Source organism: Pseudonaja textilis, chromosome 5, assembly GCF_049901715.1.
Source record: "Pseudonaja textilis isolate UNSWEBS1 chromosome 5, rPseTex1.2, whole genome shotgun sequence".
Lineage (NCBI taxonomy): Eukaryota > Metazoa > Chordata > Lepidosauria > Squamata > Elapidae > Pseudonaja > Pseudonaja textilis.
The window spans coordinates 3,949,986-4,094,164 of record NC_141994.1 but is presented as its reverse complement, the minus strand read 5'-3'; the positions used below and the strand labels follow the sequence as shown (position 1 = coordinate 4,094,164).

The 144,179-nt window shown below is 36.7% G+C and overlaps 1 protein-coding gene across 1 annotated transcript; it reads right to left on the bottom strand.

The window, feature by feature from the left end:
• Positions 1–63,514: 63,514 nt before the first annotated feature.
• Positions 63,515–114,177, bottom strand: MDFIC (MyoD family inhibitor domain containing). Its single transcript, XM_026713152.2, has 4 exons — positions 113,889–114,177; positions 93,432–93,563; positions 71,728–71,994; positions 63,515–65,189 (listed from the first exon to the last, which is right to left on the bottom strand). Exons 1-4 carry the CDS (start codon positions 113,983–113,985, stop codon positions 64,954–64,956), a joined length of 732 nt encoding a protein of 243 aa, XP_026568937.1. The 5' UTR covers positions 113,986–114,177; the 3' UTR covers positions 63,515–64,953.
• Between the last annotated feature and the right edge of the window lie 30,002 nt (positions 114,178–144,179).

Below are 144,179 nucleotides of genomic sequence, written 5' to 3'. Positions count from 1 at the left end.
CTCTTGGAGTAGAATCTTAGGTGTCTTTGCTTGGAGAAATTCATTACAATTGAGCAAACTATATGTGTGTGTGTGTGTGTGTGTGTGTGTGTGTTTTCTGAGGTTTTCACGGGTATTTGTATGTGGATCTTTGATTATTCGTGTTTTCTCCCACGTAGAATTGGAAGTATCTAGGCAACATTTCAATGAAGTCTCATTCATCGTCTTCAGGCTTGTGTCTTCAGCTTTGTGCTCTGAGAAGCACAGAGCCGAAGACACAAGCCTGAAGATGATGAATGAGACTTCATCGAAATGTCGCCTAGATACTTCCAATTCTACGTGGGAGAAAACCCGAATAACCAAAGATCCATATATATATCTGTGTTTTTGCTGTGGTCTGCTAGGTGTTTGCAATCTCAGGGTGATAGGTTAGACTTGGAAGATTTACACATACAGGGAGTCCTCAATTTACAACCTGTCACTTAGAGAGCATTCAAAGTTCCAATAGGCCTAGTTGGGAAATATGTATGATCCCAATTCAAAGTTCCAATTTCAGGCGCTCCGCAATCAGAATATTTATGGCCGTTTGCCGTGTCTCATGGGTATATGATCATGTTTTATTATGATTTTGCCCAAACCCAGAATTTACTTGATTTTTACAAAACCATACTTATAGCAAATCATTGATTTGCTTAATGACCACAGCATTCACTTAACAGCCATGGGTTAACCTTAATGACTGCTGCAAAAATTCATAAAATATGTCGCTTTATGACCATCACGAGTGATGACCATGACAGCAATGTCCGCTAAGGTTGTAACTGGAGGACTACTTGTGCACTCAAAGAATAGTAAACCAACTCAAAAATATTTCCAATAAAATTACATGCTTCTATGCATAAGATCATCAAGCATATATGTTCTGATGAATGCTTTGTTTGTTTTTGTAACTTAGTTTTAAATACAATAATATGGAAATTTTATAATCTATAATTTATAGATCTATAGATACAGCAAAATAGATTCCAATGTATATATTTACAGACTTGAATTTTTCCAACAAGAGTATTATTGGTAGGTATTTTTAATTAATTGCATGAGATGGCCAGCATAGCAAATTTTCAATTTTTAAAAGAAAAGCTTGAAATCATTTGAAATGATAAAAGTAACTATGTTGCCTATTATCTGAGATAGGCAAACAAAAAACTAATCGAAACTATATCACTTGCAGGTAAAACTGCTTAAAAGTATACTAAAAATGGATACTGATGAGTTCTAATATTTTATTCTTATAATTAATATTGGTCATTGGTATTTTTTTCTGACCTAAAGTAAATTTGAACCTTTGTAATTAGGCAGAAGAGAAAGGGAAAGATGAAAAATTGTTCCATATATGGAAAAACAGCTGAATGGGGAAAGGGAAAGAAGAGAGTTGATTGACAAGATTGACAAGTTTACCTTCTAATTAAGCAGAATTGTTTATGAAGTCAGACACAGAAAAAAAAAATTACACCTGAAAGCAAAACTTCCTGAAAAATGTAATCCAATTTTGACAGACAATCCCAAAAAAATATAGGCAATTTTCTTTTTTAAAAAAATTAAATGAGCCTGGAATCCCCCACTCCCACCTCAAATATGACAGGTTTTACTCCTCAGAAAGTTCTATTGACTTGAATTCAAATTGTAACCGCTGATGGATTCCTTATGACAGTCACAAAAACAGATTAAAGTTAGTAAAATTCATCATCTGGGTGATCTTCTCCAGCAAAGTAAAGGCAGATCCGTTTTGGGTGAAGGAGTCTTAGTTGGAAGTAGGCTAGAGCCCTTGAGGTCCAGTTGTTCACACTGGAGACAGTTCAGGAGAAAAGACACATAACTATCATCACTGACCAAGGGGACAAGGAGTTGCCATGTGTTTATCTGTACTAGGGAAACATATAGGTTGGGATTCTGTTGGTGCACCGTGGAAGGTCTGCTCAACAATCTTTCTGTCTGAGTTTTTAAGAACTGGTCTTGTTAGTAGTGATAATGTTTCCTGAATGTTTTTATTTGCCCAATCTAGTCCAATTCCCTTGCCCAAGGCAGGCGTCTTTATACCATTCCTGACAAAAGGTTAACAATCTTTTCTTGAAAACCTCCAGTGATGTAGCACCCATAACTCCAGGCGGCAAGCTGTTCCATTGAACTTCTCCCTGTCAAGAAATTCCTCCTTATTTTGAGGTTGCATCTTCCTCTGACAAGCTTCCACACGCTGCTTCTTGTCCTATCTTTGGGTGCTATGGAGAATAAATCAATACCTTCTTGCGTATGACAGCCCTTCAGGTATTGGAAGACTGCTATCTCATGTCTCCCCTGAGTCTTCTCTTCATTAGGCAAAACATAGTTTCCCTTAGCTGTTCCTCATATAATTTAGCCTCCGGATCCCTTGTCATCTTGTTATCTTCTCTGCAGTCTTTCTAGGATCTCCGCATCTTTTTTGTACCATGGTGACAAGAACTGGATGTGATCTCACTAGTGCAGTATAGATTTATACTATCACTTCCTGTGATCTGGATGCTCTCCTACCTTTGTTAATGTAACATAGGACCGTGTTGACTATTTTTGGGAAGCTGTAGCACACTGCTGACTTGTACTTTTTTATTCAATTTATAAATTGCACATCTTTATTTACATTGTTAATGATATTGTTAATATTGTGTCATCAATAATACATGTATTTACATTTATTCCTATACATTAATCATTATTCCTATGTTCTATCCATTTATACCATCTATCCCAGACCGCGTAATATTCTGATTCCTCCTTACCTTTTAGTTCTGTTGTAAGTTTGTCCATCTCAGCACTGCTGACTCATACTTAAGTGGTGATCAATGTGGACATCTAGATCCTTTTCACATATACTACTATTGAGCCAATATTTCCTACTCTGTACCTGTACAACTGGTTTTTCCTGCCTAGGTACTATTGTTATTGATGATTGATGTTCTTTGAAACCCCAATATTCATGCCGAATTCCACAATTTGCTAAGAAAACACAATGGGGTCATTTGTCTCTGTTCATATCTTCAATATTATACTGACTTTTGATCAGGGGTGGGATTCAAAAAATCCCAGCAACCAGTTCTCTGCCAGTTGCTGGGTGGGCGTGGCCATGGTTGGCATGACCTATCAGAACTTCTGGGAAGGCCATTTTTTGCCTTTTCCAGAGTCCGGAGGATTCTCTTGGGCCTCTGAGAGGGAGAAAACTGCCTCCCACGGCCTCTGGAGGGCCTCTGGAAGCCAGAAACAAGCCCATTACCGGACTTCCATAACTTCTGGTTTAGCCATTTTTTTCTCTTCCCCAGAGTCCGGAGGCTTCCCTCGGGCCTCTGGGAGGAAGAAAATGGCCTCCCCGATCTCCGAAGGGCCTCTGGAAGCCAGAAACAGGCCCATTTCTGAAATTCTGGAACTTCTGCTTCGGCCATTTTTTGCCTTCCCTAGAGTCTGGAGGCTCCCCTTGTTCCTCTGGGAGGGCGAAAACAGCCCCCCCGGGCTCTGGAGGGTCTCCAGAAGCTGGAAACAGGCCCATTTCTGGACTTTCAGAACTTCAGCTTTGGCCCATTTTTCATTCTCCCGGAGCCTCCGCGCAGACCCTGCACTTACCTGCGTCCAAAACAGGCCACATGGAGACACCTGGGAGGGGAGGGGAGGGGTGGGCAAGGCCAACCGGTCGGTTCAACTACCAGTTTGGTGAACCAGATGTAAATTTAACATCCAGTTCGCTTGAACTGGGGAAAACTGGCTGAATCCCACCCCTGCCTTTGATCAAGGGATTCTTTCTAGACTTTTTTCAGACTTGGATTTCAAATGACAGCATCAGGGGGATTTCTGTTCTAATCCAAGGCCTTTAGAATGAAGGAGGGAACAGTCTGATTCCATTGCCCAAATTATTTTGCAGGTTTATTGGTCTCGGGTTTGTCAGGTGCTGTATGTCATTTCTATATGGATGATATTCAGATATTATATTCATTAGGCATGCTACATTCCCTGATTGAATACTAGATGGATAGGATTTTTGTCCAGAGGAAGTATAACTGTCTGAAACTGAGCTGAGGCACCTCTGAGGGTCCAGAGAGGCCTCAAATTGAGAAAACATTTCCTATTCTTCTCCCCAATAATCAAATCCATAATTTGGGAGTGGTTCTAGACCTTGCACTATCCTTGTGAGGTCAGTATAGTGGCTAGGAACAACACCTGAGGATGAACTAACAGTTCTGCTCCTTATCTATACACTGGTTACATTCCAATTAGGTTAGTGCAATGGCATACCAAGTAAGTCCTTAAAGGAGGTACAAACTATAGCAACACTGCTCTCTTTAGAATACCATAGAAGGATTTAAGTTGCACAGGTTTTCAAATACTACCAAGCCTTCAGTTTGAAGGAACAGCTCCTCTTCAAGTCATCCTTTGCAGATAAAGGCCTTCTATAGGTATTGTGTTGGAAAGAGTTACACAGACACAGGTAAAGTTATGGTTTTTGAGTGATGTTGCAAACCCTCTGGAATTCCAACTACCAGTCTGTACAGACAGTTTTTTTTTCCTCACTGTACCTTAAAAAAAATCATAGGAAATAGAGTTGGGAAGAATAGAGTAGAGCAAAGCGGGGTAGAATGATGGCAAAAAAATGAAGCATTTGATGCATTTTATTACCTACATTGAAAAATCCACATTTGTAATTAGCTTATCACTGGCAAGGTGGCAATTTTTTTCAGAGAACGGTATTCACTTTGAAGGTGAGTTCTCTTTGAAGGCTATCCAATAATCCAAATTTGAGAAGTCGTGAGCCCTGGTATTTCCCAGGGAGACATAGCAAACTCAAGAAGTTCCATGAAAGCAGAGTCAATGATTATGACAAAGACCAAAGAATCAGTGAATATAAGGAGATAACAGGAGATCGCCCACATGTGCTCTGGCCAGCTTCCTCATGAGGAGATGGCAAGACAACGGTCTTTTGATGATTTGAGTGCCAGGGGATGAAGCAATCAACTATCTTGTTCACAATCATGGTGGAGTCTTTTAAAGGACACTAAATTTACAAGACTAACTTTCTACTTACTTTCAGAAATGGCTTACTATTTATCTTAAAGCTATTAGTGACCTTCAAAATAACAAGTTTGAAAAGTTGCCGGATGAATTTATCTTCAGCTCTGAACAAAGGAAACATAAGCTTAAAAACTTAAGAGAATTTGAAGGAATGGAAGTAAACAGAAAAAGCTAAACAAGATTTTGATCTAAGAAAGATATAAATTGATTAAACAAAGATAAATTTGGAATACTGACTTTTACTATGACAGTTCAGAATTAACTATATAAAGTATAGGTTCTTTAGTGCTTGTAAGAACAAGATTTATCTTGGCTACTGTAAATCATAACAAAAATAAGTCACTTTATGATTTTAGAAACTGGACACTCAAAAGGACTAAAGATTCTAAACAGGAAAAAATACAATGATGAAATCTTTTTTATCAGGCTGGTGATTGATCAGCACCAGCCTGATAAAAAATGATATTGCGCATTCTATCCATTTGGTATCTCTTTACCTGAAGAGACAAATGACCCAGCCACTGGACACTGGCTTCTATCCCATTCTGATAATGATCCTCAGCTTAGGAAAGTCAGGAACCTGCTATCTGTTTATTATATATTTATATTTTTAGCACCAAGGATTAGAATCAGAGCTTAAGAAAACTATTCTGTGCTTTAATTAATTCTGAAATTGCCATTTGATGTTGAAGACCAGCTCTTCAGCTTTTGCTGAGAGTCACTTTGGATTATTTGGGTTTATTTTGTATTCATCTGGTTCTTGCCTTTTTTGTTATTCGTTATTCTAGTTTTGTTTTGATATTTCTGTCATTTATGTTTTTATTTGTGAGCTGCCCAGAATTACGTGGTGTCAAATAGCATACATGTTTAATAAATCATCATCAGCATTAAAAAAATAACCCTAACATTTGCTTTTTAGAAGCCAATAAATACCTCAAGTTCCTGTTACGGTTGCATTTTTGAAATAATAGTAAAAATAAAGAAGAATTTGTGCATTGGAACTCAGAATACAAAGAGACTTAAAAAAATCTTTCCTTTTCCTTTTCTAGATGTTAATTCAAAAGCTACGAATAAACAAAAAGAAAAAAAAAATTCTTAGCTATAAGGCAAATAATTGGATAAAAAGGAGCAAAGATTCAAAATAACATCGACAGAATAATGGGACTGGTTGGAAATACACTGCATTGAAAACCTACGTAGTAGAGTTGTCAGGACTGCGTCTGATCAATCCCTAGAATAGAAAACCCTTGACTCCATAGATTCAGAGAAAAGGTACTTTTACTAGGAAAGAACTGATTGCAGGAAAAGCCAGGCAAGGTCTGAAGCAAATGAATGTGAAAAGACAAATTGAAAATTACCCCAGAGCCCAACCACCTGTAGTCAGGCAACCAGAGTCCAATCATTGGTCAGGAAGATGTTTTGGGAATGTCTCTGGTCCAGCAGCTCCACGCTGCCTTTCTGCAATTCCAGTCTCACACTACCTGCATGCTTCCCCTGCCCAATACCCATTGCTCCCTCCCTCCATTTCCATGGCAACTGGCAGCAAGCTTGAAGGAAAGTAATGATAACAAGAGTAGTTTAAACCTGGAACTCAATTTTCCCTGAGTTACTGAAGCTTATCATGTAACTTTGGGACAATCCCAATGTTGTCGTTATTGTGTGGACAAATGAGAAGTGGGGGTAATATTTGTGCGGTATTGAGTTCCCAAGGGAGTGGTAGGATATAACTAATCTCATAACTAAACAAATAATTTAATCAGGAAGTTTCTTTTCTAGTCACAACTTTAAAGAAGCGGGCCAAAAAAAAAAAAAAAGCACATTGTGCAAAGTGCTGCCTATCTGGAAAGAAATAGCCCTTTGATTTCTCTTCAAAGCAGTTTTTTAAATGGACCTTAGCAAACTGTCACAATATTGTGTTTCCCAAATGAAATAAGTAAAATACAGCAGAGCCACATATGGTCGTGTTCAACTGGGAACCACGAGTGACACTACAACTTAATTGCATCTCTAGTGCCCCGACTGAACCAAGGAAAGCTTAATTTCTTGGCACATACCTTCGGTGAATTTTGAAGGCATATCAAACTGGATTCAGTGGGAGATGAAAAGCTCTTGATTTCTATTTTAATTCTACATCTGCCTATCTTATGACGTCCTGTGATGTGATCTCAAAACTGGAGAATATAAGACTATTCTAATGAAGAATTTTTAAGGAATCCAATGACAGCAAAATAATGCTCTAAATCAGTGGTTCCCAAAGTGGGCAGTACCGCCCCCTGGGGGTGGGTGGGATGCCTTAGGGGGTGGTAAGAGGCAAGGAGGCCAGCATGGGGGGGCACTAAGAGGTGGCAGGGGGCATTTGAGGTGCCGGCCCCGCAGGCTCACTGACTTCCAGCCAAGCAGCCCATTGACTGTTTCATCGCTCCTTAGCTGGCGCCTTGAATGTGGAACCCGCGTGCGGTGAGCCTTGTCGGCAGGGGGGGGCAGGTGGTAGAAAGAGGGCGCTTTAGCTTGCAGGCTGCCCTCTCTGGTGGAAGTGGCGGAGGCATGCCAGAAGGCCCGAAAGCAAAACCCTCCCAAGGCACACAGTGGAAGGGGTGGTTGGTCCGGCATTAGGACCCCCTTCCCTGGAGGAGAACAAGGGAGTGGACAGCACCTGTCTGGCCTCCACCTCTCCAGCCAGCCGGGCTTGCACGCAGGAAGCGAGTGGGTGCAGCTGTGGCTCTCCAAGGTGCATGGCTCGGTTCAGTTCGGCTCTACGTGGCCACCCTGGACCTAGAACCTAGCCTCCCTCTGTAGCCCGGTTCTTCCAACCGAGCCCTGCACTTGCTTGCTTGCTTAGCTTCCAAGCGATCATTCCCTCCACCTCCCCTGGTCTGGGCTGCTTCTTCTGCTCGCCTTCCCCCTCCCAAGCGGAGCATAAAGATGGGCAGAATGCTTCACTGAAGTTGGGAGTCTCTGAGCGTGTGCAGAGTACCTTGCTTGGCCCGATGGAAGTGGACCTTGGGTTGAAGCCAAGATGGTGAGGTCAGCTGCATCGCTGCCCTGGGGAGGTTGGCATTGAAAAATTGGATGCCAAAGGGGGCTGGAGAAAGGGCAGAGGGGCAGCTGCATTAAGGAGCAGGAAGATCTTAGCCATGGTTTATTCATTGACTAAGCCGGAATCAAACAGCATGCTAAACTCTAAACCAGAATGGCTGGGTTGATATATTCAGCCCGTGTTTCTCAACCTTGGCAACTTGTGTGGACTTCAATTCCAACTCTGGCTTTGCTCTACTTTCTCAAAGTGCCACTGCTGTCACATTCTGTCTGTCTGTCTGTCTGTCTGTCTGTCCATACATACATACAAAAGGTCTGTCTGTCTGCCTGCCTGCCTTCCTGCCTACCTACCTACCTACCAATATAGATCTATCTATCTATCTATCTATCTATCTATCTATCTATCTATCTATCTATCTATCTATCCATACATACATCCAAAATGCCTGCCTGCCTGCCTTCCTGCCTACCTTCCTGCCTGCCTACCTACCTACCTATCTACCAATATAGATCTACCTACCTACCTACTTATCTATCAATCTACTTACCTACCTACCCATACATTCATCCAAAAAGTCTGCCTGCCTGCCTCCCTATCTATCTACCAATCTATCTACCTACCTACCTACCTGTCTCTCTCTGTCTGTCTGTCTGTCTGTCTGTCTCTCTCTCTCTCTCTCTATCCATCCATCTATCCATGTTTGAAGAGCCAGCCCCGCAGGCACATTGGGAAAGTAGAGCAAAGCCAGTCTGGGAGGGAGAGAGAGAGAGAGGGAGGGAGAGGTTGAGAGAGAGAGACCTGATGCATCTGATTGAAATGAGGCCTAGTTTAGACTGAGGCCCTTTTCCACACTGAAACATCTTTGGCTTCTATAACTAAAGGTTTTGTGGACAAAACATGGTCAAGACTATCAGGAAGCTCTCACATTTTGTTGAGGCTTTAAACAGGATCCATTGGACCAGATCTCCACCCCAAAAATTACTTTCCCCCAATGTATTACAGTGCCAATTCTGAAGAAGGCAAAACCAAAATGTACTGGTAAATTACAAGGAGAACACACACACACACACACACACACACACACACACACACACACCCTTCTAACCCTGCTGGAGCAGGTGATTGGACTAGAATAGATATCTCATTGTCTTTCTCCTCCCTCTCTCCCTCCTTCTTTATTTCTTTTTCTTTCTGTCCCTTCCTTCCATCCCCCCTCTTTCTTTGTCCTTTTTTCTTCCTTTCCCTTTTCTCTTTCTTTTCTTCCTTCTCTCTCTCTCTCTCTCTTCTTTCTCTCTCTTTCCCTCTCTCAGGTTCACCCCATTGACTTGCCAGATCCCTCTGGTGCAGTGGGCTCAATGGGGTGGACCTGCGGGGCCAGCATCTAGAATGCGGCAGTGTCGGCATGTTTGAAAAGTAGAGCAAAGCCAGAGGTTGGTAATTTTTGCTGCAAAGAACCACAAAAGCTTCTGAGTTGTGCACAAGAAGGGACACACATGTCAATGCAATTCAGCAACATAATATAAAGAGATACAAATAAAACAAATCAACAAGAATCGGCAAAGCATCTCTGATTAGATTTTATTCACTGCTAGAATCTAATCAGAGATGCTTTGCCGATTCTAGTGCAATGACCTGCTCCAGCAGGGTTAGAAAGAAGTGTGTGTGCATAGCTGTCAAAACTCCAAAAACGGGTCAAGTATCTCTGGAGAGGCCAGTCATAAATTAGAACATTTACTAAACAACCAGCCATTAAGTGAGGACCACTTGTATTTGGTTTGCCAGTCACCTGGCCATGCCCACCCAGTCACCTGCCCACCAAATCACACCTACCCCATCATGTGACCAGCAAGGCATGCCCAGCCAGTAAGCCACGCCAGCAGTCACGTGACCAGCAAGATACACCCACCCAGTCACATGACCAGCAAGCCACACCCACCCAGTCATGTGACCAGAAAGCCACACCCCTCAAATTAGGCCACCCCCACAGAAATTTGAATCCCACCCCTGGGTGGGGGGCACCGAGGATGAGTTTGTAGCACCAACGGGGCGGTGGACTGAAAAAGTTTGGGAACCACTGATATAAATCCCAATAGTTTAAGTACTTGGCTTCTTGATACTGTATTAAACTAACATTTTTTTAAAAAAATCCTTACCTTAGATTTATGACTTTTTCCCCATGAGGCAAAGGACAGTATAGAAATTTCCTGTAGTCCACTCCATGTACAGGGCCTCATTATAACGGAAGCTGAATCTTGAACCAATACTGGTAACGGAATAAAAAGTCTGCAATCTGTTCTGAGGGCATCATACTAGCGTAAGGGGTAGAGAAAAGGCCAACTTTGTTTTTCGAGTGAGGCATAGAAGGATCAGTTAAGAAAGCTGCCAACACGTTTCTGCAGCATCTGCCAGCTGCCCAGATCTTTACTTTCCAACTTGTTCATATGCAATAACACATACACTGGGCTATATAAATATGGGACCATCTCAGTTAACGACCCTTAGCTTGATGGCTATTTGAGACCCGAGGGCTGCGTGGTGAGGTGAGCTCTTGCCCCAGCACCTGCTCACTTAAGAGTATGCAAATGTGAGTAGATAAATAGGTACCCTTCAATGGGGAGGTGACAGTGTTCCATGCCCCTTAGCTGATCACACAGATCACATGGAAATTCTTCAGACAATGAAAGAGGTTTTCAAGGATTAAAAAAAAGGTTTACATTTGTAACTCTGCTTTACAAAGGAAAATTCAAGACAAAAATCAAGAAAAGCTTTTCAAAAGGCATATTGTAATTAAAATATATAAAATAAAGGACTTCTCTTACAATAAAGGATGTATGGTCACTGCACGTACAGAACAACAGCTATAATCCATTGCCTGATGCAAAATACATAATGTCGATATATGTTTAAGGTGTATCATGGTTCTTTTTTAGCTTTTCTCAGCTTTTCAGCTTTTTCTTTTTCAGCTTTTCAGGCAACATGCAAAGTTAAGCAATCCACCAACTTTTCCCTGAGTTCTCTGAATTGGAAAGCAGTTCAGGCTTTCTGCTGAATAGTTTTATATTCACACCGGCCATATTAAGGCCTGCTAGCTGTATACAGTAATCAGAGGCATGGCTTGTTAACTACAGTGTGACCAAATATAAAAATACCATCTTAGTTATCACTTGCTATATGAAAATTAAGGACATCAAGAGAAGCAGTAGGAAATGACTTGAAGACTGAACCTTCTTCCCACCCTGCTGTGTCTTTGTCACTTTTTGGCAGAAGAGAATGGCATATGCAACCATCCTGCACACACTGAAATCACTGAACCTTTATTTCAAGAAAGAACAACATGAACAACTCCAGATACATCCATGCAGACATAAAGTTTTAAAAAGAAAAATAAGCCGATTCTTCTGAAAAAGTTATAAGAAACATTTTTTTTATGCAAAATTGTGTGACTTTTCTTAGTTTGGTCAGAATTAAAATAGGAATATTTCAGTTTTAAATGTTGTTTATATAAAATGATGATGACCACAAATACTATAAAAAAAATAAAACCTGTGGCTAAGGAAAATTAATCTTGACTATCTCTCTCTTGGCTATATCTCTTACATTATCTCTGTCTCTTACTAGCACTAGCAAAATGTATACAGTTCAGGTATTAAAAAATGGTGCCTCAATGCAGACTATATCTGAATTCAAAATATGAAAATATTAAGCGAAACATCTGTTGGCCTCTGAGTCACGACAGCAAGCATATTTCTGAGTTGATAGAACACCTTTCATATGGAACAGGGGTGTCAAATTAATGTCATCACGGCGACATCATGTGACGTATCGGGACCTTTTCCCCCTTTGCTAAACCAGGTGTGAGCATGACCAGTGCGTGATGCATCTGGCCCACGGGCCAAGAGTTTGACAGCCCTGATATAGAATGTAGAATGGACTGACCGATACATCTGGCTACGCTAACAATTGTCAAACAGCACTGAATAATTTGATAGGTTTACAAAGCATGCTAAGTCATGCACCATGATTTATTAAAGTTTAGCATACTGTATGAACACAACTGCTATTAAGCTCTTAATAGCTATAGGGATAAATTGGAGAACATACCTTTAAAAATGCAAAGGGGAAATAAAAAACCGCTTGTGTTTATAGATCCCTAGAATAAAATTCATTGGCATAGCTATCCAGATAGCATTAAGAATCCACCTATAACTACCAACCTTTGCATCCTGAGTAGATATTGACTAGGTTCACATGACATAGCTAATCATGGTTTATTGAATAAAATTGTCAATAATTACAAGTACATTTAGCATACTGCCATTTTTCATTTAAATCAGTAAATGAATTGCCCTTCTCAAGTAAATGAGGGCAGTTTATGATACTGTTGCCATTATAGAAACTTGGTGGGAAGAAATCCGTGAATGGAATATATATCTAGAAGGATTTAAATTATTTAAAAGAAACAGGCCAAATAAAAGAGGAGGTGGAGTTGCACTAAATGTAAGAAATAACTACAGAAATAGAGCAGAACAATGCTAGAAACCATCTTGAATGCATTTGGGTCAATTTAAATGGGGGAGGGGAATGATATTGCCATAGGAGTATACTATAGGCCACCCACCCAACCAGAAGAAATAGATGAACTTTTTGTTAGTCAGTTAACTAAGGTATATAGGAAGCACAATAGTAATGGGTGACTAACTACCCTGACATCAATTGGGAGATGACTCTGCACCAAGTGGAAGATCAGACAAGTCCCTGATAAACCTACTAGACAACTTCGTCTTCCAAAAAAGTAGAGAAGGAAACTAGGGGATCAGCCATATTGGACTTAATTCTCACTAACAGAGATGAAATGACAGAAGGTATTGAAGTTACAGGAACCTGAAGGGGGCGATGATTATGCAATATTGGAATTCAATATTATGCAAGCACAACCAGTAGAACAAAGTCAAACTAGAGTCTTGGACTTTAAGAGAATCGATTTCAATAAGAGCTTGGGGAAGATTTCATGGATGAGAATCCTCAAGGGGAAAACAACCCAGGAAGTTTGGGAAAGTTTGAAAAGTCATATTATAAATGTCCAGTCTAGCACAATTACAATGGAGAAGAAAAATAACAGCTCTCAAAAGAAACCAGCATAGCTGCATAAAGAACTCTCTGATAAATTGAAAGACAAAAAGGACACATATAAAAAGTGGCAAAAGGGGGCACATTAAATAAGGCAGAATATCAGCAAATAGCCTAAAACCTGCAAATATGAAGTCAAGAAAACTAAGGCTCAAAATGAAGTAAAACAAAAAATAAGAAAGCTTCTTTCAGCATGTAAAAAACAAAAGTCAAGGAAATGATTGGTCCATTAATGGGAGCAAAGGGCAAGGTGACCAGCAAAAGGGAGAAAGCAGAATGACTTAATTGATTTTTTCCATCTGTCTTTACACAAAAAGAAAAAAAAAAAACAGTACCATAAAAATAGACTAGGAATACAAGTTAAAATAGACAAGAAAATGGTAAGAGAGCACCTGTTTACCCTAGATGAGTTCAAATCACCAGGATCAGATGGATTATACCTCAGGGTTCGGGAGGAACTGGCATATGTGATCACAAAACCACTGAACCATATTTTTCAAAGATCCTGGAGTACCAGGGAACTACCAGAGGACTGGAAAAGGGCTGATGCAGTTTCCATCTTTAAAAAAATTTAAAAAAAAATACCTGGGAAGATTTTGGAAAAGATAATCAAGCAATGCATCAGTGAATACCTAGAAGTAAATGAAGTCATAACCAAAAGCTCACATGGTTTTGTCAAAAACAGACCATGCCAGACAAATCTTATTGCATTCTTTGACAAAGTGAGAAAATTAGTGGACCAGAGAAATGTTGTGAATCTAATTTACTTGGATATTTGACAGAGTAGACTACAACCTACTATTTGATAAGATAGAAAAATGTGGGTTAGACAGCATCATCACCAGATGGATTAGTAACTGGCTGACCAACTATACTCAATGTGTAGTCTTCAATGGAACTGAATCTACTTGGAGGAAAATATGCAGTGGGGTACCTCAAGGGTCTGTCTTAGGCCCAGCATTTTTCAATATCTTCATCAATGATTTGGGTGAGGGGATAGATGGGGAAATCATCAAATCTGCAGATGACACCAACCTGACAGAAATAGCCAACACTTCAACAATAGACTTAAGATAAAAAAAGGATCTTGACAGACTTGAACATTGAACTATCGAACAAAATTAAATTCAGTGGTGAAAAAAGTAAGGTTCTACATTTAGGCAACGAAAAACAAATGCAAGGTATAGTATAGATGATACCTGGTTCAATAGTAATAAATATGAGAGGGATCTTGCAGTCCTGGTAGACAATCACTTAAATATGAGCCAGCAGTGTGCTGCAGCTGTCAAAAAAAGCCAATACAGTCCTAGGCTTCATTAACAGAGGGAGAGAACCAGGATCACATGAAGTGTTAATACCACTTTATAATGCCTCAGTAAGACTACACTTGGAACACTGCATCCAGTTTTGGTCACCATAATGTAAAAAAGATGTTGAGACTCTAGATAGAGTATAGAAGAGCAACAGAGATGATTAGGGGACTGGAGGCTAAACCATAAAGAACAGTTGCTGGAACTGAGTATGTCTAGTTTAATGAAAAGTAGGGGTGATGATAGCAGTGTTCCAATATCTCAGGGGTTGTCATAAAGAAAAGGGAGTCAACCTATTCTCCAAATAGCTGAAAGCAGGATGCAATGAAAATGAAAGCAGGAAAACAATGGATGCAAACTAATCAAGGAGAGAAGTAACCCAGAACCAAGGAGAAAGTTTCTGACAGAACAATTAATCAGTGGAATGACTTGCCTCCAGAAGTTGTGGAAATTTTAAAGAAGAGGTTGGACAACTATTTGTCTGAAATGGTATAAGGTTTTTCTGCCTGAGCAGAAGACTTCCAAGGTCTCTTCCAACTGTTATTCTGCTCATCTAAATAAAACCCATGTTTTCTTAACTTATAGGAAACCCTGCTTAGACTTCTCTTAAGAATCCTGTCAGACAACTGTAAATGCCCCAGTTAATACATCCTGTGCTAAATTTGAATTTTCAATAAACAATATTATGTTCACTTGTTTTTTTTTTTATGATTATCAAAGATCAGTATTCATGGAACTGGATATACCATTTTAGATCAAAACAACCTAACTTGGTTTGTTCATTGAATGGCAATTACTTATTGTTCATAGCAATAAATTTCCTTCCAAAAGTGTAGCAGATATTCCCAAGAGAAAATAAGAAAACAGATGGATGGACTGAGTGATTCTACAGTAGAACACAATATGGCCTGGACAAAGATTCTGCAAGGAAAACTCAAAGTAAGCGTAACTGGTCACTTAAAAGATACGAAATTCTTTTTCTCCACATTAGTGTTCCACAAAGAAGTACTCTTGTTTTATCTTTGCAACACATATTTACGTATTTTACAACTTGAGTTACCATAACAACAGGTCTTATTCTTGAAATGCTGCAACAATATTTTCCAGGGAAGATGCTTTAAAAGACAATGTGTAAAATGTCATATAAGATAGCACTAAAGTGTAACACAGAAAGCATAAAAATAAAACTCCATTAAATACAGCAAAACCTTCTTGTTTCTTTTTCACATGCAAATTAATTTGTTGAGAAAGTATTTTATAAACCTGGGAAGAATATAATTGGGAACAGAAAGAGTCTACTTTGCTTTCTGGCTCTCATGAAATCAAATCATCATTTGTATCAGATTTTTCAAAATTAAGCATGGCTCTAGCTCTCACTTCCCCCAAATGAGAACAAATGCTACATTTACCAACCGTTTTAATCTCTGTATGATATATTAGAATTAGTTGTTGATTCTATGAAAAGAGAATTGGACTTAAAACTGGAGTCAATCTGAAGAGCTTATCCAAAGAGCTTCAGATTGATAATGTTGTTGGGATACAAGCTCTGCCTCTTATGGACTGATGTCACAATCCACATACAAAACCTTCAATAGCAAGTACAAATATCTAGGGAGATACTGAGCATCTCTGCTTTGTGCTCCTAACTGATGGCAAATAATTCAGTATTCCAGAGGTTTATTTGGATCATTGAAAAGTAGTTACCATATGTTTTAAAATGCTAATGTGAAAAGGTTCCACCAATGTAATCAAAATTGATTTGATTGTGGTCAATCAAAGCCTTAAAACATATAAGGTAAGAATAGATAAGAGAATATAGGGTCTCTAATATAATGCAGACAATTCAAAATGCAGTGAAATGAACCTGCAATCTATCTGTTTGTAAAAACTCTCATGTTCAGAGTGTATATATACTACCTTATGAAATAAGAGTCTTCTTACCAAACAAATGATGAAAATATTTAAATCATGATTCAGCATAGTTATAGGACAGGGGTGTCAAACTTGATTTTATTGAGGGCTGCATCGGAATTGTGTTTCACCTTGTGGGGCCAGGGTAGGTGTAGCCAGGATGGGAGTGGCCTGCTCAATGTCACTCATGTATGGGGTGCTTGTGGTGGCCCAAGCACTCTGCCAGTGAAAACAGGCTCCCAAACTCCCTTTTCGGCTGCCACGGCCTTCTGGAACCCTCTGTCAGTGAAAGTGGAGCTTTGGGAGCGGCCCTCCCGAGCTCCATTTTCACTGACAGAGGGTTGTAGGAAACCGTGGCAGCTGAAAAGGGAGTTCGGGAGCCTGTTTTCACACGCAGAAGCACCGCGGGCCGGTCCTTCCCTGTTTCCAGGGCAGCCCTGTGGGCCAGATCTAAGTACCCTGCAGGCCAGATCCAGCCCCTGGGCCTTGAGTTTGATACCCTGTTATATTATAATAAGATTATATTAACTAGTGCGTTATCTTTATTTGACCATGATTCAGAAATTAAACTCCACCTTATGGAAGAGTTAAAAAGAGGCATAATTGGGAACAAATTACACCTCTGTTAGATCAGACCAGGTTGTAAGATGCCTGATAATCAACAAAACTGAGCATAATCTCTATGCAGACAAAATAGGCCTAATATTAGCAAACCCTATTGATACGATTCCTAAATTACAAGAGAAAACTGGACAAAATTTTGTAAAATTTGAGGCTATGGCAGAATGAAAAATAATTCTTTGCAGAATCTGAATTATATTCTTGGCTTGAACAAAAAACTCAGCATAACATTTTAATACTTCTTGGTATTCCAAAAATTGCCAACCCCTCCCTTTCTCCGCAGTATTGAGTCACTGTTTAAAAAAAAGAACCAAGAACACTATGTCATCTAGTAAATTTGAACTTTGCCCTTGTGAAAAATGCTACTAAACCTAAAATCAGAAAATGGGATAATATCAAATTATTATGGCTCAGGAGAAATACCACCATTAAGATGGTTTTACTTCCTAAATTGCTATTTTTATTTCAAATTTTATCAGTTTGTTTATCTTGTTAATGCTCATACAATAGCAAAAAGTATTTCTTAACTATAATTTCAGGGGAAAATTGTGATGTTGTAAAAACAAAAGACTTATACAGTACTTATAAACATCTCATGGGTTGGTTTGAAACTCAGACTTTATATTTTTATTATGAGGCTTCTGTTCTAGGTGTAAAACTTTGGCAGAAAAAAAAATTCCAGTGGTTAAAACCAGCTGTTTATGCAGGTGACACAAGCTGCCCTTTTGCAATCAACCAGTGTCCCCAATAAAAGATCCAAATATTGTCTGGAAATCAAACCTGCTAACAGCATTGAATAGAGACCCACCAACAGTATAAATTATGAGATTCTGTTTTTATGTTACAGTTTTGCATTTTATTCTCTAGTTCCCTACTGAGACCTCTGCTTTTTAAACAAAGTATTTTATTCTTAGCCATATTTTATTGGACTGACAACTAGAAATGGTATAAGTTCTTTCAATGGATTTTTTTCAATTTAAAATATATCTTGTTCTAACACTATGCTTTAATAATGTCGCCAATCCTCTGATAAGTTGTTCATAGCTGATATTTAGCCTCAGTACCTGAAGCTTGAGAATCCGCATTGATTCCCTTCAAGTTCAGCTAGATCCATGAATATTAAATTCTGCTTGCCCCAGAGCAAAAGTATATTCACTAAGATACTTGCTGAGATCATGAGTCTCCATGTCCCATTTTTAAAACAAAGGCATTAATAAGGAAGCAGAGGAAAAAGTAAGACATCCAAAAACAAAGAAAATGAAAATTCAGTATTTTTATATTGTTGTTAATAATGAGACGTCATGGTTCAAAGAAACCTGTTCTGAATTACCCTGAATAATGCAAAAAGAGCAGTATTTACAAGGCCAATAAAGAATTAGCTCTTCCTAGATACATTTGAAAGCTACAATAACATAAGAAATATTCGTAATGTGGTAAAAACCTTCATGTAATGCTAGCTATTGTATGAATATATCTACCATCAATGGCTAAATGGATAAATCTTTAGGTCACTGTACCACCATTACCATATATGTAATGGTTACCATTACCATATATGTATTACCAATATCTGGACAAGAAACAAAATTTGATTTTCTTGTGTTACCATCAATATATTTGTAGTAAGAACAAATAACATGTAACATAAGGGCTGGTTTCAGATACTTTGCTAAGCCACCATTTTTTTTCAACATGATTTAAATAGAAGCTTGATTTATTTATAAGGCTATGATATAAATATGCTATATTTGATGAATGGTATATTAAGTAGACACACATACTAAGCTAAAGTTCATTCCATCCCTTCTATTTAGTCTTTAGTCTGCCACATAACATTCCAGAAGCAAATCAACCAGCAATTGTAAGAATCAATGGGTTTGTGCATATATTTTCTCACACAACATTCATTCTAAACAATATTCTTCAGCTAATAACATGTACCAGTTAAGATGCTGGTTTAGGTGTAGGGAGAGCCAGATTCCAGTCGACCTTTAACCACAAAAACTTACTAGTGACTTTGGGCTTCTCACCTACGTCATAGGTTATCGTTTTTGGGAGAATTCTCAGAGTTGAAATCCACACAATCTTCCTGAGATTGAGGAACACTGGTTTATTAGATTCCTGGTGTTGATTAATGCCTTGTCTAAATCAGGGGTTGCCAACTTTTTGGACTTCAGGGACCACCAAATTCATAATTTGAAATCCTGCCGACCACTAATATGAATTTTGACTGATGGTGGCTTTCTGGCAGAGTTTGGGGCAGAGAAAGAAAGACTTTTTGCTGCTTTCCTTGCATGCAGCCAAAAGCAGAAGAAGAAAGAAGCAGAAAGAAGCAGCCCAGTTGCCAGGCAAGGCATGTGGGGTGAGTGGGGCAAGTTCCCCCCTTCCGGCCTTTCCCCCCTCCCCTCACTACTTCATTTTGTTCACAATGCAAGCGATGCAAGCCTTGTGTTCCTACAAGCCATGTGGATGAGGCAGACTTGTGTTTCCACGCAGCCTGGATTAATTGGGGGGTGCTTTGGGGGTGACATTTCTCTGCAGACCACCAAAATTTTCTCGTGGACCACCAGTGGTCCCCGGCCCACTGGTTGGCAACCACTGGTCTAAATCAATCAAGAAAAGGTAGTCAGATCCATATTTTTCCCCCCCAAAGTTTTATTGGATTTTTATTTTTAAATATACATCAATACAAACAGCAATAATGATAATCATAATAGTTGTTGTCTTAATCAAAGTTATATAATCCTAGTATTAATATACATGGTTTTCTTAGAGCAGTTATTGAATATTTCAATGTTCCATTTTAATGCCAATGATATTATAAGCATAGATGTAATACCATCTTTCAACTTCTGATCTTTTCCATCAAATTATTACTTATATTCTGTTGTATAAAAATTGTATCTGCTAATATTCCCCGTATTTCTTATTTCTACCTCTATTCTAGCTTCTAATCAGGTTACCATTGCTAATCCTAATATTAACATACATGTTTATATTAAGACATAGTCCTAATAATACCATCTTTCAACCTCCAATCTTTCTCCTTTCTATCCATCATCTCTTCTTCATTTTAATACTTCAATTATTATTTGTTTTTTGGCATGCCTCCCATAGTTTTCTCATGGAACTTTGTCTCTGTCAGCATCTGTATCTTCACCATTCAGACTGAATATTTCTCCCATCTCTATTCTCCTAAGCAGGGGTGGGATTCTACCGGTTCTGTCCACTTCTGTAGAACTGGTTGCTCTGAAGAGCAGCAAACAGAGAGCATACATAGAACCGGTTCTATGTTTGTTGCTGTTTTGGCCCACCCATCTGCCCAGGCCATTATCTGATCTTTATTTCCTGCATTTTCAACTGCAGCTGTTTTGTACGACACAACTGTGGTTGAAAAAGCAAGAAAAAAGGACTTTTCCAACTGCTGTGCACTTGCACGCAGTGCTGCTCAGCTGTCTGGGCAGATCAGCAGGTCATAAATTGCATTAGTGTGACTCAAGTGACAGAACCGGTAGCTATGCCAGTTGGATCCCATTCCTGCTCCTAAGCTGCCAGATCTCCAGAGTATCCACCCAAACCCCTATCTCCCTTTCAGAAATATCTTCCAGGTTATGTGATTCCATTTTTAAATCTCTTTTCCCTTAGTTTGTTTTATCTGCCATTATTGTCTTTATCATCTTCTCCTTCTCATCGTCTTGCTGTTTTTGCTGGTTTGTCCATTCAGTCTTTTCTTCTGTTCTTTCTGCTATCTCCTCTCTTTCCTGGACTCTTTGATCTTCATTCATTATCAGTTGTAGCATATTTTCTATTTTCCCACATATGCCTTGCATTGGGTTCTTTATCTCTCTATGATTCTTTTCCATAATACTCCTAATGCTTTGAAACATCAACACCATTTCTCTTGAAATCTCACTTATTTCCCCCGGCAGAGCATCTTGTTTTAATTTAATAAGTCCTTACTCAAGTCCAAAAACAATATATTCCAGTCCAGTGTTACTCCTCAGAAAGTTCCACAATCATCCTTCTTTACATCTCAGGATTATTAAGCAATTCCATTTAAGTAGTCCAGGAAGCTTCTGCAAATCAAGTCACTTTATTTTTACTTAAGAGTCTTCCTTATTCTCACAATAGAGGCTCCAGTAATCATAAAGTAAATAGCTATAAAACAGTAAGTGTCACCACAGTCCTCCAGATGAATGTTTATTTCTCTTATCAGTTTTTTTTCTAAACTTGGTTTAGAAAAAAAACTGATAAGAGATAAGGTCTGGTATATTCCATTCACCAGTAGATGGTGCCTTCAGCTTAGACTTGTTTCAAGTCTTACAGATTTGATGAATCCAAATTTAGTTCAATTTCTGGAAGCAATGTTGGCTGTTCAAGTAGATAGTTCCAGCATTTTATAATGCCTTTCCAAAACAATGCCTGCCCAATTTAAAAATCCAATTTTCTATATTTTAAAAGTTTAGTTTTAGTCTTTAGTTTTTCTCACCTTAATTCCTTTCTTTTGGGACTAGGATTTGAGAAATAGTTCTAAGAGTCTTTTTTCCTGGATTTTCCTCTTTCTTTTTTTCTTTAAAGTTAGGGTCTAAATAAAAAAATAACCTTCTCACCCAGCTCCAATCACTTCCTCTACACCACTCCTGCACATTTCTTTCTTGTCTCAGCTGTCCCAGCTTTGTGGCAGCCATGATGGCTGCCTCTTCTCCTCATTGAGGAGAGCCCTGAGTTCAGCAGGAGAATTGTTTCTCTCCTTGACCTACAGGGTGCCCCTCTTTTCTTCATCACCCCTACAGGATGGCTTTAGTTCCTTTCAGAGCCCTCCAACAGGGAGAACTTGGCATGGGAGTGCAGAGTCCTGCTCCTCGTGTCTGATAGAGCCACAATGTCAGCCAGAAGTCAAAAAGCCATATTTTGTTGAAAGATTTGCTGAAGTCAAGATATGTTGTGCTCACCACATTCCTATGCTTGACTAAATAGATCACAGTCTCAAAAAGATGGTTTGTCACAAGTTATTTTTTGATAAACTCATGCTAGCTAGCTGGTGCTAGGAAATACTTAAAGGGATTTACCAGATCAGCTGGATATTCAGAGGTTAAGAGCAAGCCAAAGGAAATATTGTTCCAAGAAGCATGTGTTAAATTGTGGTCTTGTGGTTGCCAATTTAAAACATTTTGTAAAGAGTTAAAAGGAGGATACGTTTGTCAAAAAGCTATAATCATAATGTCTGTATGTAGGATTGTAATTGGTACATCTAAGAACAACAGTATGAATGTCCTATTAACAGCTTTTCTAGAAATAGAGTGTATTTGTGAATTTCTGATCCAGATTCCATGGTTATTACACATCCATGCTTATAAAGAGTTCAATGGTTATAAATGACTATTACAGCCCAATGATAATTAGAAAAATAATCTGCTGCATCTTAATTTCTCTATCAAGATGTGCTACAAACTATTCCAGCTGTTCTGCAATAGCTGGCAAATGAAATTCTTTTCTTCCTGTTGGAGAGATAATTAATGTCACATACAAGTCCATAAAGAGGTCTGTGTAATTGTTCCACAGCTATTTGTTGATATTTATGATAAACTGAGGACATGTAGAAACAAATATAGATTAACGACTTTATTATTCACTTAAAACTTACTCATTTTTCATTCGCACATGTATAGAATACAACTCAATCTCCAGTTGGCCAGACTAGGTTTGATTTCCAGAAGAAGGGAGGTAGAAAACCATCATGCATGAATCTCATTTGGCATAATGGCTGTTAAGTACTACAATTTTCATCTCCTTTCATAACTTCCCTACAGCTTCACCAATCCTAGCATGGCATAGCCCTATACTTCTTAGTACTTTTCCACTTGAATGCCATAGCTGCATCCAGTGTATTTGGGCACAATTGCTTATTTAAACACTATTTCTTGTTGAGTTTTCAGAGAGTTCTTTATTCTGTCATATTTATGCATGCTGTATAAATTGAAAACTATCTGAATAAACAAATTTGTAATTGAATCAGCAAGGGCTAAAGGTTTACTGGAACAATACATTTAATTATTTGCAAAATATTAGGTGTGTAAAGGCTGAATGAACTAATGTAGGAAGAACATTGCAGATATCAGGGGCTACTAAAGAGAACTCTTGTCATCTGGATCATTCCCCCTTCAGTTTTTTGAAGTAAGGAGAAGGGAATTCTTAGAGGGATCTCCTAGACAGCTAATTAAAATGGGCAGATTCAGTATTTTTCACCACCTTCAAGTGTATGTGGAAGCATGTTGTATTTTGCATTTGTATATATTAGATTTATATCCTGCTTTTCAATCAAGAGCTCAAGGCAGTTTGCAAAGAGTGCCTTTCTCCTGTTTTTTCCTTAGAATTCTGGGAGCTAAAGTCCACAGGTGTTAAACCTTATTAAGATGGAGAAACTCTGCAATAAATAATCAACAAATCCAAAGCAACGACAGAAGATATGGCAAGATGGGATCCAGAGTTCAAAGCATGGCATAAGGAAAACATGACAGAGTTGAAACTGCAAAAATTGTTCTCAGTATTTTATCTCAGAGAGGGAGGCCAATAAATCAACCATGCTGAGCCAGATGCCCAGCTGAAGTAAATTACTCATTAGAGTCTACTCTCCTCCCAGCCTGACCTGTATCTGACCTGCAGAGCTCATCCCTCTGCTGTTGCAACTTTAAACCACACTTCTTCTTGGGATAGTGTGGGGCCTGAAGGGCTATCAATGAATGTTCTGGGGGCTTGCTGAATCTGTCTCAGCTGGGGTGCAGTTACTGATTTTAACATTTTAACAATATTATTATCTCTAGAAGTCCTTGGTTCAATTTTCTCTTCCTCATCAGAAGATGAGTGCAGCAGGAACATATTATCATCAGATAGAGACAGAACTGGTTGAACAATATATCTAATAGCAAGGGTGGGATTCAGCCGGTACGGACCGGTTCAGGTGAACCGGTAGTTCCAGTGATCAGTCAAACAATGAATAACATGGCCATAGGTGTATACTATAGGCCACCCAATCAAGCAGAAAAAAATAGTCCTTTTTGCTAACCAACTAACAGCTATATGTGAGAAGTACATTACAGTAATAATGGGGACTTCAATTATCCTGACATCAATTGGAAGACTAATTCTGCACCAAGTGAGAAATCAGACAGGCTCCTAACCAACCTAGCTGACAACTTTGTTGTCCAAGAGGTAGAGGAGGGAACTAGCAGAGAAGAGCAACCAGAATGATTAGGGGACTGGAGACTAAAACATGAAGAACAGTTACAGGAACTGGGCTTGGCTAGTCTAATAAAGAGGAAGACTATGGGAGACATGATAGCAGTGTTCCAATATTTGAAGAGCTGCCACAGATAGGAAGGAGTCAAGCTATTTTCCAAGACACCCAAATGCGAGACAATGAGTAATAGATGGATACTGATCAAGGAGAGATTCAACCTGGAAATAAGGAGAAACTTTCTGACAGCGAGAACAATCAACCAATGGAACAGCTTGTCTTCAGAAGTTGTGGGAGTGTCTCCTGCTTGGGTGAGGAGTTGGACTAGATGACCTACAAGGTCCCTTCTAACTCTGTTTAATCTATTTAAAGTGACTGTGTATCCCAAGACTCTGTCCAGCTTTCCATTTTTAGGAAATAATAGGGAATTACTTGGGATTAAAAAATATTTGACAAGCTGGAGGAACTGGCAAAAAACAGCAAGAAAAATATCAACATATAGAGATATAAAATCTTGATAGGAAATGTGAAAGGCATGATGAGAGAGTTTATATTGGGTAGCAACACATGCAAAAAGAATATGTGTATCTTGGTAAATCAGAAGTTGAACATGAGCTAGCAGTGCAAATATAATCCTAGTCTGCATCAATGGCAGAATAAAACCAGTAATTATTCCCCTTATTCTACTTTGGTTAGCTGGTTACACATGGTTACACTTTGGTTACACATGGACTCTACATTTAATTCTAGGAATTGCATTTTAGAGAAGAGATTCACAAACAAGCAGGTCTACAGCAGAGCTATCAAGGAGATAAAGTGCCCTTAAGGAAAAAGGCTCAAGAAAATGTTAGAGCTGTTAGTTATAGTCAAACCAGAAAAAAGAAGGGAATGCAAACAGACACAGTGGTTGTCTTTGAATATTGTTTATTTCTTATTATTCTGAACACTTTTAATTATTTTAAAACATCTAAGGAACAACATATACAGGAAAATGACTATTTGAAGAATAGTTCTATGGAAAAGAGGGAATACTATCATTGAAAATTGTTGCTGAAGACAACACAAATAAAATGGATTGCTCCTAAACCTGAGAGCTACTCAAAAATGGTATCTACTGACTTATGGATTTTCCTTTGTTGTACATGTTTAAGTAGAGGCTGAGATGATGTAATAATGGATGCTTGGCTGACCAGGAGCTTGATCTATAAATTCCACTGAGCCCTTGATGTCTATGAAAATGTTCTTCATAAGGGATTATTTCAGCACCTTTTCCACAATATTGGTTTTAAGATGAAGCATCCAAGGCATGTCTGGTGATCTCCTTCCTCCCCATCATTGTTGAGCTGTGGTCTCTATATGTTCCACTCAACACCGGTCTTCCTAGAACTGACAGTTCTAGAACTGTCACTTACTTTAAGATTGTCAGAGGACATATGAGGATGTCCAGCCCTCCATGCAACTCATGGCCTTGACTTACTACACCAAGGAGCTGTGCTGGTGCAGTGGTTAGAATGCAATATTCAGGTGAACGCTGCCCACTGCCAGGAGTTTGAACCTATCAAAGGTTTCATCCTTCAGAGTTCGGTAAAGATGCAGATTGTTGGGGGTAATATGCTGACTCTGTGCATTGTGGAGTGGTGTATCTAACTTACTAAGTGCTATTGCTATCAGTTCTTCAGATCTGAGAAGGCCCATCTCCTCAGCTTTGAAAACTAATAGTAGGATTGAGGACAGCATAATCACTGCCAAATTATACATCAATAGGATCGTCGTTTGACAAAGAGGAATCTTGGAGATTGGATTTTTGCTAATTCTTTCTCTTCATGGTAGTACCTTACATTTTAAAAATTGCCAAAATCAAGCAGCTATTTTTTTGGAAGAGAAACTATGTATTCACTTTAGGTGGGATCCCAAGTACCCTTCCCTTTTCCAGCAGCTCTCTGTGCTCTATCCTTATTGGTCAGAAAAATGCTCTAATGCCCTAAAAAGATATGCAGGAGGACAGCAGAATGGCATAGCATTGTATGATGACAGCTCTATGTCCATAAATGACTGTGTTGAAATCATTATGGAGGAAAAAAGAATCATATGTAACTAGCAGAATAACAATTTAGCAAAGTTGTTGGCAATTAAGGACAAAACCAGTCCAATAGAAAACTGTTTCATATATTTCAGTCATCCTTACTCCATTAATTATATGGAAATTATACTAGCTTTTTAACAATAAGTGACAGATTTGTTTTGGTTTTAAGTTTCCAAACTGGGATATATCTGCATGCTGAAAGCCATAATTTTAGTTTTGCAGACCACTTTGTAAATAAAGAAATATAATGTTCGAATGGAGAGGTATTGAACTGAAAAAGTATACATATTATTAATATGCAGCATATAAAACAATTAGCATTATTCAGCTACTCAACTGCTTAGAATGTCATGATACACAGACAAACTAAACAAGTGTCAGTCATTTATCAAGGCAGAAAATATTCCTGTTCTAATTTATAAAGTGCATAATATTATTGCTACCCTATGTTTCTAATTACATCACTTACATGCATTAATGGATCCCATAGTTGCTCTCTAGGAAATAATAAATAGCTTAATTTTAAGAGAGACCCATCTCATTAAAATAATTTAAGAGATGCAACAGCAGGATATAATTCGTAATTTTTAACTCAGATTTTTATATTAAACTAAACAGGATCCTGCTATGCTTGTTGTAGTAAATACCGCAACAGGAAAGAGCAGCACATAAAGAATTCCCTGCAGGTGATCTGGAAGCCATCACAGAAATAACTCAAATTATTTCTCAAAGTTCATTGCTCTTGAGATGTAAGTTATCTTAATATATTTCGTACTGTTGCAACCACAGAACATTAGCACTGAATTCATTTCTAACTCACGCAAATCTCAACAGTGCATTCAGGAGAACAATTAGACCACATTGTTCTTGGACTTTAAACAGCTGAGAGAAAAAAATGTACTTGAATTTGCTTGCATAAATGCTCACAGTTGATATCAAATATTTTAAAACTGTGAAACTATTAATATATTTTGGTCTTATCAGTAATAGACTGGCACCTGCTATTTGAATGGCTGGATCTTCTCAGTGAAAGCCTCAAATTATAGCCCAATTCAGCTAGGGAGCATTGTGTCCACCCCACACACACAACTTTTAGCTCACAAAAAATACCATTACTCAGTGGTCTAGTTCACCCCTAGTGTTAAACTATAATTTATCATTAAACGGAATAACTGCTCCTATTCTCCTTTATTAGGATGGCCATGGCTGGAACTGTTATTTTCATTTTTTTTATTAACTATAGTTCTTCATCCATTTAAAGAGTAGAGTAGTTGAAGTTAAACTTAACTAATGTTAATAGAAATGAAGGAACTGGGAGCCAGTTTGGTCTAGTGGTTAAGGTATCAAGGGACTATGAGTTCAAGTCTTAGCCATGAAAGCCTTGGGCCAGTCACTCTCTCTCAGTCCAACCCATCCCATAGGGTTATTGTTGTAGGAAAAATAAGAGGAAAATGTGTTGGTTATGTTTACTGTGTTATTTGTAAAAAATAATAAAGGTGAGATACAAATTAAATAAAATAAACTTCAAATAAATGTCCAGCTAGTTCTCGCTCAGCAACCAGTTTGGAGTAATGGTTACAGTACTGGCCTAGAAACCCAGAGATGATGAGTTCCATAAAAGCCATCTGGATGACTTTGTCTTACCTTCTAGTTCCTGAGGGTGTGGCTCTACTCAAGGTAAGATTTGCACTCGGCCGAAGGGTGGGGGCCAGCAGGTGGGCGGGCCATGTGCGCAGCGCAGCCTTGTGTTCCCACGCAGTCTGGATTAACTGCTTTGGGGGGAGTGCTTTGGGGGAGAACATTTGTCTGCAGACCCTCAAAATTTTCTCGCGGACCACCAGTGGTGCCTGGCCCACTGGTTGGCGACTACTGCTCTAAGGTATACAGATAGTCCTCAACTTACAACAGTTCATTTAGTGACCATTCAACTGCAAGTTACAGCTGCCCTGAAAATGTGACTTATGACTGTTTTTCACACTTATCTCCACTGCTGCACCCCCATGGTGATGAGATCAAAATCCAGATGTTTGGCAACTGACTCATTGTCAGATCCCTAAAGTGATACTGCTATTCAATTGGGAGAAGGTGGGGACCCTGAATGTGATTAATTCTTATTGCCTTTGACAACTGCTATTTTATAACTTGTATCCTGGCGCCTGAGTGCCCTGAGATTTTCTCACTTTTGTGGGAATGTATTTGTGGGGAGGGCCCTGTGAGTTGTTTCACTCCGAAAGCCAGCAGAAGATGGTCGTGGGAATGCCTGCTTATCTAGTTCTCGGGCCAGCCATTACAATAACATTCTCACACCTGTGGATTGGCTGAATCCACATCTGGCTAGAGGGAGGGAATTCTACTGCCTTAAGTTTAACTGTAATTGCCTAAGGGAATTCAGGCTCTGCTTTGATTGTCCTGTTTTCTGCTCAATAAAAGGTTCCTTTTGAAATATTCAATTTCAAGAATCTTTATTTTCTTGAGTTAGAAGGAGTGTCAGTGCCTTACACTCATATTTATGATGGTTGCAATGTCCCAAGGTCACACTTTTGTGACCTTCTGACAAATAAAGTCAACAGGGAATTACTTAACCACCCTGTCACTAACTTAACAACTGCAGTGGTTCATTGAAAAACTGTGGCAAGAAAGGTTGTAAAATGAAGCAAAATTCACTTAACAAATGTCTTGCTTAACAACAGAAATTTTGGGCTCAATCGTGGTTGTAAATTGAGGACTACCTGTACTAGTAATCTAATACTAGATTACTAATTATAAGCAATTGTATGAAACTTACTTTTTCAGTTGTTTACAGCTATAACGGTTACAGCATTTTTTCTCCGTTTAACATTTATATTATAAGATAAAATAAGATAAAAATACAAAAGTAAACAGGAAAAGGGGGAAGAGGAGTGAGGAAGGGTTAGAAAAAAAAAGCATTGACTTCGGACTCTCTCTGCTACAGTAAAATAAGGCATAAATCTCAACTTTTTGTTTTTGTTTTTCATAATAATATAAAGAAGCCATTTCTATAAGGATCTATCAATGTAATCAGTAAAACCCAAAATCAAAGTTTCATTTTTTTCCACTTCAAGCACAAACTTCAGCAGCAGTCAGGTGGACACTGAATGATGTAGTGGTGGAACCAGTTCTGATACAAAGAAACAGCCGGTGTGGCCTGCAACCAAGTGCATATGCCTCCAGGAAAGTCACTGACACCGAACGGCAATGGGAGGAGTGGGAAAAGAAAGCTTATGTGGTGCACTGGGTGCTCATAACTTGGAGGAACTTCTTGGAAGGGAGCAAAACATCTTTCGAGGTGTGGACTAACCATAAAACCTTGAATTTCTAAAAGTCCTGTAGATTATCATCCAAACAAATCCAGTGGGTTCAGTATTTTAATCTGTTTAATTTCACTCTCCAATACCTACCCAGGGGTGGGGGGCATTCCTAGCAGACACATTGTCCAGAATGTCTCAATACAGCAGCTGTTTCTGAATCTCTGTGTCTGGACTTGTTTGCTGCAGAAGAATTGAGTCACCTGTTTGGAAATTGGCAATCATCCTTCTGTATTGATGCCGTGCAAATTGTTAATCCAATTATATGAAAAAAGCAAGTACCACTTCATTAGAGTTGAATGCCTATGTAACATTTTAAACGATGAAATTGACAACAGAATTTCATGAAAGATGCAACTTTTGCCTGCCCCGTATCTATCTCACCAGTGTGCACCAGGAAGAGCAGCAAAAACTGCTGAAAGTGTTCAAACATCAGAGGACACCATTTAATGGGTAAATCTTTTAAAAACCTGTTCAACTTGGTTACATCATATAAATTCATGATGTAACCAAGCAACAAGTGTTTCAAATATTAGGAAAAATATTAGCAACAAGTGTTTCAACTATTAGGAAAAATAAATGAAAAGTAGGTACTATAGTGAACATAGCCATTTGGGCAAAAAAAACATTTATTTTTCTTTCTTCACTTAATTAGAAAGAAGAATAAAACTCTGCTCACGTACATATCTTTTCTGTTTCAAACATTGTTATTCTTCTCTCTATGAGCTTATACAAATAGATTTTGTTTTTTCCCCATTCTGCTGGTACGATATCCCTGAACTAAAGAAAGAACATCTGACAGCCTAGTGAAGATTATACTAACTATTCATTTAAAGATGTTCAACCATAGCAGAAAAAGTAGAAAAGGCAGCTTATAGAAATTCTTCCTGAAATTAAACATTAGACACTAATTGTCATTTTTAATTGTGGCAATTGACCTCATAACATATCAACTTGTGAATCACTGTTATAAAATGAAGAAATGTTTACTGAGATACTTTGATATTAGACAATAAAAAATAGATTTCAAGACCAACCAAGGAAATAATTCTGTCCTTGAATCATGATTTTGTATAATAGACCATCTCCATATATGATGAAACTAAATACGCAGCTAAATATGCAGAAGCTATCTGCCATTGCATAAGGAGGTCTTTTGATTTAAATAAAGGAAACTTTTGATTTAAATAAAAAGATATTTATTCCAATGATTCAAAGTGTATGTCATTGAAAAGCCCTAAAATAAACACAACGTTTTCAGATGCGCTGAAAATAAAGAGAATTATTAGGAGTAAAAAATGCAAAGAAAAATATGTTGACTATGTGTGCTAACATGCATGAGTGTTCTTAAATTTAATTTCAAGCTAAAAGAAGTAGCATCTCCAAATAATTCCCAGAAATGATGACTTGAAAAGTAGAGATATTGAATAGGAAATGACAATGTCATGTATCAAATAATGGGAATTAACCAAGAATATATCCTCCAAATGTAGAAAACAGAAAAATGTACAGTATTTAGGCACTCTCTTCCATGTATGTATGCAAACACTCTACAAAAGGTTTCCACTATTAATCCAAAACCTCATATCAATGACTTAGTGGGACATGCCCACTAGCAGCCATATGTTCTCTATTAATGTAAAAAGGCCTACAGATCTAAAGATGGTGTGGAAATGTTATATACATAACTGCCAAAAATGAGGCCGGATGGCACCTTTTAGTAAGATCTTTCCATGGTATATGCCTTTGTGCACCTTTCTGCCTTTGAAGATTTCATCAACTTCAGCTATAACTGTTTTGGTCCGCTCTTGCTTCAACACAGTATCACTATTTCTTTATATATTTATTTTATGATTCAATCCTTATTGATTTCCTTAAGTGATAGAACCTTTTCAAAGCACATATTTGAGTCATTCATTTTTGTATTCTGTTGTGAGAAAGGGAACTTGTATTAACAATTCAAGATTGCAAATCTGCAGTTATGTATTCTTTCTCACAATGAACACCAATTTCTTTTTGCTAACCTCCGTGCTAAAGAGCAGTTATGACTGATTTTGTGTGTGTGTGTGTATCACCATTTGCCATCATCATCATCATCTTAGTCATTGCCTCTCCACCACAGGATGAAGATCTCTTCCGCATGTTTCCAACCTATATGGTCCTGAGCTTTCTTTTGCCAATTGGGCTCACAATACTTGCTGATGTTGTCAATCCACCTTGTTTTAGGTCTCTTTCATGGATGCTTATTATCAAGTTGGGTCCATTCTATGACTGCCTTGGTCCACTTGCCATCAGAACTTCTTGCTACGTGCCCATTTCCATTTCCATTTTTTTTTATTCTCTTGATGATATCATATACTTGCGTTTGTTCTCTAATCCATGTGCAGGTATTTCTATCTTATCTTGTAATTCCATGGCTCTTTGTGTCACTCATAGCTTTTGTATCGATTGTGAGGTTAGTGACCATGTTTCACCGGCATATGTTAGAGCAGGTAGAACACACTGATTAAAACTTTGCTCTTCAGGCATGCGGGGAGAGTTTGTTCTTGAAAATTATACTTAGTTTGCCTAATGCCTGCCAACCACATTTAACATGCCTTTCAATTTTCCTTTATTGTATCACCTTCCAATGAGATCCATTGGCCAAGGTCTACTGCGTTTACTTCTTTTCCAGATATAATTTTTTTTCCTTTCTCTAGTGAATTTATTAAACATAACCTGTCTCCTTTTCAGGTTTATTTGTACTCCAAATGGTTCGCCTGCTTTGTGCATCCCTTGTAGCTTTTGTAGCTACATGCCTTTGTAGCTTTTCTGGGTCTTGTGAGAAGAGAACATCATCTGCAAATCTTAAGGGATTTTAAAAAGTGCCATTGATTTTTATTCTATCTTTTGCCCAGTCTAGTTTGCAAAACACTTCTTCAAGGTAGGCTGTTGATTTCCACTTTAAGATCATTTTGACCAATTGTTGCCATTGTTTTTTCATATATTGATTGTAGTAAATGTATGTAAGCAGGTTGCCTTGGTTGAGAAATGCATTAATCATTGCTTGCTGGAATACTAATCCAAACACCTTTTCATAGTCAACGAAAGCCATGCAGAGGCATGTTGTATTCATTGTGCCTTTCAATGACTTGTTGAACAGCATGGAGGTGATCCATTGGGCTGTAGCCACATATGAACCCTGCCTGCTCCTTTGCGCATCTTTCAATGTACTCAGTATACTTTTTGCTATTATCTTGGTGAAAACTTTGTAGATGACTTTAAAAAGGCTTATTGGGAGATAGTTCTTTAAATCATCTATTGGTCCCCTTTCTTGTGTATAAGAATAACTTCAGCATTTTTCACTGCATTGGTTATTTTTTCTTTTCTGAGACATTTAAAGTATAGTTTTGCTAATATCTTGTGTAAACTGTGACCATCAGCTTTCAGCTTTTCAACTTTAACACAATCGTTTCCTGAAACTTTGCCATTTTTTTTTTTGATTTTATGGCACTTGTTACTTCATCCACTGGGACAACTGACATTTTCCTCTTTCATGGTGTTGTTACTTTTGAATGATCTTGAACTTTGTATCGCTCTGAATAGAATTTTCCAATTATTTCTAACATTTCCTGTCTTGTTCTACATACAGAGCCACCTTCAAATTTTAATGCAAAAATCTGCAGTAAGATGGGCACTACTAACCTGATGACACCTACTGGAATGGGGAGAGAAACTTTTTGAGGTCTGGACTGACTATAGGAATCTGGAGGTCCTTAGGACCCCGTGGAAACTATCATCCAAACAAGTTCGCTGGGTCCAATATTTCAACTGATTCAACTTCGTGCTGAAACACATCCCAAAGTGAAATTTCCTAGCTGATGCCCTCTCCTGCATGCCCCGGTACAAATATGAATGGGAGAAGGTAGTAGATGCCATCATTCCCTCTGCCCAAACAGCAGCCCAAGTGACCACCAGACGACAATGCCACAACCAGCAAGATTGACTCACAAGCAATTTAACCATGAAACTCAAAATCTAACTGCTAGCAGACACCTGGTCCGTGCTGACATGAAGCTCCTTTTGAAGCTTGGCTTGAGGCTCATGATTTAATTAGGGCATCTGTTGGAACCCTGACAGCTTGTATTTCTTGTATTTATAATTTTTGTATTTATAAGCTTGTATTTTGCTCTATTAATCTGTTTGTTTTCTCCCATTGCCTTTTTCACAAGCTTCACTTTAAACTCGCATGCTGCTTCTTGGATACATTTTCTTATGGTCTTGCAATGTTCAACATACTCCAGTTTACTAGTGAAACTTCCAATATTCTTCATTGTCCATTGTTTTTTTCACTAAAGCAATAGTTTCATCAGAGATTTTTGACTGTACCAAGTATTTTTCTGGCAGTGCTGCAGACGGAGCATATTCAAGAGTGTTTTTGCCTGTTTGCTCATTTTGGTCTGTAATGTTCATCTTTTCCAAATCTTGTAATAGAGCAAAGTGATTTGACAGATTAATCTCAAAATCGCTGTTCTCCTCTAATCATTCTTTTGTTTCTTTTTCATGACATCTTTATCATTTTCATATGCTCTTTTCGATAGGCTATTTTCACTTTAGCTCATACCATTCTATGGTGCTACATTGGAAGTACCATACTTCCAATGTCAAAACAACTGATAACAGTACAACAGTACAAAAACCAGAATGTGGTTTTAATCTCTTAATATCGTGTAGTTAATTTTGCTTGTGTACTCAGAGGGACTCTTCTATGTCCATTTTATGTTAGTTTCTTCTTATAAAATGAGTTCATGATATAAAGATCCAATCCTTCAGCAAATCTTTAAACTCTATTAACATTTCTAACACCAAAAATTTACTTTTATGTTTATATAAGGTAGTATTGCCTTGATGACATTTTAATCTATACTGAAACAATGGCAGAACATGTAAAATGAGTCAGAGATGCGCTCAAGAAGCTCTGAGTGGCCAAACTATATACCAGGTTGTTCAAATGCGAATTCCACCACTGTAAAATTGATTATCTGAACTTCTGCATCTCTCTGAAAAGGTGTAGACAATACTAGAGTGGGCGCCTCCTTGCACCTGGAAACAATTACAATGCTTCCTGGGATTTGTGAACTTTTACCGTCAATTCATCCCCTTGTTTGCCCAGATAGACCTCCCAATTGCTAAAGACAAAGGGGAAAGGGAAACCCAAATCCAGCCAGCTGCTTAAATGGACTATGGAATGCCAAGCTACATTTAAAAAACTCAAGTGCTTGTTCGCAGCCGAACTGGTACTAAAACACACAGAACCCAGCACTGCCTTCATCATTCAGGCTGATGCCAGTTATGTTGTAATGGGCTTCTACAGGAAAACAAGCAAGGAGTCCTGCAGCCCTGAGACTGCACTTCTAAAAAGTTAAATAAGATGGAGCAGAGATGGGCGGTCTTAGAGAAGGAAGCCAATGTGATGTGCTGGGCACTCCTAACTTGGAGACATTTTCTAGGAGGGAAAATCCCATTTGAAGTATGAACTGACCATAACAATTTAAAAGCCTTGAAACAACTCCAGAGACTTTCACTCGAATAGCCTTGGTGGGCCCAGTACTTTAACTTCATGTTAAGCTTGCCAGGGGAGAGGAATTTTCCAGCAGCTGCTTTATCCAGGCTGCTGCAATACAGATTACCCATTAAAAGAGTTGGAAGGGACTTTGTAGGCCATCTAGTCCAACTCCCCGCCCAAACAGGAGACCCTACACCATTTCTGACAAATCTCTTCTTGAAAGTCTCACGTGATGAAGCTCCCACAATTTCCAAAAGCAAACTGTTCCATTGGTTGACTGTTCTGTCAGAAAGTTTCTCCTTATTTCCAGGTTAAATCTCTCTTTGTTCAGTTTCCATCCATTATTCCTTGTCTGGCCTACAGGAGCTTTAGAAAATAGCTTGACCCCTTCCTATCTGTGGCAGCTCTTCAAATATTGGAACACTGGTATCATGTCTCCCATGGTCCTTCTCTTTACTAGACTAGCCAAGCCCAGTTCCTGTAACTGTTGTTCATGTTTTACTCTCCAGTCCCCTCATCATCCTGGTTGCTCTTCTCTGCACTTTTTCTAGAGCCTCAACATTTTTTTTATAGTGTGGTGACCAAAACTGGATGCAGTATTGTAGGTGTGGTCATACTAAGGCTTTATAGATTGGTATTGGTACCTCCCTTGATCTTGATTGTATCCCTCTGTTAATTCAACTTAGGATTGCATTGGCTTTTTTGGCTGCCACTGCACACTGCTGGCTCATATTTAGCTGGTTGTCCACTAAGACTCCAAGTGTTGTGGTTAGCCGGCAGCAGTTGAAGACAATGGAGGAGAGCGATGACTCGGAGGAGGGGTCAAGACTATCAGGGAATGGACTGCTGCCTTCAGAGATGGTGAGGGCTGGTAGCAGTGACGAGGTTGCAGAAGAACCTGTGCTCAGTGCACATGAGTGCAGCATGATTTGTAGGACGAAACAGCTGAAGCTGCATAGACGACTCGGGAGTAAGGAGGCAATGTAATGGCCCCTCCCTCTAAGGAATATAAGCCTGGTTGCAAACATTTTTTGCCTTTGCAGAAGGCAAAAAGCGTTCGAAGGGTTAAGTGTGATAACAGACTTTGATTTATTTGAAGGTTTTTCTAAGTGGAATACTTAGTAACTACTGGTAAATACTGGTAACTACAAAGAGGCATTTGTAGAATAAAGCTGTGAACGTTTCAGTTTTTGAGTTTATCTTTGTTTTTGCTCTCAAGGAATTCCGCTGGGCCCGAACACCAAGATCCCTCTCACAGGTATTGCTATTAAGCCTGGTTTCACCCAGTCCACTTGTGTACTTTTGGTTTTTCTTGCCTAAGTGCAGGACTTTACTTTTCTCTACATTGAATTTCATTTTGTTAGATATGGCCCAGTGTTCTAGTCTATCAAGATCCATCTGGATCTTCAGCCTATCTTCTTGGGTGTTAGCTATTCCTGCCAGCTTAGTATCGTCTACAAATTTAGTAAGTTCCCCTTCTATTCCCTCATCTAAGTCGTTAATGAAGATATTGAAGAGTACTGGGCTTAAGACGGAACCTTGTGGCACCCCACTGCTTACTTCCCTCCATGTAGACTTAGACTTAGTCCATGTAGGACTACTCGTTGAGTACAGTTTGTCAGCTAGTTGTGAATCCACCTGGAGGTGATGCCTATCCCACTTTTTTCTAGCTTACCAAAAAGTAGATTGTGGTCTACTTTGTCAAACGCCTTGCTGAAATCTAAGTCTATTATGTCCACAGTATTTCACTGGCCTACTAATTTAGTCACCATGTTGAAGAATGAAATAAGATTGGTTTGGCATGATCTGTTTTTAACAAACCCATGCTGACTGCTGGTTATTACTTTACTTTTTCTAGATGTTGACAGATCTTATTATTATTATTATTATTATTATTATTATTATTATTATTATTATTATTATTATTATTATTATTATCAGTATCCTTCTGGGTATTGATGTTAGGCTGCTTGGTCTGCCATTTCTTGGATCTGATTTTTTCTCTTTTTTGAAGATGGGAACCACATCAGCTCTTTTCCAGTCCTCTGGTAGTTTCCTTGTGCTTCAGGATTTTTGAAAGATATGGTGCAGTGATTCTGAGATGACCTCTGCCAGCTCCTTTAGAACTCTGGGATGTGGAGGGTGGAGCTGGTGTCGCGATGATACTGCATGAGATCTTGAAGGTCTGAGATCACTGCCAATATCTTTGCTCCTGGACAGTCCAAATGGATCTAAACCGTCCCAAACAGATGGTGAATGTAAAAAGCACATCCTGTCGATCCCAGGGATACCACAAACTCCCTGGTAGATCCGTGAGAAGCTCTTTTTGCCAGCAGCAAAGAGGCAGCCATTAAAGCTGCTGAAGTTGGGACAGCTCCGAAACAGAAGAGAATAGAAAGAGAAAGTGTGCCGGTTTGGTGAGAATTTTTTCTTTACTTTAAGATTTAAAAGGACACCGTAAGAAAAAGAAAGAATCTGTAAAATCTCAGACAGAAGTGATTAAGTGGCAATTTTAAACAGGAAGTCAAATTAATTTTTTTCTTTTTTTTGCTGGACTATTCATATATGATTTTTTACTTTTTTTCTACCTTATTTTTTTCTTTTTTGTCTCTTCTCCTTTTTGTCTTTATAATATTTTAGGCTAGAGATTCCCTTTTAGCTTTTTCTAAACCCTTTTTCCTTTTTAATTAATTTTTATAATAATTTGTTTGGAAAAGGAGGGGGAAAGTGAAAACAGAGGAAACTTTGTAACACTGCCAACTAGAGCCTTAGAAATATTCTCTTTTTTTTCCTCTCTTGACCAGCAAAGCTGAGAAAGAATTCAAACTTCTTTTCAAGGACTTTGAACCTGTCCGATAAGATAGAGGGAAGAGCATGGGAGAGTATTATTGCAGGTGCTCTTCTAGGTTTCTATCAGTAACTGGAGTCTGGTGTTGAAGTATACAGAAAAAAGACGATAGGACTCTAGAGAAGAGAGCTATAAAACTTAACAAAAGCCTTGGATAACTAAATAGGTGGAGTGTGTTCTTTTTCTCTTTTTTAAGCTGGGCTATTCCTCACTTTAACAAACCCCCTCCTTATCAGCTTATTATTTGTAACAGTCATTTGGATCTTTGGCCTTTTGGAACTTGCTTTTGTCTTTCTTTTTGCTTTTGGAGCCTAATTTTTTTACTTTTGCATTTTATTTTGAAGGAAAAACTCTTAGTATTAATGTTTTCCTTCTTTTTTTTTAAGGGAGTAGTCTTTTTTCTTTTTTCTCTCCCCCTCTTCTGCATTTTTTATTTACTTTCCATGTTGGTTTTCTTTTTTTTGGAGGCTTCCTTTTTTTTGTATACCTTTTCATACCTGAGACTCTTTAATTGGATTAAGGTGTTGAAGAACCTGAAGAACTTTTTTTTCTTCTTCTTTAGTTTTTCACTTTTTATTTTTCTGTCTCCTACAAGATTTAACAATTTTTTCATTTTTCTGTTTATGTTTATTTTCATTATTCTGTTTTTTTCTTCCTTTTTTGAGTTTTTACTGCTATTTAACTAGTCGATTGGATTAAGGTATACAAGAACCTGAAGAAATCTTTGTTTTTTCTATCTTGCTTCTTTTTTTCCACTATTTTTGGAAAAAAATAGTGGAATTACAATTGGTTATTTCACGAGTGGATTAAGGTCTCCTACTTCTTCCTCTTCACCATCTGGAGGACAACGCTAAATACAGACAATGTTACAAAAAGAAAAAGAACAGGAAAAGGTGAGATTGCAGATGATAATGCAAGGAATTCAAAGCTTACAAGCACGAACAGAGAACATTGAAAAGAGAATAGAAAAAACTGATGAAAAGGTGGAGAATATTCAACAAATGATGATGAAGCATGATGAGAGATTCCAAAAAATTGAAGAAGACAAACAAAGAGATAAGAAGATTGGAGATATTGATGGCAGATTAACAGTGGTTGAACAAGATAAGAGTGGGATGCTGAGATGGGAGATGGATAGATCAGAATTTTATCTCAGATTCCAAAACATAGAGGAAGAAAAGAGACAAAACTTAGCTGAGATAATGATAGAAATCTTGGCTAAAGCTCTGGAAATAACGGAAGAGAAGATGATGGATGGAATAGACAAGGTTTTTCGAATCTTCATAAGATATGCAATGAGAAATAGCTTACCAAGACAAGTTCACATCAGATTTACAAAGAAAGCATTAAAATGCAAATATTGCAGGTGGCAAGAGAGAAAGCATTAAAATATAAAGATAAGGAGATTGTGGTCTTGAAACAAGTACCCAGAAGAGTGAGAGAGATGAGAAGAGATTACCGATTCTTGACCAAATTGTTACTTAAAAAAGAGGTGAATTGTTGATGGCTGATTCCAAAAGGTTTAGTGCCACATGGCAAGAACAGAGACACAGAATTGACTCAGTTGAAAAAGCTGAATTATTTTATACTGAATACTTTGGAGGGGAAGAGGAGGAGACAGAAAAAGAAATGTCACTCATTGAATTCCAAGAGGACTGCCAAATAGCGACTGAAAAAGAAGAAGGTATAGTAGACAGAAAGGTGGAAGTTAAGGAACAACATGAACCAAGATCTACGAGAGCTGCCAAACCTACCTATAAAGTATAACCATGGAAGAGAAAAAACTAATTACAATTAACATAAATGGACTTAACTCAGCTGTTAAAAGAAGGAAAACTTTCCACAAATTAGAGAAATTGAAACTTGATATAATCTGCCTACAAGAAGTACATATTAAAAAGCAACATGAACAACTGTTGATACAGCCAAAATATTTACTTCTTTGACGCAATGCAAGAAAAGAGGAGTGGTTTTATACATTAAAGATATTATCCCAGCGAAATTGATCCATACGGATGACGGTGGAAGATTATTAATAGTGGAAATAATGGACAATAATATGAAAACACTCCTGATCACAATCTATGCACCGAATGACCATCAAGAAGAATTTTATAGAAAACTACATATGAAAATAATTGAACTGGACTATACTAATATCGTTATGATTGGAGACTTTAATGGAATTGTAGACAATAAATTGGACTGTACAACACAGAAAACAACAAAGGAAAACAGAAAGATTCTCCCTAAATACTTTTTTAAAATGACTGTTGAAATAAATTTAAAAGATGTATGGAGAGAAAGAAATGCTAAGACTACATAATACACCTTCTATTCAAACAGACATTCATCATGGTCCAGAATAGATATGATATGGATGTCAACAGAATTGTTAGCTAATATTCAAGAAATAAATATTGAAACAAGTACTTGGGCAGATCATAATCCAATGACAATTAAATGGAAAGGACAAAGAAGAAGATCTAGATGGACACTAAATAATACTATACTAAAAGAAAAAGACTTCATACAGAGGATGGAGAAAGAACTGCCTTTTTTCTTTAAAGAAAATAAAAAAGAAGACACATCAATGCAGAACATATGGGATACAATGAAGGCATATGCCAGAGGCTTGATAATAGACTATACAAGGAAAAGAAATACCATGAAAAGACTTGCCTCTGTGACATTAGAGGATGAGTATAAAAGACTTGAAAAAGAGTTACAAAAAATGCCGCAGAAAAAGGACGTTGTTAAAAATGGATATAATTAAACATAAAATGGGATTAATGGAAAAAGAAGAATTAGCACAGAAAATCAGAGGTGCGAAACAGAATTATTTTGAAGATGCAAATAAACCAGGTAGATGGTTAGCATATAAACTGAGAAAGGAGAAAGAATCAAGGAAAATAGTGCAATTAATCGATGACCAAGGACAAGTTTGCCATGGAAGTAAAGAGAAGGAAATTATATGAGACTATTACGGGAAATTATACACACAAGAGAATATTGATGATGAAAGAGTTAAACAGTACTTACAGAATGCTAACCTACCCCAGATACCTAAAGAGATTGAAATAATGTTAGAAAGCAATATAACGATGATGGAGTTAACTGAAGCATTTAAGAAGCAAAACAATGGAAAGGCACCAGGCTCAGATGGACTTCCGGCGGAATTTTACAAAACTTTACAAGAATCGTTGAATCTTCCATTGCTAGAAGTTATGAATAAAGTTATGTTAAAGAAGAGGATACACTTGTCCCAAAAGAGGAGGCTGACCCATTACAAATCAAGAACTATAGACCTATTTCCTTACTAAACGCAGATTATAAAATGTTTGCTTCAATATTGGCAGTAAAAATAGCTAAATAATTTTATTCAACCTGATCAAAGTGGATTTCTGCCAAAGAGACAAATTAAAGGCAATATGAGAATAATCATGGACACTTCGGACCACTACGAGGCACACCCTGAAAAACAAATGGCTTTGATATTCCTAGATGCACAGAAGGCATTTGACAATGTGAATTGGCGATTTATGTTATTACAGCTGGAACAGATGGCTTTTGGTAAAAAATTCATCCAAGCAATAGAAGCTATATATCATAAGCAAACAGCAAAGATAATGATAGAAGGAGAATTAACGGACTCTATTGATATAAGAAAAGGAACAAGAGAAAGGTGCCCACTGTCACCTTTGTTGTTTGTGTTAACCTTGGAAGTGCTAAACAAAAATATTAGAGAAGAAAAGGATATAAAACAGATGAAAATTAAAAAGGAAGAATTTAAATTGCAATCATTCGCAGATGATCTGGTTTTCCTTTCAGAAGATCCACTAGAAACAGCATCAACATTGATAGAAAAGATAGAGGTATATGGGAAGGTGGCTGGTTTGAAAATAAATAAAGACAAAACAAAGATTTTGACAAAGAATATGTTATCAAGACAAAAGGAAGAACTGGTGGATGTATTGAAAATCCTGGTCACAAATAAGATCAAGTACTAGGGGATACATTTGACAGCAAGATGTAGTACACTGAAAGAGAATAACTATATTAAAGTTAAGCAGCAGATAGCGCTAGATTTGGAGAAATGGGAAAATTTACAACTGTCATTAATAGGGAAAATCTCAACAGTCAAGATGAATATATTACCCAGAATTTTATACTTGTTCCAAACAATTCAAATTAGGCTTGGAAAAGATTATTTTGAAGATTAAATGAAATTGTGTTGAAATATATATGGCAAGGTAAGAAAGCGAGAATAAAATTAAAACTTTTGCAAGATGCTAGAATAAGAGGAGGATTTGGTTTGCCTAATTGGGAGTTGTACTACCAAGCTATAAATTTGTTGTGGGTTAAGGAATGGATTACATTAAGAAATGCTAGATTGTTGACATTAGAAGGACATGATCTGTTGTTGGGGTGGCATGCTTTTTAATGGTATAAAGGATCTAAAACACAAGGGTATTTTAGAAGACATTATATACAGGAGTCTCTGTGGTTAAATTGGGAGAAGACTAAAAGACAATGTTATTTGAAAATTCCAGTCTGGCTATTGACTATTGAAGCATTTTCTTATCCTATAATATACAAAAAGGAACAAACAGTTAGATATGGTGAAATATTGAATGAAAAGGGTGAACTTAAATCGATGCAAAAACTAGAGGAACAAGGTATAAAGATGAATTGGTTTTCATATGCGCAAATACATTCAAGGTATGATAAAGATTCTAATACAGAAGGTTTCTATGATAAATTGACTGATTTAGATAAGATTTTGACAGGTACTGATGGGATTGGATATGGGATTGATCTAGAGAAGTGGCAAAAATTGTGGTCTCAAAATTATAAAATGACGATGTCAACAGCATATAAAGAAAATTTGCAGGAGGAAGTTATTAAGAAAATATTGGAATGTGCTGAAATGAGTAGATTAACATTTGAAATCAGAGAACAAGAACTCTGTAGTTTCTTCCCCAAACCCCAAAAACTTTAACCTTAGACTGTCTACTATTGACCTCACCCCTTTCCTAAGAGGTCTGTAGGGGGCGTGCATAAGCGCACCAATTGCCTACCGTCCCTGTCCTATTGTTTCTTTTATTTTTCTTATATGTACTCATTTCATGTATTCATAATTATGTATACACTTTTACTTATCTCGTAAACAATTGACAAATAAATAAAATAAAATAAATAAATAAAGATAAACAATTTTATAAAATTTGGGATCTATTCTATCAATGGTTAGACAATAAAACATGGCAATGAAATATGTAGATTTTTAGAGCATAATGAATATATAAAGATGTATTTTTTATTATATCTACAAAATGATTATAGGATAGATTTGAGATGATAATATGAACTGTCATAAAACAAATTAAGTAAAATATGGATTATCTTGTAAAACATGAATGAATAATAGTATAGTCAAATGATTGATTAACAATGATATTAATGTGTTTAGGAATATTTGATTGACAATATGAGAACATATACAATGTAATTGTAATTGAAGACTATGAAGTGGAAGCACAAAACAATTTGTAAACCAACCGACACACTGTATGTATATATATGGAAAATGGCTTGATGTTTTTAATGTTGTGTTTGTCTATGTTTGTCTTAAAAAACAATAAAACTTTTATTAAAAAAAAGAACTCTGGGATGTAATCCATGTGATTTAGAACTCTGGGATGTAATCCATCAGGTCCTAGTGATTTGTCTTCATTGAGATCAGACAGGTGTTCTCTTACTATTTTTTTTTTGCTTATTTTAACGTTTATTTCTAGTCTGTCTTTTACGCTTATGTTTTTGGTAGGGTGGACTTTTCTTTTTGCATGGAGATTGATGTAAAAAATGAGTTAAGCAGCTCTGCTTTCTGTTTCCTGTTACTTCCTTACAATACAATAGTTCAGGCAACTGGTCACCATCTGGGTACAATCCAAAATGAAAATCCAACTAACTGTTGATTTAAAGAACACTCCAAAGGCAGCTTTTGAGGAGGATAAGTGGCTCCAAATGTACAAGAAAGAATGTGCAATGCAAAATGGTCTTGCTTGGGTGGGAGCTAAACTATATGTCCCGCAAAGCCAATGATTAATGGTTCTACAAAAAAACTATGATTCAAAAGTGGCAGCGCATTTTGTCTTTGTAAAAATCCTACACCTAATCAAGCAGCTATTTTGATTAGGTCACAGAGAGCTATGTGGCTAGCTGCTCCATTTGTGCCTCCATTTTATTTATCTCCCTCTCTCTCTCTTTTCTTTTTTTTTTTTTTTTCAGGACTAACGTCTCTGTCAAGGGGGGAAGAATGTCAGATCTTCCTGATTCAGATTAGTACTTCACAAGCATCCTGCCATCAAAAGCTGGAAGGAAGAAGAAGGGGGCAAGGTTGAAAGGGTGAAAAGGCGGGGGAAGGATGAAAGGGTATAAAGCTTTTTGTGTACGTGATAGGAAATTGGGAGGGGGGAATGACAAGTGATAAGGACCAGCTGCTCTGTTTGAACCAGTATCCCATGGCCAGGAACTCTGAAAAATATGTGGATTACCCCCAAACATCTCACAGTTCTCAAATGAGCTCCAGTTGGCTGGAAACAGACTGGTCGGGGGGTGGGAATGGGAAGGGATCCAACCTACATCTTATTTTTGTATCTAGCAAGCACATATTTCAGAACTTTTCTTAATAAAGAAACTTTTCTTAATAAAAGAATCTTTGCTTTAACCAAATGGTGATGAAGGCTTTTCTTTCCTAAGGAATCAAAGTAAGCAAGTCTGATATTTATATTAATTCTTTCATGAACTGAGTTACTATAGTTTATACTATACTATATGCTCCTCTTAATTCCACCTCCATTCTAGTTGGTTCCATTTCTTTTTCTTTCAGGTCAATTTTGTCCAAGAATAATTTTTGTCAATATATACACATGAATCTATACATACATACACATATACACAGACATAATGTAAACAGAGATATCTTCAAAATGTAGTACAAAAATATGCATTGGAGTGTAGTTAATAAAATGAGGACTGAACTAAAAATCTTTTAAAAGTTGTTAAAAATAGATTCAAAAGGATTTATCTACACATCTGAAAACTTCAGATACTGAGGCATTGCTAAGAATACTCTGTTGATTCATAGATGTAGTAATTCAACTTTTTTCTTAAATAGTAACATCTAGGTTTGATCATATCCACAATCATATATAGGCCAGGGGTGTCAAACTCACGTCATCACATTGGTGTCACATGACATATCAGAACTTTTTTCCCTTAGTTATGGCCAGCATGTGACACATCCGGGGTTTGACAGCCCTGATATAGGAGATGGTTTTTTTGAAAATTCAGTTTGTGCATATTTCTACAGAAATCTGCAAAACCTTCCATTATACTAAATTGTTTATACATAATTTAGAATAGTTTGTTTTAAATGTAGACAATGTATCATTGTATCATTTCATTTGTAAGAATGATTTTTTTATCTAAAGAAAGAGGTAAGCAAGTTTTGACTATTAATACAGTGTACAGACTTGGAGCTCTTCTGGATGTCTTAGCTATTCTTCCACCAAGTTTTTTTTAATGCAGAATAAGAATCCCTATACACTGAAAGTCTACAGAGCAAACTCTGCTTTGTCTGTTAATTCAACTTGATGCCCTAGTTTCACAATTCTCCTGGACAGGATAAAGTGCACTTAACCTGATTTAACCTGTCAGGCTGAAGGGTATGTAACATGTGTACCAGCTCTAATTCAATTGTTGAAAAGTAAGAATGACTTATCTTGACTTTGTCTATGGGGCAGTCAAGGGAGAATTATTAAATGAGACATGTATATGAACTTTGAATACCCAATACACCTAGTATTTATTTTAGGTATTGCTGAATTTCTTATGCTTTATAGACTTTACAGCCAACTTGTTTATATCATTCCTAGAAATATTTTGAAGCACTTCTGCCCACAGTATTTATTTGTCAAACATGTACAAGGTAACAAGTACAAACATAAACAAGAACAAGGAAGTTTATACCGATAAATGGGGACAGTAAGACAGGGACAGTAACCACATTGGTGTGCTTATGCATGCCCCCTTTAAGGACCTCTTAGGAATGGGGTGAGGTCCCCAGTAGACAGTATGAGGTTGAAATTATGAGGGGTTGAGGCTGTAACAACAGAGTCGAGTAGGACATTCCAGGCATTGACCACTCTGTTGCTGAAGTCATATTTTCTGCAATCGAGTTTGGAGCAGTTTACTTGAGTTTGTATCAATTGTTTGCCCATGTATTTGACAGGCAAGATGTTATAGCAGACAATTTTGTGAACTATCGGACTGAAGGTGGTGCAGTTCTAGAATGTCCAGGCCCAAAATATCAAGTCTGGAAGCATAGGAAATTCGATTGAGTGGAGAACTTTTCTTGAGAAATACCTCGGAACCTACTCAATTGTGTTAACGCCCAATATATAGTGTGGGTTCCAGGTGGACAAGCTGTATTTGAGAATTAGTATGGCAAAGGTTTTGTATCCCTAGTTAACAATTCAATGTTGCCGGAGAAGAAGTTTCGTAAAATAAGGTTAACTCTTAAAACCTTTTGACAATGCTGTTAGAGTGAGCTCTGGGGCTTAGATCTAATATCTAATACCTATCAGATACTAATATCTAGTATCTAATACTCTATCAATGGTTCTTTTTCACTTGCCCCTAATTTTACCACAACGGTGCTGTTTTGTGGAACCACTCATTCTGCAATATAATTATGTTGCTATCCCCACCTCAAACTTCTGGCAGTTTAAAGTTGTGCTCAGTTGTTCCAGTTTTAAAATAGATTTTGCCTTTGTCCTGACACAAGTGTGATTTTGCATAATTGACCATTTGGTTGCTAAAACAGCCAAGGATTAGAATCTGCCTGACTCTTATTGGTCACTTAAGGTTATTAGAGGCAGAGTCCCTCCCTTTTGGTTGCTGGGTATTGCCTTCCTTTGATGATAGCTGTACTGGATGCCAGAACTATTGGTTTTGCTTAATTTCATGTTTCACTTTGATTCAATAACTTTTGCACAAGACTAGTCTCAGTCAATCTTTCAGCCCAAACCACAGGACTGTTGTTGGGAAAATAGGAGGAGGAAGGAGTATTAGCTAGGTTTGCCGCCTTGAGTTATTTATAAAAATAATAAAGATGGGATTTCTATTAAAAAATTTAAAAATACAGATCAATGAGTTCAGGCATACCCAATTTTAAACAAGGATCAGAATGGTAAACACAACTGGAAATAACTGACAGGCTTTTAAAAGTATACATGCCATGTAAGAATCACTGATCAAAATGGAACACGGATTTGTTTACTTTCGGATACTTGCCATTGAAGAAATGCTTTGGGAATTCATAGCAGGTTAAAGTCAATAAAATTATACGTTTTTATTTTACAAATGTAAAACATCAAAGGTTACATTCAATTGCGCACATTTTCTATTTGGAATCTTTAAAGAACAATTGTAGCTTGGCTCGACTTTAACTGTTCAAAAGCAATACTGTAGGGCAAGATACAATAATGGAAGACTGGACACGTTTAACGCCATGTTTATAACAGCAATGATGAGTGACTAAACATGATGATTCGAAGATAACTGATGTGGATAATTTGGAGCTATGCAGTGTGTGATAGAGAGGCGAGTACTAAATATTTCAAAGACAGGATCAATTTTTTTTAAATTTTGTTACTAGACTAACTTTAAAGACATCAGTACAATAGTACTAAAAAAATACAGCTGAGAAGGGTCCATTGCTGGCAGCTGGGTCTGAAAGGTGACATTTTGATGTCCTACAATTTCTTATGTCCACGGGGCATTATGAGTTGAAGGAGAGAATATGGAAAAACCTTGGTTCAGCTAGAATATTTTAGCAATGCATTTTATACAGAACAGGTATCTGTACTTTGGAGAGTGAATTATCAAATGAATTTACCAAGCATAATACAATGCCACAATGTAATTCTGGGAAGTAGGGTGGGATATAGTCTACTGATACATTTCAATTGATATTGCATGTACAAACCAAGCCCCCCAAAAGAAATGCTGTTAGAAGAAAGTATCATAAAAACTGGTCTTGAGTGCCTCTAACATGCTAACCTCTTTTCAAATAATACATGAAGTCAGAGTAGTTGCAGGGGCTAAAACCAGAAGTTCCTTTATTATACACCCACACACACACGCAAGAATTTAGCGTATAAATTTTCAATCAGTCCCTGTGGGATATTTGAACTTTAATATTTTATTAGTCTATGAAAGGACCCTCTCATCACCCGAAGTGTTAGTGTTTAACCCCCTCCCCTTTTAATAACATCTTATATTAAGCAAATTCACTTTTTACTTATGATGTTTATTTTTCAAGGAAGTTCATCTATTTAAACTATTTTCTCAGGGAGTTCAATTCAGCTTTGTATTTCAAATTAACCTAACACATATTTTAGCCTCCTGCAGTAAAAACTAAGTGTTACTCAAACAATTATGCCCCTACGGATTGTTCCTCCTGCCAGTTTGAAGCCACTCTTTTTTTCCACTTGCTATCCTAGTCCTTATAAAATGTCCCTATCCCTTTGGGGATGGGTAAAGCTGTCCTTTCAATATAACTGCAATCTTTCAAGTTCTTTGCAAGATTTTACAAGAATCTAAAAAAATAAGGCTGCTTCAGAGTATGTTGGTTGCTGACTGTAATTGAAATATTTCAGAAAACGTTCTTACACCAAGAAATGAAAAAGTACTCTGTAGGTTATGCAAGGATCAAACATGATTTTGAACAGGTTCTTTGGATCATAAGGAACCACAAGCCTAGCGTTTCTTCAAAGATGACATGTCAGTAACTCATTAAGGCAGATGCCTCTTTTTTCATGCTCACAGAAAAGCCTGGGAAAAAAAAACCTTGCTGTTTTTAATGATGTGCTGCACTTACATTTCCATGCATTCTGAAGCAAATTCTTCCAAATCATATATGCAGCCTAAAGTGCACCTGGTCATAAAGGTATGCTTGGCGAGAGCTGGTCGACAATACTATTTTGGAGTTTTGATGGCTTTCAATTTAACATCCCTGGGGTGAGTTTGGAAGCAGTCTAGAAGTTCATGCATGCTATGACATCATTCTGATTCTGATTCGTGTGAGTACCCTTGTATTAAGACCTGTTTTTTTTTTTGTCCCAGAACATACACAACATGATTTGAAAGTCAAGGATGAATTTGTCACAGTGAGATGATTCTCATTTTGCCATAGATATCATACATCATAAATATGCCATCAGATCTTGCAGGAAGGATGTTCTAATTTCATTGCTCAACTCCAGGTGCCTGAATGAACCCAATGGATTATTCTGCTTTTAGAAAGCCATTAAAACCTGAATATTCCACAGAATCAGGGGAATAGATTTGTTATGAAGAGCCTCTCCTGCTATGAGTTTAGCTTCTCGTGGTAGTTCCTTGGGTCCTGTTGTTTACTTTTACCCATGTTTTTACTCTAATGTTTATAGTATTCTGTAAACTGCTTAGAAACTGGTAGGTAGGTAGGTAGGTAGGAAGGAAGGAAGGAAGGAAGGAAGGAAGGAAGGAAGGAAGGAAGGAAGGAAGGAAGGAAGGAAGGAAGTTTTGTGAAGGTGGCAGCAACAGCTCTTCTGGAATGAAAACTACACAAAGAAAATACACATTTAACAGTTATAGAATTGTCAAATAAAAGTTCCAAATGAGCATTTGTTTTTTTGTCAAACAACAGGAAATAACAAATAGGGAAAAAGATACAAACCCAACTGGAAAATGAGAGAACGTATTGAAATGATTGTTGAGATACAAACCAGGTATGTTATGATATACAGTTTCCTAATCACAATATATAGAAATTTTTTAAAAAAGAATTGGTTAAAATACAATTATTGTATATCTCTTATGAACAGGAACTATGTCTATGCTTTCAACAGAAAAAATATAAATTATTAGAATGAGAATTTATACTATTAGCAACAGTTATAAAAAGCAATAGCTTTAAAAGAAGCAAATGTAAAATTCTGGATTTTTCTGTTCATTAGAAAGCAAATATTTATGTTGTCAATACAATAAAATGTGACCTCTGACATGAAACTGTAACCAGTTGCAGTTATGCTTTCTGTTTACAAAATTCTACACTTATAGGAGATGGGAACAGTTGTGAACATTTATAAACACTTTTTGGATGATTTAAAAATTATCAGTGTCCATCTCTGATTTAATTCTATGCCTAAAGATAAACTATTTCAAGTCCTATTAAGAAAAAAAAACATGAAAATCAGCAATAATTTAATGAATAATAAAGTCATGTCATATTGGACATTAAAATGCCTGGTTTTATAAACTGAAATTTTTAACTCAGTGTTTACACATACATGTCCCCAACTTATATAAATAAATAATAGCACAACTCAAGAGACAAAATATATTTTTGTTCGGATAAGAATACAAAAATTGTGTTATAAGTGCAGTTCATATTTTAAATTTATTATACTTCGTTTAATTTAGCTTTTATTTAAGGTAGCTTATGTAGACAAAACATATTTTAAATATCTGCGTCTAAAGGAAAAAAATCAACTTCACCAGTTTTGATGCCCAAAATTAATATATAACAAATTAGTACTACAAATATGACACCTTCTATATGTGCCTTTGGTTTCCTACCTTTCAAACCTTGTTTTTATAGCACTTTTCACAAAAAAACACCACTGAACAGCCTTAAAAATGACTAAAGGGCACACACCTATATATCAAGTATATTTTAATAAGTTTTGCAAGCATAGGAATCCATAATAATCTAAAACCATTTTGATGCATTATGAAGCCCCTGTTAAAAATAAAGACAATCTAGATTTTTGGTAAATATTTATAGAGTCAAACAATAAAAAGATGTATAACCATAAAATTCTTAGTGAAAATGTGTGCAAGTAGGTTCATTTTAAAAGGAAAATTCCTACTGCCTGTGTCATAACCAATTAAATTCTCAGAGTAATGACCCCATTTGCATACAGAACAGAACCCACAAGTGGGAATTTTAATGGGCATACCACCTGAGTACATTAATTGAGAGTGACACAACTTGAACTAGTTTTGTGCTTACCCCACTGAAAATTCCACTCATATTATTTTTAATGTCAAGCTACAAGTCAAATTTCCAGATGATGGACTTGTTCTTTTTTTAAGCACTGAATTTGAATAAAGGATTGTTTTAATTCTATTATGCAATTCACAGCTTTGCTTTAAGCAATCTGTATTTCGGATTTTTACCAATGCTTAATTCTTCTCCCAGTGATTGGAATTTAAATTTCTTCATTCATTTGAGTATAATTACATTAAAAATAAAGACTTTCCACAACTAATTTGTTTTTGATATTTATTTTAATAAGAATGTGTTACAGTTAAATGCATAATAGTTTATCGAAATGAAATTTGTGTAAATATGTTTTATTAAACATTATTTTAAAACACAGAACTATTTAAATATTCCTCATTTTTTTAGAGTCCAGTTACCAAACCTTTTATCTTAGTTACCAACTAATTTCTTCTGCTATAGACAGTGATCATGACCTTGAAGGTTATTGTAAATTATGATCCATTTCTTGCAGTCCATTATGTAATCAAAGAGTTTATCCTTCACAACACAAAGCAAGTATATTAAAAGTTATGTGTTATAGGTATACTGGCAAAACCATATTGTTTAATCATAATTCACTTTACACTAAATCCGCTGTCTTCTAAAGCAGCACCAGTACAATACTTCAATGGTTTCATTATAATATACTCCAAAGGACTTTTTGTTAAAAAAAAATGTTTTCCAGCATTAAGAAAAATTCACTGGTTCTCTTTGAGAGCAAGTTTGCGAATTTCTGGGATCATCCTGAAACATTGCCCTTGGAAATTAAAATTTATATCAGGAAATGGTATGAAAACAATATTTACCAATCAGTCCTCTATAAAAAAGAATATTAAGTTGTGTATGAGAGCCACTTTAGTTTACTGGTTAAAGCATTAGGCTAGAAACCAGAAAAGTTCTATTCCCCCAAGTCTTGCCTTAGGCATAAAACCAGCTGAGTGACCTTGGGCCAGCCACTTTCTCTCAGCAAGGAGGCAAGGACTGAAATCCGGCCAAGAAAACTGGTGTAGGCAGTCACCAGAAGTCAAGACAATTGAAGACACACTCAGAGAGAGAGAGAAAATTTGTATACAGTTAAGCTCTGCATCAAAGAATTCTCTTTCTCTTTTAGAAATGAAACTTTGTTGTGGATATAGTATAGTTTCCTTTGTCCAAACTGTCTTAAGATGAGAATTTTTCCCCCACTATAATATCAATGCTATTGTAAGATTGTTTTGAACCTCTATGATTTAAACTGTGCCATCAAAATATAATTCAAAGTCTGAAAGTCAAACAAACTGGACCTTCTGTAATTCTGCAAACGAACCAACACATTGAAAATCTATGCCATCAACATTTTAATATGAGCTGAAAGTACCGTGTTTCCCTGAAAATAAGACCCGGTCTTATTATCTTTTAGGGTTGAAAATAAACACTCTGGTTTATATTTGGGAAGGTCTTTTTTTTTTTAGGTACAGGAGGCTGCATGTGCCTGCATGTGTGTGTCTGTGTGTGTGTGTGTGTTGGGGAATGGAGCTTTTCCCAAGGGAGAAGAGTGCAATTTGAAGGTTGTCAGCAAATACACACATGGTGAAAGATACAGAGATCACTGCATATTTTCAAGGAAGTGAAAAGACCTAGGAAGAGCTCTGCTACACACATACACTGTCAATCCTGAAGCTGACATGTGTGCAGCATATTTTATTGTAGTCTTTGCCTATTCTTTTTCTTAGTTTTCTTTAGGGATTCTGCAAAGGGATTTAACGATGTTTTAGGCTCACCACATTCTAGCAGTAGGGAGGAGGATTGTAAAGATAAGGGAGGATGTTGTGGCTAGCTGGCATTCCTTGGGTGGGAACTGAGAAGGTGCTTGCAGCTGGATGAAGCTTGGGGTCATTGGACTTATGGACCGTGAGCTGATTGAAGAATGTTTACCATGGGGGGAAGTTTCAAACTTTTGCTTTTACTGGTTGCAATTCCAGGGTTAGGTCAGACCTTGCCTATTTGATAAGTTCCCAATAAAGAGGCTTGGATGAAATACGGATGCCTCGGATTTTTCATTCTGGGGACATATTACTTGGACCCTTGACATATATGCACACGCATTTTTACATTTAGTGAAAAGTGAAGAGACATGCACAGGAATCAAGACGTTTTCTCTCTCTCTTCTCCCACCTTCTGCGCTATGCTGCTACGTGGTGATCGGAACAGGCCTTTCCCCCTCCCTTCTGTAAAGACGACACATGCCTCCATGCGGTATTTCTGCTGCCCCAAGGAGCCGGTAGACTGCAGCTGCAGGCAGACACTGCTACCCCCTTCTTGGGCTCACCACCTCTTGTGCTGGCCAAGCCTATCCCCTGGGCTTATTTTCGGGGTAGGATTTACATTAGGCCCACCCCAAAACATCACGCTTTGGCTTATTTTGGGGGTGGGTGTTATTTTCACAGTAACGTGGTAGTTGTAATATTTTTTTCATTGTATGATATACGACAGCAGTCTTCAACTTACAAATTCATTTAGTGACTGTTCAAAGTTACAATATTACCAGGCGTGATATTCCCCCTCTGAAAAAAAAAATCAGGGCTGGCCAAAAGAGACCCTGCGCCGTGTGCCAAGAAATCGCACACACAACACCAACGCTACACACCCTTCCTTTCCAGCCGGTCAGGTGTGGATCAGCTCCGGAGCTGGGCAGCCGCTTCCCTGGTGGCGGGGCCGAGGCCACCACCTGGGGAGCTCCCACTGCTTTCCCTCGCCAGGGCCAGGTGATGGCGTGTTGCCCTGTGCCGCAAGGCCCCCTCCTGGCAGCACGCTTCTCACCACGAGGCAGCTGGGGGCTCTGTGTGCCTCTGCGGCTGTCTGAGCCGCTGCGCCTGAGCCTCTGGTGCTGCTGCTGCCATTGCAAAGCGCCGCCGCGGCTCTTCCTTTTTGCCTTTCCCATCCCGAGGCAATGTGGGACTGGAGCCGCGTGGAGCCGTGTCGGTGGTAGCAACTCGACTCAGGGGGCTTCTGAGGGGAAGGGAAGGAGAAGAAGGGGGAAGGCGGGGCGATTCCCCGAAAATCGGAATTCCGATTTTAATCAGAAGAATATCATGTCTGGATATTACTGAAAAAAATGACATGACCATTTTTCACACTTATGACCATGGCAGCATCTTCATGGTCACATGACCAAAATTTGGATGCTTGGCAACTGGTTCATGTTTATGATAGTTGCAATGTCCCTGGATCATGTGAAACTTTCTGTGACTTTTTGACAAGCAAAGACAACGGGGAAGCCAGTTTCATTTAACAACAGGTTATTAACGTTTCCAATGCTTCATTTAACAACTGTGGCAAGAAAAGTCATAAAAAGGGGGCAAAAGTCACTTAACAAATGTGGGGCAAGAATCACAGAAGGACCCTCCCTTTCTTTAGCTTTAAAGAGGATAAGGGGGAAAATGTACTCTCAGACTTGCAAGATTTTACAATAAAATGAAATAGCTCATTCCCCTGTGTTCCCTTTCTGGTGTACTTTAGAAGATGACATTAGGAGAGAGTTTTATATGGGAATCTTTGCCTCAATACAGATATTTCAAAAAACCCAAGACAAAGGAAAATCTGTACTGAGGCAAAGATTCCCATATAAAGTGCTCTCCTGATGTTAATCTTGGTAGTCCTTGACTTACAACCATAACTTAAGCCCAACATTTATATTGCTAAGTGAGACATTTGTTAAGTGACTTTTGCCCCACAGACAGGGGTTGAAAAGTCAGAAGAGTGATCGTGGCTAAGAAATTCCTCTTTTTAACTCATATTGCATTGAAGATATGTATAAAAAGGGATGACGCTTCATTCACATGGTTTCAATCTCTGCCTTGTCCACCTTCACCCCTCACAGACGTCCCTGGCTTATCCCCATCTTATCTACTCTGTTTGCTAATTGCATCCACTTTATTTTTATATGTTTGTTTGGACTACAGCAGTTGTATTTTTCCACGGCATTTCAACAATTGAAAAATAGAAATATTCTTAGCATCTCTTTACTCAAATAGGATTGTTCTTGATGAGCTTAAAACAGTTTAACAATACAGCACATTATATCAGACAGGTCAATGTTTAATAATTATCTCATATTAGACATATCAGTCATTAATAAACAAAAAATCTGTAAGGGCAAAATAGAGCGAAAATAAGGCACAGCATTATTAAATGATACACGTATAATTTAAACTAGATTGCCTTCCTATTTTATGCGCAGAATGGCCAGCAAAGACCAAAATGATCAAACCTTAGCTTTATAAATCAATATAATAAATAAATGATACGATAACCCATTCCCCTGATGAAAATAATCAAGTGTAAGGTTATCACAGGACTGTTCCTAATTTAGGGTGTTAAAATCATATCTCAAAGGTACTAGATTGACAAAAGTCAATCTCAAATTGAGTGTGTAGACAATGGGATCACTGCCACTACAAATGGAAAAATGTAATTACTGTCTTATACTACCAGCCAGTTCAGCTAGTCAGTAAACACATAAAACTGTAAGAAAACACATGGGTAATAAAGGGAGGGTCGATGTTTGTGATGTAAATGTATGCAATTTAGGATTATAAATGGAATGTGCATGGTTGACCTTAGAAAGATGTAAAAAAACACTTTTAATGAAGTACTCAATGATTTTCTTATAAATGCAGCTGAAGCCTACTTCATCTTTTTTCAAATCAAGGACTCAGTTGTAAGCAAAGCAACAAAAGATTGGCAGATTGATTTGAAAACAAGTATTACAGGGCAGAAAGGCTTTGACCCCAAAACACTTTATGTTAAACTGATTTTGCATTTCATTTAAAGGCTTCTAAATACATATTATATTTTACCCCTTGGATACTATGAGAACGTTTACTTCTAAATAAATAAAAGTTGGCCTTGCTACAGAAGCTGGAAGTATTAAACATATAATATAGATTATTGCTTAGTTTTTAATTGTATGGTTTTTTGTGGAAACATCTCAGTGTAAAAAAATAACATGCATTTAGAGAAAACTTGAAATACAATATAACAACTCTTAATATTGTAGAACTGTACCAAAATTTGAGAGTGGAACAATGATGTTAGTCCATAGCATGGTAGACAAGCATGGAAAGTTTAAAGTCACACTGCAATTTGCAAAGGGAAATTGGCAGGAACTGAGAATCACATTATAGACAAAAATCCAGGTCACACATCACTCAATGTTTCTCAGCCTTGCCTACTTTAAGCTATGTGGACTTCAATTCTTGGAGTTGAAGTCCCAAAGATTGATAAATATTGCCCTAATAATTTGGTTTGTTTAAACTTCGGGGGTGGGATTCTACCAGTTCGCACCTATTCGCTAGAACCGGTTGTTAACATTCTAAGCAGTTTGGAGAACCGGTTGTTAGAAGACCACAATTTTTGCCATTTCTCTAGATCAATCCCATATCCAATCCCATCAGTACCTGTCAAAACCTTATCTAGATCAGTCAGTTTATCGTAGAATCCCTCTGTTTTAGAATCTTTATCATACCTTGAATGTATTTGCACATATGAAAACCAATTCATCTTTATACCTTGTTCCTCTAGTTTTTGCATCGATTTAAGTTCACCCTTTTCATTCAATATTTCACCATATCTAACTGTTTGTTCCTTTTTGTATATAATTATAGGATAAGAAAATGCTTCAATAGTCGATAGCCAGACTGGAATTTTCAAATAACATTGTCTTTTAATCTTCTCCCAGTTTAACCACAGAGACTCCCGTATATGATGTCTTCTAAAATACCCCTGTGTTTTAGTTCCTTTATACCATTAAAAAGCATGCCACCCCAACAACAGATCATGTCCTTTTAATGTCAACAGTCTAGCATTTCTTAATGTTATCCATTCCTTAACCCACATCAAATTTATAGCTTGGTAGTACAACTCCCAATTAGGCAAACCAAATCCTCCTCTAATTCTAGTATCTTGCAAAAGTTTTAATTTTATTCTCGCTTTCTTACCTTGCCATATATATTTCAACACAATTTTATTTAAATCTTCAAAATAATCTTTTCCAAGCCTAATTGGAATTGTTTGGAACAAATATATATTACTGGGTAATATTTGGGCATAGATTGCGATCAGAAGTGTTTTCATATTATTGTCCATTATTTCCACCATTAATAATCTTCCATCGTCATCTGTATGGATCAATTTTTTATGCTTTGAATTCCTTGCATTATCATCTGCAATCTCATCTTTTCCTGTTTTTTTTCTTGTTGTAACATCATCTGTATTGAGCGTTATCCTCCAGGTGGTGAAAAGGAAGAAGTAGGAATTGAAGAACCAGCCACTGTAAGTTTCCTGCTCATTTCAGACAATTCAAAATCCTCAGGTTCTTCTAGACCTTAATCCACTCGTGAAATAACCAATTGTAATTCCAAGTAAAAATAGTGGAAAAAAAGAAGCAAGATAAAAAAAAAAAGATTTCTTCAGGTTCTTGTATACCTTAATCCAATTGATTAGTTAAATAGTAGTAAAAACTCAAAAAAGGAAGAAAAAACCATAAACAGAAAAAGGAAAAAATTGATAAATCTTGTAGGAGGCAGAAAAATAAAAAGTAAAACACTAAAGAAGAAAAAAAAAAAAGAAGTTCTTCAGGTTCTTCAACACTTTAATCCAATTAAAAAGTCTCAGGTATAAAAAGGTATACAAAAAAAGGAAGCCACAAAAGAAAAACCAACATGGAAAGTAAATAAAAAATGCAGGAGAGGGAGAGAGAAAAAAGAAAAAAGATTACTCCCTTAAAAAAAAAAGAAGGAAAACATTAATACGAAGACTTTTCCTTTAAAATAAAATGCAAAAGTAAAAAATTAGGCTCCAAAAGCAAAAAGAAAGACAAAAGCAAGTTCCAAAAGGCCAAAGATCCAAATGACTGTTACAAATAATAAGCTGATAAGGAGAGGGTTTGTTAAAGTGAGGAATAGCCCAGCTTAAAAAAAGAGAAAAAGAACACACTCCACCTATTTAGTTACCCAAGGCTTTTGTTAAGTTTTATAGCTCTCTTCTCTAGAGTCCTATCATCTTTTTTCTGTATACTTCAACACCAGACTGCAGCTACTGATAGAAACCTAGAAGAGCACCTGCAGTAATACTCTCCCATGCTCTTCCCTCTATCTTATCGGACAGGCTCAAAGTCCTTGAAAAGAAGTTTGAATTCTTTCTCAGCTTTGCTGGTCAAGAGAGAAAAAAAAAAGAGAATATTTCTAAGCCTCTAGTTGGCAGTGTTACAAAGTTTCCTCTGTTTTCACTTTCCCCCTCCTTTTCCAAACAAATTATTATAAAAATTAATTAAAAAGAAAAACAGGTTTAGCGAAAAAAAAAAAAAAGCTAAAAGAGAATCTCTAGCCTAAAATATTATAAAGATAAAAAGGAGAAGAGACAAAAGAGAAAAAAATAAGGTAGAAAAAAAAGACCAGGCCAGTTCAAAGTAAAAAATCATATATGAAGAGTCCAGCAAAAAACAACAACAACAATAATTTGACTTCCCATTTAAAATCGCTGCTTAATCACGTTTGTCTGAGATTTTACAGATTCTTTCTTTTCTTTAGGGTGTCCTTTTAAATCTTAAAGTAAAGAAAATATTCTCACCAAACCGGCACACTTTCTCTTTCCGTTCTCTTTTGTTTCGGAGCTGTCCCAACTTCAGCAGCTTTAATGGCTGCCTCTTTGCCGCTGGCAAAAAGAGCTTCTCGTGGATCTACCAGGGAGTTTGCAGTATCCCTGGGATCGACAGGATACGCTTTTTACATTCACCATCTTTTTGGGATGATTTAGATCCGTTTGGACCGTCCAGGAGCAAAGATATCGGCAGCGATCTCAGACCTTTAAGAGCGCATGCCATATCGCCACAACGGTAGCTCCGTCCTCTCTGTAATCTCTCATTCTGACACAAATTTCTAAACCAAATTAAAAAGAGTAGAGAGATATGGGACATATCTCTTCCAGGAATAAAATAACTATTTTTTTCTGACATATTATTGAAGATATTTGTCTCAGGCTTTTAAAATCTAAGACATAGCTATACTGTAGAAGAGTTGGAGAAATGAAATGAAATAAGACTTCTACTTTACAGATGAAGTAGGTATAAATAAAAATATACCCATTTGAAGAATACATATGTAATTGCTATATTGAAGTAGTTTGACATTTTAAAAAAGTGTATATACCTTCCTTGCATTTGCTTTAAAGGATTAAAATCACTTTCTATGATGGGATGGTAATATATTTTAATTTCAAAATTACATAATATTCTATGGTATGATGCAATTTTGAAGTACTCAACAGAGCAAGAAATTGAAAATGCCTCAGCGAAAGAGGATAAAAATGTAGTCTTAGCAGATAAACATAGTACTAAACTAGCCACAAAGGTATTTATATGTCTGAATTAACAGGCAGTTGATATACAATCCCATTCTAAAATGGCGAAGTTAAGCATACCTTAAATACAAAATAAGTACATTTATTCTTCCTTTCATCTAATGATCTGTATGTTTGTTTGGTAATGTTAATCTATTTTAAATAATGAATAATTGTGTGCTATTAAATAGATGGCTGAAAGCATAATTACTCAGGGCACAGTATATATTCCCTTTATCCAAAGATTATGGCCAGCTGTTTGCTTTATAAAAGATCTTCCAATACTAAAAGAGCTACAGAAAATGCCACAGAAAAAGGACATTAAGCCAAAAATGGATATAATTAAACACAAAATGGGTCAAATAGAGAAAGAAGAATTAGCACAGAAAATTAGAGGTGCTAAACAGAACTACTTTGAAAATGCAAATAAACCAGGTAGATGGTTAGCATATAAACTGAGAAAGGAGAAAGAATCAAGGAAAATATTGCAGTTAATAGATGACCAAGGCCAAGTTTACCATGGCAGCAAAGAGAAGAAGGAAATCACTCAAGACTTTTATGGAAAATTATATAAGCAAGAGAATATTGATGAGGAAAGAGTTAAGCAGTATTTACAGAATGCTAATTTACCCAAGATACCCAAAGAGACTGAAAAAATGTTAGAAAGCAATATAACTATGATGGAGCTAACTGAAGCGCTTAAGAAGCAAAATAATGGAAAGGCACCAGGCCCAGATGGACTTCCGGCAGAATTTTATAAAACATTACAAGAATTGTTGAATCTCCCATTGTTAGAAGTTATGAATGAAGTTATGCTAAAGAAGAAGATACCCCAATCATGGACAGAAGCCTATATCACACTTATTCCAAAAGAGGAGGCTGATCCATTGCAAGTCAAGAACTATAGACCTATTTCTCTACTAAATGCAGATTATAAAATGTTTGCTTCATTATTGTCAGAAAGACTTAAAAGATATTTAAATAACTTTATTCATTCTGAGCAAAATGGATTTCTGCCAAAGAGACAAATGAAAGATAATATGAGAGTAACTTTGGATACCTTGGAATACTATGAGGCACGTCCTGAAAAACAAATGGCTTTGATATTTCTAGATGCACAAAAGTCATTTGATAATGTGAATTGGCAATTCATGTTATTATTGTTGGAACAGATGGGTTTTGGTAGAAAATTTATTCAAGCAATAGAAGCTATACACTACAAGCAAACGGCAAAGGTAATGATAGAGGGAGAATTGACAGACTCCATTAACATAATAAAAAGAACAAGACAAGGGTGCCCACTATCACCTTTGCTATTCGTGTTAACTTTGGAAGTATTAAACAGAAATATTAGCAATGAAAAGAGTATAAAAGGAATGAAAATTAAAAAGGAAGAATTTAAGCTGCAAGCCTTGCAGATGACTTGGTTTTTATCTTAGAAGACCCCCTAGAAACAGCACCAAAATTATTGGAAAAGATAGAGGCATATGGCAAGGTGGCTGGTTTGAAAATAAACAAAAATAAGACAAAGATCTTGACAAAGAATATGTTATTAAGACAAAAGGAAGAATTGGCAGATCTATTGAAAATTCAAGTCACGAATAAGATCAAGTATTTGGGGATACATTTGACAGCAAGATGTAGTACATTAAAAGAGAATAATTATATCAGACTTAAACAGCAGATAGCGCTAGACTTGGTGAAACGGGAAAATCTATAACTGTCACTAATAGGGAGAATTTCAACAACCAAGACGAATATATTACCCAGAATTTTACATTTGTTCCAAACAATTCCAATTAGGCTTGGAAAAGATTATTTTGAAGATTTAAATAAAATTGTGTTGAAATATATATGGCAAGGTAAGAAAGCAAGAATAAAGTTAAAACTTTTGCAAGATGCCAGAATTAGAGGAGGATTTGGTTTGCCTAATTGGGAGTTGCACTACCAAGCTACAAACCTGATGTGGGTCAAGGAATGGATAACATTAAGAAATACTAGATTGTTGACATTAAAAGGACATGATTTGTTGTTGGGGTGGCATGCTTTTTTATGGTACAAGGGAACTAAAATACAGGGGTATTTTAGAAGACATCATATACGGGTGTCTTTGTGGTTAAATTGGGAGAAGATTAAAAGACAATGTTATTTGAAAATTCCAGTCTGGTTATAGACTATTGAAGCATTTTCTTAACCTATAATATACAAAAAGGAACAAACAGATATGGGGAAATATTGAATGAAAAGGGTGAACTTAAATCGATGCAAAAACTAGAGGAACAATATAAAGATGAATTGTTTTTCATATGCGCAAATTCAAGGTGGGATAAAGATTTTAAAACAGAAGGTTTCTATGATAAACTGACTGATCTAGATAAGGTTTTGACAGGTACTGATGAAAAGGTGATTTAAAAACTGTATGCATATTTATTAGAAATTAAACTAGAAGAAGAACAAACTATGATTGCTTGGGGGAAGAATTTTGGATATGGGATTGATCTAGAGAAATGGCAAAAATTGTGGTCTCAAAATTATAAAATGACAATGTCAATAGCATATAAAGAAAATTTGTAGAAGATGTTTTACAGGTGGCATTTTCCGCCGACAAGAATAGTAAGAATGTTCAAGAATAAATCCAAAAAATGTTATTAATGTCATCAGACACCTGGCTCATATTACCATATGTTGTGGACTTGTGCAGAAGCTAAAAAATACTGGACTAAAATCCACATGTGGTTGAAAAAAATGACAAAAAAACATATAGATTTGAAACCAGAGATATTTTTATTGGGAATTTTACCTGAAACATATAGCAAAGATTTGAAATACCTGATTGTAAATGTATTAACAGCAGTTAGGATTGTATTTGCTAAAAATTGGAAAAATGAGAAAATACCATCACAGGAGGAAATCATTAAGAAAATATTGGAATGTGCTGAAATGAATAGATTGACATTTGAAATCAGAGAACTAGAGGATAAACAATTTTATAAAATTTGGGACCTTTTCTATCAATGGTTAGATAATAAAATATAGTAATGAAATATGTAGATTTTTAGAAAATAATAAATATATAAAGATGTATTTCTTTTTTATTATATCTACAAAATGTTTTTAGGATAGATTTAGGAGGATAATATGAACTGTTATAAAATAAACTAAGTAAATTATGGTTATCTCGTAAAATATGAATGAATAAAACTATAGTCAAATGATTGATTAATAATGATACTAGGGTATCTAATTTTTGATTGATAATATGAGCTTTTATGTAATGTAACTGTAATTGAAGACTACGAAATAGATGCACAAAATGATTTGTAAACCAAACGGCACACTGTTTGTATACATATGGAAGAATGTTTGATGTTTTTATGTTTTGTTTGTTTATGTTTGTTTTTCAAAACCAATAAAATTTACAAAGAAAAAAAAGATCTTCCAATACTGTATGTAACAAATCTCTCTTGCTAGCCATTGAAATCAATAACCCAAGGAAAAGAATGCCTCTCTCATTTACAATTGTGCTTCAACCTTTCAAAATTTATAATTAAGAGCATACAATTGATCTTGCTTGTTTACTCAATGTAAACTTTGTTTAAACTTTATTTAAAATTCTGGTTATACAATAGTTTTTAATTCTGTCAATATAAATGACCCTGCATCCACCCACATTGTTCAGAATCAAAGAGTTGGGCAGAAGTTATTCCTGCTCTTCCCCCAACTAACTCATTTGCCAATGCACTAAAACTTAAGATCAAATAATTTTATCAAAATGTATTTCACATGTATCAAAGACCAAAAAATAAGTGAAGATCATGAAAAATCAAACAGAAGCCCCTCCTGGGAATGGAACAATTGTCGCAGCATCAATAAATATGAAATAAGAATAGTTAATTTAATTTTCAACATATGCAAGCAGGTACATTGAGAGCACTGTAAATTTTCTTGTCACTAAAAACTTAGAAGTAAATATCGATAAATCACCATTTCTAATTCAGATTTTTATTTATCATAAAATGGGTTATTTTTTAAATGGAAATGAATAAAAATTTACTGAGATCAAGGAATTAAATGAGAACAGCTAAAAGGGTCTCTATAGTATACATAAATTATTAATTACAATAAAAATTTGAAGAGACATAATACACATAATATTCCAAGGTATAGAAAATTCTGTTATTAAAAACATTGGACTCGATTTTAGTTACTCCATGAGAACAATTCAGGAATATTACCTATTTTCTAAATATATTCCTTCTCCTTTAAACAACTTCAAATACTGGATGAAATCTAAATATAGTTTTTAAATCTCTTGCATAATGGTTTCATACACTATTGGAAGTTTTATAAAAACCTTTTTTATTCTTTGCATGGGAAAGCATTTTTTGTACATCTAGCTTCATTTTCTTTCAATATAACCCGTTCTCCTTCATTCTTGATTATTTACTTAAATTTATTCACTTCACCAACCTAACTATTTATAATATTACTCCCTTTTTGTGACCGTGTAGTCTCTTAATTTGGGGTAGAGTTAGAGTGACTGGATGGAGTTGAGCATTTAACGGCTGGATGCCCTTCCTGACACCTATGTGGAGTTTGTGGCAGATACGTTTTCTTTGCACCCTAGGATAGAAACATCTGCCGCTACCTCTGATTGAACTCTCAACTTTCCAAATGGGAGGTGAGCGCCTTCACCACTAGGCCACTAGGCTGCTCTCTTTACAATATTACATATGGAATGCAAAAATTATAGAAGTAAATAGTACTTTAAAGCTGCAGTCATTACTTAGAATAGACATGAACAAGACTGTACTATAAAATATGAACAAGATTATTCTTCAGACCTTAATAAGATGACTAGATCACATAAATTAATTTGCATTCCAGTTAAGATAAAATATATTTAATACATAACAAATTATATTTGCCTGAAAACAATTACAATTTTCTCTAATCAAGAATCATTAAAATAAATGTTCTTATTTGATTGTCCAGCTATAAAAAGGAAGATCAAATAACAACAAAAATTTAAAGAAGTTATTCCTTGTTTCTTTTTCCAGATACATCTGTCTATTTTTTGTTTCATTTGCGTGAATGATTTGTCCTGCATTTATACTTTATGGCCTACTATTCAAAAATTATCTACAACTTTTCACTAATAGTTAAAAAATGAAGAGTGCTTAGCAGGTTGCTGTGAGAACATTTAATAGTGTCTTTTGAAAGAATTTATCAGAAATAGAGAAAGGCACAGAACAGCCCTCTCTAATTTTTCAAAACTCAACAATAACAACAAAAACTAGAAAAAAAATACAAACCTATGATGGGAAACAAATCCCACAACATTCCATACAGATTTCTAAACAGTCTGATGATTCACAACAGGCATCCACAATGCCACAGTCCATGTCACAGTTGCATTCATCTCCCATTTTTTCTCCACAGCAGCAGGCCACCCCTGGGCAGATTCCACACGAGGTTTGCTCCAGGATGAGGCCACAGAGAGTGACGAATTCACAGAACAAGCAGGCCAAAATACAGTGTACACAGCAATCTTGAGAAAGTAGACAGACAGGGAAGGAATAAAGAGAAGAACAGAAATGTCATACTACATTCTGAATGACCATTCTGGAGAAAACAAAACACTTTAAGAGCAAACAAAACCATCTTGTTTTTTTCCAAATTACATTATATTGCATGTGTAATAGGAGGAGTACTTTTGCATGGCAGCTCACCTTCCTTTTAATAGTCTACTCATGAAGAAGAATATCCCAACTATTAGCTGAAACCTTTCTGGGATTGCTTTTGCTGATTACGATATGTTTATGTTGATTAATTTGGTTTCATTATATTATGTTTTATATTGGGTTGGATTTTATATGCCGTTAAAATAATTCATGAAGCAAATAAATAAAAATGAATCAATAAATAAATGCTCCAAAAAGATTTCAGAGCACAGCAGTAAAGCTCAGCGGCACAGCAGATTAAATGACAGACTGAATAATCTCTTTGGAAGATTTTGTAGAAATCAGTAGAGCCATGGTGGTGCAATGGTTAGAATGCAGTACTGCAGGCTACTTCTACTGACTGCTGGCTGTCTGCAATTTGGCAGTTCAAATCTCACCATCCTTCCATCCTTCTGAGGTGGGTAAAATGAGGACCCAGATATTTGGGAGTAATATGCTGACTCTGTAAACCACTTAGAAATGGTTGTAAAAGCACTGTGAATCGGTATATAAGTCTACGTGCTATTGCTATTAAGATTCTAAAGAACATGTTGTTGTATCACTAAATACATATCATTTTATCATTTTGGACATACCAGTTATTTGTTCTCCATAACAGGAACAATGATAGTTATTATTTTAAATAGCTTTCTCTATCAGTCCCCTTTTATTTTACAGTTTTTTTATGTTTACCACTGCACTTTATCCCTCTTGCTTCAAGACTACCCTATATGATGCATAGCCTTAATCCATCTGCAACATCAACATCAAAACAAAAAAGGCAATCTTCTTTCATGCTAATAAAGAAATGAAGGAAAGCTATAAAATATAAAAATAAAATTGGGTTGAAAAAATGAAAACAAAATCTTCCAATGAGATTATTCAGTCTGTCACTTATAAATGAACTGGGTACGGGTAGTCCTTGCTTATGATATTTCATTTAGTGAGCCTTCCACGTTATAATGGCGCTGAAAAAGTGACTTACGACCATTTTTCACACATATGACCACTGCAGCATCTTCATGATCATGTGATCAAAATTCAGAAACTTGGCAACTGACTCATCTTCATGGCAGTTGCAATGTCCTTGGTCATGTGATTCTCTTTTGCGACCTTCAGACAAAGCCAGATTCATTTAACAACCAGATTACTAACTTAACAACTGTAGTGATTCACTTAACAACAGCAGCAAGAAAGGTCGTAAAATGGAGCAAAGTTTGCTTAACAACTGTCTTGCTTAGCAACAGAAACATAGGGCTCAATTGTGGTCGTAACTTGAGGACTACCTGTATTGCCAAAATTCTTGGGAGAGATGCATGTTTGATTCATCCACAATCAAAAGAAATTAGCCACTGGTGTTATGTAAGCATTTTTGTTGAAATAGTTAACTTGTTAGCTCATTTCTATAAATAATGAACAGTAATACATAAACACTTAAATATGATGAATAGATGAATGTTCATTGGTAACAAAACAGGAAAAAGTCAGCTGGTAAGAAGAATGCTTACATATATTAAATTATGTTTCCCATGAAGAATAACCATACCTACAAGTGACCTTCATCCAGTGCTTAGCAGATATGACACATGAAATGAAGCTGGGGTGTAAAGTTCAGTGAAGAGAACCAAAGCCAGATTGATGGGGATTAATTAGACTGTTGTCATGGAGACTGTCATGGAACAAAACTAATAATTTCTTCTTACGGTTTTTTAAAAATAATGTAAACGAGACATAGTTAAGAAGAAATAGGTGTCTCAATATTGATAATTCAAGATTAGCTTAACTTTTTTTCTCTATCTTGACAATAAATTCCAAATAAAGGAAGAAAGGTTTCCAAATTACAACAAATTATAACTACCACTAATCAAAACGAAATGGCCATGCAATTAATGGCAATGACACTACATGCAGAGCAATGATTGTGAAAAAGAAAACAACAAATAATTAAATCATCACTGTCATCATCATAGTATTTTAATTTGTTAAACCTACAACATTCCAAAACTCTGTGGCATAAAACATCCAGAATAAAATTTAAAATAATTAGTAACAGAACAGAACAGAACAATACCAACAAAAACAGCCATTACAATAAAATATATGTACAGCACCCATTAACACATTAGCTCAGGTTCAGGACAATTATTGTGGACAAAAATAATACCAAAATACAGGTAGTTCCTGACTTACAACTATTTGTTTAATGATCATTCAAAGTTACAATGGCACTGAAAAAAGTGACTTATGATTGTTTTCACACTTATGACTGTTGTAGCATCCCCGTGTAAAAAATTGATCATGATTAAATCATGACCATGATCAAAATTTGTCTGCTTGGTAACTGGCATATAACCCAGGTCCCATAAACACCTTTTGTGATTTTTTTGGACAAGCAAATTCAATGGATAAGCTAGATTCACTTAACAACGGTGTTACTAACTTAACAACTGCAGTGATTCACTTAACAACCGCGCCAAGAAAGGTAATAAAATGGGGCGAAAATCATTTAAAATGATCTTGCTTAACAATACAAATTTTGGGCTCAACTGTAGTCATAAGTCGAGGACCACTTGTAATTTTTGTTTTTCTAAAAACCTACTTAGAAAGAAAAAAGAGAGGAATTCACCAAAATAATTTAGCAACAAACTTGCTGATCCTGATTACCAACATTGAGTAAGAACTACCCGTTCATTCGTTTACTTTTGCAAAAATCTCTTAAAAATAATCTAAACAGGTGGCAGTGCATAACATTTTTGTATCATTTATTATCAATCAGCGTCACTTGAAAAATAATTCAAAACAGTTTATCTATTTGACCATTTTTATTGTTCATGTCTATTTCGATTATCCATGAATCCAAATATGTAAATAAGTATCATGACAAAGGTACAATAATCCTTTGGATGAACCTGAAAGGCCAAATGTTATAACAGGTAGAAGCCTCTCTGAAACTCTGCTATTCAGAGTACAAATAGAAAGAAAACCACCTTTGAGGGTCAAGGAAGTTTAGTGACCTCTTTATCAGTGCTGAGATGTTTCTTAAAAAGGGAAGAAGCTTTATGTGGTGTCCTAAATGTATTGCAGAGATCTTTTTCTAAAGAGAAAAAGAAATATCCCAAAGTAATACCCATGCTTTCCCCTCTGAGCATGCCAATTTTTAAGAACTTTCCAGATGGAATTTTAAGATGCTCATTTCACTACTAAGTCTTTCATAGCATCTGGCCTGGTTACTTGAGGATGCACCTATCTTACCTAGTTATTGTCCACTGTACATAATTGGTCAGAGTCAATGTCAATTAAGCAATACTAACACAGAAAGTGGGTCTTCTCAATGATATATGACTATCACTTTGTTCGTATCATAGATCTATATGATATATAACAGGGGTGTCAAACTTGTGCTGTCATGCATTGTCACGAGACATATTGTGACTTTTTTCCCCTTCACTAAACCAGGCATGGGCGTGGCCAGTGAGTGATGCATCTGGCCTGCAGGCTGCGAGTTTGACATGCCTGATACATAATGTCATATATCATATAGTTTTATTATTTATAACCTATCACTTTGTTGTTGTTTGTACACAGAGAGCTTATGTGCTGGAGATAAATATCTTGTTTGTCCAATCACACATGGCTAATAAAGAATTCTATTCTATTCTATTCTATTCTATTCTATTCTATTCTATTCTATTCTATTCTATTCTATTCTATTCTAGTCCAGTCTAGTCTAGTCGAATTAGAATTAGTAGTCACTTACTTACCTAGAGACCTGGAACTTGCAACTTCCTGCCAGATTCCCCATTGACTTTGGTTGTGGAAAGCCGGCAAGAACTTGCTTTGCCTAACAACAGCGGGATTCAGTTAACAATAACAATTGGGAACACAGGGATTGCCATCCCTAAGCAATACAAGTGTCAGAAGTCAACAGCATGTACTTTTTGTTTTAGAAAATGTACTATACACTATATTTTTCAATTAGAATCAGACATGATTGTACTATATTGCACTATATTGCACTATAGCAGCAGGAGGTACAGTGATACAAACCTGATGTGAGACTGTGAGAATACTGTGAGAGAAGCAGAAAAGTGACATTTAAATTACTTCAGTGAATGGTGGGAAGCACCCAAGTATGTAAAAGAGAGAAGTACAAATTTGCAGAGTGAAAGCAAGAGGTTCAGACACTGGCATATCATAAAAGCTACATATAGAACCTGAAGGATCAGAAAGGTGACAGGAAATGTGAAATGACATAATTTTCACAAGCAAACAAGAGCTCCTCTTGACAAGATATCAAGAACTGAAAACATGAATTTCTAAACAAACAAATGCTACATAGATCGTGCATATAAAATTGTATTCTTATATTTATCTTTGTATTTTAATATCTTAAAACATTCTTGATTTATCGCTGTTGATTGATGATTAAAAATCATTTGTGTTATATTTATAATTTGCATAATATGTATTCTACTTTTTCTTAGATTAGTTTTTATTAATATTTCAAAGGACAAGCCCTTTCCTCACTACAATATTAAACAACTCCATAAGATCTTATTCCAAATATCAACATTTAACCAACTAATTGTTAGGCAGCCAATTTAAATCTATTGATATAATATGATTATATAGTATACAGAACAGATTTTTATTTATTTTGTGCCAAGATCAGTGTTAGCTCCTAGCAACTGCCTAGATTAGTCCCTGTAGTTTTCTTGACTATATTTCAGAAGTGGTTTGCCATTGTCGGCTTCCTAGGGCTGAGAGAGATCAGCCAAAATTACTTAAACTGGGTAATTTCCCAGTCCAGCTTTGTGCCTAAAGAACTAAAATTCATGGCTTCTGTTTTACAGCCTGATGCCTTAACCACTACACCAAATTGGTTCTGTGTGTGAGAGAGAGAAAGAGAGGAAGAGGAAGAGAGGGAGAGAGAGGGATATAAATATATGATATAGATATAGATATATAGATATAGGTAGATAGATATATTCCTTGTAGGCTGGAGTTTTTCCTCTCATTATAATGAGAATTGTGTGGATCCTTTGCTCAAGCCAATTAATAAAAAAACTGCTTAAACTAGTAATCTATAATAAAAAAAAGTTTTTTAAAAGTTAGGCAATGTACATTTGAAATGGAGGAAGTAGAGCAAACTGCCAAGATGATCAATCTTCCAGAACAATTGTTTCTGGCATATTCATAATAATTTTGAGAGATGATTGTGAAAGGGGCAGAATGATATTTTGTCTTGTTCTCATTTCCTTTTTCAACTTCTGCTACTCTTTTTTACAGTAGTTGGATCAATAGATTAACCACAGGCTCCAATGAAGAATAAAATTTATTTATATATTGAGGGTATGAAAATAAATAAGCATTTACAGGCAATCCGTGACTTACAATGTCTGGAACTTTCATTGCTAAGTTGCTAAGTAAGTCTTGCCTACATTTTTGGTGAGGCTGTTAAGCAAATCATATGGTTGTTAAGTGAATCCAACTTCCTGCATTAACTTTGCTTCTTAGAAGCCAGCTAGGAAAATCACAATCATATGACTCTGAGACACTGCAACCACCATAAATACATGCCAGTTGCCAAGCACCCAAATGTTGATCATGAGGCCAGAGGCTGGCTGAAACAGTTGTAAGTGCAAGGACCAGTTGTAAATTACTTATTCAGCACCATTGTAACTGTGAACTGTCACTGAATGAATGGTTTTCAGTAGAGGATCATCTACAGTATTTACTGTATAGATACCAATGGCCAGGAATGTGGAGTTTTGGGAATGTACTAAGCCCTTGTCAATAACAAAATAACAAGTTCTTATTACATATTTTAAAATATTTGCCTGTCTCCTAAATACAAAGCATTTCTATCTTGCCTCTGTAATGATACTGTCTAAGGGTGGGATTCAAATTTTTTAACAACCAATTCTGTGGGCGTGGCTAGATGGGCATGGCCATGTGACTGGGTGGGCATGGCTTCTTTTTTTGCAGCACCCTCCTCCGCCCTCATTTTTTGAGCCTTCCGGACCTCAGGAAAGCCTCCTGGGTGAAACAGTAAGACGAGGGGAATCCTGGCATAGCTGATCGGAAGGGGAAAAAAAAAAAGAAATACCTTAAGGGGTGATTGTCCAGGGAAGAACACAGTCAGCAATGTCGGGCATGTGCGCAATGTCACGCATGCGCAATAAGGACTGACTGGGCAGAGAAAGGAGGGGCAGATGGAGAGAGGGCACGATTTGCCGGATCCCTGAACTGCGCAGAATCATAACAACCAGTTCTATAGAACCGGTCCGAGCCAGTAGAATCCCACCCCTGATACTGCAAGTTAGCAATTTTTTTAAAAAAAACAACACTTTGTTATCAACTTACCTTCAGGAAAAGAACTTGGTTTATGAGAATAAGCAGAGCTTTTCTTACTACTTTCATTGTTGACCGACAGGCTGGACTGAATTTTTCTGTGTATTTTTTGGGAAACAGGTGCAGAAAATATTCGATTATCTGGTGCATCAACTTTGACTCCACTGCAAAATCCGCTTTCACTTTTCAGACTTCTGGGGCTATTTTCTTTTTTGCTGGTTCCTTCCTTATACTTATCAAGCGACAAAACATTTGGCCGAGGCAAACATTGAGGTTGTGCTTTAAAAATATGTAAAAAAAGAGGAAAGAATCAAAACAGTTAACTGATGTAATAGTGCCTATTTAAACAGAGTTTTCCAGAGTGTTCCTTTTGACCAGGAACACTGGTAAAAACCCTACTGACTATGAAAGTTCATCAGATTAAAAATACTGATTGCAATAGATTAGATTATAAATTGCTTTAACTAATACATTTGGGGGTTTTATTATAAGTGATATTATCTTTGATTATAAAACCACATTATGCAGGACTGATAAAGTCATCAAGTGTCTGCTAATATTTGATTACTAATGAACCATCTGAATATATATTCAAAAAATTGAGATCACTGTAACAGTGTCACTGAATGCAGAAAAAATATTTAATAATGCAGTGAAAATTTCTGGAACAAGCTTTCTGTAAAATATATATGTGTGTGTGTAGGGGGAACACAAAAATAAAGGGAACACAAAAATAAGACATCCTAGACCTGAATGAATGAAATATTCTTACTTTGTTCATTACATAGTTGAATGTGCTGACAACAAAATCACACAAAAATTATCAATGCTAATCAAATTTAGCAAGCCATGGAGGTCTGGATTTGGAGTTACACTCACAATTAAAGTGGAAAATGAACACTACAGGCGGATCCAACTTTGATGTAATGTCCTTAAAACAAGTCACAATGAGGCTCAGTAGTGTGTGTGGCCTCCACATGCCTGTATGACCTCCCTACAACACCTGGGCATGCTCCTGATGAGGTGGCGGATGGTCTCCTAAGGGATCTCCTCCCACACTTGGGCTAAAGCATCCCCCAACTCCTGGACAGTCTGTGGTGCAACGTGGCATTGGTGGATGGAGCGAGACATGATGTCCCAGATGTGCTCAATTGGATTCAGGTCTGGGGAATGGGTGGGCCAGTCAATGCCTTTGTCTTGCAGGAACTGCTGACACACTCCAGCCACATGAGGTCTAGCATTATCGTGCATTAGGAAGAACCCAGGGCCAACCGCACCAACATATGGTCTCACAAGGGGTCTGAGGATCTCATCTTGGTACCTAATGACAGTCAGGCTACCTCTGGCAAGCACATGGAGGGCTGTGCGCCCCCCCTAAACAAATGCCACCCCACACCATTACTGACCCACTGCCAAACCGGTCATGCTGGAGGATGTTGCAGGCAGCAGAACATTCTCCATGGCATCTCCAGACCCTGTCATGTCTGTCACATGTGCTCAGTGTAAACCTACTTTCATCTATGAAGAGCACAGGTGCCAGTGGCGAATTTGCCAATCTTGGTATTCTCTGGTAAATGCCAAATGTCCTGCACAGTGTTGGGCTGTAAGTACAACCCCCACCTGTGGTGTCAGGCCCTCATACCACCCTCATGGAGTCTGTTTCTGACCGTTTGAGCAGCCACATGCACATTTGTGGCCCACTGGGGGTCATTTTGCAGGGCTCTGGCAGTGCTCCTCCTCTTCCTCCTTCACAAAGGTGGAGGTAGCGGTCCTGATGCTGGGTTGTTGCCCTCCTACAGCCTTCTCCACGTCTCCTGATGTACTGGCCTGTCTCCCGGTAGCCCCTGCATGCTCTGGACACTACGCTGACAGACACAGGAAACCTTCTTGCCACAGCTCGCATTGATATGCCATCCTGGATAAGCTGTACTACCTGAGCCACTTGTGTGGGTTGTAGACTCAGTCTCACGCTACTACTAGAGTGAAAGCACCGTCAGCATTCAAAAGTGACCAAACCATCAGCCAGAAAGCATAGGAACTGAGAAATGGTCTGTGGTCATCACCTGCAGAACCACTCCTTTATTGAGGACGTCTTGCTAACTGCCTACGCTTTCCACCTGTTGTCTATTCCATTTGCACAACAGCATGTGAAATTGACTGTCAATCAATATATATATACACTGCTCAAAAAAATAAAGGGAACACTTAAGAAACACAATGTAACTCCAAGTCAATCACACTTCTGTGAAATCAAACTGCCCACTTAGGTAGCATACATACATACATACATACATATACACACATACACACACACACACACACACACATACATATACATATACACACATACATACATACATACATATTTGTTTTCTTAAGTTTTCGCTGGTACTTACATGTATGGTATTCAGCTTTGTTCCCGTATTTTTCCACGTCATTACAGTTGTGCTTTAAAATACAACTTTCAAAGCACAACTATAATGACGTGGGAAAATACCCAAATAAAGCTGAATACCATATATATATATCAAATGGTCTGCCATATTACACAAATATATTTAGGTATAATACTGGCTGGAGTTTGAGATAAATTGCTACTATATACCAATGATGATATTCCAGTTTTCAGTAGGTGGACTTCAATGCCCAAAAATCCTCAGGGTAATTCATTCCACACATCTTAAGCTGCCATGTTTGAAAAAACACTGCTTAAAACGCTAACTATGGATTTAATTTTGGTCTCCCAGTGAAACCATGGTAAGAGATTTACTTATTTACTGTAAGAAATTAATACTTTAAGGATTTAAAACCTCAGAGATTGTTAAATATTCTGAGTCAAATCAAATTTCTCTAAGCATAGATTAAAAATTAACCTATCTGTAGGCAACAAGTTCCAATGGCTGTTAAACTAAAATTAGAATTTAAAAAAATCATTAAGACAATATTGCTAAAAGCACCAAAAATACATTTTATTAAGGCAGAACATAAAAACTAAAACAAAAAATGAGACTCTTTTCCCCTAATATATAATATAATACATAATAATGTACACTTCCAGTAGTAATCCAGAAAAAAATATATTTTGAAAAAAAACACCAAGACAGAACTCTGAAACCACCATACCTATTTTATTATAGAAAATCTACTTTGGTAGATTTCTACTTTCTATTGGTACTTTCTATTGGTTTATGCATGTGGAGCTCACAAAGTATACTTCCTAAAACAACTAGGGTAGAAATCCTTTTGGGCTTTCAATAAACAAACAGGTTCTGAAGAAAATATTTTAAAATGCTTCATATATGTCAGGCTACTAAACTTTTCCCATTTCAATTGACAAGAATGAACTTCTGAAATCTAAGTGTTTCAAAAGGAATCCTTTATTGAGATGAGACAATTCAAGTAGAGATACAAAAGCAACATCTAATGTCTCCCAGGCATGCAGTGATAGATAAGGGAGTTTAAGACCTCTCCCCTTATCTTGATGTGTATTTTGTAAAACAAAGAATTAACATGTTAATTCCCCCTCCCCTCTTCTGAGAACGATCTTCTGAAGGGTTTCTCAGGAAACAACTCTCGGCTGGAATTTTTATGGTCCCTTCTCTATTACTGTCTCTTCCAGAGGTGACAGATTTCTGGGGCATCTGGTTTCAGTCTCTCAGTTGTATATCAAGTGTAGGTTATATAAATTCAGTATAAAATTTAATATGTCTGAGTTACATCAAAAAAGGATTTCTTTACCAACTCCCCCCTCTTCTTCTTCCATTGAAAAATGGCAGATACATGGGTCTGACAATATAGCAGTGGAATATATTCACTAATTTCTGAATTATATACAAAGTAATATTTGAATATATTACAAATGTACCTCCTAGTTACTAAAAGGTAAATGACAGGACAACTGCTTTACAAGCCTTCCAAATTTTGTCAATTTCAAGATTAGAAGCCTCTTTCTATTGATTGCTAGGGGGAAAGTTTTGCATCCTTTCTGAAGGTTTAATGTTCTATGGAGTTATTCAGAAATGTATTTAAATGAGACATGTCTAGAACTACATGGTAAAAGCTTCATTGTGGAGAAGAAAGCCAAGAATATTAGAGCTTGGGCTGAACTGGCTCAAATCATCCCTGATCTTTTTAAAGTACTCATACAATTGGTCTTTTGAACTAAGAGAAATTTTACACACTTGTGTATTAATGTTAACTTTATTAAATAAATGAAACAAGCACCAAAACATGGAGTTACTTCTTCACTGAGACTCTTTTTATGTCAGTAGTGCCTGAATGAACCTCTGCTAACATCTAGGGACAAAGAATTCCGAATTTCAATCAATCAACCAGAATAGACCTGGAAGGGTCCTTTGAGGTTTTCTAGTCCAACCCACTCCTCAGGCAGGAGACCCTATACCATTTTCAGACAACTAACCATCCAGTCTCTTCTTAAAAACTTCTAGTGATGAAGCACCCACAACTTCTGATGACAAGCTATTCCACTAATTAATTGTCCTCACTGTTAGGAAGTTTCTCCTTAATTCTACTGGTTGCTTCTCTCCTCTTCATGGCAACCTCTTAAATACTGGAATACTACTATCATGTCTGGGCAGTCCAATCCTCTGCAGGGGTTTTTCTGAATTTTGGATCGCTTTCAGTTAGTGCTTCAGTGTTGTTTTTTTATTTTTTTTTAAACGATTACAGGTTGGAAGAGCCTTGGCCCGCCACCACGCCCAAGCGGAGACCACCCATCGACAAGGCGCCTTCTTGAGCCAGGCCCCACCCAGGCCACACTGGCCTTCAGAGACCATAGGCCCCAGCAGAGCGCTTTTTACCAGTCAGCTCCAACCCAGACGAACCACACCCGGTTTTGACACCCGTTTATGGGGCCACTATTGCATTCCTACAATAACTATAATCCAGTCTTTATTTAAAAGTCTTTCAGGCTACCTAGATGAATTTTATATTGAATATTTATTAGCTGATAGAGATAATACAGATTTTCTACTTGCAAAAAATCTGCTTCTTACTATTTGTATGTTTTATATGCTGCTCTGCAAGTAATAAAGATTTTCATTCATAGTTATAATTTACTTATCCATCATCTCTAACATATATGGAGTGGATGAAAAAGTAAGTTAAACTGGTTCAAGTTACACATTTATTTTTCATCTTTGCACAATATATGACATGACATGCCTGCTCTGTACATCATGGGTGGATTAATCTTATGTTTTGACATCAGAGTACGTAACAGATTTAACAGATTAATAGGGTTGGAAGGGACCTTGTAGGTCGTCTAGTCCAACAACCCATCCAAGCAGGGGAGGCAGTCCAAACTCTTCTTAAAAGCCTCCAGTGATAAAACTCCCACAACTTCCAAAGGCAAACTGTTCCATTGGTTGATTGTTCTCACTGTCAGAAAAAATTGAAAATGCTCTAATCCTTAATTAATAAGTAAATGGCAAGATCCATTTACTTATTAAAGCATAGGAAAAGTCTATAAAGCTAAATGACAGAGTTGTTAGAATTGACAGTGATGCATTAGATCTGCGATGGCGAATCTATGGCATGTGTGCCACAGGTAGCATGCAGAGGCATTTGTGCGGCCAGCCAATCTAACCTGCACCACACATGTGCGTGCCTCCCAGCTGATTTTCAGCCCGTGTGAGGCCATTTTCACCTTCCCAAGGCTCGAGGGAAGCCTCTGCAGCCTCGGAAGGCCAAAAAAACAGGCCTTCCGGAAATAGTGGAAGTGTCGAAATGGGCCCATTTTCAGCTTCCAGAGTCTCCAGAGTCTTCTAGAGGCTCCAGAGGCAGCGGTGTTGCATGCGCATGTGCAGGGGGAGGAACACATTGCATTGTGGGTGCCAACACACGTGTGTGCTTTCGGCACACCACAACAAAAAGGTTCACCATCACTGCTTTAGATTATTGCAAAATTGGAAGTGGTTGTTTGCAACTATTTATTTTTCAATATTTTATTATAATGCATGGCATATGTTCACTAGTTTCATATTGCAATTAATGTGCAGTATGAAATCTCCAGGAAAAGCAAACCCTGTGCAATTGTTTAATTGTTTAATTTCATGAGTTCTATTAGGATAAAGAGATAAATTTTATTCCCAACTAGACTTAGTTTTTTTTTAACATTAGCATATAACTTTTTAGCTGAATGGTTTTGGAGTATTCCGAAATGATATACAAGTCAAATAAAAAAACGAATAAGAGCCCCCAAATGTATTAATTATAGCAATTTAAATTTATTTTAACTTTATCGATTATTTTTCACTAGGGATACTTGACTCATGCTTAAAATGCACTAGAAACCAATTAGAATCTATATGACCGAATTCTAATATACAGAACCGAAAACATTTGAACGTTTTTACGATTAAGCCACTCTAATTCAAATTAAAACAGAAATCTTTTCCCTTATTTTTAAATGCTATATACAACTACAAAAAGGAAAAAATAATGAAAAGCTTAATATGAGGAAACGACACAATGCTTTCTTAAAACACAGTGATACCAAGGGACTCTCTCTCTCTTTAATGATCCACTATTCTCATTCAGCTGTCTTTCTTTTTTAAAAAATCTTTACATATATGACAGCTTTCAAAAGTAGACCATAGACCATCTGGCATTTTCAGAGGTGTAACTTGTGCAAATTCAGCCCTACTGGGAACACAATGCTATCTTCTGCCTGTGTTATAAAAGATACCGTAGAATGTAGAACTTATGAGTTGTTTTGAATTATTCATTTTTTGCCTGTATATTGAATTTTTTTTACAAACTCTGCATTTTGTACTACATAATCACATGCGTTAAAGGTACAAAGAAACTTTTTGACACCTCTTTTCTATAGTAAGATGGCATTTTGTTTGATACGTGAACATGCAGTGTCTGTTATATCATTCCAAACAGACCATGTGCCACTACAAAAGACTCCATTTTCCACTATGCATGAGCAAATGTTATTTTTCCTATTCAATAACAAATGCAATATCTATCAGAATTCCAATATTAAATTTAGGAACATTTAACACCTTAAATCTAGGATGGCACTGGACAAACATTTTTTTAAAACCCAAAACAATGTAGAATGCTAAAATATTACACATCATATATTTAAAAAGAAAATGTGCTTCCATTGTTAAATTGTTCTTATGATCTTAGAAAACCAGTAATTTTGTTCAATATTTTACAGTGTTATTACTAGTAAAATTTTTATCAGAATTGGATTAATGATTAAATAGAATGAATCATTTCTGACAGGAAAACAGCAAATAATATTGCAAAGGCAATATATTGCTGTAGTATATGATCTATTAGCATGTTTCACTGAAGCAATCTTATTGGCCTCCTCATAAGCACACCTTAATATGTGTGTTACTTATCCAACATTACACTGTAATTTACGTGTGTGGTTACTAGATAGGATAAAATCTGAGTATTTAGCATGTATTTATTACCAAGTTTAAAACAAAAAACTGATAAGTCCCTATTTAGATTCTAAATTCATATCCAGCTGTCAAAAACATCTGCCTGTTTACATTTTGTTGTGTATGCTTATATATCCTCTTTCACTGCAAATTAAATATGAAACTTTCAAATAATTTTAAAGCTATGATGATAACAGCGACTAGCAATCTATCAATAATGTTCTGTATTTGAATGAATTATTTTGTGATAGATTGATCTTACACATATAATGCTTTTGAAGAAGCAAACTATCTATAATAAAACAAATTAATAAAAAATATAAAGATGGATCTGATCCTGATTATCACATCTATAGTTTTCTTAGTAGCTGTTAAAGAAAAATACAGGAATAAAATGTACTCTATATACAGTATATATTTTATAAAAAGAAAAATCATTACTGTATTTTCTAACAGAATCGTAATCAGCATCCTTAAAAGATTATGTTATTAATAACAAAAAAACCCTATGCAAACTACATGACATACCAACACTCAAAAAAAGTTAAAGTAAATGATGGCTGTGTTAGTTGTCAGTCATTCTTATTCAGACCATTTATAAAATAATTGGAGCATCAAAATAGAATTCACAGTGTCATCTAACCTTTTCCCATCCTGATTCATATGGTGTGCTTAGCCAAAACTGTGGATCTATTTGTTCTTGGTATGGCACTATGTTTATAGTCCATAATTTATGGCTCACCTGTAGTAATTGGTTCACACTTCTGTGGCCATCAAGTTACATTAGACCAAGAATATATAACATGACATTTTGTAATACTAGTCGGACTTCAGGTATCATTGAATCATTACTCCTTGCTTCCATCTTAATTTAGCACTGTAGCTGAAATCTCTGGTAATTAGTGGGGGTATACAAACCATTCAGAGGAATGCTTCATAAATGTGACAAGGTGGCTGAGTCTCTGGTAGTCTGGGAAAGAGTCTCTCTCAGGTTCATTCCCAGTTTTTTAAAATGTCCCTCCAAGTGGTTTGCCCAACTCTAAATTGTAGTTCAGGCATATGCGGAAGGTTACATATGCGGAAGGTTATATATTTAAACTGTTGGTAGAAATATGTGGAAGATATTGTGCTATTTTAACTACAGCAATATATCACATATTTTAATTGGCAACCTAATTTAGAAGAGACTTGATTATGAGAGGTCCTGAGCTACAAACATTCTCCTTTATTAGACTTGATTATATTATCACCAGGCTGAGTCAAAACTGAAAATTTCTACTCAAATGCCAATAGCTGTTCACAAGACTAGAGTGAGGATTCAAATGGCTATAAAGTTATGACTTACAACCACCATTCTTCACTTTTTTTTTATCAATGACTATGAAGTAAAATATTCTCATTCAATTTCCAGGCCACACAAAAATTTATGGCATACTAAATCCTTCAGGAGATACTACTAACATTTAAATTGAACTTGACAGAAAACAAAAAAAACTGAGGTGAACTATTAAAATAAATGCAACAGAGAAAAACACAATGCTTGGCCATTTAAGGTGTAGAAAACCAAACCAAATACATCTCATTCAGCTTCAAATAACTGGTCACAATGAACGCAAGCTATAAATTCTAGTCCGTGAATACTGAAGTTGCTTTACCAGATCCTAGTCGTCTCTAGTTTTAAGCCAGGGGTGGGATTCTACCGGTTCCCACCGGTTCTATAAAACCAGATGTTAAGATTCTGTCCAGTTCTGAGAACCGGCAAATTGTGTCCCTGGCTGGCTCCTTCCCTTCCCTTCCCGGCCACTCGCCTCTGATCAGGCTGAAGATATGTTGTTGGAGCTGCTGGGTTTTAAGCCTGGAGCAAGAATCCCTTTCTCCTCGCTGACTACATCCTCCATGCTTCCTATATAAGGTAGATCGAGTGAGAAATGGCTGGGGTGTGTGCGCGTGTGAAATTAAGCCTCCTTCCTATAAAATCCATTCAGAAAACGAAGGAGCAGATATGGTTTAATTCAGCTTCAGCCCAGATTGCTGGAGAGAAAGTAGTTTAACATTATTTAATTGACTAATTCATTGGAAATTGCCGTGTTATGGCTTTTTGTGGGATGTAGTGCTTATGATGGGCTATAAACAGGTAACACTCAGCCTTAAAATTACGTTATGTAGGTAGAAAGGGAATTAGATTTTCTGGCCTTCCTAGGTATGATTTTCACTAGTCAGTCTCTGCTGCTTTACACTACTAATATAATTAAACCAAATACCTATCTCTAAATTTAAGACAGCACTAACCCTAGAACATTTTAATGAACTAAGAACAGCCTGGAACAGATTTGGCGGGGAGGGGGAGAGACTTCACTCTTTAAAGCTGTGTCCTTGTGATGAAGGGGCAGTTTATATTACATTTTATAGATTAATCCACCAGTAGAAAATAGGTAATATCCATTTGATGTCAATCTATGCATTTAGTGAGGAGGAGGAGGTGGAGGAGGAGGAGGAGGAGGCAGCAATATTAAATTCAGAGCTTTGGTGACCAGGGGCAATCCAGTAGAAGTGTCTTGAGGTTCTATCCAAGCAGAGACATGAGCATGGGAAATATCAGAGGTGGCATTCAGCACCCCACCAAGCCACGCCTACAGAACTGGTAGTAAAAAAAAATTGAATCCCATCATTGGTTAAGTATGGAATATTATTAAATCAATTCATACAGAGATACAATGCTCAGTATCTTTAAAGTTGGTAATTCTTTCATGTTACTGACTTGGGAGTATAATCAAATGATCAGGTCTCATGCTACCTGGGGAATTCTGGGAATTGAAGTCCACGTATCTCAAAGTTGCTAAGCATCAGAAGTGCAACTTCTTGTGAGCATGGGTTATTTTCCTGCATTTGGGGAATAAGGAAATTATCCTATTGTGCCTGGTGCAGAGATCCAGCTGAAATCTAGTTAGAAGCTAATTGGAAGGTTAAATTCGCAGATACAGATAGTCTTTGACTTTTTTTTATTTAATTTATTTATTTTGATTTGTCAGTGACATACAAGATAATAGGTACAAGTATATACATAGTTATGAATACATGAAATGGGTACATATAAGAAAAATAAAAGAAACAATAGGACAGGGACAATAGCCACATTGGTGCGCTTATGCACACCCCCTACAGACCTCTTAGGAAAGGGGTGAGGTCAATAGTAGATAGTCTAAGGTTACCTGATATAATAAGTTTTTTTTTTACAACAATACTGAAAAAGTGACATGATTGTTTTTCACACTTACAACTCTTTCAACATGCCCTATGATCATGCAATCAAAATTCCTATGTTTGGCAACTGTGTCATATTTATGACGGTTGCAGTACCCCAAGGTCATGTGCAACCTTTTGGGACCTTCTGACAATGGGGAAGCCAGATTCACCTAACAAACTGTGTTGCTAATTTAATAACTGCAATCATTTACTTAATAATTGTGGCAGGAAAAGTCATAAAATGTGCAAAATTCACTTAACAACAGTCTCACTAAGCAACTGAAATTTTGGGCTCAATTATGGTCGTAATTTGAGGACTACCTGTATTTATTTTTTTATCCTATATTCTCCCATACATTCAGTAACCATCCATGTGTCACTGATGTTAACAGAAGGATCATGAATACTTCAGCATTCGAGTCTAATGCTTTTTAAGTACAATGCTCCTTATGAAGCAGAGATCTTATGCTGTAAGACTGAAGGCAACAAGCCTGTGACAGGAGGAATGAAAAAATGAATGATAAGTTCAGACATGGAAAAAAGAAAATCTCCCCTCTCTTCCCTCTTTCAGATAGGAGGACAAATTCTTTTCACAAAAAACTCTCAGAAATGTAATAAAGAGCAAAGAGAAGATTAAAGGTAGTCGTACAAAATAGTAAGAAAATAATAAAGTTTTCTAATGATGTAGAAGGTCAATCAAAGGTCAATTTCTTGAAAACTCTGGCAGAGAAAAAAAAGAACTTTAAAATTATTTGTTGGCAGTCACATCCAAGGGAGGGAGAGCCCTGACTTACTATTGAAAATGTGCGTGTGTGTGATTCTTATAAAGTTTTCAACTACTCACCTGAATATTGGGAGTTAAATATGATTTTCATATACTGTAGGCAAGTATATAATATAATTTCCTGCAGCTGAGGGCAGAAGATCCCAGCTGAGTGGGATTAGGACATCTATTATTCTTGTATCTACCTGGCAGTTACATACATACCTAACTATAAAATTAGAATCCGAATTAAAATTTCCCAAAATGATGGGTTCTCTGGCACCTGCTTGAAAGTCCATGCTCTGAACGGCTCTGGAAGTCCATGTCTTTGAGTAACAATTTTTAATGCTTTTTCCTAAGGTTCAATCAGATTTTGCTTCTTGTAACTTAAATCAAGGCTTTCACCTTATTTCATGTATTTGAAAAATGCTATCTTATATACTCCCATAGTTGTGGTTCTTTAGGAATTGCATTATAAATCCATTCCTTAAGGCAAGAAAGTTTCCCATTCCAGGCTTGTGCTATGGTCCAGGGAAGAGTGCTTTCCTAAAGAATAACCAAGAGATGAACTTGCATAAGTTCCAAGGAAGTCTAAATCTTTTACAACATACGTATGTCCTCACATTAAGACATTTTACACAACAAAGTAACGTAATGATGACATCAATGAAATATGCATTCAGTATTCATAATTAGAAAATATTAACTTTGGATTTGTTTGTTAAGAGAAAGTCTTTCCAATTCACTACATAGTGGGAAAGATATGAGAATTCAGCAAGTCTCATGTGTAATATTTGTGACAAGGCAATTTTAGCTATAGTACTATGCAATTCTTATCTGCCGTTCATATCAATATTCTACAGTAAAGCATGAAGAAGCCCATGCAATGTATTGATTAATGTGCTACATGGACACTGAGAAACGCAGATTTTGTCTTTCTTCAGCTTTAGAAATTCATTGGGTAAACAAGCCACTCACTCATACAACCCACCTTGCGGTTCTGTTTAGTAGGGGAAATGAAAAAAGGAAAGGAGTCAAATCAAAAAGTGAAGGGTTTCTATGATAAACTGACTGACTTAAATAAGATTTTGACAGGTACTGATGAAAAGGTGGTTTAAAAAATGTATTGATATTTATTAGAAATTAAACTAGAAGAAGAACAAGTTAAGGAAACTATGATTGCTTGAGGGAAGAATTTTGGATATGGGATTGATCTAGAGAAATGGCAAAAACTGTGGTCTCAAAATTATAAAATGACAATGTCAACAGCATATAAAGAAAATTTGTTTAAGATGTTTTACAGGTGGCATTTTCCCCCCGACAAGAATAGCAAGAATATTCAAGAATAAATCCAAAAAATGTTGGAAATGTCATCAGACACATGGCTCATATTACCATATGTGGTGGACATGTGCAGATGCTAAAAAATATTGGACTAAAATCCACATGTGGTTGGAAAAAATGACAAAAAAGCATATAGATTTGAAACCAGAGATATTTTTATTGGGAATTTTACCTGAAATATATAGTAAAGACTTGAAATACCTGCTTGTAAACATATTAACAGCGGCTAGGATTGTATTTGCTAAAAACTGGAAAAATGAGAAAACACCATCACAGGAGGAAATCATTAAGAAAATATTGGAATGTGCTGAAATGAGTAGATTTGACATTTGAAATTAGAGAGCAAGATGATAAACTTTTTTATAAAATTTGGGATCTATTCTATCAATGGTTAGACAATAAAATATAGTAATGAAATATGTAGATTCTTAGAAAATAATAAATATATAAAGATGTATTCTTTTCTTATTATATCTACAAAATGATTTTAGGATAGATTTGGGATGATAATATGAACCGTCATAAAACAAATTAAGTAAAATATTATTATTTTGTAAAACACGAATGAATAAAAGTATAGTCAAATGATTGATTAATAATGATATTAATGTATTTAATATTTGATTGAAAATATGAGAGTATATACAATCTAATTGTAATTGAAGACTACGAAATGGAAGCACAAAACAATTTGTAAACCAACCGGCACACTGTATGTATATACGAGGGCTATCCACAAAATAGATTATGTTTTCATCTGTAGCAAGAAGGGGCGGAGTTAGCATGGCCATCTTTGGTCTGTGCGTCCGCCGCTCAGTCTGCATCTAGTCGTGCTAGTGGGAGGTTCGTATCATTGCCCATTACTTCACAGCAAACATTTGAAATGTGTGCTGCAATTGAAAATCCCACGAGTTGTGAGGTGCAATCAGTGATAAGGTTTTTGTTTGCAAAAAACCATAAACCAATTGGAATTTTTCGGCAACTGTGTGAAGTGTACGAGGACAACATCATCACTGAAGGTGGAGTGCGGCAATGGTGCATTAAGTTTAAAAATGGCCGTAACTGGAGACGAGACTTGGGTCAAACATGTGAACAGCGAGACCAAATTGCAGTCTATGGAGTGGGGGCACACAAATTCCCCCCCAAAACCAAGAAAATGTTTGCAAACGTTCTCTGCAAGGAAGATTATGGCGACTGTTTTTTGGGATAGGCAAAGTGTGCTTCTTATCGATTTTCTGAAACACGGTGCAACAATAAACTCTGAGATATTGTGAAACGTTGCAAAAACTTAGAAAAGCAATTCAGAACAAGCGTAGAGGAAAGTTAAGCTCAAAAAATTTGTTTTTGCATGACAATGTCCGACCACACACAACAAATCGCACTCAAGAAGTCCTGAATGCTTTCAAGTGGGAGATTTTTCCTCGTCTGCCCTACAGCCCCGATCTTGCACCAAGCGACTACCACTTGTTTCCGAGGATGAAGACCTGGCTTGGAACACAGCGCTTTGACGACAACGTGGAACTGCGGGCGGGCGTGACTGACTGGCTCAAATCTCAGGCGGCTGAATTTTGTGACAATGGAATTACAAAGCTTGTTCACCGCTATGATAAGTGCCTCAATTTGTTCGGTGAATATGTTGAAAAGTAGTATTTAAGTGTCACTTTCAAGTGTATATAATAAAAATTTTTCCTACACTTTGTTCTTTTTCTATCGCAAAACGTAATCTATTTTGTGGATAGCCCTCGTATATGGAAGATGGCTTGATGTTTTTATGTTTTGTTTGTTTATGTTTGTTTTAAAAACCAATAAAAAATTTTTTTTTAAAAGAACTATTACCACAATTTTTTTTTATTTAAATATTTTTTGTTGATCTTTTCCTTATTCTAGAGCTATGGTAGCTAATGTTTTCCTAACCAGGAAGTGGTAGGGGTATATCCTGTGGTCCACAGTTTTTACAAAACATCTACTTTTATATTTCAAATGCTAAATATGGATAATTGAATATATCATTACCACAAAAAATGGAAGGCTACTACATTGTCAGCTCACTCATTATTTAAAGTACAGTGTGGGCAGTTTCTTCTTATATATTATCCAACACCACATATCCATTGGAATTCCAATTAATGTGAAAAAGGTTAAGATCTTGACATCAAGCTATTTCTACTGCTACAATACAATGATTTTAACATATACAGTACGTGGAAACAATATTGGATAGAAAACTGCCCCCATAATGTTGAAGTTTGCCTCACATCTTGGAAAAATCACCTGCACTGTGTGATATGGACAACACTCAACCAAATTCGCACTGGCTATGATAGATGTGCAGATGCTCTCTATATGTTTGCTGGGTCTTATTTCAAGCCAGTATTGCAAATTTTAGTTAAGTAAAACATAAAAACAAGATAAAAACATCAAATCTTATCCAAGAAACAAAAGTTATTTTGTATTTATGTAATACATTCCTTGTAATAAAATTTAATCTACTTTATAATCACTACTTTTGGGGAGTCCCTTTGGAATCCTTGTATCTTCTCAGATTTAAGATCAGCTTGTACAGGGAAGCCCTTATTGAAACAATGACTGATATAAAAGTACATCACTGAAGTATGCTAATTGTGCTTTCTCATTCATGTATTGGTTTCCAAATTAAAGTCACTTTAAAAATATCACATTGTCTATGAATCAAAATCCCATGCATGATTAAAATCACTACCTGCTAACTGCCATTTTGTCTGATTGGAAAAACTTTAGCACAAATTAGCTTTTAGTGAGGCCTCTGTCAACTGTCCCAATAAGAATCTCTAATTATAAGAACTGATTTGCAATAGAGATCTCACAAAAGCAAACTAGCATATTTGTAATCATTGTATGATAAAAGATGATCATGTGAAGCAACCTTAAATGATTACCTCTCAGAAGACAATTCACTAATTCTTACAAATGGGGACTCTGCAAAAATAGCCACTTCAATTTCTCAAGTACCACAGAGAATTTGAATTTTTAAAATGTCATGACTTATCTTAAAAGGCATTCATTTTAGACATATTCAGATAGTTTAAATTTCTCCTCTTACTGAAGAGTAGACATATAAGATAGTAAAACGTGTTCGTCATAAGCTTTTCTTCTTCCCATATGGATGAAAACATGCCTTTTCAGAAAGAAAAAGGTATATGTTTAATGAAGAAGAGGATAAATTTGAAGCTGAAGTGATGGATGGCAGTGACCTTTCTATCTGTAAAACATCAGCATATAATAGGCTATTTAATCTTGAGAACTGGATTATTATTAATCAATTATTCATGACAGTTTGAATATATGGGAGATGCTTCTTGTTTTGTTAAATATCACAAAGCAGAAGTCCTGTTTGAGCAACAGAAAGATTAAATCTGAGTAAATGTACAAGATATTACAATCTTCAATGTCTACTGCTATTTCAACTAAGAGTATTTACCTGAAAGGAAGACTTAGATTACTTCCCAAATTAATTATTGTTATAACGTGAATGTAATCATAAGGTACTGAAGCAAGATAATGGAAGCAGATGAGGGAAGAGATTCGTATATAATATTCCTTTTTGGGAAGGAAACTGTTTTAAACTGTTTTATTTACAACAAACATAATATCTTTTATACCTTTCTTAAAGTTACAAAACAAACAGAATTGTAGAATACAGTCCTATATTTGCAATATTTTTTTTTTACAAACAAGGATAATATTAGCAGAGAATATATAATTTGCTTTAGCAGTAAACCTAACATTTTGGAAGTAAATATGTGTTTTGGTATGAACACTGAAACACCTTGATTCAAGTTTACTTACTAACAAAATATTATTTAGGAAATTCTAATTTCATACTTAAAATGGTCAAGTTCATCTTCACTTTATCACCGCAATGAAGTAAATATAAATGGATGACAACCATTACAAAAGTGCTGTTTAATTATCTGCTATAAATATTGTCAGCTCTTAGGGACTACATAGTTGAGATTTTTTTCATGAACACAAGTTAGTATTTTTCAAGAGTATGCTTATAATTGCATTCAGATTTTGTTCTACAATTTTAATTTTCTAAATGGAACAGTATTTTAAATGAAAGAGTAACAAATTCCTGATTGTAGCTAAGTAATATAATAGTACTGTATTAATAAAAATTAAACTTTATGGAATTTACATGAATATAAATGTTTCTCACTAATGTCCCTTGTATCTTCCTCAAGTCAAATAAACATCTCATCTATCAGAAAATAATGCTTCTCTTGCATCAAGAGACACAAAGACTCTGCATCAGTATCTTAATTCCAGAGTTGTGTGAAAGTGAGATAGGCAACATATATATTTAATAAACAAATAGATAAAATTGTTGAAAAGCCATTCATACAGTTCCTGAGCAAATCAAAAGAAGTATGAAAGGCCATTAGAATCAAAAGTAAGACTATATACTATATCTCAATCAAAGAATACTAAATGAAGAATTTTCAGAAAGCAAGGAGGTAACTCAGAAAGCAATTTATAACAGCAGCCTAGACAGGTCTTGCAAATCCTCCACTTAGAGACAAACAACCTACTCTCCAATAAACAATTTGGTTTAAGAAAAAAACTATTCTGTAATCTGCAACTCTTACACTGCAAAAACATATGGACTACACAACTCGATCAGGGCAAAGCAATAGACACAATCTACATAGACTTCTGTAAAGCCTTTGATTCAGTGGTACACGACAAACTACTACTAAAACTAAAATCTTATGGTATTCATAACTGGATAGAAGCATTCCTGTCAAACATACAACAAATGGTCAAAATTGGGAGCGTCCTATCAAATTCTGTACCTGTCAACAGTGGTGCCCCCCAAGGCAGTGTTCTAGGACCAACTCTTGTCATACTCTACATAAATGACCTCTGTGATCGTATCAAGAGCAACTGCATTCTCTTCACTGACGATGTAAAGCTATTCAGCATCACAGACTATACTGCTACCCTTCAAAAAGACCTTGACTATGTATCAGAATGGTCAAACAAATGGCAACTTCAAATCTCAACAAATAAATGCTCTGTCTTATGTATTGGCAAAAAAAATCAGAAAATAAAATACAAGCTGAATAATCAAGACCTTGTTGATGATCCAAACTCTGTCAAGGACCTTGGAGTACTCATCTCTAATGATCTAAGTACTAGAGCCCACTGTAACTACATAACCAAAAAGGCATTAAGAGTTGTTAACCTAATCCTACATAGCTTTTTCTCTGACGATATCACACTACTAACTAGAGCATACAAAACATTTGCTAGACCAATACTTGAATATAGCTCATCAGTCTGGAACCCGCATTATGTATCTGATATTAACACAGTTGAGAAAATCCAGAAATATTTCACAAGAAGAGTTCTCCATTTCTCTACTTGTTGCAGAATACCTTATGCCACCAGACTCGAAATTCTAGACCTAGAAAACCTAGAACTATGCTGCCTTTGGTCTGATCTAAGTATAGTATATAAAATTATACATTGCAATGTCCTACCTGTCAATGAATACTTCAGCTTCAACCATAACAATACAAAAGCACACAATAGATACAAAGTCAAGGTTAATTGCACCAAACTTGCTTGCAGGAAATACGACTTCAGCCACAGAGTGGTCAATGTCTGGAATACTCTACCTGACTCTGTGATTTCTTCCCCAAACCCCAAAAACTTTAACCTTAGTGTTATGTCTTTGGGACTGGTTGGGGTTCCCAACCAGGTCCGTTCTTTAAGCAGGAGCACCAGCAGCTCCCATTGGCTGGCTCCGTTTGACAGTCGGCTATAAAAGCCGGCTGTTGGGTTGAGCCAGTTGTTGTTTGCTAGCAAGTCTGCCTGTTAGCTGGTAGACGCGACAACCCTCGTTCTTTGAATAAAGCCTTGTTGATTGCATGCTCTGGTCTAAGCCTCTCCTTTCCTTAAACTACAACACTTAGATTGTCTATTATTGACCTCACCCCCTTCCAAAGAGGTCGTGTAGGGGGTGTGCATAAGCGCACCAATGTGTCTACCATCCCTGTCCTATTGTTTCTTTTTATTTTCCATTTATTTATTTTCCATTTATCCATTTCATGGATTCATAACTATGTTTATACTTATACCTGGAAATAATTACAGCATAAAATTTAAAAGAACTTATAACAAAAAAGCAATAGTTACAACTATGTAGATGGATAAACAATCCATTCAGGAGAAAGGAATATTCAGTCATGACTGTATCATTAAACAAAAAGATTAAAAGAACTGTTCTATTCCTACCCATGCTTTGTTAACGGATCAAAAATCTAAAGTACTGACATTTTTCTTTAATGCTATTTTCACCACTTCTTGCATATACTGTTTTTGGCAACAACCTGAAACTAGTTTGCTATTTTCTTCTCCGAGGATGGTTTTGTTTTGTTTTTGGACTTTCTGGTATAGCTACAGAAAGCTATACTCCTGAGATTTTCTCATAATTTTCAATTCACGTATTAATCAAGACCATCTTTGCTTGACTTTTTCAAGAGTACTACTTACTTGATAGTATCGACTTGCATTCAAGCTGGATTCATACATGAAATAATACAATACATGAAATATTGTGTTAAACATTTACATTATTCTATAAACCTAACATGAATTATAATACATATCATTTAATATATTCTGTGAATTTTGATTTGTCTCAGCATTTCACAAGAACAAAAGCTCTATCTTGATGAAATACTTCTGCACTTGTTACTCACAATAAAAATATTGTTTTGTAAATTAATGAATCCCTAATCAGAACTGAATCCAGATGAAAGACCCTTCTCTTATGTAAGAGGTGTCATATTGGCCAGATTCTTGGAACAAATAAGTTCTTCTCATGTTCTGTTTACGCACATGATCTACTGTAAAGCCTACATATCAAAACACTTTCTTGTGTGCTTCATTTTAATTTGGCATACCTGAAGGAAAAGAATACTCACGTGCGAATGCTATTTGTTGATTTTAGTTCAGCATTCAACACAATTATTCCTCAGCATTTGGTGAACGAACTATGTATATTAGACTTTAATACTTCTTTTTTGTAACTGGATACTTGATTGAGTACGCATTCCCCATAGGTCCGTGTCTAGAGTCCATTATTTACCAAAGACAAATTCCTTGTATGTCCAATCACATTTGGCCAATAAAGAATTCTATTCTATTCTATTCTATTCTATTCTATTCTATTCTATTCTATTCTATTCTATTCTATTCTATTCTATTCTATTCTATTCTATTCTATTCTATTCTATCCCTGTTCACCTTGATGATCCATGACTGCTATGCTAAATCTGTTATGAATCATATTATAATGGTGGGTCTTCTCTGGGATGATAATGAAGATTCTTATAGGGAGGAGGTGAAGGCTTTGGTGGACTGGTGGAATAAAAATAACCTGGTTTTGAATGTTAACAAAACAAAGGAAATTCTTGTTTATTTTAGAAAGAACTGACATAGCCATACACCACTTTGTATCAAGACTGCAGTTGTGGAGGTGGTCAGTAGTATTAAGTATCTGGGGATGCAGGTAATTAACAGTCTGACTTGGTCTCTTCATACTTTATCTTCAGTGAAGCATGCAAACCAATGTTTGCATTTTCTGCATCGGATGAGGAAAGCCCATCTTTCTTGTTCTGTTCTAGCTACTTTTTACAGAGGCACGACTGAGAGCTTGTTAACAAACTGCACCACTGTTTGGTTTGATGATAGCAGTGCATCAGACAGAAGGTCCATACAGAGAGTGGTAAGGACAGCTGAGAAGATTATAGGAAGCTCGCTTCCCGTTATATTGCTTATAAGGGCTATGTGTTTAGAGCTCAGAGTATTGTTAGAAACCCCATAGACCCACTTCATGGTCTGTTTCTGTTGCTCCTCTCTGGGAGGAGTTTCAAAGTATCTACATTAGGACTACCAGATTCTGTAACAGCTTTGTTCCTTATGCCATCCGTTTTGTAAACTCACATGTATATGTATATGTTTGAACTAGACTGTGATGTTTCTCTGTGTCATATATGTGTCTGTTTATGGAAATATGCATAATGGTTATCTTTTGAGAGCTGACTGCAACAAAATTTCCTTTTAATGTCTGTTGATTGATATACATTTCAAGTGACAATAAAGTTTTTATTCTATTGTGTTCTATTCTATCTACTGTAGAACCTACATATCAAAACATTGTTACCGTAGATGTTACAATCCTTTAATGAAATTCCAAAGTAATTATTCAAAATTCTTCAATTGCCACAATAGTATTGCTGCAATTGGATTTGTTCAGCTTCTTATTTGAAACTTAAATGATAACATGATATATCTTTCTTGAAATATATTCTAGTTATCCTATAATGCTCCTGCATACACCAACCAATGAGGCTATACCTAAGCCTTAGTTTGTTTTAGTTATGTTTTATTGCCAAATATACATAACAGAATGGATCATCCAAATGCAAAAATAATGAACCTGGTTTATAAACAATAATGATGGGTTTACACATTGCTCTAAACCACAAACAAATAAATCCTGTTGGAGTTTAACAAGATATGTCATCTCAGAAAATAACCAGAATTATATAACACATATTGCTGTAATTATCTATCTACCAATCTAAATTACAATGTGGTTTGTTTGGTTAGGGTAGAACAGTATGTGAATTTAGTCATTATGTTTTATAAACGATTTATAATTCAATACAACATATGAAGCTTACCAAAATCACCAGTATAACTTATTTGTGATACCATTTCTCTTCTTTTTACAAAAATAATTCTTCGGAAGAAATTTGATATATTTGATAACATATTGTAGTACATTAATAGCCTATAGGCAGTTTACACTGAAAACTCCCTCCACCCCCCTGTCCCCCCCAAAAAAGGAACAGTAGCTTTGCTATTTTGTAAATACTTACTTCTAATGAGATTACCATCACTGCAATTACCCCATATGGGCTGGTCTTGTGTATCTGCTTGTATGTTTTGATTACGTGACTGTTCTGGCCCTCTTAACTCTCCTACAGTTGCTTTGTCGTCATCCTTGTTTTCTAAGAATCACAAAATATTAAGGTATAGTTAACATTTTCTTGTTCCATTTTCAAATTCACTTCAAGAATTTCCAACAGGATCAAAAATTTAAAAAATCAATTTAAAATGGTAAAGTGACATTTTAACGTTTCAATTACCATTCGTGTTTCAAAATTCCAATGTAAAACACATCCTACAATCCACGTGACACAAAAAAATACAGACTTTAGACCCAAAAGATAAAGACTTTGCCACATTGTGAAATATACTAAATGGCAGTACGAATCAGTATCCATACATCCTTAGTATTAGTCCTTTACATCAAATTTCGGATTTTAGTCTAAGAAAAAAGGAATCCAGATAAACATTTACTGTGATAAATGAGTTTCACCAATTAATGGACAGATAGATCTTTAGGAATTTATAACCGATACACTCCATAAAGAATAGTTTTCCACCAAACTAAAATTCAATCTACTACAGTTGGCAGGGGCCTAGATTCTGCACAGTAGCACTGGGGATTTGTTCGAAACGCGTGTCTAATCCACCATAGTTTTGTTATATAACAAATGCGGCAAACCCTTTGCATAGCTTATTCCTTTCCCTTTTAGTATTAAACTGACAACGGGCCACACAGTTTATGGATTGTAATTTCAGTATAGACCTTATATAGATTTTAGATTTTTTAATCCTGACTTTTTTGTTTTTATAAATAACTAATGGTGGCAAACATATCTAATACACTTTCCTCCTATTTTCCCCACAACAACCCTGTGAAGTGAGAAACTGGCCCAAAGTCACCCAGGCCTCTAGTAAGACTAGAACTCACAGTCTCCTGATTTCTAACCTGGTCCTTAACCAACCAGATCTGTCCCCTGCTGCATGTAGCATCTTTCCATCCAGTACCACATCAGCCTGCCAAGAGAAGGCGCATTAAAGGGCGTGAATGAGAATGGGAATGGGAATTGATTATTGAAATTGTTTAAATAAAGCAGTTTATTTTATTACTCATGTTTTGTGTCTATGGTCTCATATCTACTGTTGCATATGAACCCAAATCTTTCAACTTTGATCCCTGAATGCAAGAGCATTCAAGGTAGACAGCTGTAATTTTGCCATATTCTGCAAGTTTGTCCTTTCCTATTTCCTAGCCATTCTTTGCAAAGTTTAACATGTACGTGTACACTTCAGAAATTAACTCAGTAACAGAAGAATTTAAGGAGCTGAAATTAACACTCACGGAACCCAAATTAAAGAAAACTATTATATATTACTTGAGGGTAACCCACACTAAAAACAAGGAGGCATTGGTCAGGACAACACCAAGACACCCTGAGACATCAAAATATTCTAGTAATAATGTTAACCTTGGTCTGGGTTAGTTCATAGTCAACATGTCAGCCAAAATTCAACTATGATATTCCTTGTCACTGGTGTTCCTTTTGATAAACCTGAATCATAAAACCACAGAACGATAGAGGCCATTTAGACCAATACTAAATGCAATAACCCAAATTAAAGTCTAGCTCTTGCTTGAATACATCTAATGAAAAGCAACCATCCTATCTCTCAGTAATAGCTTTGACTCTCAAACTATTCATACTGTCAGTAACGTGGTCTTTTTTTCTAATATTCAGTTAGAATCTGATATTTTCTAGTATTCAGTTACAAACTGCTTTACCTTAAGACCCATTATTCAATGGCACATACTTTAAAATTAAGCAGAGAGAACAAATGTTTCAGGGTTTTTTTTTTCCTAACCTCAAGATCTGAAGAATATCCACTTTAAGTTACCTGTTCTAAAGGCTAAACGTATCTACTGTGTTTCTCCCCATATAAGATCCTAATTTGGGGGGCTCTAAAATAAGCAGTAGGGCTTATTTTCAGAGGAAGTCTGAATGGGTGTTTTCCACATACAGGCAGTAATGAACGCAGGGGATGATGGGAGTGGGAATGCTGCAACCGCTGACCCAGTTCTCTCTGTCTCACCATCTGCTTCCCACAGCCACAAGGGCCAAACTCTTGGCACGCCCTGGCCTCCACCCATCCTGCCTGCTGGCCCTGCTGCTACCGGGATACTGGGCGTTGCTCGGGCTGCTGCTATGAGGCAGAAGGCAGTGAGGTGTTTCAGGATCACCTGCCACCCTGTACTTCTGCCTGCTGCCAATGCCACCATGCATCAGAACCGTCTGCCTCCATTAATTCAGATGTCAATCCGTCGCTCGTCTGCAGCTGTGACAGGGCAGAAGACCGCGTAGGGCAGAAGGGCGCACGGTGCCATCAGGATCACCAGGCCTCTGCCAGGCTGCTGGGCCTGTTGCATCTGCTGCCGTTGGCCTTGAAGGGGCTCTTCACCCTCCGGGCTGTGCTGCTCTCAGTTGCTGGGCTGTCCTTGGCCTGGCACAGGGTGAATTTGCCCAGATCTACGATCTCCAGAACGTCTCCCTCCCACCACCAGCCTGCTTTCCTACTGGCTTTGCAAAGCAGGCACGGGGCTGCTTTTTTGCCTCTGCATCACCTGTGGCTGCTTTGCTGTCATCACCTTGGCCTTCTGCCCATCCTGTCCAGTACCACCACCACAAGATGAGGTGAGGCTGGTGGCAAGAGGTAAATCTGCCTCACTCCACCTGCCAGATAACCTGCCAAAATCGTGCAGAGCAAAGAGCCCCTGCAAGGCGTGCAGCAGCAGGCACAGCAGCCGGCCAGAGGCAGGGGGGAAGGTGATCCTGCGCAGTGCAGCCTTATGCCCCATTGCAGCCACAGACAAGATGGTGCGCTGGATTGACATCTAATTTTATGTAGGCAGGTGATTCCAATGTGTGGTGGCACCAGCAACAGGCAGAGACATGGGAGGAACTGGTGACCCCAATGCACCACATGGCTTTTTGCCTCGTCACAGTAGCAGCCTGAGCAAAACTCAAGTTCCAGGCCTGGTGGCACACAAACCATGGTGGCTGCCTCATTCAGAGCCACAGAACCTTCAGCTGAGAGATTGCCTGGGCAGGGTGGGGAGGCTAGTGAGAGTGCGCCAGAAACACCTCCAGGTGCCAGAGAGATGGAACAAGAAGCTCCCTGCCCTCACTGGCTCAGCCGATCCATGGAGCAACAGTTAAGGGACCAAATCAGGTCTAGGCCAAGCTCACGGTGTCGCTTTGCCCACATTGCTGGTCCCAATGCTATGCTGAGCCACGTCGCACCCTCACTCTCATGCATAGGCGGCACTTGGTGCCAAGCCTGGCTGCTGGTGTCACATTGGCGAGGAGGGAAGGGGCTGAACGCCATGAGGTGACTGGGGAAGTGAAGGAGCCACTGTGCTAAGTACCGCCTCAGGGATCTCTGTCCATGTTTATGAGGGGACACCTGGTTGGGCAGGTGGTCATTGGCTGTTCCCGGCCCAGAGGACGGGGCGGGGGATAAGTTTTCTCCTCTAGCTTTATTGTCGCCTCCTCAGCCGGTGGGGAGGTTACAGCTTCGACTCAGGCCTTTAATGTATGTGGGCTTCTGAATCAGAATACCAAGAAGCTAAGTAAAACACCCTCCCTTTAGTTACTTTTTTGTGTGGTGTTTTATTTTCTGCCCTTGGCAGAAAACAGACGTGTTTGAGCAATTAACACATCTGTCGTGCCCGACCACTCCATCCCAACATCTCTCTGCTTGCCTGCAGTTGCTGCCCGATGCCATTGGCCCCTGCGTGCTCGCCACCTCCTGTGCTGACCATGCCCACACACTGGCTTATTTTGGGGGTAGGGCTTATATTGAGCACATACTTAAAAATCAGGCTAGGGCTTATTTTGGGGATAGGTCTTATTTTCAGGGAAACGTGGTATGTCCTTTAGTTTCACTTAAAAAATAAATAAATTCTAGTTTCAAGATCTCTACTGCCTTTCTTTAAACTTGCTCCCATTTCACTTACTACTCCTCTAATAGTGATACTCAGAACAAGACTTCAAGCTGGTCTTACTAAGGCTTCTCCAAATATTCTGGTTCTAGCTGTGATATTTTTTTAAATTTATCCTCATAACATAGTCTCCATCTTGCTGTGCCTAAGGTATTCCAAGATGAAAGTAGAGATTTGCTTACTATTACATAAGAATAATTCCAAATCTAGGGAAGATAGAAAAGGAACCTTCAAAAGTCATGGGTCAACAGGACTAGCTAGAAACTGTTCTAGATTAGGGTATTGTTGCAAAAAAAAATATGGAAGCTTGTTGTTCAAGGTGGGCTACAGATGGGACGGTACTCATATTTGAGTGCTTTTTACTGAGAGACTGTAGGCAGCATCACATTGCATATTATTTTCTTTTCCAGGTTTGCCTTACAGTACATTATTCCTGGTAATCACTGTGGCCCTTCTAATCTAGCATTGATTAGGAATTATAATTTAAGAAATATGCAATTTCATTTCCTTAGTTATTTGTCTCTCAAATAAATCTGAACAATGGAGTTGTACCTCAAACCCAATTGCCGATAATATATTTTGTGATGTATTCCTGATATAAATAATAAGCATGTATATATAATTAGCGGTCATTTTTACTTTATTATAAGGTCCTTATATGTTCATTGTTTAGCTTCATAGCAAAAGTCCATAAAATTAACTTTTTGCATGTATTAATCTATGCTTAGACTGGTGTTCTTTGGCCTTGGTGGAATTTTGCCAAGATCTCTTGACCACGAGTATAAATGATAAAAATGTAATGGTAACCAGAGATTTTTCTGTGCAAACACTAAGGAACTTCAGGTTGTGCAAATTCCTTAGAAGACTGTGGAGTCCTTAGTGTGCCCTCCAAGCTTTGACTGCATAGTTCCACCCTGAAATTATATAGTTTAATTGTAATCTGAATATGAGTGTCACCTGTGTACGCTAAGATGATTCAGGGAGGGTCCACTAGCAACCAAACTTGACTCTCCAAAATTCATCAGCGTGACTTTAAAACCTTAAAAGCCGTGGGAAATATGATATGAGCTAAAGTTTCTAAAGACAAGAATCCTGAAAATGTCAATAAATAACTGCCACTGGCACTTGGCATGACACCAAACATAGATTTTTCTATTAAACCATAATAAGAGCAGGACAAGGTAGTTAAATAAAGTATGAAGGCTTAAAAAGAAGGGTCTACAACTTTGTCTGTTATAAAGGCAATCATCTACTTGATAGGGCTTCAGTCTTTATTTTATAATCAATACTCTTAACTGTGCCACGTTGAATCCCTGGGAAACATCAGCAGCTTTGGGCTAACTAAATCTGAGTCTGGCACACTGATTCCAGCTATAAAATGTTTAAGCAAGAGAGTAACAGTCATATTAATATAACTTAAACATAAATAAATATATAGTGCAATATATAAAAATTGGAATTTTGTAATTAGAAGGCAGCCATTGAATCAATCCATATATTCTTACTTTTTTTAAAAAAAAAGTCATTTAATTTTAGGATGCTTATTTAGTCACCTTTTGAAATGGTTATCAGCTCATATATTTTCATTTAGCAATGCCCCAGATTTGAATTTGAATTTGAATTGTTTTAATGAATTAGCCAATTTAGGAGTTATATTTGAGATACCACCACTTAAATAACGTACTCTAATTGAAAAAGCTGCAAATGGAACTACAAAGATTTTTGGGCTCTAGAATTGTTAATACACTGCTAAAGAAACAAATAATATTTAAAATTGAAAAAAGTTGCTTGCCTCTGACATTACAATGACTACACTGAAAATTAAAAGGAATGTTTGATTTTTTTTCATTCTACTAAAATGCTGGTTGTTGATCAGAAAAGAATCCAAAAAAACAGACATTGTTATATACATACTATGGATGTCTAATGTAGAAGATAAGGTTGTAGCTTTGATATTCAGGAAAAACTTATGTCATTGCTACACACATATTAGTCATCAAACCAAATGATGAATCTGCACAACATTTAACATCTTAAGTCCTCTAGATGAAGTATGTTTATTTATTATTATGGTTTGTCACATAGTCAGTCAAATGTTCAGACTGGAATAGACAGATGTAGATGTTTGATGGTATTATAGTATAACACCAGGATGTAATGTGCTCCAGGTCAGGGGTCCCCAACCACTGGTCCCCGGACCGGTACCGGGCCGTGAATCATTTTTTACCGGGCCACAAAGCTTGGGCGCCACCATCTTGTTTCGACGGCGCTTCCGGGTTTTCAGTTGTTTCTGGGTTTTCAGTTGGAAAGCGGCGTTTGGGTGCTCGCGCCTTAGTTTCGTCAAAGGGGGGGGCGGCTTCAAATGAAGAGCCGTCCCGATGGCGGTGGAGTCTCGCGTTACTCAGGTACCGGTCCGTGGAAGAATAAATAATCGTGAAACCGGTCCCTGGTTCAAAAAAGGTTGGGGGCCACTGCTCCAGGTAAAGCTGTCTTTTGCAACTGACTGACAGTAAATTTGTCATTGCTGGTGATATCCAAATGGTGCTCCAATTGTTTTGGGATTGCATCCAAGGTGCCTATTACTATTGGTAGTACCTTTGCTTTCTTTTGTCACCATCATCCAATTTCTATTATTATTTATTACTATTTATTAAACTTTAAAAAATTTCTTTCAATATGTAAGGAGCAAGAAGAAAATCCAGGAAACGATTGGTTCACTAATGGGAGAAGACAGCAAGAAGGTGACAGGTAGCAAGTAAAGCAGAACTGGTTAATTCCTTCTTTGCATCTGTCTTCATGGAAAAGAAAAAATAGACCAACCTACCAAGAGTAGCACTGTGGTAGACAGAACAGGAATGCAGATCAAACTAGGCAAGACACTGGTAAAAGAACACCTATCCACTTCAGTTCAGAAAGGAGCTGGTAGATGTAATCTCAGAACCACTGAATGAAAAATTTCAGAGCTCTCGGACCAAGGGGGACTTGCTAGAGAACTGGAAAAGAACTGATCTAATTCCAATATTCAAGGAGATGAAAATGTCAGGAAACTACACACTGATATCAATACCTGGGAAAATCCTGGAAAAGATAATCAAGCATCAGATTTGTGAGCACCTAGAAATGAACAGGGCAGTCACTAGAAAGACAGCATGAATTTGTTAAAAATAGAGCGTGCCAGACAAATTGTATTGCTTTCTTTAATAAAGTGATTAAATTAGTGGACCAGGGAAATGCTGTAGCTGTAGTATACTTGGACTTCAGTAAGGCATTTCACAAAGAAGACTACAGCCTAATTCTTGGTCAGATAGAAAAATGTGTGATAGACAATATCACCACAAAATGGAATTGCAGTTGGCTGACCAACCATGCTCAGTACGTAGTCCTCAATGGAACCACATTTATATGTAGAGAAGTATGTAGTGGGGTACCTCAAGATTCTGTTTTGGCCCAGTTGCTCTTTGACATCTTCATAAATGATCTAGATGAGAGGATAAAAGGAAAAATAATCAAATTTGCAGACAACATTAAGTGTTGGAGAATTGCCAACACTTTGGAAAACGAACTCATGATTCAGAAAGATCTTGACAGATTTGAGCATTGGGCCTTACTGAACAAAATGCAATTCAGTGGTGAAAAAGGTAAATCCTTCACTTAGGCAAGAAAAACCACATGCACAGATATAGAATGATGGTATTATAGTATAATAATAAAAGGTCCCCAACCTTTTTTGTGCCACGGACCGGTACCGGCATCACAAAATGATCCATGGACCGGTACCGGCATCAGCATGCATGGCCAAGGCAAGGTGAGCCGAGCAACTGGCCAGCCAGCCATCCCCCGCTTGTCCCCACCACCTTCAACTCCTCCTTTGTACCTTCTCGCAGTCGATGGGCTTTTCAGGCTCTTTCTTAATCTCCTCCTGAGTGACGCGAGACTCCATCGGGACGGCTCTCCATTTGAAGCGCCCCCCCTTCAATGAAACTAAGGCGCGAGGATTCCTTCAGCACCCAAACACCGCTTTCCATCCAACCGATGACCGACAAGCTCACCCGGAAGCACTTTCTCAAGCGCTGTCGAAACAAGATGGCGGCGCCCAAGCAAAGTAGGCGGCCCGGTACAAAATGATCCACGGACCAGTACCGGTCTGGGGCCCAGTGGTTGGGGACCCCTGGTATAGATGATACCTGCTTCAACCATAGTCCTGTGAGAGGGATCTAGATGTCCTGGTGGACCACCACCTAAGTATGAGCCAGCAGTGTGCTGCAGCTCCCCAAAAACCAATGCAGCCCTACGCTGCATCAACAGAGGGATCGTATCAAGATCTCAGGAAGTGGTAGTACAGCTTTATACTGTACTAGTGAAGCCACATTTGGAATATTACATGCATTCTGATTGCTACAATACAAAACAGATACTTAGGCCCTAGAAAGCATGAAGAAAAGAACAATAAAGATGATAAGGGGTTTGGAGGATAAAGTTAATGGAACTGTTAAGGGAACTAGGTACGTCTAGCCAATGAAGAGGAGGATTAGGGATGATATAACTGTCTTCCAGTACTTGAAAAGCTATCAGAGAGAAGAGCGGGTTGACTTATTCTCCAAAGCAGCTGAAGGCGGGACGAAGCAATAGATGGAAGCTAGTTAAAGAGAGATCCAATATGGAACTAAGGAGAAATTTCCCCACAGTGAGAACAATTAATTAAAGGAACAGCTTGCCTCCCAGAGTGGCTGGAGGCTTTCAAAGAAGAGATTATTTTTGGGGGCTGTCTTATTTTTTTCCATGTACAGGAGGCCCACTTCTTCTGCTTGCTCACGCTGGGACAGGAGGCTGCGCAGCATGCTAGTGCCTCAAGGTAGAGGGGATGGAGCTGTCCCATGTGCCCCACACTGGCTTACCACAGGGCCCTCACAGCCAGGCCATGAACAGCCTGACACTTGCCTTGCCTTGCAGCAACAGTGACTCCAGCAGCCCTGTACAGCAGAACCCCCCCATAGCCGCCAGCCCACCTCTGCTTGCTCGTGGCCACAATGGAGTAGTGGTGCTGCAGCCACGAGGCGAGGCAGAGGGTGGACCTGCTCCACACGCCCTGGACCAGCTTACCTCAGGGTCCTCCACAGCCAGGCCATCCATGCTCCAACATCTGCCTTGTCTCATGGAGCCAACATACCACTTGACCTCTTACTCAGTTGCGTCTACAAGCAAGCAGAAGTGGGCCAGCAGCCACAGGGTCTCCTGCTACACATGGATGCCACTGCTGCCACTGCTGCCACTGCAAGGCAGGTGTTGGGGCATGGATGGTCTGGCTGTGGGGGCTCTGAGGGCAGGGTGCTCCACAACCACCTCATCTTGCCTCATGGCCGCAGCACCGAGAGCAACCAGACAGAATGGGTGGGTGACTCTTAAGTAGGGCTTATTTTGGAGGTAGTACTTATATTAGGCACACACATAAAAACATGCTAGGTCTTTTTTTCAGGGAAACAAAGGTGTTCTGCCCCATAAATTAAATAAGAATCATTATATTAAATTAGGATGTTAAATTTGCATTTCCTTTCATGCTATAGCAGTATAAAATACAATTAGATTTGAAGTCTAATCCCATGTGCAATGTATTGTGATGACCCAGAGTATATCAGAAATATAACAAAACCCAAAACGTAACTAAAAGTCCTTTAATGCCTTCAACTTGGCTTCACTGTTTAATTGTTCACAGTGGAGGAGTGAACTATTTTCAAAATAACATTTCAAAGGAAAGAAACACAGTTCAAATTCAAAGAGCCGATAATGAAGCAAAAACCAAAAAGAAACCGCACTGAATAAAGTCCCATGACAGACCAGGACAGATAATTGCCAACTTCAGGAAGATAACCAGGGACAGTCCATTGGAAGAACGCCAACCAAGATAAACCTTCTTTAGGAATAAAACACTAAATTGTCTCCAGCGTCTGTTAGCAGGCAGGTCCAAACTCTTATACAAATCTCACACCTGCAGCCCATGAAGAGGATCATGGCCCTCTCCTCCCGAGTAGACATTTTATCCTGATCCTCTCCTCCTAAGTAGACCACATTTTACCCTGATCCTCTCCTCCCTGCGTGCCCTAGGATGGATAAGGGATGAGCCTGGGTCCTCCTTTGACGGCTCAGAATCAGTCTCCACCAGGAGCATGACAGATATCTTATTGTTTACCCTAGTTGCTATTAGTTGCTATGCAATAACATTTCCTTTTAAAAAGATTACACCTACTTAAATAGGAATTCCTCCAAAACTGGGGGAAATGAGTCATTTATCATTCATAATACTTTTAGTTGACAACAGATTACAAATTCTAAGCGAAGTGTCTGATATCTGCAACACAATTATTTTCAAAAGGAGACAGAACACCTTCTGATGAGAGGAAAAAGAGGTAAGAAAAAGAAATAACCATTTAAACATTATGTTCCTCCACTTCTTTGTTCCAGTTCTCCAGATTAATTTTTAACTCAAGTTCAAATCAGCAATTAAGACTCGGAAGTGAAAATTATATGGCAGTAGAGCTCAGCTTCTCTCTTCTCACAAGCAAGCAGCCAATTCTCTCCTTTTGACTCACTCAGCTATAAAAAGCAAAGAGCTGCTTTTCATGTCAAACTTTGCAGATCTATTTACATAACAACTTTGGTAAAGCCCAAGCAAGCAGCTCAATTAAAACTATTATTAGATTTATAGCTCACAATTATCCCAAGAGCTCAAGATGATTTAGATTTTCCTTTATTTTATCTCCAAAATGAGTGAGCTGAGAGTGCAGCTCAATATGGATCTTCATAGAGCTAATCTAACAAACTTCAGATATGTCAGCCACCAAAATAAAAAGCAGGAGAAAATCTTGAAAGGATAGATGAGCTAGTTAAGCAGAATGCAATGTTTTAAAAAAACCACCAAAAAGTAAACAAAGAAAATGGCTACGGAGAATTGACAGTTAGCATTGACATGGAGAAGTCCTGATCTATGCTCCCTGCAATTTATTTATTTTATGATGAATTTAGCTTTAAAATAACTTTAATACAGACCTTAAATTGTAAGCAAATTCATAAGGGAAGCAACAGTCCCTCAATCAGCCTATAAAAATGTTGTAAGTTTTATAGATAAGGGCAAGCATTTTTCATTAAGGTTGGAAATTGGTCCCCAGGACAGTTCATACAAGTAACGATGTATTATGATTACCTAACTCCACTCGGGATTTGGGAAGAAAGTTGTTGTTGTAGTATTGATCAGAAAGCTCCATAACAAATTTTGCTTTTAATAAGAGAATAGACAAAACATCAGACCCACAAGTTACAAGGTTACCTGACATTAAAAAAAGTTTATTTTAAAATTACATTGACAACTGTATGGACTTGACTGGAAGAATTTAAATCTCTTTCACATAGGCATTAAAAAAGATGGATACAATTTCTCCCAAATAGAGTTTTTGAATTTAGTAATGACATTTCCTAAAAGCTGATTCTCTGTTTTGGAATAATTGTTCAACAGTTTAAATATGAAACAGGTTCTCAGTCTTGACAGTGGAGATGCTCCAAGACTTCTCAGACATAAAAGAAAATAAAGTGTATAGGAAATACAATGAATACTATCAAAATATGAACCAAGCAAACTTTCTCATAACTAAGACGCTGATATTTTTTCTTTTGGAAAAATTCCATCAAATGATAGAAAAGTTGAAGGTAAGAATAACTATGAACTTTTTATATACAAATTTAGCTAAGAGTTGTCCCAGTATAAATAAAAGAGAGGGGGATGCAAAGAAAGTGAGAAGGACAACAATATATCTTAAGCAGAAAAGATAATGACAAGGTCCTGGCATACAAATCACAAAAACTCAATAGATTATAAAACAACTAAAAACCATTATTTACTGGGGAATGTTTAAACTAATAATAGATAACAGCAATCTTAAACTGAAATATAATTATTGTTTCAGCTCCCTGATGCAAACTTTTATAAAATACTTGCAATTACCTTTTAGCAGAACTGAGTAATTACAAGCTCACCTGTGTCTATAAACAATTTGAAATTTATTGAATTTGTATCTCCAGAATATTCAAAGGTACTACATTCCAACCTTGGATAAGAAAAGGGTTAAGCAGGATGTTGAGGTGAAAGACAATAATGAGGCAACGCAAAGAGCCTAGCAAGGGAAGTATCCTGATGAATGACCAAAGTAAGCATCTTGGAGCAAAAAAACAATAATATTGTAGTAACGTATGAATGTAAAACAGAAATAAGACTCTCATCGTAGCCTGATTGACAGGTGGGCCTCTCTCCATCCAGAATGGGGGTAATCCAAAGTAATCACTCATATCAATTTATCTATTACTCAAGGCTCAATTCTCAAACATATATTATTCTCTGCTATTGTGCCATATAACTACGTATACATTGAAACTAAACATTGTCAGACAATTTGATACTGTCACCCACATTGTAGCCAAAAGGAATATCTAATAAGATACCAGTTGAGAAGGGTCCAAGTGGGTAAAATGAAATGATCACCTGAGAGAAGCAGATTTTATCATGATGGCTGGTTGTAAAAAAAAAAAAAAAATTACTGACATCATTAATAGCAGCAAAAGAATCTTGGATAAGACCAGATGGCTATGGGTGCGCGGGTTAGACCTAAAACTTGGGGATCACCTACATCAGGGGTTCCCAACCTGGGGTGCAAGATGATATTCCAGGGGGTGCGAGAAAAGTCCAGGTAATTTTTATTTATTTTTATTTTTATTTATTATGCAACGGATTAACTTTGTTTTCATTTTAGAGTTAAGTATCGTTATTTAGTGGCCGTCACATACATAGCTGAAGATTCAATCCTACCATATATTTAATGCATCCAGTAGTTCCTAAAGTCTAAATTTCAGGGGGTGCGAGGTTTGAGTGAAATTTCTTTAGGGGTACGGGGCGAGGAAAAGGTTGGGAACCACTGACCTAGATGCATGACTCCTACTTGAAGGGCAAGTGACAGTGGTAGCAAGGAGGGCCTTTGCATAATATATTCTGTGCCAGTTGTACCCTTTCCTGGATCATGAATCCCTGCACTCATACCTAATCAACTTGTGTATTACTGCAATATGCTCTACCTGGGGCTACCCTTGAAAAATATTCAGAAGCTGATGATGCCAAATGCAGTCGTGTGAAAAGTCTTCGAGGCCCCTGGGACGGCCCATGTAACACCACTGTTGCAGGAGCTTTACTGTTTGCCATTTCGCCTCCTAGTCCAATTTAGCTTATTGGTTAAGACCTTGAAAGCCCTCTATAGCACTAGTCCCTGTTATCTGAGGAATCACCTCATCCCAATGGGATTGGCCCACTTCACTTGTTCTGGCAAAAAGGAACATGCTGTAGAGTCAAGGAATTTTGGCTTGAGGGGTTCGAAAAAGAGGCCTTTTCTGGAATGGCTCCTGCCCTGTGGAACATCATACTCCTCGAGGTACAAACCTGCCTCTGGAAGCTCATGTCCCTTTGGTAATTGTTAAGACCTGGTTGGTGTTCCATGCTAGAGGTGGTTAGTGGAAGAGGAAGAAAATGCCCATTCCACCCCATCACATTCTGGTTTTTAACTTTTTTAGTCTTCCTTCATTTTAACATTTAATGCTTTGCATGTTAGTTCCTGCCAACCTAACAATTCAAAAGCATGCAAATGTCAGTAGATAAAGAGATACCACTTCAGTGGGAAGGTTACTGCATTCTGTATTTTTATGCTGGCCATAGGATGATGGAAGTATCTCTTGGACAACATGGGCTCCCTCCGCTACGAATCTTAGATGAGCACCGTCCCTTTAAACCTTTAAATCTTTAATGCTTACAACATATAATTTTAATAAATAAATCCCACCTTTAATTCAGTTAATTTATCAACTAAAACCAAAAGAATGTGCAAAAATACAATGGGGAAAAAAGAAGTAATATACATTAATGTAGCAATGGCTCACTGAATCTATTCTTTCAGTATCTTCATCAAGACACCCAAATAAATGCTGCAAAGGATGCAGAATTCACACATTCATGCCTAGTAAAATAAAAATGCATTTCTTTTCTAAAGTAAGGCCAATTAAGAGGTTGGTCCACAGTTTCTGTAAGCAAGATCAAAAGCTAATTAACCAGGTGAAGCCAAATAATGCTCCTTGTAATGACTTTTTTTTTCATTGAGCTATTAAATGATTGGTCTTGGCATCATTATTGATTCACGTAAATAATCGGGATGTGTACAAGTCAAATGGAGTGTAAATCCAGTAAGGAGAATATTGCAACTATTGAAAGACAAAATATAAACATATTCAGTTTCTGTTTATTAAAGACATAAGATTGGTTTGTTTCAACCCATTCATTTGCAAACAAAATGATTAAAGATGCAATGCCAGATTGAATCACTAAAGATATTGAAGATATTTCAAACTATGATCAGGAGTACTTTTGCTGAATCAAAATGAACGGTTGGAAAGACTTGAAGAACGGGGTCCAGAAAACAGCAGCCAAATTGCTACTGATAATTAAAGCTCTAGCAGAACACTAATGTCAGGCTACAGAACTTTTCCCATTCAATCAACAAGAATGAACTTCTGAAAAGATATCAAAAAGGAATCCTTTATTGAGATGAGACAATTCATGTAGGGGGTCTAAAGCAACGTCTAAGGTCTCTCAGGCATGCAGAGATAGATAAGGGAGTTTAAAACCCCTCCCCTTATGTTGATGTGTATTTGGTAAAACAAAGAACCAACATGTTAATTCCCCCCCACCCCCTTTTTAGAATGATCTTTTCCAGAGTTTCCCAGGACACGTCTCACTGTGGAATTGTTATGGTCTCTTCATTTTCTGGCTGTCTCTCTCAAAGATGATAGGTTCCAGCCATCTGGGTTTAATCTGTCCATTGTATCATGTGTAGGTTATACAAATTCAATATAAGATTAAATATATTCAAGTTACATCAAGAAGGATTTCTTTATCAGTTCCCCCCACTCCCCAATTTTCTTCTTCCACTGAAGAAATGGCAGATCCACAGATATGACAACTAGTCTCTGAAGATAGTGTTCCAGAGGTCAGAACATTGTAATCTCAAAATCCTCCTTCCAAAAAAAGGGAGTTAAAATTGTTATAATGTACAGATCTGGACTAAGTGAAAACTGTTGTCTCAGCCCACAAATTGTTGCATTTAGGTTGTCATAAGTCTGATTTTAAATGTGCAGCTTGCAACTAAACAGTTATTAAGAAAACAAAAGTAAATACTGTAAGCTATGGCTTACTAGTGTGACTAAAGCATAAGAACGTTAGATGGAGGGAAAGTGGGCATGAATGAAAACAAGTTGACTAAAAAATGAAGAATGAATGAATGAATAACAATTGTATTCCATCTGATATTCAAATGTGGTTTTCTGAGCTCATCTTCTCCTATAGTAACTACATTACAATTCAAGATCTTCTACTATTGCTTTGCATCTTTCGGCTGCCATAAGTAACGGGGGGGAGGGGGGGATAAGTATGGGAAGCGAGCTGGAGGTGGTACAAAGTGGCATTGTATAAACTGCGGGGGGACTGCTTAGGTTTCTATTTCTTGCTTTGCTTTCTTTTCTCTGCGTAGCTGCAAACCTTTATCAAAGCATGCCAAGGTCAACGGACAGAAACTTCATCACCACCTGAAGATGTCCACATGATGATATTCACAACTTTTAATTGGAAGAATCATTTGAACTATTGGGGGCGGGATCAACTCCATCACTTTGTATATGTGATTTACGCGCCTAATTCCTCCGATTCAGAATTCTATAGTTGCTACCCCTTCATTTCCAGTAAAAGAGATCTTTTCTCTAATTAAAAGAGTCTAAGTATTTCTTTCTTGGATTTTGAATGGAGCACTGCCTGACATTAAGTTTAACAGGCAAGCTCCCTAGAATTATGTAGAGCAGGGGTGTCAAACTGGCAGCCTATGGACTAGATGTGTCACGAGCAGACCACACACACCCCAGCCCCGCAAAGGCAAAAAACACTGAGATACGTAATGATATGTCACATGACGCAATCAAGTTTGACACCCATGATGTAGAGTATGTTTCTAGTAGAATCCATTGTATCTCCTTGTCCCCTTAATGAGAAGCCAGGGTTAGTTACTTGTAAATACCTTAAAGCAATTTGTACCACAATTGAGAAGGGTAGTTAAAGTATAATTAAATTAGAATTCTGAATCAAACATGGTAGAAAACAGCAGTTCCAAGATTTCATAGGAAATAGGGAAGGAACTAAACTTCTGATGCAGTCAGAAGTTTAGAATTTGTCATAAACACAAATGCTCAATTTCTGTTTGAAGAACAATTTTGCTACCCATGAAAAAGTAGCAACTGTATTTTAAGAGCTTTCTTTCAAATATCCAGGTAGTTTTCTAATGCAGAACTGAAATTAGAAACTATCCTCTCAAGAACAGAAATTTAAATCTGACAAATAATACAGTTCAGTCTGGTGACTATAGGGTGGCTTCTTCTTACTATATCAAATAATTGTAGAACCCAGTAATAAATGGCATGTTGATGCGTAATTCCTTTGGTAATTGTTAAGACCCAGTTTAGACTAAGGCAATGAGATTATTAGTGGACTAGAACACTAAGTCAAAACATGAATTCAATCAAATCACCTGTCTATCGGAGAAAACATTATACTACCTGTAGTATTTACCTATATGTAAATAATCTGAAATCGCTTATGCTAAGTATCACTGAGTCTTTTCCAAAGCCTACTTTAAAAGCCATCCCTTTCTAAATGTAGAAGGCAGATATTCAAAATAGAATATGGTAAGTACTTATAAGTAATATCTCTACAATATTGTTTAAATATTTATTAGAATTATAATAATCGGAGGTAGGCAGTAGTATATAAAATACAAATCTGCATTGAAAAGGTCTGGCTGTAGTTCCATAATAGAGTAACACGGAAATATTATACTTTTTGTTGTCTCGGAAATTGTTGGATAGTTCAGCCGTGAGTCATTGAAATATTTTCATAATACAGTTATATCTCTGGGGTGATTTAACAATAGGCTAACAGTTAAAATGTAAAACATACACATCATAAAAGTATCATCAAACAGCAGGATTAAAATTGCATCTAATTACTAGGAAAATGAAATGTTCTTTCTTTACCATGAGATAGGCATCAAGTTGCCTTCATAGGAGTAAATCGCATAAAACAACGTGGCCATGGTGGGTGTGACCTAGTTGGCCTCCTGCACCTCAGCAGGTGGGGCGTTTTTGCCGTCCCTGGGCTCCAGAGGCGAAAATGGCTTCCCTGGGCTCCGGAGGCTCTCTGGAAGATGGAAACAGGCCCATTTCTGGCCTTCCCTAACTTCCAGGAGGCCTGTACTTGGCCCTCCCTGAGCCTCCATGCGTGCCTTGCACTTACCTGCATCCAAAACGGGCTGCGTAGGGACTCCTGGGAGCATCGGGTAGGGTGGGCAGGGCCAACCAGGAGTGGGATTTCGGGGTTCTCCAAACTGCACAGAAACTGAGCTAGGGGCTCTCCAGAACCCCTGTGAACCCCCAGCAGCCCACCCCTGGACTTTTGTCCTTGAAGATGTTTCACTTTGCACCAAATGTCTTAAATCTACCCCTCCGGATAAGATCTACCGTCTCGCTGGCATTACCCCGCCTGCTGTTCACAGAGAAGAAGAGGCATACAGAAAGAAAGAGACTCAGATCATCAGTATCTAGACTACAATTCTCTCTATGGCCAACAACCAACTCAACAGAGACTAAAATTCAGGAAAAGCTTCCTTAGGTCAATGGAAGACTTTGAAAGCAGAGTGGATCTATGGAAAGCTACAAAGAACCAACCCCAGATGGAACCCACAGAGAAACTGGCACCTGGGTCTGATCAAAGCTGGGAAGTATGGAAATTATTTAATAGATGGGTACAACAAGATCCAGAGACACTCTGAACAAATGGGCTATCCGATTGCTTCTGCTCTTTGCGATTGTGGTGACATGCAGGCAACAACATATATGTATACCTGCCCTTTGTGCCCCAATCAGCGTATACTTGAGGACTTCATGGCAGCACAACAGAACACAATTAATGTTGCTAGTTTCTGGGAAAGATCTGTTTAATTTGTGAATATTTTAATCTTGAATTTTAAATTGTATATCATATAGTATGCCTTACTTTAATTGTGATGCTTTTGACATGAATAAAAAAACAGTAATGGGCCACATTCAATGCCTAAGAATGAAATATTTTTACTAGATGAAGTTTCTGGACATAATTTTAAATGTGAAGGATTACCTTCCTTTTCCCAATTCTGATCTGAACGAAAATGTAAGTCCATTAATGAAAGACAAAGAGTTTTTGTCATGACAAGAGGAACTTATTTGTAGCGCTAATTGAAATACGGAAGAGAAGCCATTTTCATCAGGATGGTTTCCCTGCACTTTGGATTAATTTTTAAAATAACCCTTAACCACTGCTACTATGTATGCATGTTAAAGCCAGCTGCATTAACCTCTGCAGCACTCACTATACCAATCATGGGATCCTATGCATGATTTACTTGGAAATAAGTCCAGCTGTATTCAATAGAACTTACAGCCAACTAAGGAAGAGACTTTAATTTTATGCTTAGTTAATGTGTATGGATGACCCATATTATATAGGTCTTACAAAATAGCTCTTCAGAAATCAAGATGGCAAAGATAATCCTGTTAAACACAAAAGAAGAAAGTGTATTATCATCAAACATTTCAAGTTTAATTAATTCTTCTCCATTATTATCTTGCTGCTACATCGCTATCACCCAAGGAAAATTTGTAGAGCATTGTATTTCTTTTCCTTCAAATGCAAGTTGCATCATTTAGTATCTTTTAAATCCAAGCCACATACAAAATAATGAAATCAATATAAAATCAGACTCAAAAAGGAAGACAGCCTAAGCTGGCAGGAATAGCCAACATCCCCGAAGACAAGCTCAGAATCCAAAAAGATCTTAACAAACTTGAACAACGGGCCCTTATCCAATAAAATGAAATTTAATGTGGAGAAAAGCAAGGCTTTACACTTAGGCAGGAAAAACCAAAGGTACAACTACAGTTTAGGCAAAACCTGGCTCAAAAAAAACCAGTAATTGTGAGGGACCTTGGAGTCCTACTGGATGATGACTTAAATATGAGCCCGCAGTATACAGCAGCAACCCAAAAAGCTAAGACAATCCTTGGTTTGAGACATAGAATCACGTGGTGTATTAGTACTGCTTTATAAAGCCTTAGTAAGGCCACACCTGGAATAGTTCCTTCTAGTTTTGGTCGCCAAAAAAAAATGTTGAGATTTTGGAAAAAGTGCAAAGAACAGCAACTAAGATGATTAAGAACTTGGAGATAAAAACATATGAAGAACCGTTACAGGATTTGGGTTTGGCTAGTCTAGAAGAAAGACGATATTAACAGTATTTGAGAGGTTGCCACAAAGAGGAAGCGATCAACTTATTTTCCAAAGCACCAGAACAAGAAACAATGGTCAGAAACTAATCAAGGAGAGAAGCCATCTAGAATTAAGCAAAAACTTCCCTAACCGTGAGGACAATTAACCAGTGGGATCGCTTTGCCATCAGAAGTTGTGGGTGATTTATCACTGAAGTTTTTTTTTAAGAAGAGACCGGACAGTCACTTTCTGAAACAGTATAGGGTCCCCTGTATGAGCAGGAGGTCCCTTCCAGCTCTATTCTGGCTGATTTCATTAGCAGAAGAGTCTTATCTTAACTTGTAGGTTACCACCAGGGGTAATATCGTAGGAACACCTTCTAACCCTTCTTGCTTCAACTATTTTATTTCTCAGACAAACTTAGCACCTAACCCAATGCCAGGAAACATCTACGGCATTGCAAGGCACCCGTACTGCCTTTCCGGATCAGCTACCTAAGCTAGTAACGATACTCGCAGGAAGAAGATCGAGGGAGAGAAACACAAGCCTATTACAACTTCCCACTCGACCCGGGAGTGAAGTTTCACGTACTTCTGCATTCCTCAGCAGCCTAGGAATGTGGGAGGCGTCGCAAATAAACAAAAAAAACCAAAACAAAACAGGAAAACGGGACCGACAGAGAAACTCGAGGTTTTTTTGGGGGGGGATGTACCTATGGTGTTTTGAAGGGATACAGATACAGATCATCAGAGTTGGAAGGGACCTCGTAGGTCATCTAGCTCAACCCCACCCATCCACCCCCGGCCCAAGCAGGAGACCCTACACCGTTCCTGACCAATCTCTTCTTGGCGCAAGTGAAAAGACAACGGGAAGAAGCGATCCCCAATCTCGCCTTGGGCTCGAAGCTTCCCCTCCGGTTTCCGCGCGGGACGGGCAAGAGGCCAGCCTGGGAGGCGCAGAAAACTCAAAACCCAAACCGGGGTGGGGTGTCTCGGCCCTTCTAAGAAAACTATCCCAGCAACTCACCGCAAGGGAGCGAAGTCCGGCAGCTGCTTCCCGCCGAAGTGGCGCGCTCCGGCCCATCATCAGGCCCCGAAGGAAAAGGGGGTTTTGCTTGGGACATCCGTCAGTCCTCTCCCTCCTGCCGAGTCCTGCAAAAAGCTGCCCCTCTCTCCTTTCCGCAAAGCTAGGGCGCAACCCTGAAACCATAAAAAATAAAATAAAAAATGGGAGTGTATCAAATGGATGCAAAGCACCCTGAAACGCCTCCCACGTTTTAGTCGGAGGAAGCAAAATATTTGTTGCCAAAAAGATCTCTCCGCCCCACCGGCAACTGGAGGTCAGGCGCGGTGTTGGGCACCGACTTCAAACGTGCAAAGCCGGGCCCGTAAGGAGCTAAAATAGACGCTGAAAATAACCATCACCTCTCCCCCAAAAAGCATCTTTACTTTGGGACGTGTCTCCCCCCTACCCCTTGGGGAAGGAAAACTTTGCGAAAGCGGTTCTTCGCACTCTCTGCCCGAGTACGCCTCGCTGTTGGCAAGTAAAACTAAGGACTAATCCGTACAGTTACCTCATATTATTACCTTTATTGTCAGAGTACAACATGTCTATAATATAACACGGCTCATCTTCCACTTCTGCAGCACATCTGTGCAAAATTACACTTCGCCTTCTCCTGTTGGGAGAAGAACCTGGCTGCAAAAACCAGGTATAATGTAGTCATCATTCCATCCAGTGGAAATTTATAAAGCATTTTATAACTGAACCTAGAGCTTATATATATATATGTGTGTGTGTGTGTGTGTGTGTGTGTATGTATATGTGTATATGTATGTATGTATGTATGTATGTATGTGTGTATGTATATATATATATATATATATATATATATATATATATATATATATATATATATATACACACACACACACACACACACACACTACATCTACACTAAACAGTATATATATATATATATATATATATATATATATATATATATATATATATATATATATATATATATATACACTAAACAGACAGTATATATATATACTAAACAGACATACATTTACATATTGAAAATACAGAGTAGGGCAGGGGAAAGAATTTCACCTTTTCTGTGTGAAGCAGAGGTGAGTCTTGGTGAATGCATGAGCTACTGTTTCCTGATAAAATGAAATACCGATGTATTAAGCAATTTTGCACCAACTTTTGTGGCTCAGCTGGAGGAAGCACCAATCGAGAGATGGAATTCCTATCTGTTTCAGACTTCCAAAATCAGCAGGAGTGAGACAAGTGTAGGGGGGGAGTGCTGTATGGAAGTTATTTTCAAACTGTAGATCTGGTCTTTCACTGCAAGTGCAATCACATCCAGGATAGATATTGTGTGCCTTGGGGACTATGACAGTTCTTTGGCAGCATCAGGGTTTGGTTCAGTGGTGGGATTTAAATTTTTTTACTACCGGTTCTGTGGGCATGGCTTGGTGGGCATGGTGTGGCTTCGTGGGTGTGGTGGGGGAAAGATACTGCAAAATCCCATTCCCTCCCCACCCCACTAACCTGCTTTCCCGCTCCGTTCTCCTGTGCGGGGCAACCAAAGAAGACCCAGCCAATGAGCTGGGACTTGGGAAGCAGAGAATAGATGGAGGCGGGCCAGTCAGAGGTAGTATTTGCCGGTTCTCCAAACTACTCAAAATTTCCGCTACCGATTCTCATGAACTGGTCAGAACCTGCTGAATACCACCTCTGGTTTGGTTCCATGTAATACAAAAAGAAAAGTTCCATGTTAAAAAAAAAAGAAAATACAAAAAGAAAAGTCACAACTCGATCAGGGCAAAGCAATAGACGCAATCTACATAGACTTCTGTAAAGCCTTTGATTCAGTGGTATACACCAAACAACTTCAAAAACTAAAATTTTATCGCATCTCCGGACCCCTGCATAATTGGATAGCTGCATTCCTGTCAAACAGACAACAATTGTTCAAAATAGAGATTGCCCTATCAAATCCTGTACTTGTTAACAGTGGTGTCCCCCAAGGGCCAACTCTCTTCATACTTTACATAAATGACCTTTGTGATCATATTAAAAGCAACTGTGTTCTCTTCGCTGATGATGTAAAGCTATTCAACACCACGGACAATGTTGCTACCTTTCAAAAAGACATTGTATCATGGATATTAGACATTGTATCAGAATGTTAAAAATTACATTGACCCAAATATTGATTTGGTCTTTTAATATTTATTCTGTTTTCCTTATTGTGTACAATTAGTAGGAAATCTTCAATAAGAAAAGCAGGAAGTGTTAAAAATAGATTTGTTTTGAGGATAGGAATACTATCCTAACATATTACCCACTAAGCTACTTTTTGCCATTTACCTTTTAAGGGATCTATTGATCTTGAGCTACAAACTGTATTCTGCTTTGGTATCATAAGGGAGTATGCAATTCTCATTTACTGCCTTCTATGTTGAATTCTTGAAAGGAAAGGTAACTTAATTGCCCATTTGAATTCATTCCTTCATCACAGAATTACAGAAAAATAAATGACAAAATAAAGAGCTACTTTGTCCTTTCCATATAAATCTTACAATTTATTAAACCAATAACTATTTTCTGTGTCTCTGTTTTTATTTACTTGCTGAATATACAGAGTAAAGACAAAATGAAAATGGGGAAAAAAGGATATTCAGTATTTTTACAGCTAACCTAATCCAATCTTGTACTTTACATCATTGAGAAAATTGCCTCTCAAACAAGGATATTAGTATTAGTTAGATTTAGTAGACGGGTTTGTTTGTGGAAATGACCTTGGCAAACGAAGGGAAGAGATGGAATGTACAGATAAGAGAAGGAAGGAAGGAAGGAAGGAAGGAAGGAAGGAAGGAAGGAAGGAAGGAAGGAAGGAAGGAAGGAAGGAAGGAAGGATCCACTCTAACTTTTCAAGTGGTTAAAAAGAAATGGTGACAGATCTGTCATTGTCTTTCACTACCAACATTACCTTCTGGAACACTTGGCTGTGTTAGGCTTAGAAGGCAGAATACTTGCAGACTTTGGTTCAGAAAGTTCTACCTTATGGCCATGGGCCTACAGCATAAATAAGCAACTTCACTTTATGATATGTTCTTGAATATTTCATTCAATATTTAATCATACTCTAGGATGCCTCAGAGTTTCAAAACATGAGGCCACATGTTGACTTTACTAGCCAACAAAAATATGATATTATTCCTTCATGTATGTAGGAATCTATGTAGCATCTATGTAAAATCATTGGTGGAAGTCTTCTGAAGTTTAAATTAAAAACATCACCAATATGTTCTCTGCAGGTACAGTTTTACTCCAAACTGCTGCCCTTATTTTTGAAGCTTTAAAAACAACATCATATGAAAGGACATATTCATCCATCATAATTTGCATACTTATTAAGATCAAATAAAGGAATTTCTCTCTTACCTTATTATTTTACCTTGCGTTAAAGTTGGTAAAGATCAGAAATCCTAGCTTATGGAATACATTGCCATTTAGGATTTTTTGAATTAGTCCAAATACTTAAAATATTCATGAGTATTATCAAAACCCAACCTATATTCCAATATGCCCTAAAGAGTTCTCACGACCAGGACTCCAAGAAATAAAAGACCTTTTTACTACATGTGGTAGAACTTGCCATGATTACAGAGCAATAAATAGGACTTGAAAAAGGATGAAGTTGGACTAACTTTTCATTCTAATACTCGTGCTGAGTTGAATCAAAGAGACACCTCCAGTGGTGCTCTCAATTTAGCTAATGAAGCATCAGCCTGGACATCTTCACTTTCCTTCAAGCTTGCTGCCAGTTGCAAGCTGGAAACGGTGTGGGAAGAACCAATGGGTATTTGGGAGAGGAACATGCAGGAGATGAAACTGGAATTTCTGCTAAGCGATAGGGTGGCCTGGATGTGAAGAGACAAGCTTGGGTTATTTAACTTCTTCAAAGCCAACCATCCTGGGAACGGCATGCATGAATGCACCTGAACCAGAAATGTTCCCAAAGCATCTTCCTGGCTGATGATTGAACTCTGGTTGCCTGGCCACTGGGGGGTGGGGCTTGGGTTTACTTTCAATTTGTCTCTTCACCTGCATTTTGCTTCAGATTTTGCCTGAAATCAGTTCTTGCCTAGTAAAAGTACCTTTTCTCTGAATCTATGGAGTCAAGCATTTTCTTTTTAGGAATTGATTGGCGGTAGCCCTGGCATGAAGGCCCAAGTAAATTCTCTAAATAAACTATCAATATGATGAACATATTTATTTGGTATTTATACTGGGATATTTTGAAAGACAAAAATCAAACAGAGGATAATATTCATTATATTAACATTTTACCCCAGAGACATAGTTGGATCTTAATCCATTTATTTGCATCCAATTCATTCTTTTTTAAAAGTTTCAATATATTTCCAAGTGTTTACAAAAATCTTTGGGAAATATAACATGCCAAGTATGTTATATGCTCAGTGAAAATCACAACATTCAATTCTTTCTATAACTATGTTAACTATGTTAGAACCTAAAGGAAATCGACAATGTTTGTCCCAGTTAATTTAACAGCCAGAATACTTAGCCAAATATTGTACTACCTGTATAAAATTAGGCATAGAAGTAGAGTATGTAGTCCAAATTGCATATAAAGCAGCATATAAAATAATTTGTACTCACATCCCATCTAAATAATACTCATAATCTCCAAATATTACAGTAATAGCTACAGATTTAAGGATCAAATTAAGTATCAAGGATGAAAGGAGTCAGCTTTGCTGAGAATCACATTGTAACTCAAGAGTATAATACATAACCATTTAGCAATTACTAATGAGTACTACAACATTGTGTAAAAAAGCAGCTTAATATTTTTTCAGTTAAGACCATAGACTAAATCCTAATTATAATGCTCACCTACATAAAACACTGTCTTAGATTATACATGCACACATATGAAAAAGAAGTAGGTTTAGAGAGATTCTGACCAACCTTTGTTTATAAGTATATTTCCAGCAAAGTAGATTGACTGGCATCAGCATGAAATTGCTGGTGGAAGAGGAATCACATGAGGAAAGTACCAATCACCATCAGCAAATAGTAATATCAGCTGAACAAAAAGTGCTATGAGATATGCAGAGTAAACAAACTGAATGAATGGAAATGATTTTATCACAGTGTATTTCAATTACTGTAATTTCAGGTGTTATTGGTACATATAATAAGAAATATACAACTGAGAAGAAAAATGAGATTTTTCCAGATTACGGTGTTTCATTCCGCTTTGCAAGCAAGTGGCATTTCAGCCTAGTGTTATTTGAAATCTATATATTATATGTATTTGTAGAGGGTTGTAAGCAATCACTGCATTTGCTCAACAGTATTAAAGTAAAAATCTGTTGATAAATGGAGGTATCAGAGCTTTTTTGTCATGTTTTCACAAAAATATTTCCATGTAAAACCTATTTTCTACTGTTTTCTAAAATAGTAAATACTTCTGTTGTGCAAATAATGAATGGTATGCTAAAATCACATGCTTTCATTAGTATCAATAAAATTTTTGCAAAGTTTTTAAGCACTCCAGAATTTATCATTTAGCTCAGATATAAGCACAAGCATTACACACACACACATACACAAAGAAGAAAATGCTAAACAAATTAGTTGAGTTATTGAGCTATGACATCTGCATGTAGATTTAGCATCATTATATAGATTAAATAATTGACCATTTATTCTTTCCCAAGTACATATTAACCCTAGATTATACAATGACTGACCATGAATTATTTGGGAGAAAAAAATTGCTCCTATCAGAAAAAGAAAACATAAAGATTCAGGTAAGATGTAGATTACATTATACTTAATCCATTCATCTATAATAAAAGTTCATCCTGAACTAATATAGCATATTATTATTTTCTACATGATAGATTCATCATACATCGTGGTTTTAGTTACATATTATGCACTGTTCTTAATATATATTCAGTGCATATCTGGTAACAGCTCATGAAAAGTTTGAGTGTATATGCTGTGAATACAAATTAAAAGGAGAATGTGTTTGCATATTATGAGTCTACTATATTGAACCCATAGTCAAATCTTTTACAGTATAAAAGGAAGTTCCTAACATACATAAAGAAGTGGTTCCGTCATGCTTCTACAACCTAGTGAAATTTAGTTTACACCATCTAAACAATTCAGAAAAGACTGAAACAAGTATATATTTGTAAGAAAATTCAGAGAACCACATTTCCTCTCTAAAACATCTTCTAATTCATTTATTTTCATAAAATACAAGACTTGGAATTATAGTTTCTGGTGACAAAAATTATTAGAACCAGAGCTTAATCTGAAGACGTTCTAAGAATGGATTTTTTTTATTCGAGCAAAAAATGGAGAGCAATAGATAGAGTTTAGCAGATATAATGGGATGAGGGGATGACCTTGGGAGATGGAGACATGAAATGCAGTCAAGGGAAGGGTCAATAAAGGACAACCTATTCCAAAATGGGGTGTGGTTGGGACAAGTAGCTCAGAGGGGACTTTCCCTAATTTCTTGAGTTTTAATGAAGACCGGGGGGATCTGTTTTTAGACTTGCAAAATTTTGTTAATATAACCTTACAATAAAATTGAATTAATTCTTCTGATTGTGCTTCCTTTATGGTCTACATTGCATAACTGCACAATTATTGTAGCAGTGAATTATACCATGCTAAATACCACGCTAAATATAAGTAGTAGTAAAAGTAAAGTAAAACTTTGTATGCAGACTGACAGTATCTCTGCATAACAGGTTAAACACTACTTCTTTCTATAGGTTTGAATGCATGCTTTAACTTTTATGCAGTTATTTACAGATTCAAAATTACGTAAGAACCAAAATCTTGTAGGCTCTGAAACTAGTGAAGGGGCAAATTAAAGTTATCACTTCTCAAAAACCACCATTTAAAAGCATTTAGTATTCACTTCATAGAAACCAAATTAACTGAATTTTTAAATGAACTCTTATTAATGGCAATGTGCCAAAATCAACAGTGTAACATCTATAAATCTGTAAGTAAATAGGTTTTGCTGTCTAAAGAATTAATGGTTTGTAATATAGTAATTAGACACTCAGGAAGACACCTAATGAGATGAAGATGATGATAGATGGGGGGAGAGAGAGAGAGAGAGAGAGGGAGGGAGGGAGGGAGGGAGGGAGAAAAAGAGAGAGAATGATATAAATTCTCTTCTCAGGCCTATGAGTGGTATGTGTTTTTTTCAATCTTGAGTCCTCAATCAGAGGCCTGGGTGTTTGAAGGTTCTTCACAGTATCTTACCTGTTCCTAATAGTCTTCTGGACCGAGAGTTCTGATGTGTTCTTGGGGTATGTTGGAGCCACTCTCCTAGCTTAGAAGTCACAACCCTGGGTGCTCCTACCACTACTGGGATGTACTTTTAACATCTCTTCTAGTTCTTCCTTTAAGCCCTGGTGCTTTCCAGTTTCTTTGATTCCATCCTGATGTTGTTGTCACTTGGCATCACTACATCTATCACCACTGTTGCCTTTAGTCCTTATCTACTACCATGATGTCTAGTTGATTGGCCAGTATCTGTGTATCCATTTGGATCTGGAAGTTCCATGGGATCTTAGCCCTGTTATTCTCCACATCCTTCAATAGAACCTTTCATCTGGGTTTGGAAGGGTCTAGGACATATACTTGTAGATGTTCCCGTACACAATGATTGTGTACTTGATTGTGCCATTCAGTGTATGCTGTTCCTGCCTTCAGCTTTCACCCTGCTACTATGTGTTGGATTAACTCTGAGATCTCTCTGCATAGTGTATGTCTTGGGTCCAGTCTAAGTGTGATAGACGCCTGCTTCTATGGATCTGGTGCTTAATTCCTGCTGTTGTACTGCTTTGATTATGCAGTCTTGTCTTGCCATGGCAGTTATATTACATATACATATGATTAAAGATTTTGAGAAAGATAGATATGAACTAATATAAAATAAGAAAGAGAAAAAATGAAGAAATCAAAGAGGCTAAAATGTGAGAAAGGAAAGAAGTAAACGAAACAAAGGAAAAGAAAAAAATTACAAAGTTACTTGGAGCTTCTTTACAGCATTTATAAGTACAGTTATAAATTTACCTCTTGTTTAAGATGATAACAAACTCTTCTCCTAATGAAATGTAATTCTGTTCTACTAGAAATACTATGTTGATAGAATAACCATTGATCAACATCATAGAAAAGCTATCTGAAAGATAACTTTCAGAATTCATAGTTAATAAAAGAAATAGTTACAAGTATAATTTTGTATATTAGATTATCACATTGTACAATTCATCAATTTTCTTCTGAATCTTATTATATTTTTATTTGGAACATTTTAGTCTATTGGTTTAAATGTTCTAACTAATAAATTTAAAGTATGTTCACTTTATCATGTGCTGTACATCAGGGTAAGAAATATATAAATAGGTATTTTGGATTCTGCAAAGATATATATATATATATTAATACACATTTTTATCTTTTTATATAAAGTAGAATTTGATGTCTGAAGAGTTTTTGGCATGAGGGAGGGAGGAAGAAAAAGGTTGCTAAACAAAATAGTTCAAATTATATTACAATAGTTTATAGGCTTTATTATTATTTTTTAACCAAACACCACTAGTTGTTTTGTTCCATAATTCTGTATACTTGATTTAAAAATATGATAAATTATGAATTGGATAAGTTCATGATATCGCATTTAATATTTTGCCTTGTATAGTTTCTGAATACTATAATACTATAAGTAACAGTCCTATTACTGTTTTGTACATCAGATAACTTCAGTTCACTTTGAATAATTTTTAGTGAATCTGACCTCAATGTCTATTTAGACTAAGGAATATAACTAATATTCTTCATTTGAGATCTATGTAATAAAATTGTGACAAAATAGAAAGTTTTATGTAAAATACATGAAGTTTGTTGTTATAGAAATATAAGAAGCATTCAGTACTATAATGAAAAAGAATGAAAAATATAATGCTTTAATAATGTATTGCAAAGCTGATAGAGGTTTACTGTGACTGGTCCTGGTTACACATCTACCTAAACTTATGGAGAGAAAGTGGAAAGAAATTAGAGATGTGTATGAAGTCCAGGGGCAGGTGTGAATGATCCAGAACCCTGATGTTTCAAGTGCATATTCTTCTCACCATGTTCTTCTCACAATGCATGTTCTTCTCCAGACCCCCTGCCTCAATGCATTGAGGTTGTTGAAAGGCCAGGTCAAGGGCCAGACTGTGTCCCATTCCATTCTTTCGTTCACTTGGAATTTAAGACAGGATAAAATCTCAGTGGAGTTTGGGGGTTCCTCCATGTAATTATTCAGTAAAGTATTTGATGGTCATGAAACAGCTGTTCTATAGTTGTTTATTTTATTATTATTTATTATGCGATAATTGCTATAATAAAAAAATGATCAGGAAGAGAAAAAGAAAGGATGTTGATTTGTTCTTTTTTGATTGAGGCTATTGATTAGAAACTGGGAGACAGTGATATCCACTCCCACCTTAGGCCTGTAAACCAGCTGGGTAACTTGAGGCCATTTACTCTCTCTCTCTCTCTCTCAGGCCAACTCATCTTCCTGGATGTTGTGGGGGGAAAGAAGGAGGAAGGAATATTAGAAATGTTAGTTGATTTGAGTGGTTTATCAAAATAATAAAAGTGGGATATAAATAAATTAAATAGACTGTTAAAAGTTTTTTACAGCATTTAGAAAAGAAAGTTAATCAGTTTATTGTAACAGAAGTTATATCCAGCTTTAGCTTTAATTAGTCATGTGTCTATGTAATTGGCAATAACACCTTCTACAGCAGTCATGAAATGACCTTGATGTCTGTTAAGTCAAGATGGTAGCAAGCTGTAAGGCAGTAACCCCTCAGTTGATAAAGTGAAATATTGGAGTTGCATTGTTTTTTCTCTTTTTTTACATTAGAAAAACTTCCCTCAATTTAGATACATCGTTGACCCACTTATTTATAGAAACTAATTTCTTCATGAAAAATATACAGTCATATTGCTGAAAACAGTCAATCGTCAAATTGTTACTGGCTTATTAATATGAAAGGATCTGAAACCATTCGGCTTAAGATAAGAAATAAGGAAAGTAGAATATGATTCAACTCAATTCAATACTCACCTAGTTCAATCATTAATAGTCATGACTATATTGAATCATTATGAGTGGTTCATTGGTTCACTCCTCACCCCAATAGCTAAGCCATAACGTTAAGAATATATGGAAGCTAAGCCATTATGGCATAGCTGTAGTTAAATCTTTTGAAATTAATTTAAGGTGTATTTTGGAAATGTAAAAAAATAGTTGTGAATGATGCTCCTGAGATTTGTGTAAAGATAATGACAAAATGTGGGCTGGATTCTGTCATCACTAAATGAATACAAAACTAGTTGATCAATCATATCCTACGTATGCTGGACAGTAGTAAATGTAAAAAGGAGCAGCATATTTAAGTGGATCACAGTATGAACATGAATCAACAGTGAATGCAACTGCAGGAAAAGAAAATATAATCTACATTGCATTTATTTAAGTATAGTATCAAAATCAAAAGAAGTCATGGCTCCTCTTTATTCTCAATTGGTCTAAAAAAAAAAACTCTAAATCATAGAATACTACATCCTCCTTTGAGCAGCATGTTTTAGCAAGGATATTAACAAAGTGGAATATAAATAGAAAAAGTCACCAAACTGATAAAAGGACCAAAAGTAAAAACTTGCAAGGAACACCTTGTAGAATCTGGGTATGTTTAGCCTGGAGAAGAAAAGATTACAAGGAGATGCAGTAACTATTACCAAGTTTTTGAAGGACTGTATGTATAACATGGGGGTGGGGCCCGAGAATTGTTCATAGTTATTACACAAAAAAGGACAAAAATACCCCCAACAACTTTATATCACAAGCAAATTAGTTTTTATCTGGAAACCAGAAAAAAAAATCATTAAAAAACTGTTATATATTGGAATAATGGTGGACTGCTCTTAATAATGGTGGACTGCTATGTTTAAAGAGGATAACCACTTGTGGGTGCTGTAGTAATGGGATCCTGACCTGGGCAGGATCATGTTTTCAGATCTTGTAGAAAAAAAGAAATTTGGAACGGGTTTGCTATGTTGATGAAATTTGTCAAACTCTTTTTTAAAAGTCAGCCTAAGGTCGGTTGAGGCAGCTATTTAAATAAATAATCCATGTTATTATTTACATTACTATTGCATATGGTCTATCCTTATTATCTGGGAGAGTTCATATATAAATATGTAATATCTCTAAAACTTTTTAATCTAGTCTGATTAAAGGGTAATGCTCATGGTGGAAGGAAATATATGAGGCAATTTATGGCATTGGAAAGTGATTAAATGCTGCTCAGGCATTTGATAATTGTAGAAGCTGTTTAGTACTCAAATATTCCAGCCCTCTGTACATTAATGTCTATAAACCAACAAAGTAGGAGTTTTATGAACTATTCAGATACTTTTTTTAAAAAAAGATTGGTCTACAGTTATTTTCTGAATCTTCCCACCTTTTTCACTCACAAGAACAGACCTTCACTCCTCTACCCGTTGCAGAATACCTTATGCCACCAGACTTGAAACTCTAGACCTAGAAAACCTAGAACTACGCCGCCTTCAATCTGATCTAAGTATAGTACATAAAATCATACATTGCAATGTCCTACCTGTCACTGAATACTTCAGCTTCAACCGTAACAACACAAGAGCAAACAATAGATACAAACTCAAGGTTAATTGCACCAAACTTGATTACTGAAATACTCTTCCTGACTCTCTTTCTTCCCCAAACCCCCAAAACTTTAACCTTAGACTGTCTACTATTGACTTCACTCCTTTCCTAAGAGGTCTGTAGGGGGCGTGCATAAGTGCACCAACGTGCCTACCAATGTGTCCTTTTGTTTCTTTTATTTGTTTATTTTTCTTATATGTATCCATGTATTCATAACTATGTTTTTACTTATATCTATTATCTTGTAAGCAGTTGACAAAAATAAATAAATAAAAATAAATAAAATATACATACATAAAAGAAAATGAGCTTTACCTAGCCTAGACGTAAGATAAAACCATTTGACTAACATGCTGCAATGTATTATTTAGCAAGAGTAAACAACATCCAAATTAAGGAAATATTAACTAGAAGATCAATCTACTGTTTTTATCTATTAACAACAACTGAAATCAATTTCATCCATTTGGAGAGATGGCAAAGTCACTCCTTCATAAATCCACAAGGAATTCTTTCAAGTTATGTTTACATTTATCAGTCTTTCAATATTTTCTTGTCCTAGTTTATACTGATGGTACATTCTAAATGTTCCCTTCTCAAAATGGATAAAGCATGCAGTGCAGAAATGAGCTATGTTATGGATAGCTGTCTCTAAAAGCACATTTAGATCAGCTATCATGTTATTTGGAAGTCAGATGTTCCCTGTCCCTATAGCAAATCATTTTCTTTCATTTCAGGGATAGAAGTGTTATTTCATTGATGCATGGGGACAGCTCATTTCATGTTGATGTGTTCCATATGAAACATGTAACAATATTATTGAATCTCCCGAATACCTCTTGAAGCAATAAAGAGAAATACAAGATTTTAGGCTTCTTCCACTAGGGATTTTGTATCCAGTCTGTGTGTTTAAAGAGGTGAACCTTCTTGATGCCAAAGCCTGAGAAGATCGAAGAAGGATACCCAATTAGAAAGATACTGTCTTATCTTGACATATCTGAAGAAAAGAAATTGAAAAGTACAAGAAAAGGCCCCTTTGTTAATTGATAGTTTGCATCTGGAAGCACCTAGATACAAACTTAGGATATTTTAAAATATTTCAACCACATAAGGTTTTATGAACCAGAGTGCATCAGCCATATCTAACCACAAGTTCTTCCCAAATATGTGTGTGTGTGTGTGTATGTGTGTGTGTGTGTGTGTATGTGTGCGTGTATGTATGTATGTATGTATGTATGTATGTATGTATGGTACAGCTTATGTAATGGCTTATGTAATGGCTGGATATAGTCAAACTTATATATCCAGTGCAAACCTGAGAGCTAACTATTCTCAGTAAATATAGTTGTGTGACCAGCTGGGGGGGAAAGAAAAAAACTGGCAAATGGTCAGTCCCACCCAATTAATTCTTAGAAGAGAACAGTTCAAACCACAAGTGTTTTAAAATGGAACTCTGCCAAACAAAAAACAAACAAAAAACAAACAAACCCCCAAATGAAAAAAATGTGCCTCTATATGTGTTTATGTATACATACAGTTGCAATGTTGATGAAATAAAAGAAACATGCTATAATTTCTGCATCCACCAGGAGATCTAGGCTTGTGGGAAGTAATTCCTTGTTCTCAAAAATGACACTGAAGTGAAAAATAGCCTTGGCCAATGAAACCTCAGCCAGTGAAAGAGCAATTCATTGGTTCTTTTTCTCTCCTAGTTCCTGTCTCCTTTGGCCCTATTCCTATTACTTGGAGAAGAGAAATAGGCCAAGCTTTTGATATCAGTTCAGTACTTACAACATTGTAAATGCTTGGTAAACATTAAAGAATAACAGCAAAACAATAACCTCGGTCACTAGAACAGTAATGTTACAAAGCCTTTCATTATTTTTATCATGCGTTTTAGGCACAATTTTTTATGAAAGATTGTTCAGTTCAGTAAAAAAAAATACTTCTCTTCATTAATATTTATCAATAAAAATTATTTAGCAGATAATTATCTTTCAAATAATATTTTGTTTATGTTTATAATTATACAGAAGGACATAGAGAACAGGTCATATTTGATGTTTAAAATCAGCCAATATAGTTTTATAGTCGTGCTTCATTATTTAACCCAAAACTTATATAGTATTTTTACCATTTTCCTTAAAAATATTTATTTATTCCTTTTGACATATTTGCAGTGGCTTTCTGGCAGTATATATTAGATAGACATGGTATACACAAAGGAGGTTTAGTCCGCTCGAATATATGGCAGAGATTAATTAAAACCCAGTCATTACCCTTGTGATGTTAATGGTCCTCAGACAAGTAATGAAGAATTAATGATTAATTAAAACCCAGTCCTTACGCTTGTGATGTTAATGGTCCTCTTGGTTACACTGGCCCACCCAGAAGTAGAAGCTTCTATTGCAGAATTGCATGTATATTTGAATAGAATATTTATATATATTTATATATATTTATATTCTATATTTAGTGACTAGAACTGAAATGGGGGTCTAAATTCACCAGTTAATAAGCATTTATTTTAGTCCGTCTGCTATTTTCTTCACATACAGATGGAATCTTGAGGACATGCCCTTGCAATCTTGAGCCATAAACATATCTAAACATGTCTAAAACATATCTTAGTGGACCTAGTTGATCTTGATATATACATGCATCTATATATGTATTTCCAAGATGTATATATCACTACAATTATACCTAAACTTGTTTTGTCCTGTCTTTCACCCTTCAGACATCATATAAAGACCTCTATAATTTTTATTCTTTGGTTCTATGAGGAGATTTTGTACATACCTGGATACCAGCACAATAACAATACTTCATCATGAAGTGACAATACTTCATCATGAAGTGATGTAAGATGCCTCCAGATGATTTCATGCTGACGTTAAATAATGTGGGAGAAATGGTCCAGCCTTCTCCACTCCATATGCAAGAAGTATAGACTTCACTGCTCATTTCTATTTTAGGGAGTTGTTGTCTCAGCAACAGTTCAAAGTTATGACAGCCCTCCAGCAGTCACATCACTACATGTCAGTGCTTGGCATCTGGTTTTATGGCATAAAATGGTTTTATGCATTCTGCATTTATAGCCATTTGCAGCATCCTGTAGATAAATGACTGCGTTTTATGAAATTTTTGCCAACACTTGGCATTTACTTCAGTTTTGCCAATGGGTTCACTTTACCCATTGGGTAATAATAGTTTCATTTTACAACTATGGTGGTTCCTTTATGACTGCTGAATAAAAAGGTTGTAAAAACAGGTTCAGTCATGTAGAGACCTGCTTTATGACCTGCTTTATGACCATTATGACTTAGACCATAGTGGGCAAGGTCCATTACAATCAAATGTCAATGACTACCTGTACTCTCTGGTGTTAACACTCACAATTGAACAGAGTTCCTATAAAATAGTATCCCCAATTTATACTTTGCCTAGGTAAAGCCATTACTAAAGTTCCAATTCATAACAATAGCCAATCCCATTTTTGCCCCACACATAATTATAAATCTTGACTGAAAGGGATCCAAATAATTGTCTTTATGCAAGATCTTAGCTATTAAAGATGAATTACCTTCTCTAAAATATCCCCCATAAAAGAAAGAATGGGGATTTGGCAAAAAGTTTCTAATGTCAAGAGTCTGGAGGTAGTTTCCTCAACCACCTATTGAAACCTAAAAGGATCCATAAGGTTTGTTATGGACCTTCTTTATGAAATTATATTTTCAATAATTCCAATGTTGACAGTAGAGATAACGCAATCTCCAACACGTATGGCTATATTGAGAATTCTAAAAGGACCTCAATACATTTGGAGATCATAAATGACCATATGATTATTCATTCTTAAAGGAAAGCAGAATCACCCCTCACCTATATATCAGGTAGTGTCTACCTAAGCATTGCCCAAAATTACACTAGATCAAATCAAATCTTATTAGTTGAATAAGCCACAATGGCTGGTTCCATATAACATGATAAATCAAAAACCAAACATTACTACGTCAAGTTTCGCAAATCGTACCAGTCATAATGTGAGGTTTGATTTGGTTTGAACCCAGACATTGTAGCTTACCATCTGTGTACATAAAAAAAAAACATTTGTCCTTAATGAAAATTCTCTACTTTGAATGAAGAAGAACAACTTCATAATCAGTAACTTTTACAGTGATTCACAATTTATATTCATACTGCTACTATCACCTGGAGAAAATGCTGAATTTGCCATTATTGGGTGATGTAGGAGCCACAATTGAAAATACATTAGCTGTGTCACTGCACTGAACCAGGACCAAACCTCTAAATACTTATTTAGCAAATGAAAGACACCTTCACAACAGAAATGATATGTGCTGGAATTGAGAGATAGGACATGGAGCCATATATTGGCACCAATGTCAGCTCATAGTGCAATACCTAATACATGTTCAGAGCTATAATCAAAAGCATCTGCTCTGTTTTTAGAGTCAGATTGGGAAAAGCTGTCCAGCCTCTTCTCTGTTATTCTACCACAACAATTGTGACTGAATATAGGACCAGGATGCTAACACACACACACATTCTGATGCATACAGCTGTGGAGCTGCAAAGAGAAATATACCAAGGAACACATTCAAACTGAGAAGTAGACATCTGGATGAAATATAAAAGCTTCAAACTCTTTACCATCTGCCAGAAGAGTAGTTGACTATTGTGTCACCCATTTAAAATGTGTTTAACATTTGGCATAGACCCAGAACATTTATATTTATTTTTATTTTTATTTGTCAATTGCTTACAAGATAAAAGGTATAAGTAAAAACATAGTTATGAATACATAGATACATATAAGAAAAATAAAAAAATATATAAAAGAAACAATAGGACAGGGACGGTAGGCATATTGGTGCGCTTATGCACGCCCCCCTACAGACCTCTTTAGGAAAGGGGTGAGGACAATAGTAGACAGTCTAAGGTTAAAGTTTTGGGGGTTGGGGGGAAAAAAACCACACAGTCAGGTAGAGTATTCCAGACATTGACCATTCTGTTGCTCAGGTCATATTTCCTGCAATCAAGTTTGGCACAATTAACTTTCAGTTTGTATCTATTGTTTGCTCTTGTGTTGTTATGGTTGAAACTGAAGTATTCATTGACTGATAGGACATCGCAATGTATGATTTTATATACTATACTTAGATTGGACTGAAGGTGGCATAGTTCTTGGTTTTCTAGGTCTAGAATTTCGAGTCTGGTGGCATAAGGTATTCTGCAACTAGTGGAGGAGTGGAGAACTCTTCTTGTGAAATATTTCTGGACTTTCTCAACTGTGTTAATATCAGATACGTAATGTGGGTTCCAGACTGATGAGCTGTATTCGAGTATTGGTCTAGCAAATGTTTTGTATGCTCTAGTTAGTAGTGTAGTATTACCAGAGAAAAAGCTACGTAAGATTAGGTTAACAACTCTTAACGTCTTTTTGGCAATGTAGTTACAATGGGCTCTAGCACTTAGGTCATTTGAGATGAGTATTCCAAGGTCCTTTACAGAGCTTGGATCATCAACAAGGTCTTGACTATTCAGCCTGTATTTTATTTTCTGATTATTATTTTTTTGGCCAATATGTAGGACAGAGCATTTATTTGTTGAGATTTGAAGTTGCCAGTTGTTTGACCATTCTGATACATAGTCAAGGTCTTTTTGAAGGGTAGCAGTATTGTCTGTGGTGCTGAATAGCTTTACATCGTCAGCAAAGAGAACACAGTTGCTCTTGATATGATCACAGAAGTCATTTATGTAGAGTATGAAAAGAGTTGGTCCTAGAACATTGCCTTGGACGACATCACTGTTGACAGGTACAGAATTTGATAAGATGCTCCCAATTTTGACAATTTGTTGTCTGTTTGACAGGAATGCTTCTATCCAGTTATGCAGGGGTCCAGAGATACTGTAAGATTTTAGTTTTAGGAGTAGTTTGTTGTGTACCACTGAATCAAAGGCTTTACAGAAGTCTATGTAGATTGCGTCTATTGCTTTGCCCTGATCAAGTTGTGTAGTCCATATGTTTTTGCAGTGTAAGAGTTGCAGATTACATAATAGTTTTTTTTCCTAAAACCAATTTTTTTATTGGAGAGTAGGTTGCTTGTTTCTAAGTGGAGGATGATGGAATGGTTAATAATTGATTCCATGACTTTACAAGTGACACAGCATAAAGAGATTGGTCTGTAATTTTCAACTAGGCTAGGGTCTCCCTTTTTGAAGATGGGGATGACCGTGGCTTGTGACCATAGTTGGATAAGCTGGTCCTGAAAGATTTTTCAAAGATTATGTTTAGAGGATCGGCTATGGCAGTGGGTAGCTTTTTTAAGAAGTAGGCACATATTCCATCTGGTCCAATAGATAGAGATGGTTTTTTTCAACATTGTCTTCTGTAAAATCGATATGTATTAGATCATTGTAGTTGTCTGTGGTTCAGCTAGGAAATACTGGGCATGATCCATTGCTGTTTACAAATACTGAGTCAAAGAATGTGTTAAAGAGGTTGGCTTTAACAGTGTCATAATTGCAGTCTTTACCATTAGGTCCTTTCAGGGGTGGGATGGACCTTGAGTCTTTTAGTTTGTTGTTTACAAAATTATAGAAAGTGCGGGTGAAATTGGTGCATAGAAGGTTTTCTTCTTGTTTAATGTGATAATTGGTGCAGTCAGTTTTTATCTGGTGGCATAAATTTTTGTATCGGCTTTTGAAGTTGGCAACGTGACCAGATTTGTTTTTCTGTCAAAGTGATTTATTTTTGGATTGAAGCTTTCTTATTGTTATGGGTAATTTGTTTTTTCTGGTTTGGAGAGTTGTTAATGGTACATATAGTTTGATGACTCTTTTGACTTCAAGTAAAAATATGTTGTAATGCATCCAGAGAATAGGAATTGCCAATCAAGAGATGAGAGATCATTGTTTATAAGATCATAGTTGCCTTTTTTAAAGGGATTGGGGATTCTGTCATTGTGATGATTTTTGTGTGGACGTATGTTGAGACAAAAGTCAATCATGTTGTGGTCACTGTTGGAAAAGAGTTCTTTAATTTGTATTCCATAAATTGAATTCAAACTATTGCAGAAGATGAGATAGAGGCAGTCGTTATATAACCAACTTCTAGTGTTGTTGATTACTAGCTGTTCTAGTCCCAAATTTGTTACTGCATTGTAGAAGGTTGCATGTGTGGGTTCAGTTGTACATTCATTAAGGGTCCAGTTAATATGAGGTAGATTGAAGTCACCAAGAAAGATAAAAGTGTGTGGGCAGGATGTTGCCCATGTTAGTAGTGTATTTAGCTTGTTTGCATGTTCGATGTCATAATCAGGGGCTCTGTAACATAGTAAGAATAGAAATGTGATATTTAAGGACAGTTCACAGACAATCGTCTCAGGAATTGCAAGCTGCTGGGTAACTTGGATGTTTTTTAGAAGTAGGGACTTTTTATAGAAGATAGCAACACCACCTCCTCCACATCACACTTCGAATGACTGATCCCTGCTCCTATTACCTGTAGCATCTTCAGCCTGTGTCTACTGCTATTACTCCTTTAACAGGATTACAGATGAATTGCAAATAGTTCAGTCTATGCTGTGTAAATGTCACTTAAAACCCTTAAACATTGCCGGGTTCTCTTCGCTATGCTTTCTTGTCTTGTTCTTCCTTTTGCTTTCTGTGTGTACAGAGACCATTAGATAATTATAAAAATAATTCCTACACCTTTGAGGAAAGAAATCCTAAATTGTTAGTGCTGTTGTTAGGGAGACCAAGGTTCTCAAGTAGAAGAGCCTTGACAGTTTGCGAAAGCAGAGATGATGCAGTCCTTATTAGTCAAGGTGAGCTGATAGATCAAGGGGGAAGAATTGTATCATAGTAACAGCCCTTATCTGTGGCTCCGAGCAGTCCGGTTTAATTTTGAGTTTTTGTATTATGCAGGTCCTATAAAATGTTTGCCAAGTCTCTTAAGACCATCAGGGCAAAGCACATTCTTTCTCTTATGATAATATGAAAAAATAATATTTTCTCCCACCTAACGTTTGCTTTTTGCATTTCAAAACTAAGCTCTTTAGAACTAGGTCTGCTTTTTCAAATACCTTTGTATGGTAACTAGCCTACCAGTTCTTCCATCTCAGCTACATTGTACATCAGTGACTAATTGAAAACATAGTATTTTCATCACTCAAACCTGCAAAATAATATAACAAAATGAGCATTTATATGTGCGAAATCAATCCATGTTACAATCCATGTTACAATTAGGCTAAGATTTATTTTACATAATGCTAATAATTAAGAAGGTGTGATCATCTTTATTTCACCTTTTTTAAAAAATATCTATTTATAGTAGTGGCTTCTAATCAGTGTTTAGGCTTAGCCCAGTAAGATTTGCAGTTTGATCCTTCCATGATTACAGAGCTTATTGGTAATTTTGGTCCATCCTATATCACTGAATTGTTGTTCAGCAGATAAAACTAAGGGAGATCATATGTAAACCACCATGAGCACTGAGAGGAAATGCAGAATTTATTTCAAGTCTGTTTATGATCTTTCTTATCAATGCGCCCAGTCCACAATAGTTAGGTCCCACTTACAGAATCCTAGAATATTTTTATAAGATAGAGTGACATGTTAGAAGGTCAATCAGCATTAATTTGAGTCACTGAGACAGCAAACAAGTGGATATATTCTTTGCAGGATGAACTCTGAACTATAGGATTTGAGCTTCCAGGATGGGATGAACTTCTGGATTTGAAAATGCCTTGGAAAATGGGATGATATTACCTTGAATCAGGTAGTGCTGTGTCTTCTCCTCAAGGCATTATCTTTCAATCCAGCTGTTTTGGACAACTTATGTCCATATCCAACATTCCCTTTCTAGAGAAGAATTTAGATAATCAAATTATCTAAATTCCTTTTGATATGGATTCAAGCCTGGACATGAAATGGAAACTGTTTGATTTCTTTTGATAATAACTTTGTAGAGAACCTGGATAAAGTAGGTTCAGTTACTACTGGACATTTCACAAATAAAAAAAAAGATATAATGGCAGTTGAGCTGAATTAGGCATTATGAATAATGCATGCAATATTAGTTTTGCCCTTTGAGCAGACTACAAAAATTACCACTAAGTCCATTTTATCCTGTATCCTTTCAAGATTTGGTTAACTATCTTAATCACATTAAAGTACATTACTAGACTCTTTCTTTTCTGGCAAACAAAATTGAATATATATTCTCTGTATATAATAACTACCAGTATTTTGCAAAAACAATTCAAATACCATCCCCAAAATCTCATAATGAAATCCCAGGCCAGAATACAGTGCTAGGGGAGAATGTTGAACTCTCACAATTTGGCCAGACAAATGTGTTCAATACTGGCACTACCAGGGGCTAAAATGCAAGGATATCTAATCCCTGATAATGCCAGTAATGAATGTATTGTGACTATTCTATAGGCAGGTTGTAGCAGCTAATTAATAATATATGATAGGAAACATAAAATTGTGACTTGTGTCTAGGAATAATTGGTGTTAAATATATGCCATAAGCTACACTGTTGTTATATTTTGTTTTACTGGCTATTACCATCTTAAATTCCTTGACCATAAAAACTTAATACAACATGATACTCAGAGAAAGTTGGAGAATGAAAACCTTGGGTAGCAAGAAGTGTCTACAAACAACTTTCAACCTCAAGCAAAAAGACCAATGAAGGATGGTTCACTCAAATATGTCAACAATTTGGAAACCATAAAAGGAAAATGAGAAATTATTATAAAGACAGTAATAATTATATATATTAGGAAAAAGCTACTCATGGAGGAGATCATTAGAGGAAAATAAGGTTAGAAAAGGATAAAAATATTACAATGAACCTAATTATATTGTTTATATTTATATTATTATTTATATTGTCTACAATTGGATTGTAGAATGAAATTAGATTGTAAAATGACACACCAGTAAATATTTTTAAAGCTTATGTAGAACATAAGCTACAATAGTCCAACTGATAAAAAAAAGCACTGTGCAGATAAAATACTGAACTGTTTAAAGTGTATAAATAAGAGATTCACTGCTAAGAGTCCTATGTCAATAAATACGGATCAAGACTGTATGTCCAAGGGATTGGGACAGAACAGTGAGTATATCTGTAGCAAAGAAGGGAGATGCAAGGGAATGTACAAATTACACACCATTTGCATTACTCAAGCAAAATTTGGCTTAAGGAAAAAAATAGAGCCATACATGGAAAGAGAAATGTTACATCAAAAGGCAAATTTCAGAAAAAGCAAATGGAGAAGAGATCAGATAACTAACATAAAGCAAACAATGGAGAGACAGCCAGATAATTTCAGAAGGATATCAGGTCTTTGTTTTACTGAGTAAAGCAAGGTCTTTGTGTAGATCATACCAGACTGTGGAATATACTATATTAAGGTTAATAAGCATGCCAGAAACCCTGACTCTTCTTCAGAGAACTTTTACAATGAACTAAAAGCTACTATAAAAACATTTAGAGAAACAATCATTCAAAATAGGAAAAATAGTGACACAAGGGTATATAATGTCCACTTAATAGAATAACAGAGTTGGAAGAAACCTTATAACTGGAAGAAATTATAGGCAGAACCAAAATTGTGGGCTGAAATATTAATATATTTATATGACATCACTTTGGTAGCTAGAAATAGATATTCTATGTAATGTAAATTTATTGTAATTTAATTTACTGCGCTCATAGACCATCCAACCAAATCAGATCACAATCACAACCACATAGACACCTAGGGTAGTCCCATGGCGAGATAACTAGCAAATAAATATAACAAATAATGATAATAAATAGATAATTGACATGATCACGGTATATTGCAAGCCCTATAAATCAATTAGCAATGGTTGAGACTGTCAAAAGAGCAAGAACCAGAACTTTGTATATCTCTTGACACCTGAAGTGATAAAAGAGAAGAAAGAACAAGATATTAATAATATAAAACAAATATATCAATAATATTTGAACAGTTATAGAAGTTAAAGAAAGTAAAAAACCATTAATGTTAAAAATGGAAAAACCTATTGAAGATACAGTTGACAGCAAAGAAGTGAAGGCAGTAGATAATTTTGTTGTCTTTGATGGAAGAAGAAATAATAGTAGGCAGTGTGCTAAAGATGTAAATAAAAAATAAGATGTTTGTAAATAACAAAATCATACGATCAAGACATTTTTTTCCCCCAGCGATAATGTGCTGCTATGAAAGCTGCTATGAAAGGCCAACCAAAAGACTAATAAAGATTGGTGCTTCTGAATTATAGATTTTTGAGGCAATTACTAAAAATCCCATTGAGTGCAAGAAAAATTACTTAGATGGTTATAGACGAAATAACCACCTTGTACTTATTTGAGGCTATGATTACCAAGCAAAAACCACATACTTTGGACCAGGGCTCTTCAAACTTGACAGCTTTAAGACTCCTGGACTTCAACTCCCAGAAATTCCTCCTCCAGTCAGGTTAACTCAGGATTTCTGGGAGCTGAAGTCCACAAGTCTTACACTTGCCAAGTTTGAAGACCCTTACTTTGGATGTACAACCTTGGAACCATATTATAGTGCATGTTAAAATATCACATATATTTCCCCAGATGTTACAATGCTTCAATGACATTACAGAAAAGTATAATACATTTTATACTATTTAATATGCTTGTTTAACCCTTTGAATATATCAACACAATAGTACTGGCTGGTAAAAATGTGTAGTTGCAATCTTGAAATAAATTATTTCCTTTGAAATAATTATGGTCTCATACTATATATAATAGAACACTTGGAAAAATATAACTTTGATTGCTTGCCAAAACATTTCTAAGGAGTGTAAGAAATTAAGAGTATTTAATAGAAGGCATTTACATCGGACAGAATGCCTGATCACATAATATTCTACAAAGACAATAGTTACAAATATTTATTTTTGTCTTTTTTTAAAAGTGATAATCCCAACACAATCTTACTATAAAAATATACAAGAAAGCTTCATAAGCTGTTGTGACAAGTTTATAACAAGAATGCTCACCTAGAGATAAAAGATATGAGAGAATACTGAAGCATGATGATTATGACCATTAAAAACTGCAAATGAAAGAAAATGTTCAAATAATTTCTGGAAAAGCACTAGATCAAAATGAACATATAATTTGCTGTTATCTAGGAATCTTTGTTGTAGAACAGAATAATTCAATGCTATTCCTGTCAAGATAGCAGAACAGAAGAGAAGTAATTGGAAGTGCCAAGTGAAAAGAAAACCAGAGCAGAGGTGTTTCCTGACATGCAAGCAAGAGAGAAAGAAAGTTTGGTAGATATTGGAAATGATGAATTTATGCTACCTACTCATTGACAGTTCCATTTACAACCCATTATTTCATTATAATCATGGAGCAATTGTACCAACTTCACAGGCATTTCAGTAGAAGTATTCCAGAAGAAATAGGTTGTAAATTGCAGCATTAGTTAATCGTAAAGATTTTCACTTCACTCATTTTTGTTCTTGAATGAGATGAATGGATGGATTAAAGGAACGAAGGAAGGAAGGACAATGCAGCCTCCATTGTTTAGTCTTGAACCAAAAAGTATAATTTTGTTAATAATATTTAAATTTATCATTGTCTAAAAATATTACAGCAGATAATTAGAGGGGTGGTTTTTGTTTTGAGATACCGAAATAGATTTCTGTTCCTATCACAAGCAGAACATACGCAACCATGATTAAGGATAGGAACACATTACCTTTACAAATTACATAAGGTCTCCCCTTCATGATGGGATATAGTTGTCTGAATGCTTTCTCTAATCCAAAATTATAGTTTTCAGAATTTTAAGGGGAAAAAGTTATCTATAGTGTACAATAATGTAACTAGTTTTGAGGGGAGGATTTTTTTGGGGGGATTTTTTGTTTTTTTTGAGCGAAAGTCATTTGGAAAGGATATATCTTGTTAGCAAACCAATTTAAGTCAGGAAACAAATTGGAAACAAATGCCAAAATCCCATCTAATGAAAATACTAATAAATAGCCATTAATACATTAACTAGTTGATTTTAAACCAAATTCTAGTCTGTAAAAAATTTTGACAGCAGAATTGGATGAAAAAGTGGTCACAACCTTTAGGAATAACATTGTGTAGAATCTGGTGCAGCATAGAAAATGAAATCACCTTTCTTCTAGGTGAGATAATGGTAGACTGAGATGTCTCTGAAGAAGTAGAAAGCACACTGCAGCAAAGACCAATGGGTGGCCAATAAGTCTGGGCCAGTAGAGCCTCTCTAACAGCAGTTTCTCCACCACCCCCATACATTTTTTTATTTTATATTTACAACAAATCCATCTTTCATTTAAACAATGTGTTGACCGGGTACATATATCTTGTGCTAACAATTATAATTAACATACGTTTCTTACCAATATAACAATAATCACATTTTCTTTATAAGCCATTATCTCTTACATGTATTATCTTTTTAACAATCTTAATTTATTTCTCTGTATATTCATCTGCTCAATTTTAGCTTGTTTTATTTTTCAACCATTGATAAAAATAGATTCTTTATATGTTGTCAATATTGTTAATTTATAATTTATTTCCCATAACTTCTGCCATTTATCTAATTCTGTAGCATATCCCAAAAAATTTGCCCATGCTATCATCCTTTCCTTCACTTGTTCTTCTTCTAGTTTAACACCTAATAAATAACAATGCATTTTTAATCAACTTATCTTCCATTCCTGTTAATATTTTATCCAGTTCTGTCAGCTCCTTGTAAAAACCTTCAGCTTTAACATTTTTCATATCTTGATTGTATTTGCAAATATGAGTACCAATGCATATCAACCCCTTGTTCACTCAACTTTTGTTTAGTTTTGAGCTCACCCTCTTCATTCAATATAGCCTTATATCTAACAATAGTTCCCATTTTACAGACATTTGGATGTATGAGTGCTTCCATTATTGATAACCAGATGAATTTTCAAATAATGTTGCTCTCTGATTTTTTCCCCCCATATTAACAATAAACCATTTCTAACATAATTTCTTTGAAAATAACCATGTATCTTACCTCTCCCATACCATAAGAAAGCATACCAATCCAATTGCAGATTGTGCCCCTCCAATGTCAACAACTTTGTATTCCTTAAGACAATCCATTCGTTCATCCATGTTAATACCATGGCCTGATAGTACAATTCCCAATTAGGTAACCCAAACCCTCCTCTGGTTCTTGCATTCTGTAATACTTCAAAGTTAATTCTTGTTTTCTTCCCTTGCCATATATATTTCAATATTATTCTGTTAACTGTTTGAGCCTGCTTTGTTAGAGGATTTGGAATTGCCTTCCTCCCCAGGACTTTCCTCCTCGGCAGAACCTTCCTCCCTGATTGTGCCTCAGGTGTCGGCAGATAATCAGGAGAGCGTATCAGAGCCTCTGACTGAGGATCAAGCTGAGGAATGCTGGCTTGATGTGAGGCAACGGCGCAGGCAAAAGTATAAGTTGCAATGTAGAAAGAAAGGGTGAATCAGAGACTGAGATGAGGGACTGACACGCCCTACAGAGAATAAAAGTGGGTGTGTTCGCTCAGAGAACTTGTTCGTGACAATGTGTTAATTTGTGAGAGAAGCTTCAAAAGATTCTGTGTGTGGCGATAGCTTGTGATTTATGTTCTTGCTTTATTATCGGACTTGGCAGACAGCTTGTGTGAGACTGCCAAGAACTTTCCCGGCTCAAGGAATTTAACCCTGTCATTACTGGACTTGTTTGCTTGTTTATATTCATTTGGAAATTTGGACTTCTCACCTCGTTGGCACAGGTGAGACATAACAAATAAGTATATGCTTTAACCTAGATGTGTCAAACTCAATTTCATTGTTAGCCACATCAGGGTTGTGTTTGACCTTGGGGGCCCGAAATGGGTGTGACCAGAGTGGGAGTGGCCAGCTTGACATCACTTGTCTCAGGGGCCTCTGTGGCAGCCTGAGCACTCTGCCAGCAAAAACTGGCTCCCAAGCTCCATTTCTGGCTGCGACTGTGCCTCCTGAAAACTTCTGCCAGTGAAAACAGAGCTCAGGAGCCCATTTTTACTGGCAGAGGCACCAAGGGCTGGTCCCTCGCTGTTTCCAGGGTGGGCCCATAGGCCAGATCTAAGCACCTTGCGGGCCAGATCTGGCCTGTGGGCCTAATGCAAATTGCTAGATGTTTATTTCTGCAGCTAATATGTGCTATACAAGCCACTGCAGCTAATATGTGCTATACAATTTTGTCCTATACGTTCTGGTGATGATTACATACACATATCACTCTTTTTTTCTTAAAGTAGCTAGCTCAAGCAAAACATTATGGAGTGTTTTTTATTCTCATTAAGCTGCTTCTGAACTATCAAGATACTGGACAATCAAGACTGTAATTGTTCTCTTACTATTTAATCCTGTTTTTTTGGAGAATAATGAGTTTGGTGTGTACTTACCTGCAGATATATTAAAACTATAGTTCCTCAATTCCCAGCCAGACCATATATATTAGAAATTGTGAGAATTGTGGTCTCCACATATCTGTAGATTATCAGCTCACTTTATATTGTATTGTACTAAAGCATTTGTAATATGTTAATAATAATTTTGAATTGCATGAATGTATATGAAAGATACATGAGAAAGAAAAATGTTTTAGTTATATCATGAATCTAAAATATAAGGCTTGAATGCAAAGTAACAGTGAGAGTGTAAATAAACCTGTCCCTCCTAGCTCAAGTATATTTTTACGAGATCATTGGTTTCGATGCTGTTAGGATTAACATGCTGCTGTAAAATATCTGTGGCACATTTAAGAGATGATGTACTGATTTAAACATGACCACTTGATCCAAAAGACAGGGAGATTATTTAACACACAAGAATCCTGTACTCTTATATCTGCAATCCATAAGTCACATATAGAAGTTGTTGTAAAGACATTTAATTGGAGTATGTCAGAAGGGTTCATAAATATCACAGAGCAGTTTGGCACGTTTTGAATTCTATTAATGTAGAGGAAGAAAATTTATGGCACACTGTTGCACCATCCCTCACTATTGTCCAAGCTGACTGACCCTGCTTAGAATTGTAATTTCAGCAAGAACCAGGTAGCATTGTTGTTGTTAACTCTGCTCTTTCAACTACAGCAGTATTGGAAAATATTGCACCGGTCTCCAAATGTGCTGGGAATTGTAGTTCAACAATATCAACTGTACCACTTCTTGGCATCGGTGGCAACCAGATATTTGCAGGTAGGGTGAAATCATCTATGCATTTTGTTGGTCAACATCCCACATAACTTTTATTACACTGAAAAGACAGATAAAGCACTCTCATTTTCAACATTGGGGCTCGAGATAGACTTTCTTGTGTCAATGGTTTCAGCTTTTTGATAATCTCTAATTCCTAATTAACCTCTCCATATACTGTATAAATGTGAAAATAAACCAAACATTATAGTGCTTATACAGTTATTTTCATTGTTTCTAAATATTTATTTGGCAGGTCTTGAAGAATTTCAATGAAATTGTATCTACCTGTGAGAGTCTTTCCTAGTTTGGTTTCTTCAATTGACTTGTCAAGCTAAGTTCAGACATGGGTGTTCAAATAAAGTAGGTGTATTTTGTGGTTATTATGTAGCTTCTGTATATGTACTATGCCGGTGGTGGGATTCAAATTTTTTTTACTACCAGATCTGTGGGTGTGGCTTGGTGGGAGTGGCAGGGGAAGGATACTGTAAAATCTCCAGTCAGAAGTGGTATTTGCCGGTTCTCCGAACTACTCAAAATTTCCACTACTGGTTCTCCAGAACTGGTCAGAACTTGCTGAAGACCACCTCTGTACTATGCTTTCATTGTCAACTTTGAATAAGTATTTCATTCTTTCCATGTCAAAAGCCTATTATAATTCAGGAAAGCAAGCAGAACACTTTGATTGTGGATTTTGGCTTCTTTTCTCATTCGGTGTTTCATTATTTGCAGGTGATTAGGGCCTTAGACCATTTACTAATCCCAAAAAACCATATACAATTAAGCTATCACTAAAATATTTTATTTTATTTATAAATATGGACCATAAATTATAGCTGTCTGGTTTTAAGTGTTCTGATATTAGAATATATATATTCAATCCCTTCCTGGCTTTCTCTCTCTGTATTCAGATAATCACAATTAGATTGTGTGTTGCATATGCATGTGCCTGCATATTCATGCAGATGCCATTTTACAACTGGTTTAGGATTAGAGAATTTGATAGATGGCAGTTCACAATTCTGCCCAAACCACGTAGGCCTAAGAGTATGAATATGAATATATGCTTTCATAGAGAGAGAGAGAGACACACACACATACACATATATGCACAAACATGTATATGTATATATGATCATTCAGAAAATATTCAGATCCCTTTCACTTTGATCAATTTTGTTATGCTGCAGCCTGATTCTACAATATTTGGAATTCACTTTTTCTCATTAATCTACACTCAGTACCCCATAATGACAAAGGGAAAACAGAATTTTAGAAATGTCTGAAAAAAAATCATATTTGGAATATCACCGAAACACATTTTTATGGTTCTGTGTGACTTCTGTGTCTTGTGTGAAGTAAGCCAGTAAATTTATAATGTCGTGGAGTCTACCAGCAATAGTGTTGAACCTCTGAATGGTATGGGCAGTTGATGCTATTATTTATAATCATTGCTTTCCCTCTAGAACAGGGATGTCAAACTGAAGGCCTGCGGGCCAGATCTGGCCTGCAGGGTGCTTAGATCTGGCCCGTGGGGGCCCTTTGGAAATGGCAAAGGACCAGCCCGCGGTGAGAGCTGCCAGAAACCCTCCTTGAGCTTTGTTTTCACTTGCAGAGGGTTGCAGGAAGCTATCTCTGGTAGAGCACTCAGGCCACTCCATGGGCCCTGACACAAGTGATGAGCTGGTCACCCTGGCCCCCTTGAGGTCAAATACAACCCTAATGCGATCCTTAATGAAATCCAGTTTCACACCCCTGGCTCTAGAAAAATAAACTAGTTTATGAAATTGCTAAGAGCAAGAATGCAAATAAATAATGAGATTTTTTTTTCTAACCTTATGATGTGCCAGCCACTAAATGTTTTCTAAGCAAACACCTTCGTATTAAATTATACCTGGAAGTCAAATGACAACCAAAGGAAGACCCAGAGACTGTTGTTATACGCCCCCAACACAGAGGCCCACAGTGAATATTTCAGCTGATTATCTCTAGACTACTTGCAGTTCCCAAGTTGTCTTCAAGGACAGCTCCAGGTAAAATGTGCTACAGTGTCCCAATTTTGTGATGCAAAAGATTAGTATAGATTGGTGCTCCTATATCAGGTGGAATCACTATTGCTATACCAGTCAAATCTCAAAAGTCACAGCCT

What these genes read in the sequence shown, in the direction of transcription:
- MDFIC (XM_026713152.2), bottom strand. Translation starts at nt 113,985, where the DNA reads ATGTCCCAAGCAAAACCCCCTTTTCCTTCGGGGCCTGATGATGGGCCG. An exon ending in CCGGACTTCGCTCCCTTGCG is followed by an intron (nt 93,564 to 113,888) that starts GTGAGTTGCTGG and finishes TGTGATTCTTAG; the next exon opens with AAAACAAGGATGACGACAAA. An exon ending in ACCAAGTTCTTTTCCTGAAG is followed by an intron (nt 65,190 to 71,727) that starts GTAAGTTGATAA and finishes TACTTTCTCAAG; the next exon opens with ATTGCTGTGTACACTGTATT.